The sequence below is a fragment of the Lontra canadensis genome, unplaced genomic scaffold, assembly GCF_010015895.1.
Source record: "Lontra canadensis isolate GAN:19392208 unplaced genomic scaffold, GSC_riverotter_1.0 scaffold138, whole genome shotgun sequence".
In the NCBI taxonomy this organism is placed as follows: Eukaryota; Metazoa; Chordata; class Mammalia; order Carnivora; family Mustelidae; genus Lontra; species Lontra canadensis.
In genome coordinates this window covers 234,243-362,294 of record NW_022631132.1, presented here as the reverse complement: position 1 = coordinate 362,294, position 128,052 = coordinate 234,243, and the positions used below count along the sequence as shown (strand labels likewise).

General features: G+C 40.4%; 3 protein-coding genes across 7 annotated transcripts; 1 reads left to right on the top strand and 2 right to left on the bottom strand.

Moving 5' to 3' along the window:
* Positions 1 to 9,877: 9,877 nt before the first annotated feature.
* On the bottom strand, positions 9,878 to 20,501 carry RBMX2 (RNA binding motif protein X-linked 2). The gene is given in 7 exon segments (XM_032843371.1): positions 9,878 to 10,530; positions 10,532 to 10,878; positions 11,321 to 11,498; positions 13,307 to 13,436; positions 18,853 to 18,904; positions 20,032 to 20,147; positions 20,362 to 20,501. Coding segments are annotated over 7 exon segments (1,011 nt in total). The 5' UTR covers positions 20,367 to 20,501; the 3' UTR covers positions 9,878 to 10,347.
* A 10,813-nt stretch (positions 20,502 to 31,314) lies between these two features.
* On the bottom strand, positions 31,315 to 89,386 carry SLC25A14 (solute carrier family 25 member 14). 5 transcript variants are annotated; one of them, XR_004380936.1, is made up of 12 exons: positions 88,788 to 88,892; positions 88,538 to 88,691; positions 82,889 to 82,982; positions 81,433 to 81,580; positions 78,387 to 78,481; positions 76,854 to 76,939; positions 72,786 to 72,881; positions 66,905 to 67,029; positions 65,367 to 65,502; positions 58,764 to 58,892; positions 32,206 to 32,307; positions 31,315 to 31,538 (listed from the first exon to the last, which is right to left on the bottom strand). XR_004380936.1 is itself a non-coding variant. In XM_032843368.1 (11 exons), exons 2-11 carry the CDS (start codon positions 88,667 to 88,669, stop codon positions 57,792 to 57,794), a joined length of 1,035 nt encoding a protein of 344 aa, XP_032699259.1. In that variant the 5' UTR covers positions 88,670 to 88,691; positions 89,326 to 89,386; the 3' UTR covers positions 57,389 to 57,791. The 5 variants fall into 5 exon arrangements, 4 of the variants coding, with proteins under 4 accessions (XP_032699259.1, XP_032699258.1, XP_032699257.1 ...); XM_032843368.1 differs by lacking the exons at positions 31,315 to 31,538; positions 32,206 to 32,307; positions 88,788 to 88,892 and adding exons at positions 57,389 to 57,833; positions 89,326 to 89,386 and having other exon boundaries at positions 58,812 to 58,892; XM_032843367.1 differs by lacking the exons at positions 31,315 to 31,538; positions 32,206 to 32,307 and adding an exon at positions 57,389 to 57,833 and having other exon boundaries at positions 58,812 to 58,892; positions 88,854 to 88,910.
* On the top strand, positions 39,997 to 41,004 carry GPR119 (G protein-coupled receptor 119). Its single transcript, XM_032843370.1, has one exon. It carries the CDS (start codon positions 39,997 to 39,999, stop codon positions 41,002 to 41,004), a length of 1,008 nt encoding a protein of 335 aa, XP_032699261.1.
* Positions 89,387 to 128,052: the final 38,666 nt, after the last annotated feature.

The window sequence follows — 128,052 nt, the reverse complement described above, 5'->3', positions numbered from 1 at the left end:
CAGTAAGAGTGAGTCATCACATATTTTGTGTGCTCTAGGAGTTCAAAGAAGGGACTTGCGGTTGTGAGCTAGAGTGGTCGGTATGAGTTTACTGGAGGAGCTGCAATTGAGGCAATTCTCAAAGGGCAGGTAGGATCAGGTAGGTCTGGAAAGCACCGGGAAGGCTTTCACCTCTGGTCCCAGAGCTGCATACGATGTCACCATGCCTGAATTCAGTGTTGTCCAATGGAATCTTCTATGATGATGGAAATGGCGCACACACACACACACACACACACACACACACACACACACACATGCTCCCTCTGGCCACATTTTCATTCCAGTACAGTACCCACTAGCCCCACATGGCTCTTGGCTAGTCACTAATATGAGTGAGGAACTGAATTTTTCATTTTATCTCCATTTAAATAGCCATGTGGAGCTAGTGGCTCCTTCACTGAATAGTGTCAGTCTAGTTAGTGCATAGCCTCATGGGCACTTTCCCACTCAGATCAGGTTGAAGAATTCCCTGAAAGTTCATTTCCAAAGTCTATCCCCAAAGACCTAGGGCAGTGCAAGGATCTGGCTCCTCAGAGAGGCTTTGAAGCCTCCAGTCATCCTCCTGGTCCATTCAAAACATATGAGCCATTGATGTGACCAGAGGAAGCTCATGCTTTCCAGTCATATCTGTGCTTCTGCACTTGCCAAAACTCCACTGATGGTGACGCCTGGATGGCTCAGTCAGTTAAGTGTCTGCCTTCAGCTCAGGTCATGATCCCAGGGTCCTGGGATTGAGCTCCACATCGGGCTCCCTGCTTCTCCCTCTACCTGCTGTTCCCCCTGCTTCTGCTCTGACACATAAAATCTTTAAAAAAACAAAACAAAACAAAACAAAACCCTCCACTGATAAAGAATAGGCCCCTTGGTTAAGGGGGTAGGAGAAGAATAAATGAAACAAGATGGGATTGGGAGGCAGACAAACCATAAGTGACTCTTAATCGCACAAAACAAACTGAGGGTTGCTGGGGGGAGGGGGGTTGGGAGAAGGGGGTGGGGTTATGGACATTGGGGAGGGTGTGTGCTATGGTGAGTGCTGTGAAGTGTGTAAACCTGGCGATTCACAGACCTGTACCCCTGGGGACAAAAATATATGTTTATAAAAAATTAAAAAATTAAAAATTAAAAAAAAAAGAATAGGCCCCTTCTAGAACACCAAAGTCAAGGAATCACAAAGAGCAAATCAGAACCTGTACCTGCCAACTGGCCTCAAATACAGTGCTTGGCTAGAAACTACTTCCATGAGACAGAAACACCACGCTGGTACTGAAACCACCCCTCCGGCTTCCCTCTATCCACTCAGTCAACAGGAAGAGGATCACTCAACCAGTCATTCTCATACCCCAGCTTTATCCAAAAAGTTAGGCGACAGAAAGGTCCCAGCCTTATCCAAAACTCCCTGGGGAAATACTTCCAGGCAAGTAAATTTCCTTTATGTTGTACCTATAGTCCTTTTGCAAATGAAATGGCAGGCAGTTCTGCACAAATGTCACCTATCCCTAAAGTGGCTGCCTTCATCTGTTCCCTCATTCCTGCCCCTACATACTGAAATTCATCACATGCAGCACCCTAAGTTTTAAAGTCATTTTTTAATGGTTCACAATAATGACAAATACTGACCTTACATATGGATTTAATTTGTCTTTACTTGTAAATAACATAAATCCAGTTTGGAAGTCAAAAGTACAAATGGTTGAGTGAAAAGTAAGCCTCTTCACCTCTGTCTTCTAGCTGCTACCTGGTTCTCCTCTCCAGGAGCAATCTCTTTTACCAATGGATCCCTCCTAAAGGCAGAAAACAGAGAAAGGAAGAAATGGAGTGAGGTGAGAAAGGAAGGAAAGATAGAGAACGAAAGCATGAGATTTGACAGATACTATTTCCTTGAGCCACTGATTTGGTCTGTTTCTATGGTTGCATTTGTAGCTCAAATAAAGTCGGCGCTCGTTTCAAACAATGTTTTTTTGTCAGATGAACTAAATGTCAAAAGGTAAGAACCACAATGGGAGGAAAGATGCCTACCATAGTGATTCAAAGCCTGCTGGCCAAAATACACTAAGCATGTTTGAGCTAGTAGCTACACTCCTTGAAAATGGAACCATCCAAACGTAAAGAAATAGATGAAAGCGCTAAAAGTAAAAATGCCTAGCTTCACTTGCAATGAAAGCAAATGCAGATTAGAATAACCTGTAGTTATCACAATATACCTTCCAGAGAAGAAAAAAATAAAAAAAGATAGAATCCAGTGTTGTCCAGAATGTAGTGGGAAAATTATATTTAAACTCTACAGTGCTGATGATTCCACAAATTTGATCTTTCTGGAAAGCAATCTAACAATAAGACAAGCTACGGTTCTGTCTGCACTTTTGGATCTGGTAACTCCCCACTGGGGAGTGTGGTCCGAGGGAATACAAAAAGAAAAATTTTAAAAGGACTCTGTATAAAAATGTTCATAATAGTATTAATTATGATGCAAAATTAAAACAATCCAAGCAGGAGGAACTGGACAGTGTATTAACATTTTCAGCCACTGAAAACAATAAGGATAGTGGCAACCTAAACAAATAGAAATACACATTTGAAATAAGCAAAACCAGCTGCAAAATAAGATATGCGCTCTGACAAGAGCCAGAGTATACTTTACGATTTGGTACTCATCTGGTATACTAATAAAAAAATCCAAAAAAGGGATTTATTTTAATAATCGTGAAGGTTTTTGCTGTTATCTACTTGCTAATAAATGCCTTTCTCCTGAAGAAACATCATCATAATCATCATTGACATCACTTTTTAAGCTACTTGTAACCCAATCCTAAGCCAAATGGAATGATATCTAATACCTCAGTTTCTTACAAAGCATGACAAGAAGGAAAACATCAATTCAGACTTTTTAAAATGGCTTCTTTAAAGAAGCTAACTTCTTTAAAGTCATCTCCAATCATCCCCAAAGTATTCTTCTAAACCCTAAGCTGGCAAAAAGTAGTCACATTTTTGACTGAAGTTCATTGTAGGGAGTATACTGGCCTTAAATTAAATGTGTAATCACAACAGCCATATATCTGCATGATACACATATGCTTTACTTAAAACTTGTTTTTCACATGCACTTCAGAGTAACAATTACCTTATGTCGTATGGTTTTGCCCTTTTATAGGACATGGCACAACCCTTCAGTATTTTTATTGATTTACCTAGGGACCAATGTATCTTTGATAACATACTATTGGTCATACTTAATTTGTATAATAGCAAATGCTTATCGTAAATGTAATTGTTGATTATTTCCTACTGAAAACTATGACCTGGTCTTATCTATTTTATGACGCAGTTTCCAGTAACACTTGCAGGAATCGGGAGCCACTTATTTAGTAAAGGAAGAACGCTAGGTTAAACCCTTCTAGTGCAAATAATCACACCCAAAATTATGTCTTCTAAGTTTACATTTTCAGATAAAATAAAAGACATCAGGAAACATTTAACTTTATTCTTTGGTCCTAACAGCACAGAGCAGAGCACTTTACACTTCACTAGAAGCCCACTTAGACAATGACCAGGTTATTCCTTTCAAAGAGCTTCAAAACATGTTTACAGAAGGGATGTCCCGTACCAGATAAGGATTATCTCCAATTTAGGACCCAATAGGTCCATAAACTGCTGAGATAGATACTTATTAGGTACATGCCCCAATACGTTAGAGGAAGCAAAAAGGGACGGACAGACGGACTAGGGTGTTAATTAGGCCACCATGAAAGAAATCCCGCTGTGGCAAGAACCAAAAAAAAAAAAAAAAAAAAACCCTTAGTCAGCACTTCATTCAATGTGGCTGTTTAGCCTTGAGATCACTGGGAATTTGTCCACCAACGAATGCCAACTGTCTCCTGTGAAGTGAATCCATGAAAGGAACAGCTAAACATTCACTGTTCCCAATGAGCCGCTGAAACCATTTGCTAACTGGTTCTTTCAGGCTTGGCCTGGTACAGGGTGTATGTGCGCCTCTCAGATTTCCGACTGCAGGGAGCACGAGTGATGAAAAGCCACAGCTGCTGAGCTCTGAAATCCAATGGTGCTGCTGCTGCTACGATCCCTTAGCCCTGCATTTCCACCAAGGCCAAACTTCCCACGGGCTGCTCTCAGTCAGTGACTGCATGTGGCAGGGATATTAAGACAGCCCATTCCTGTGAGACACAGGACTCCCTTCACAGGCGACTTGGAGTCAGGGATGCTCCCAGAGAACTCCTCCGGCCTCACAAAGGACAGCAAGGACTAGGCCTGTCCACATCACAGGTGTGGAAAGTAGACGTGAGACTTAATGGGTTAGAAGACAGTTTATTACGGCACAGCAAACAGCATTAGGAGTACTGGCATAGTGTTGCCAGTTTCCCTGTCCCAAGTCCCACAGGACAATGTAATGGGCTCGGGTGGATGCCACCCACAAGGTGGGTTGCATGACAGCTGAGGAACCCGGACTCAAGGGCCTGGGGCTTTTTGAGCAATGAGCAAACCAACCAGTGCCCCTCCCCTGGGAAGCACGCAGTTAAACAGTAGTCACACTGTGGTCATCTTGCCCTACAGAAATGGCTCAGTATTAGGAGATCCATCAGCCTTGCTTTAAAAATGCTCACTAAGAATGTACAAGGATGCTCGCGACCCACGGCAGACTGCCTCTTCCAACAGACGCACTTGCTTTGCCAGATGTTCTTAGAACTGCACCACACATTCCAAGATCTTTCCTACCCAGCCCTCTGTCCTTCCTGCTCTCCTCCACAGGATTTAGACCTGCATCTAGTCTGTTTGGCAGCTCTCCTTGACTCCTCTGGCCCCCACCCATTTTCCCTCACAAGCGTTTTCCCTAGGAAACCTCTTCTGTGCCTAATCCCATTTTGGCACCTGCTCCTCAGAGAACCCAATCCAGCACGAGTGGTGCCAGTGGTGGTCCAAGAAAACAGGCTGTGATAAGACAGGGTCTGGGACAGCACCAGGCATTGTCTGGTAGACAAGACAGACACTGTCCTGATGGAGGTGTCGGGCACAGATAGTCTCAGGCATGGGACGGCAGTCCAACCACTAAAGATTTCTCTGGAGATAACCTGCGAACCCTGGGAGAATGGCCTGGCAGATGTGGTGATTCAGATTTTTGAAACACAGGAGAAGAATAAGGCCTACAGAGACAGTGGAGATGGCTGGACACTGTGGAGTTGTACTGGACACACTGTAGCCGAGGGAACAGAAATGGAAGACAGTTAATAAGTAGCTAAAGACCAAGTGTGAGAGCCAGAGGGCTTCTGCGGAGCTCACAAAGCCCTTTCTCTTGCAGCGGAGGAGCAGACCAAGAAAGAACATAATGGAGAGGCCCAACTCAAGGGAGATTGGATCCTCAATATTTAATATGTGGTGCATCTGCTTTGTGCAAGTCAGGGCCACATGATTCCAAGTGGTTGGAAAATCCTGGGATCCTGAGACATGGAGTGGGAACATCTGGCCAGATACTCCTCAGGGTGTTGGCTCTGCGACCCCCACCCGGGCTTCAGTTTGCAGAGGGGACCACTCTTCTCTCCTAACAGCTAGCATTTCCTCTAGGCTGAAGATGCCGCAGAGCCTGCTCCGTTGAGGCAACTTGCGCCCCCCTCTGAGAAGCTGTCCCTGGCCCCTCTCCTGGTTACGAAGCTGATAACTAGGAGTAAATCCCAGCATAACCTGGCCGCATTAGTCGTTAGCCGAACTAAGAGAAGAAAGTATACACCAAAGAGCTGAAGAATTAGCTGACAGGTACTGACAGGAGCCAAGGAAGCACTGGCATTGGATTTCAAGGGCGCTGTATCAAAAGGGGGCTGAAAAGCAAAAATTCATAGACTTGGGAGCACATTCTCAGAATACAGATTTAATCCCCCGGCAAGGACCCTCAGGGGGTACAAAGTTTCTACTACGGTGGTTGGTTCTTAGAGGCCTGGAAAAAGTGATGGCTGCTACTGAGCAAAGTATTAACGGCTGAGCTAGCCTGACCAACGGCAGAAGGAATGAAAAGGCAGAGGGAAGCAGACACAGTGCAGTGGATAGATTGCATGAGGTCAAAAACCCCATGAGAGGGTAGTATTCCACGGTGATGGGCGGGGTGGGGGGGCATGGCGGGAGGCAGAAGACACCTCCTTTACCAAGGCCATCAGGAAGGCAGTGGGAAAAGGGGCACTGGTAGCACTACATTCAAAGATGACCCCCTCTGTAGGCCAGGGATGGCAGTAAGAGACCATCACAGAGCTGGGACCCAGAGAAAGAAAGACCAGGTCTCCACCTCCTACCCACCAGAAGCCAGGAGGCCCCAAATACCAGAACAAACCACAAGGCCTGAGAGGCAGCCAAGGGAGATTTACCTAGGGAATTGCAGCGATGGCAAATGGACGATGTGTCCCTATGAATAATACAGATGGGACAGCCAGCAAGGGTATCAAAATCTACAAGCTGAGAAAGGCAACAGGGCAGGAAGAGGGGTTTAAGGGAGGTTTTCCCCAATAAAAAGTCCTAATTCCTTGCTCAGTTTCAGACTTCAGCTGTTTTCTGACCTGGAAGAGGTAGCTGGGTCCCTAGAAGGAAGGACAATGATGAATTCTGCCCCACTCCACCAAGTACTATAGCCATTTACTCCCATGTATATATACATGGGGAAGACTAGCCAGACATTGGAGGAATATGGACTCGAGATCAAAGCTGACACTGATACCTACAGACCTGAAGCGTGATCATAGCCCTGTTAGGCTGGGGGATTCAGGGCAGAGTAATGACTGAAGTCCTGGCCTGAAACAAGATTCACAGGGGGCCTGCAGAACTACCTAGTGGTCATGTCCTACTCCTCAAGGGTGTAAGAAGAATTGAGTTGGCACTTAAGAGTAATGCCCACGTGGGTCCTGGGCCTGTAGGGCAAGAGCTGTCAATGAGGAAAGTCAAACCTCTGAAACAGATCCCCTCCACCAGGGACAAGAATAAATTGAGATGGTTACTTTTCTTTGTCAACTTGGCTCAGGCTATAGTATCCAACTAGTCAATCAAACATCAATCTAGGTGTGCTATGAAAGTATTTCATAGATGTGATTACCATCTACCACTGGTTGATTTTAAGTAAAGTAGATTATCCTTGATAATCAGGGTGGGCCTTACCCAGTTAGTCGAAGAACTTAATAGCAAAACTGTGATTTTCCTGATGAAATTCTGCCTGTGGACTGCAATTTCAGCTCCTGCCAAAGCATTCAGCCTGCCTGCCTGTCCTATAAATTTCAGACTTGCCTAACCAGTTCCCACAACTGCGTAATTCAATTCCTTCACACACACACACACACACACACACACACACACACACACTCACACAGAGGCACACCTCAGAGCTATCGGGGGTTCAGTTCCAGACCACAATAAAGCAAGTCACTTGTATCTCTTCATTTCCCAATGTATATAAAACTTGTTTACACTATACTGTAGTCTATTAAGTATGCAACAGCATTATGTGTTAAACAAAAACAATGAGCATACCTTAATTTAAAAATACTTTATTGCTAAAAAATACTAACCACCATCTAAGCCTTCGGTGAATCATAACCACTAATCACAGATCACCCTAACAAATGTAATAATAATGAAAATTTTGAAATATTGCGATTACTGAAATCTGAGAGAAACAAAGTGAGAAAATGCTGTTGGAAAAATGACACTGAGACTTATTCAACACAGGGTTGTCACAAACCCTTAAATTTGTTTAAAAAAAAAAAGAAAGAAAGTAAAAGAAAAAAATAACAAAAACCAGTTATCTGTGAAGCAAAATTAAGCAAAGAGCAATAAAACGAGATATGCCTATATGCTTTCTCATTAGGAATTGGCTTACAGCAGGATATATATAACCTACTGGTTGTTTTCCTGGTATAACACTAACTAATACATAAATCAAAACACTATTACATCTCAGGAGAGACAGTAGATCAGTGCGACCATTAAGAACCTAAAAGATGCAGAAAATGGTAGCCCCTGTACCTTTGCACCTATAGCCAAATGGGGGTTCCTCCATGACTAGCTGAGGCAGAAAACAGCTTGAGCTTAGTTTCCAAGTGGGTCAGCTCTGTATGTGGGCGCAAAATGAAGAGGAATGGTATCTGCATTACAGCCACATTCAGGGGTGGAGAAGGAAACTTTCCAATGGACAGGACCTCAAGAAGTGCATCTAACTTGGTGTAAAAGAACTGGCCTAAAGTGAGAATATTCATTGGATATATACAGACTTCTGGACAGTGGCCAATGGCCTGGCCATCTCATTGGGAGACTGGAAGGACCAGGGCTGAAGATCAGAGACAAGGAGGGCTGGTGTAAAGACAGTGGACTGACATGCGGGAGGAGGCAGAGTGTGAACATTTCTGTATCCCATGCTAACAGCCATCAGGGCATCCACTATGGAAGAGGCACTAAACTGCCCAGCAGACAAAATGACTGAGCCAGGGCCTTTGTCAGCGGTTACCACAAAACCAGCACAATGGATACATAAACACAGTGCCACATGGCTGATGAAGGCCCAACACCAAGGACTCCTGCTTCCCCAGTTGGATCTAGTGGGACTCCTCCTGACAGGTGCTTTGGCTCAAGGACTCACGCTATCATTGGTCTTGCTGACACATTCTCAGAACTCCACAGCAGTCTGAGACTTTTCCTCCCCAACCTTCCTTCCTGCCTTCCCAATTCTCCAGAGGTTAGTCCTCTATCAGAGTCTGACTGCTTTCCCAGACTCCTCCGACCTCCTTTCCCATCTTCTTTCATGGGCATTTTCCCCTAAAAAAAATCTCTCACACATCTAACCTTGGATTCAAACTATGATATGAGGTCAACTAATTTACTGTGCTCACTAAAGCTCTGTTCCTTTGCTCTGAAGGGTCGGAAGTTCCATTTTAGTGATTCAGCAGCAATATCAAGGTCCTGTGAACTAATTCCTACCTAACTCATAAGGGACTGATCGATAAAATAAAAGGACAAGATTCTCCAGATGAGAAAAAAACTGCCAAGGAGACCAGAGAGATATGCAATAAGTTGACAAAGCATTCCTAGCTCAGCAAGGATGGCTACTTGAAAAGGAAACTTGGCCCATAGGTAGGCTGGTTATGTCACAAACATGGAAAGGGAGCTGGCTAGCCAAAAGGCATAAACAAACCCAAATGACCATCCACTGAGGAATGGATAAACAAAATGCGGTCTATCCATACAGTGGGATATTATTCAGACATAAAAAGGAACAAAGTATTGGGACATCTGGGTGGCTCAGTTGATTAGGCGTCTGCCTTCAGCTCAGGTCATGATCCCAGGATCCTGGGATCGATTCTTGCTCAGCGTGAAGCCTGCTTCTCCCTCTCCCTCTGCCTACCACTCCTCCTGCTTGTGCTCTCTCTCACAAATAAATTTTTAAAAATCTTTAAAAAAATAAAAAGGAACAAAGTACTGACCGATACAACATGGATGAACCTCAAAAACACACAAGTGACCGCAGACACAAAAGCCCATAAGTTGTATGATTCCACTTAAATAAAATGTCCAAAATAGGTAGTTCCACAGAAACAGAAAGCAGATTGGTAGTTGACAGGGATGAGGAGGAGGGAATGGAGAGTAACTGCTTCATGGGCACAGGGTTTCATTCTGGGGTGGCGGAAAGGTTTTAGAACTACACAGGGGTGGCGGTTTGGTGCACCATGAATGTACCAAATGCCACTGAATTGTTCCCTTTAAAATGGTTAATTTGATGTTACGTGAATTTCACCTTGATAAAATTAAATATATAAATAAATAAATAGCAAGGAGGTGCATGGATGTTAAAAAAGAGACATTTTTTAAAAATTTTTTAAAAGGAGGGTGGGGTGCAGAGGGAGGGGCCTGGTGTTAAGAATCACTATTGCATTCATATCAAGTTGTCCAGACCTAGTCAAACCACCCTTCTCTATGCTATGGTTGTACCTGCCAATGGAAAGGTCACCCACACCTCTAGCACAAAGACTAGAATTCTAGAACTGCTTGGTATTTCCCCTTTCCTAGCAATTTCATCATGAATGGGGGTCGTAAATTCAAGGGCCACATTTATGAAACCAAATCTAGGATACCTCGTCTGGTAAGTACTGAGCAAATTCCCAGGAAACAAGAAATTTACTCAAAACTCCAGGCTGTGGCTGTTAAAACTACAGCTCTCAGTGACTCTAGTACTCAAGGGATTGGAAGAATTCAGCCTCAGAGAGTTTACTTACAGTAACAGTAAAAGCCTAACTGAATATGACTGCATTTGAAAGCGCACGTTCATTTCCAGTTCTATCGGGCCGCCAGACAGGCCGCGGCTTCAGTGGTGCCTGCGGTCACTGGGGTTAGAGGACTCCCGGTCTCGGGAGTGCCGGGCCCTCTTGTGCCTATTTGACCTCTCTCGGCTCCTACTTCTACTTCTCTGACTACGCCCCTCAGAACGCCCACTGGGCCAGCTGGAGTATGTGTCTGAGCTTCGAACTCTGTCTCTATCTCTGTTCTTTTCTTCTCTCTCTTCCTTCCTGATTGAGGACTTATGTTCATGCTTCACCTTCTCTTTCTTCAGCTCCCTCTCTCTGTCCTCTGCGCCACCGCGGCAGGTCGCCCTGACCTCGGGAGAGCTGGGCTGGTGTTTTCGAAGCTCTCTAAGTTCTGACTTCTGGCCCTTCTCTGAGTTCTTGCTGCTGTGCTTTTTAGAGTCAGGGTCATCCTCTTCCTTTACCATCTTGTTTCTGGGTGGTGAAGAGGAGGGTGGCTGCTCTGCCTGTACCTCCCGGTCAGTCTTCTCTTTGTCTTTCTTTCTTCTCTTTTTTTCCTTTTTGTCTGGAGGAAAAAGGGGCACAACCAGTAAGAGGACGATGGAGGAGAGTGAGGGTATGCAAAAGGAAAGCCTGTGGGCAGCAGTGTGAAGCAGTCATACTCTACACTTCCAGAAAGCGTCTCTGAGAAGCCAACTTGGATGGCTGTCCCCCTTGACACGTCAAGTTGCTGTATAAGGCAATTCTCACCCTTAATTACCATTTTAAAGATGCTGCCTCCAAATACAGTCACATTCAGAAGTACTGAGGGATTAGCACTTCAACATATGAATTTGAGGAGACAGAATTCAGCCCGTAATATTAGTCTTTCCACTTTCCCAATTGAAGTAAGATTTCCCACACCTTTTCCCTTCATACTTAAGAACTGGTTATCAACTCTCAGTGAACGCTGGGAAGAACAAACACTAAGACTACCCAGAATCTTCTCTTGGGTCTTAACGCTTTACCTTTTTTGTGTTTTTTTGTGGGTTTGTCATCTTCAGAACCCTCAGCTGAACTCACTGAGGGTGTGCGAGCGCCACAGCCCTTCTCCTGGAGTTCTTTGGTCACATCATCTGCTTCTTCTGAGTCCTTAGGAGCTCGATAGTTAGACACATGATCCACTCGGATAGTTCGTCCTTTGATCTAAGACAGACAGGCAATGCTTCAGCAGAGATGGCCCTCCCATTGAGCTCTTTGAACCCAGCTCCAAACGCCATGCCTTTGAACCACACCCTTTACCTTCCTGCTAATTCTGTTGCTGGGGAAATCTCTAAAGCAGACCTGCCCAACTGGTGTGTCACAGCACACAGACCTAAGTAATAATTTCCTCAGCCTTTGGGGCAGCCAGCTGGGGCCTGGGGCAGCTGGAGTCCCTGAGGCTCTTGTACCAGGCAGTCTTGTACCTCACAGTCTACCCCAGTGTGCCACACAATAACCTTCATGTTCTACATGTACCATTAAGTGAAAAAAGGCTGGGGCAGTACTGCCCCGAGGGGAAACTGAGAATTTACATGCATAAACAATGAATTACCAGCAGTCTGTAACATTAATTCACTGTAAAACATGATGTGGCCTGGCAGCTAGAACGAATTCCTGAAATCAAGTGCAGTGATGCAGCTGTTTTCTTGATACAGCAATTAGGATGAGGCCAAGGCAGACCAATAGCTGGGAAGGGAAAGAGATCTTTCTTCTTAAGCCCTCACACCTTGCTCTACTTCCACCATACTGGAACAATGGCTCACACTGATATTTTTGCTGTGAATCAGAACTCTCTGGGTGAATAATAAAAAATTAACCCCTCCCTCACTTAAAAAACATTCAGGCAGAGCCCCTGGGTGGCTCAGTCAGCTGAGTGTCTGCCATAGGCTCAGGTCATGATCCCCGAGCCCCACGGCAGGCTCCCTGCTCAGTAGGGGGTCTGCTTCTCCCTCTCCCTCTGCCCCTCCCCCGGCTCCTTCTGTCTCTCTCTCTCTCAAATAAATAAATAAAATCTTCAAAAAATTCAGGCAGATACAGACCTATTCTATAGGCAAAATCATCCAAAATGTTGAAAGTCTGGCTTTTGTTGTTCCCACACAAGAGCAGATTTTTACTCTTACCTTTAAGCCTGAGTAGTCAGTCATTTTTCCTATTCCCCTTTTGAAAACATTTTTGAAAACCTCCCTTTTATGGTGACTCCATTTGACTGCTGGCTCTCTTAAAAATTAAGCCTAGTACCTTGTTCCACCCTGTCCTAGAGTCTCCAGCTGTTCCACACTGGTGCAATCAGTGACAAACTCTCCAGGTCAAAAGTCAACCCCCCAACCTATGACAGTGCTTATCCAACTGCAGTGCTTTTCCTAAATAAGCACAGGGACCAGGTAGAGCACCGATAGGCCTGACCTGCCCATCACCTTCTCTCAGGACAGGGGTGGAAAGGGAACAGAGGAGAAACAACTTCAGAATGAGTTACTTTTGTAGAATTTGTCATCACACTTTAACTAGAGAATTTCCAGGGCCCAGTAATGTTAAGTCAGTGGAGATATATGACAGACCCACAGAGCTCTGTCTTAGAGCATGAAGCCATGACAGCCCCAAATCCCAATAGAGCATAGCATGGAAGAGCAGCATTTGCTAGTCTTTTTGCTGCCCAGTACATCAGAGATGAGAGTGGGTATGAGAATGGAAAGGTGTGAAGCCAGAGGCTTGGTTGGGAGTGGGGGGGCATGATAACTATGCTCCTGGGAAGATGAACATGAGGAAAAGGAACAAGTGTTAGCAGGGTCGTATGCTAGTGAAATTATTTCCTGGGATCATTTCCTGGTCAGTATGTCCCCACACCTCGGCAACCCTCTCAACACACCCACGTGACCAGTATTGTCCTTGTACCTGTGGCAATCAGGTGGGAAATTAAACTGAACCCTTACATACAGGAAAAGTCCAGCCAAATCCTGTTTAGTGAACACACTCACCTTGATCCCATTAAAATTGTCAACAGCCAGAATTGTGCTCCTCTGGTCTTCATAGCAAAGGAAACAGAATCCTTTGGATTTCCCAGTCTTCTTGTCCCGCACCAGATTAATGTTAACAATCTCCCCATATCTATTTATTTTATAAAAGAGTAAGACACTATTGATTTAAAATGCAAAAACTTCCAGACTGAATGACAAAACAAAATTCAGATAATATAATCTGTATAGGAGACGCATCTAGAACAAGATAACATAAAAAGGTTAAAAATAAAAATTAGACAAAGACAGAGCAGGAACACCCAATTACAAAAATTATGGGTGGTAGTATTAAGATCAAAGATGAATTCAAGGCCAAAAAAATATTTAAATGGGACTAAGAGAGCTCTTTTACACTGAAAAGGGTCTAATATATTACAAAGATATGTCATGAAACCTTACGCATAAGTTCACAAGTCAAAAATTTAATTAAAGAAACTATTAAAAATAAAAGGAGAAACTAATAGCAAAAGTAATGCAATAGTTTAACATGCCACTTAAGTTTATAACACATAAAGTTGACAAAAATAAGGTCAAAGGAATTAATATAAATATATAACTATATATCATAAATATAAATAAACATAACAATGTAACAATTATGTTGTTAATAAATATTAATGTCAAAGTACCGGATACATATATTTGAATCTTACAAAAAGAGGACAATTTCTTCTCAAGAATCCACGAAACATGTATTAAAATTGGTTACAAAATAAACCTCAATAATGTCCAAAAACAGAACAGAACATGTTCTCCAATCACAATGTAATACAGCTGGAAATCATATTTTAAATAAAAAAAGTGCTTCTAGCTAACTTGAAACCTAGCTAACAACTGGATGAAAGTGAAATAAAGAAAAAAAAAATCAATGGCAGACTACTTAAAAAACAACAAAAATGAGAATATATACCAGAACTTACAGGATGCAGCTAAAATCACAATCAGAAAAATCTGTGACTTTTAGGAATTTTACTGTTAAAAAGGTAGAATGAATATAAAAGAAAACAAATCAAAGGAAAGCCAATGGGAGTTAATAAAGATAAAAGCACAAAGTAATGGAAAAAAGAGGGGCGCCTGGGTGGCTCAGTGGGTTAAAGCCTCTGCCTTCGGCTCAGGTCGTGGTCCCAGGGTCCTGGGATCGAGCCCCACATCGGGCTCTCTGCTCAGCGGGGAGCCTGCTTCCTCCTCTCTCTGTCTCTGCCTGCCTCTCTGCATACTTGTCTGTCAAATAAGTAAATAAAAATCTTTAAAAAAAAAGTAATGGAAAAAAGAAAAAAATTCTACCTTACTCCTTATACAGAGTTAAATTCCAGGTAAGTGAAAGATTCATAAGCTAAAAAGTAAAGTCATAGAAATAAAATAAGAATTGATGGATACTTAATAACATGTTCACATACATACAGCCCGGCCAGCTATGTAGCACCTTACCTAACAGGAAATACAGGTTTCCCCGCTACCTGAATGTTCACTTTATGCCCCTTCACTTTTACAAAAGACCTATATTAGTACCTGTTTTCACTAACCGAAAGAAAGCTGAAGAGGATTTTCACTTTTATGATATGGTAACTGCTTCATCACTTTATGCCACTGTAGCTTAGAAAGCTTTCACGGAACACTCTACCTTCAGATAGCAGGGGAAACCCGTATTGGAGCTGATTCAACTAAGGACAGGAGCTATTTAACACTGTTTAATATTGTAGGTACAGGCCAGTGCAATTAGAAAGGAGAAAACAAATGTAAAAAATGAAAAAGTAATCTTTTTCATTCTATTTGAAGATTTATTTATGCATACATTTATATATGAATAGAAAACTCAAGAGAATCAATGACAAAAGCAGTATAGTAATTCAGTAAGGTAACAGGATATAAAGTTAAAAAAAATCACTCTCTTACAAACAATAATCAGAGGATATAACCAAAGAGAAACCCCATTTGTATTAGCAACAAAAAAAGATAAAATACTTAGAAATAAACTTAACAACAAGCAATGTACAAAGTCTATATAGAGAAAATTTTTTAAAACTGAAAGACACACATAGTATTGAATAAATATAAAGACATCCTTTGTTTTTAGGTAGGATGACTCAACATCATAAAGACAGCAACATCTTCCCCCCAAGTTAATATTGAAATTTAATGTAGTACAAGTTGTGTTTCACTTTCCTGGAGCTGGATCCATTGATTCTAAAGTTCTCATGGAAAAATGAACATGTAAGAGTAGATGGAAAATCTTTAAAAAAGAACACTGAGGAGTAACTCTCCCAGATATTAAATACACTGAAAAAATGCTATGAATAACTAGTGTGTTACTGGCACATGAAGAGACAGACAGACCAACAGAAGAGAATAGAAAGCCATGAGATTCAAGTATATATAGAAAAATTAGTAATATGATAAAGGTGACATCCCAATTTGCTGGGAGAAAATACGAACGTTTTTATAAATGTTGGGACAACTGGAGAGCTACTTAAAAAAAACAATGAAATTGGATCTGTGTCTCATAATACTATACATGAGAATAACTCTAAATGGATCAGATACTTCAATTCATAAAAATGAAACTATACAAGTACTAGAAGGGAGCACAGATGGGCGGGTGGGGAGATATACTATCTAATTATGACTCAAAATCCAGAAGCAACAAAAAAAAAAAAAAACTCTGATAAATCCGACCATATAAAACACTAGAGTGTGAGACTATACAGGGTCAGCACAAAGAAGTTTTGGGGATGATGGAATTGTTATTCATCCTAACTGTGGGGGTGACTACACAAATCTATACACGTATTAAAACTCACAGGACTGTACACTCCCTAAAAAAAATCAATTTTACCATACAATTTAAACACATGAATGAATAAAAATTTTTTTTTAATTTTGCACAGCAAGAAAAAAATCACAACGAAGTCAAAAGACAAATGACAAAATTCGAGAAAATATTTACAACTCTTATCGCAGATAAAGGACCACAAAGCAGTTTTTTTCCTTTCGCTATAAAGAAGATCATCAAGACAACTGGTGAAGCTGAATAAAGTCTGTGGATTAGATAATAATATTGTATCAGTGTTAACTTCCTGAATTTGTTCCCCATACTGAGGTTAAACAAGAGAATGCCCTTGTTGTGGGGGGAAATACATATTGAAGAATTTAGGGATAAATGGGCATCATGTCTGCAACTGACTCTCAAATGGTTCAGAACAAAGTAACAGATACACCTGGGGAGAAATAACGACAAAGCAAATGTAGTAAAATGTCAATATCTGGGGAATCTAAGCGAAGGGGAAACAGGTATTCTTTACGCTACTTTATAACTTTCTTATTTTAAACCTGAAATTATCTCAAAATAAAAAGTAAAAGAAAAGATAATATGGGAACTCGTTTAAACAGACTCCTACAGACCAAATCGGGCCAATTTGAACATCAAGAAATAATAATGGTGATAATGTAGTATAATACATCAAATTAAGTAAAGTTAAGTCCACGGTAACACAATACATGACAAGTGGTATAACAGAGTTAAAACCATTAAGAGCTTTTGTAAAATCACTAAGAAAATGAGGAAAACACCAAGAAAACAAGCAAGAATATGAAAAGACAACTTAAAATAAACAAGAAATAATGGCATGTAAATCTATAAGATGTTTTACCTCACTGATGATTAGAGAGAAAGTAAACTCATAATGAGAAACCATATGACAAATATATTTTTTTAAATAACAGCTGCCAATTAGGATTCAGAAAAATGGACATTCTAGTGAGAGTAGAAACTGGTACAACCTTCTCAGACAGCCATTTGGCTATACTTATAAAACATCTTAAAAATGCTAACACGGGGCGCCTGGGTGGCTCAGTGGGTTAAAGCCTCTGCCCTTCGGCTCAGGTCATGATCTCAGGGTCCTGGGATCGGGCCCCACATCAGGCTCTCTGCTAGGCGGGGAACCTGCTTCCCCCACTCTCTCTCTGCCTGCCTCTCTGCCTATTTGTGATCTGTCAAATAAATAAAATAAATAAAATCTTTAAAAAAATGAAATAAAAAATAAAAATGTTAACATACTGATCTAGTAATTTCACTACGGAAACTATCAGGAATGCATACAAAGGATGTCTGTACTACAATGTATACTGCAATATAATTTATAACAGCAAATAATGCCCAACATTTAAAAGAAGATGACAGAGAAATATACCAAAATGTTAACAGTTTTTCTTTAAAGTACATTCTAATTTCTTCTTCATGCTTTTCCTTTTTCCAAATGTTCTATAATGATTATACATTACCTTGATAATCGGAAAATTTTTTTTTGAAAACTACTGTTACCAATGGCAAAGGCAATCTTCATGGAGAGCGATGTGTACAGCCAAAATAGACAAACACACCAGCTGATCATCACTCAATGCAAGTAAGACAAAAACACCCCCTAGATGGAAGGGTGGACCAGGCAGAGGTATCATAAGGGGTGGAAGTTACAGGTTGCACCTGCTGTGAACTTCCAGCTCCCCAAAAGTAGGAGGAAACAGCCTCTGTCCCTCTCCGGGTGCTTTGCCAGTGTGGGCTGCTGAGGCCCTCTCCCATGGCCTTCTCATGTGTGCTGCCCAATTTCTTTCCCATGGCCCTCTCCCCCACATGCTGCCCAACCAGTGAGGGTCCTTTTCCTATCGGACAGCCCAACCATCCCCTGCCACAGCAATGTCTCTCCCATGGTGTGCTGGCTGTTTGCTTCCCCAAACCCTTCTACCCCAGTCCTCTGCCTGTACATGCTGTCCAACTTTTCTACAACAGTCCTCTGCCCTCAGGGCCCCTCTGGCCTTACGGACTATCTAACCATTCTGTGTAGCTCTGGGTTGTGCCTAGCCCCTCTCCTACCAGCTGCCACTACTAGTGCAATATGCCAAGATGCTCTCCCACCCAATGCTGCTGCTTTCATCTCACAGCAGAACGAGGAAAGTAAGGTTCACCTCGTTATTCTTGTTCCTCATCAGCCTGTAATTCTCAGCTTCCAGGTAAAGAGATAATGGCTCTGCTCATTAACCTTACACTCATCTATAAACTAAGAAAACAAACTACTGACTAAAGCTTTTTGCTTTTTCTCCCATTTCTCTGTGCTTTGCCCTAATCCTACAACACCACACAGATGTAGGCCAGAGGGCCCTGTGATCATGGATTACCCTTAGTTTGCAGGAGCCCAAGGAGCCCAAGTAGCCCTGTGAGTTCCAGTCTGTTCCAGTGTAGGCCCAGGCTGAACAAACTTCACTGAAAAAGCAATAAAAATAGACCAGAATCCCCAAGACAGCCTCCTAAATCATCCAACTTCTTGGATTTTCCATATTGGAAGAGCTCTACAACCATGTCCTGGGGCTGATCTAGACTACAGGAGAAGCTCCAGCCCTCCCCATGCAGGAGGCCAGTTAGCTTAGAATAAAATAAATGGATTTTGTGTGATGCCACAAAATGCATTATGGAAGCATACTCTGATGACCTAGAAGGCAGGAAATGAAAAAGGACTTACTGTGAGAACACACAGATGATGTCCCCTTCAGTCAGTTCATAAGGAAGCCCTCCTAGAAGAAAAAACCACATTTAACATTTACCAAGTGTCTACAAGCATACCATGCACTAGGCCCAGCACTGGTGGGTGCAAAGAAGAGTAAGCCAGAGAGTCTGCCCTCAAAGAATTCAGTCTGATGATACGACAGAAGCATAAATAAAGTGCAGTACTAGTGCAGCAAAAGGAGTGATTAACTGTGGAAAAGTCAGTGTCACCACTAACCAAATACTCCTCACACCCAAAATCTTAGGGACAAAGCAGATAGTTTCCGGTATAAAACTCTGCTTCCACAAACCTATCTCGAACACACCTGCTCTTTACCCAGAAATTCACAGCTAAGATCCAAAAATCAGTTTAAATATGAAAATATTAACCCCACCTCACATAGACTAAGGATTTTAAAATTCTTTTAAAATTCTTAATTGTCTTTATAGACAACTTTCAGCATTTCACAGGACATAAATTCCCCTGCAAATCTCTCCTTCCTCATCTGTAAAATGGGGACTTTAGTATTTACTTCACAGAACTGTTGTAAGAATTAAATAAAACAATGGATATAAGTGCTTAGCACAATATCTGGTGCAATAACTTCTTTGAACAAACCGTTATATTACTGGAAGTGACACAAAGTGAATATAGATATGACAATATGGCCATGGACAGAAGGCAGGAGCTAATTAGATGAGAGAAATGAATTCTGAGGGAAGGGGAAAGCGCAGGGGACTAGCAATCATACAGGATCGTGCCTAAGACCGTGAGTTCTAGAATCCCACAGTTCTGGCTGTCCCACTTACTAGCCATGTGGCCTTAAGGAAGTCCATTAACTTCCCTGCACCCCAGTTTCCCTAGCTGTGTAATAGCGGGACGCGGTATAATAATGGTCTCTGAAACCAAGAAACCAAGTAGTAAGACTCTTACCACAGTGAATGGCAAAGGGTTACTATCATGGACACTGACGTGACAGGGGGAGCAAACTAGAAATGGGAGAGAAAAGAGATATGGAAAACGGATTTACGGGGCAGCCAGCAGAAGGAAATAAAAGTGCGTGATGAATGCTGGGAGGAATGAAAGGCGGGAATGCCGAAAGGTTAGGAAGCAGGCCAGGAGAGGAGCAGCGCGGGAAAAAGATGTGGACCTCACCCAGGAAGATCCAGGCGCTGTCCTTGTACTCGGAGTGCCAGGACACCTTATCTGCCACCCCAAGCTGGACCTCACGCTCATTCAGCTCGTTGATCAGCTTCACTTTAGTTAAAGGGCTGCGGGGGGGGGGGGGGGGGGGGGGGGAGGGCAGAAAAACGGACATTAAGAGCGGCCTGGCCAGAGGTAAGAGAGAGCAAAACTAAGGGACTAATTTTCCAGTCTCTGCACCTCTCCTGCCCCTCGGCCCGGCAGACGCTCTACCACCCAAGTCCTAGTGGGCCACCTCCCGCGGCCCGTCCCCACTTCTTCAGAGGTAAACTGAGGCCTTACTTCATCTTCTCAAGTTCGCGCTCAGCACCGAGACACTGACTTCCGGGAGAGTCTGCACCGCGCCTGCGCGGCCCCAGAGTCACGCTCCCATTGGACTCCGAGGAGCTCGCGTCGCGCCGGAAGAGCTTGGCCGCACCGGGGCGTGGCTCCTACGCACTAGCGCGGGAAAGCATTTTCCTTGCTCCGCGGGTTTTGCTCTCCCGGGGAGTTTTTGTCTAGTCCCTCGGTTCGTCCCTCTGTGAAGCGGGGGCACGGGTGTCAGCCGGGTTTATTACAGGACCCTCAGCTGCTGGACTACGCCTGGCATTGATTGGGCTACCTACAAATATTTGCTGAATAAAGACTGAAAAAGGGTGCCCATTAAGGCGACTTTAGCCCCAGTCTTTGCTCTCGATGCAAATCCCTACTCGGGCTTCACTCCCAGCCAACTGCTCACGCACACACACATCCATCAAAGCATCTCTGTTCAGGAATAAGAAGATAGGTGAGAGGGTAAACCTTTTTTCTTTCTCAAATTCAAATGCATAGGCAACTGACCATTGTGCCTCCATAGGCTGAGTTGAATACCCAGATTTGTGTTAAGAGCTGTTACCCTCACCCACCCTTTTCCATTGTCTCGCTCCTACTTAAGCAGGAGGCAGAAATAGTGAAAAAGCTAATAATTGAGCAGATGCTAGATTGTGTACCTAGCAATTCACATGTACTGGCCCTCCATCCTCACAACCACCCTCATGGAATCTATACATACAATTACCCTCCTCATTTTACAGAGGAAGAAACAGATTCAAAGGAAGTACTCTGAATAACTAGTGTGTTACTGGCACATGGCCTCTACCTATCAGGTCTGGTTGATTTAATCGGTCCTTACTGAGCGTCTGTATGTGTCCTGTATGGCATGTCTGCAGACAGGAATGTAAGGTGAGGTTCTCTGCCTGAGGGAACTAAATAATATCATTGAGGAGACAAGATATATTTGCTTGGTAGACTTCACTCCAAAAATAACCAGGAAATCTCCTATACAGAAGAGATGGTGGCATATAATGTGTGATTTAAGCCATACTGAAGTTTTGAATCCATAGTGTATGTGTCATCATCAATAACTGGTATCAGATCATGCATGGTCTAAAAGTGAAGTTCCAGAGCTGTGTAGTTCTCTGTGTAAGCCTACCTCAGAGCCCCAGGAATTAGGCACTTCATAAAGTACTTTGATGATAATGATGGTGATGATGACTACTGTACCCTCAATGACTCAACATCTACCCATGTCCTGCCAAAAACCAGGAGACTCCCCACTACTGACAGTTTCTCTTCATTCATTCTGTTTTTGCCCCTCTCCCAGTCCAACCCAGCTATTCATTAACTTTGTGGAATTAACTTGGCAATGAAAACTAAACAGTGACAGATTGCATACAGGTTTTATCTGCTTCTGGGAATCTTAGGTTGCTTAGCTGTAGGATTGAAGTAGACACTACAAAGTGGTAAACTAGTAAGCATTATCTGGCTGGATTCTTCAGGCAACTGTAAAATGAGAGAAATAGGCCTACACCTGGGTCTTGGTCATCAGGAAGTTTCAAAAGGAAGTGGAAGCAAAAGAGGAGATTAAGACCAACCAAAGGGAAGGACAGTTTAGTTGGCTGGTGGAGGACATGGAAAGACTGCTATCTAGCTAGTGGGTTCAGCAGAGATATTCTGAACCTGGGAGAACTGAAAACTATCCCAGGTTACCTGGGACATCTCCATCAATGTGCTTCCAATTGGTAGGAAATGGTAGATAAGATGATGCCTAGAGATTTCCACCAGTCTAAGTGGAAAGGGGATGAAGATCCAGGGAACCCTTTGAACTTTAGTGTCTGAGAGGAGGACCAGGGTTTGCTATTCAAGGTGGTTATTAGTGATCTCCACCAGTAACATGGATCTAGCATGCACTGTATGGAGAGCTCAGGTCTAGATTATCTGGCCAATGTTAAGGAACCCAAAGGCAATCCTCACATTCAAGGTAAGGCTAAGCTATATGTCCAGCCAATTTCATCTCTTCACTTCCCACCACAGCACATCCCAAAACAACTTTCCCTCCTCACTTCCCTATTTCAAGCAATGCTATCACTATTTTCCTGGTTGTCCAGGTACAAAACAGGGGTTTCATATTTCAGTCTTCCCTATTCCTTACCCAAAGATATCTATCCAATACCAAGTCCTAATAATTGTGCTACTGGAATGTCTATAAAATGCATTTCATCCAGTAACAATTCTGTTTCTTTTTTTTTTAATTTTATTTATTTATTTATTTATTTGAGAGAGAGAGTGAGAGACAGAACATGAATGGCGGGGGAGGGGCAGAGGGAGAAGTAGGCTCCCCACTGACCTGGGAGCCAGATGTGGGCCTCTATCCCAGGCCCCAGGATCATGCTATAAGCTGAAGGCAGATGCTTAACTGACTGAGCCACCCAGGCGCCCCTACAGTTCTGTTTCATTACCACATGCCTTCTAGGTCTTTCAGTACTTGTAGAACTGTCTTGTCCCCTATTCTCCAGTCTTTCCTCCCACTGCTCCCCAACACAAAGCCTCAACTTCAGCCAGGCTTCACTTCTAGCCATTTCTTCAGGGGCTCCTTTCATTATCCAACCTAGACACCCTGATGGGAAATCCCCACCAACCTAGGCTGCTCTTCTCTCTCTGAAACCTGCCCAAGCTCCAAACTCCCATCCAGGCATCTCTCAAGCAGGAAATACCCTGACCTCATCAGTCCACAGCGGTGGTTCCCACTTCTGAACTCTGCAGCACATCACAACTCTTCATGTTATCTCCCCAGAAAGAATACAAGATCCTGAAAAATAAAGGTTCTTCCTTTTTAAGCCCTCAGCACCTCAAACACTTTTCTGCACGCATAGCAAGCAACCAATACAACTAATGGTTAATGAAACTGAAAACACAGAGAGCTATGGTTACCTTTAGGGAAGCAGATGAGGAAAGGAAAAGAGAGGCTTTTACTTTCCCTTTTTTTCTTTCTATACTATTAGAATTTTCTTCCCTTTATCCAGATACCACTTATATTTTGTATTCTTATTCTTTTTTTTAAAGATTTTATTTATTTATTTGACAGACATAGATCACAAGTAGGCAGAGAGGCAGGCAGAGAGGGAGAGAGGAGGAAGCAGGCTCCTTGCCTAGCAGAGAGCCCGATGCGGGGCTTGATCCCAGGACCCTGAGATCATGACCTGAGCCGAAGGCAGAGGCTTTAACCCACTGAGCCACCCAGGTGCCCCTATTCTTATTCTTTTAAAGATTTTATTTATTTTATTTGACAGAGAGAGCACAAGTAGGGGGAGCGACAGGCAGAGGGAGAGGGAGAAGCAGGCTCCACGCTGAGCAGAGAGCCCAACACAGGGCTTGATCCCAGGATGCTGGGATCATGACCTGTGCTAATGGCAGACGCTTAACCAACTGAGCCACCTAGGTGTCCCATCATTTAAATTATTTATTGCCATGTTATCTTGGCAGACAGTCATGACCTTTATTTTCTCACTTTTGTCTCTTATTCATTCAACAAATATTTATTGAGCAACTATTACATGCTAGACACTGTTCTAAGTGCTAGGGTTATAATAATAAACAAGGCAAGGAGAGTTCCTGTCCTCATGGAGTTTACATTCTTTGGGAAGAAGGAAAATAAACATATAAATACACATCCAACAATGAAAAGTGCTATGAAGGGTTAGAGACAGAGTGACAAAGTTTTGCTATTTTAAAAAGGTGATGGGTCAAAGAAGTCCTCTCTTATAAGGTGACATGGAGATAGAGACCTGGAAGAAGATGGGGAGCAAGCCATGGGGATGTTTGGGAGAGGAATGTTCAGGCAGAGTGAACAGTAAGTATAAAGGTCCTGAGACAGGAGTGTGTTTGGGAAACAATAAAGAGGCCCAAGTGGCTAGAGAGGAGCAAGCAAGAAAGAGAATGACAGATTTTTGTTTATTTAACAAAATCTGATTCTGTACCCACCATGTACCAGATACTGTTCTAGGTACTTTCCACATATTAACACATTTACTTCTCACAACAATCCTATGTGGTAGATACTATTATCCCATGTTGCAGATGAGGAAATTGGGGCACAGAGAGGTCAAGTCATTTGCCCGATGTCACACAGCTGGTTAATGGTAGACCCAGGATTTGAATCCATGTGGTATGGCTCTAATGTCTGCATCCTTAGCCACTATGCACAGGATAGGTGGAGGTAAGAGGAAGAGATCAGGCAGGGACATGTTGAGTAGCAACTTTAGATGTGACTCAATGTGAGGTGAGAGGCCAACAAAGGATTCTGATCTGGCTTACATTTTAGCAGAATGACCTTGGCTGCAAACTGTGGGGTTGAGGAGAGTAGGTAGAGTCAGGGAGACTAGGAAGCTTTGCAGTAATTCAGGCAAGAGATGATGGTGGTTTGCCTCAGGGAGCAGCTAGGGGGAGGATGGCCCATGCTGCTATTTTTTAAACTAAAAAAATAAATATTTTAAAACATAAAGAACACACATGATGCCAACAGAAAGGCATATCCTATGTTTATGAGAACTCGGGTGCTGGGCTAGATACTGAGGATACTAAAGTAAACAAGACCACAAGACCTAACCCCTGCCTTTGAACAGCTCACAAGGTTGCCAGATAGTTGCATATGTGAATAAACAGAATACAAAGGGATGAGGGTCAAAATGAAGGTGTGAGTGAAATGTCATTGGAACCAGTTGAAGAATCAATTAATTCTGACTACTGGGGGGTCAGTGGGAGTGGAAAGCAGAGTGTCAAGGAAAGCTGCAGCAAGGCAGGGGACAGTTGGAAGGCAGAGAGGAAGACTGGTGTGGAGAAAACAGATGAATTTGGCTGGCAAATTGTTGAGTCTAAAGTACCCAAGGAGCCAACAATGGAGACCAAGGGGGAGGAGGACAGATGAAGATGAAGCAGCTGGGGAAAGTAGGATTCAAGAAGAGAGCAAAAGGTGATCAGTGGGGGCACCTGGGTGGCTCAGTGGGTTAAAGCCTCTGCCTTCAGCTCAGGTCATGAGCTCAGGGTCCTGGATCGAGCCCCGTGTCTTGGCTCTCTGCTCCACAGGGAGCCTGCTTCCTCCTCCTCTCTCTCTCTCTCTCTCTCTCTCTCTGCCTGCCTCTCTGCCTACTGGTGATCTCTGCCTGTCAAATAAATAAATAAAAAATCTTTAAAAAAAAAAAGGTGATCAGTGCTGTCAAGACTGCAGAAAAGTTCCCATGGTGGAAGCACCTTTAAGTTTTCAGTGTTTGTGCCTACTTATTTCAACTGGTCCAAAACAATGTCTGATCCTTAATTATAGGTTGCCTGGAGGAACAGAGAATAAGAAGTGATGGGTTCTGTTAACACCATCTTACCATCCCTTCTGGGGATATTAACCTGAATCCATACATGGGCTTCAGGGAGTGTATAAGGACCCTGCATTTGTTTGTATGATGTGTTTGTTACACGAACATGTACATTTTTAAGGAGAAGGTCCATAGCTTCCAACAGATTCCAAAATGGTTCCATGGTTCAGAAAACAACAGCTAAGGACCACTGCGTTAGAGCATGTAAGCATTATCTGTGAACACTGTCATCCACACATAGTTCAGAGCAGTTTGCAAAGCTTAGCAAGAACAGTTGCAGGACTGGCATGAGCTATGTGAGTCAGATATTGATCAACTGGAAGCACATCACAGCCCTGCTGGCTCCCCCCAGGCTCAGCACAGCTGCTTGCTCCCAGCTTCTGACTCTTAGTTATAATCTTGATGAGCTAGACAGAGAATCCCAAACTCTCGAGGAAGTAAGGCCAAGTCACTTCCGGGGTGAACATGCCTTCTAGAAGATATATAGCAGATGTCCTTTTATCACTTGCTTGTTGTTGTTCTACTTTTCTCCAGTGCCCAGGTCAAAGCAGTAGCTTTCCAAACCTCAAGCAACATGAAATCCAGAAGTGGCTAAGGGTTATGAGGAGCTGACTTTAAAAACAGAATCCAGTTTCATGGAAGGAGGAAAAGAGTAAAGAAGAAATTGCTGGGGCAGTAGATGGCTCTGATTCCCATAGGAGCCCACCTATAATGACAAATCACATTTACTCTAAATTCATGATGTTAAGTCCCCATTGGCCTACAGGCCTAAGGACCATGCGAGCAGAACTGAACTAAAGGGAGTTATTAGACCAGGTGGGATGAGGAGTAGAGGTGGGCTTAAGGAACTAGAGGTGAATACAAAAGTAATTCTGAGGGATGATAAGAGCCTGCCTAGAGCAGGAGTTCCTAAAACATCATCACAGTGGCACTGAAGCAGGTTGATCTCCAAGCCAATGACTAGTGAGTGTCCTACCCTCCAGTCTCCAAAATATTCCTTGCATTATCAGCTTTTACTCCCCTCTCAGTGATTCTCACTGTTTTGAGGTAGACTTCTTCTAGGGTGTTCTGTTGTTGAGCTACATGGTAGGATGACATATTGAGACCAAGGGGAAGAAGCCAGTTAGCAGGAGTGCCACAAAACACTGGTCCAGAGGGTAGGAAACAGTCCACAGATTAGGAAAAGGGGTAGGTGGCCACGCGGCAAAGAAGCCAGACAACTGAGACACATGTTTGTAGAGACCAGAGCAGATGGGTGATCAGAGGGACAAACTGAGAAGCAGGCAAAGCTCTCAGAGATGAGACACGGGACAGGGCTGTGTCCTGGCTCAAGGCCCAGTGACACTGGAGGTAGGCTGGCAGCATTCCTCCTGTGCACAGTGGATGCTGGCATCTGTCACGCGGCTGGGCATAAGTTTGCAAACCATAGGGTGATGCCATAAAGCTTTCACTCTGCCTCTGGTCAGTAACTTACATTTGTGTGACAACATTACAATTCTAGAGAGACCAACTGGCGTGGTTAGATAAATATAAACTCCGAGACTTGGCAGGCCTGGGTTCAAATCCCAGTTCCATCACATGCTAGCCATGAAACTTCAGAGGGTTTAATTAGCTTCGATTAACTTCTATGCGCATTGGTGATAATATCACCTCACGGGCATATTGTGAGGATTAAAGGAGTTCAGGCACGGAAAGTGTGTGTGTTAAAGGTATCACTAACATTAATAATAATCTCCTTAGGTTCCAAATACCCCTGGCCATTGTTATAATCCCTCCACCCCTTCTGCAACCCCCAACTCTTACCCTCAGACCTTCCTCGGAAAGAAGCTGGAAATGGCCATCTGAGAGCCAGAGGGCTGCAATATAAAACTATGCTAGAATGGCCCCTCGAGTGCAGTCTTTCTTGAAGAACACCCTGAATAACCTTCAATAAAGATTTTCAATGAAAAATGCAAGAAATATTAATTGAATATATACTTTCTCCCCTCACCCCACCCCCACTGCACAAGCCATGGGAATGAACCAAAACTATTTGTATCTCGTTACCCAACTCCTAATCTGCAGGGGAGGGAAGGCTTTCCATGCTCTAGTCCCAACAATATAAATAAATAAAAGTGGCAAGAAACTTCTGAGCCCTGGGTGGCAAATGAAAACATCTCTGTACTTGCCGTGCCCCTCTGGCCTGCATGAAGGCATAGCTAAGATGCAACAAGATCAGAGCAACCCAGAAGTGCCTAGAAGGATCTTTCTTTCTTTCTTTCTTTTTTATTTATTTATTTGACAGAGAGAGAGATCACAAGTAGGCAGAGAGGCAGGCAGAGAGAGAGAGGAGGAAGCAGGCTCCCTGCTGAGCAGAGAGCCCAATGTGGGGCTCGATCCCAGGACCCCCAGATCATGACCTGAGCCAAAGGCAGAGGCTTAACCCACTGAGCCACCCAGGTGCCCCAGGATCTTTCTTTTAAAGACCCTTATAGCCTACCATGGAGCAAAGCTTTACAAGGCTTGCTTGTAGGCCCCCAAGAGGGCAGGCACTCTGCTGGGCTTCATGGTCATTAGCATTTGGCACCTGAGTCCAGCAAGGGGCTCTTTTTTTTTCTTTTTTAAGATTTTATTTATTTAACAGAAAAAGAGATCATAAGTAGGCAGAGAGGCAGGCAGAGAAAGAGGGGAAAGCAGGCTCCCTGCTGAACAGAGAGCCTGATGCAGGGCTTGATCCCAGGACCCTGAGATCATGACCTGAGCTGAGGGCAGAGGCTTTAATACACTGAGCCACCCAGGCACCCTGAGATGCTCTTTCCTGATAAAACCTTCATGGTATCACAACCAAATCTCTTTCAGGCATCAGGCACTGACAAACAGCAATATAGTCAGGACTCCGTTTTCGAACTGTCTCCTCATATTAACCCTTTAGTTCAATGTATGAGTTTTCTATTGCAATATAACAAATCACCACAAACCTACTGCTTAAAACATCATGAATGTGAGGATTTGGGGGGGGCAGGGAAGGAAAAAAATGAAACAAGATGGGATCGGGAGGGAGATAAACCATAAGAGACTCTTTATCTGACAAAATAAACTGAGGGTTGCTGGGGGGGAAGGAGGATAGAGAGAGGGTGGCTGGGTTATGGACATTGGGGAGGGTATGTGATATGGTGAGTGCTGTGAAGTGTGTAATCCTGATGATTCACAGACCTGTACTCCTGGGGCAAATAATACATTATATGTTAATAAAAATAATTAATAAAGTATAAAAAATGAATTTATCTTACAGTTCTCAAGGTCAGAAGTCCAAAATCAGTTTCACATCAAAGCATCACAGTGCAGACACCTAGATGACTCAGTCGGTTAAGCATCTGCCTTCGGCTCAGGTCATGATCCCAGGGTCCTGGGATGGAGTCCCGCATCAGTCTCCCTGCTCAGTGGGGAATCTGTTCCTTCCTCTCCCTCTGCCCCTACCCCCCTCATGCTTGCTCTCTCTCTCAAATAAATAAATAAAATCTTTAAAGAAGAAAGATAATAAAGTGCTAAATGAAAGAGGCACTAGCAAGAACAGAAAGCAGGAGTGGGAAGATAAATGGAGAGGTATATGTAAGTCCAGAGTCCTAGATTTCATTGGGCTTAGGGTAAAAATTAATCCTCATTTTCCACAATCACTGGACTTTGCTGACCAAAAAAGAGGGAAGGGTCTTCTACTTAAGTTCAGCTCAAGCACCAGTGGAGAAACCCAAAGCATAGACTTGTCAGCTTGAAGGCCAGAGGTCATAGGATGAGCAAAGGCACAGAGGCACAAACTGGTAAGAAAAGGGACAACATGTAGTCTCTATGGTTGATAAGAACCAAGACAAATTCTTGGTGGCTGTCCCACACAGGCTTCTGACCTGTTTTCAACACCTGCTGCTTATGAACTGTATGGCCTTGGGCAAATAAGTCACCCTCTGCATGACTTGGTTTTCCCATCTGTAAAATCAAGGTATTACTAGTACCTACCTTACAGAAGTTTTGTGAGGATAAAAGGAGAATACATTGTATATTTAGGACAGACTCAGCATTTAAAGGCCCCATAAGGGGTGCCTGGATGGTGCAGTCAGTTGAGCATCCGACTCACTCTTGATTTCAGCTCCAGACATGATCTCAGGGTCGTGGCATCGAGCCGTGCATCCGGCTCTGTGCTGGGAGCAGAGCCTGTTTGTCTCTCTCCCTTTGCTTTTCCCCCTGCTCTCTCTTGTAGATAAATAAATAAAATACTTTAAAAAAATAAAGGCCCCATAAATGTTAGCTAGTGTCACTGCTATAAGGAGGCTCAGAAGTTCCAGAAATCTAAGGCTGTTTCCTCAAAGTGTCTCCCATTCTAGGAAGAGACTAAAGCCTCAAATACTGATTTTTCCCACCCTGTTTTACCATGCCATTTCTCCCAATCTGCACACACACACCTCGTTCTACAGCTACAGCACAGGCAAGTAACAATACGAGCAAAAGCAAATACATAACTACATATATTCGTATATAAAATGTGTGTGTGTGCCACATACATTTTTGTGTGGTCTGCAAAGGGCCTTGGCAAAGTGGTTCCTGAGCTGGAATGGGGAGGAGGTTGAGGAGGTTTTTTCCTTTTGAAATTATATGAATAGGTACTCACTGTGAAAATATATAAGTCAGAAGTATTCAAAGTAAATGGACAGTCACTCTCTGAACACCACCCCCAACCCCGGTCCCCTCCTCAGTTATTCCCTCTCTGTTAACGTGCATTGATTCTGATTTCTATGCATTTTTTCACAAACACAAAACTGGGGGGTGGGGTTTTATTTTCAAAAGTAGGTCCAGATGCTACATACTGATGTGTGACTTGATTTTCAATCAACAATATGCTTTGAAGGTCTGTGTTAGGACACATAAGTCTATCCCATTCTTTTCATATCACTGCATAATATCTAATAGCAATGGAGGTACCAGTCTAGTCATTCACAAAGAGATATTAAATGTCACTGCTGCCTTTGTCCTTGGGCTAGATGCAGCTAAACCATAGAGGCAAATGGCTGGTCTACGCACAACAAGGAATCTGGTGTGACTTGTTTTGGATATCTTCCTAGAGCTCCTCTCCCAGAGGCCCAGCTCTGAAGGTGGCCTCTGCTGAAGCCTGGCTCCTCCTCCACTCCCACTCCAGGTGAAGGCTCTGGTTCTCGGTCCCATGCCCTCAGGGTGGGTGAAGCACTCTGCTGCATCCTTGGTGAAAGCCCACTATAACCCACTATGACCATTTAATTCATTGGTTATGGGAAGTTTGACCAGAGAATAAGCCCTCTCGTCCTTCACCTTCCTCCCCTTTGTCAACCCCAGCTTGTTTACCTTGTCAGTGCTCCACTCTGTAGACTCTGAGAACCCTCAGCCTCAGGACCATGAGGACTGACTACCGAGCTTCCAGGAAGGAACCATGTTCTCTGTGGTGTTGATCCCCTGGCATGGGCACAGCCATAGGACATATAGCTGAGTCCATGGGGTAGTGTGAGAAAAGGGACAGAAAAGCTCAAGGAGGACACGGAGGTGGGGAAAGCTAAGAAAGAAGGGAGGGGGTTTAGGGGGGTAAGGATTCCCAGGGGCCCCTTCAAAAACAGGTTGCATAGGGACTGAAAGCCAACTCAATGGGAATAACAACATTTTGCAGATGTTTTGCACCACCATAAGAATTCCCTCTATTGCCCTCCAGACAGGTGAGCATTCAGGCTCTGCTTGCATACTTCCAATGGCGGGGAGTTCACTATTCTCCAAAGCTGCTGAGATTAGTTTAAATCAGCTTGTGGGTACCTGAGAGGACAAGACAGAAAACAAGAGAGTGTTGACAGCTAAAACAAATAAACGTCTAGGACATGAGCAAAGGAAGATTACACTAAGTAGAGCATCTTTCAGGGATGGATAGAGAAGACACGAGCAGCAGAGAAGACTGGTGTGGTAGGCAGAAAAATTCTCCCCACAAAGATGTACATGTCCTAATCCCCAGAACCTGTGAATATTTTTTACCTTACCTAGCAAAAGTCACTTTGCAAATGTGACTGAGTTAAGGATCTTGACACGTGGAGGATATCATGGATTATCTAGGTAGACTCAATATAATTACAAGGTTCCTTAAAAGAGGGAGGCAGGAGGATCAGAGGAGATGTGACTATGGAAACAGAGGTTGGAGTGATGTGCCATAGGCCAAGGCATGCGGGCAGCCTCTAAAAGCAGAAAAAGGCAAGGCAAGGAAACTATTTTCCCCTGGAGCCTCCCAAAGGAATCCAGCCCTTCCAGCACCTTGATTTGAGCCCTAAAAGCCCTGTTTCAGACTTCTGACCTCAAGAAAGGTAAGACAGTATATTTATGTGGTTTAAGCCACTAAGTTTGTGACAGTTGAAGCAGAATAGTTAACTCATGTAAACCAGGCACCTGAGAGTGGGAAGGAGGAAAGGATAACTTGAATGTGTATACAGATCACCTGGGGATCTTGCTCCAAGGCAGACTCTGCTTCTGTAGGTCTTGGGCAGGGCCTAGGATTCTGCATTTCTCCAAGCTCACAGGTCATACCAATGCTCCTGATCTGAAACACACTTGGATTAGCAAGAGACTAGAAGACACTCCATAAAGATACGTGTGTAACATTTTACAGTTCATGAAGCCTTTTCATATCCATTATACTTCAGGGGTACCAGGCGGGCTCAGTCCGTGGAGCATGGGACTCTTGGTCTCAGGGTTGTGAGTTCAACTCCATGTTGAGTATCAAGATTAGTTATAAATTATCCATCTTACCTCATTTTTTCATCCCTGCAATGCTATGACATCGGAATTATTGTCCCCATGTTGCCACATAAGGAAGCCAGTGCTAAGTCAGAGAGGTGAAGTCATTTGTCCAAGCAAAGTCAGAGATAGTGCTGGGCTGGCCCCCAGATTTCCTGACTGCAGCCGCCTGTGCTTCCGCCACTGAACAGCAGTTCTCATCACTGGCTGAATATTAGAATCACATGAGGAGATTTCCAAACTCCAGATGCATAGGTCACACCCCAAACTAATGATATCAGAAGCTCTTGGTATATGACCCAAACATCCATATTTTCAGAATCCCCAAGTAATTCCACAGCACAGCTAAGATTAAGAACCATTTCACTAGAGTAGTCATTCTCAAATGGGGTCCCCGAATCAACATCAGCATCACCTGGGAGCTTGTTAGAAATGCAGATTCTTAAACTGGGAGCAAGACGGCAGAGGAGTAGGAGACCTAAATTTCATCTGGTCCCAGGAATTCAGCTTGATAGTTATCAAAGCTTCCTGAACACTTACAAACTCAACAGGAGATCAAAGAAAATAGCAGCAATTCTAGGAACAGAAAAACGACCACTTTCTGGAAGGTAGGACATGCAGAGAAGTGAACCCAAGGCAATATACGGGAAGATAGACAGTGGGGAGAGGGAGCTTCCATCAGCGGGCTTCTGGCAAGTGAGAGAGCAGCAGAGCACAAAATCAGAACTTTTAGAGGTCTGGTCCACAGAGGGACATCACTCCAGTGGCTAAGTGGGCGGCGGAACCCCCACTAGGATAGTGCGGTCTCAGGACCCTCAGTGACACAGAAAAGACCGGGGGTGCCTGAATGTGGTAGAGCTCTCAAGTATCAGAGCAGGAAAGCTGACTGCAAAGACAGAGTTGAGGAGTGCGCTCTCAGCTCAGGGTTGCCATAAACTGAGATCCATGGTACAGTTGGGCCACAATTCTTCAAAGCAGTGGATCCTATGAGCCTCCCCTTCCTCTACTGGGAGGAGTGGCGTGGGAGTATGCTGCAGGAATCTGCTGGGTTTGGAGACTCCAAACAGGTCCAACTGCCAGAGATAGAAATGTTCAGTCACAGGCTCGGTGAACACAGAGTGCGGCCAGAGACCATAGAGATGGGAGTGATTGCTTTTTTCTGAGGGTACACTGAGGGGTGGAACCCCCATTTCTCAGCTCCTCCAGGGCCAGATATTGGGAGGCTACAATTTTCATTCTTATCCACCAAAGCTGTACAGAAAGCTTTCAGGGAACAAAAGCTACTAAGAGCAAACCCAAGCAGATTACTTAGCCTGGACCCTGGCAAGGGCAGTGCAATTCCTCCTCAGGCAAAGACATTTCAGAATTACTAAAACAGGCCCCCTTCCCCAGAAGATCAGCAAGAACATCAAGCCAAGCAAGTTTACCGATCAATGAGAACTGCAAAATTCCAGTGCTAGGGGAATAAAACACATAGAATTCATGGCTTATTCCCGATGATTCTTTGGTCTTTCAAAGTTAATTTTTTTTAAAGATTTTTTTTTATTTATTTGACAGACAGATCACAAGTAGGCAGAGAGGCAGGCAGAGAGAGAGAGGAGGAGGAGGCAGGCTCCCTGCTGAGCAGAGAGCCCGACACGGGACTTGATCCCAGGACCCTGAGATCATGACCTGAGCTGAAGGCAGAGGCTTTAACCACTGAGCCACCCAGGCGCCCCTCAAAGTTAATTTTTTAAATTTTCTTTTTTTTCTTTTTTTGATTTTTTCTTCTTTCCTTTTTCAACCAACATCTTATCTTCTCAACACCTTTTTTAAAATCTTTTTTAATTTTCATTTTTACAGTCATAGTCTATCCCTTCATTGTATTTAACCTTATTTTTTGTATATATGTAAGTATTCCTTTCTTTAAAATTTTGGGATACAGTTTCTTCTAACAGACCAAAATATACCTTAAATCTAATGATCTAGTGTATGGCTTGTTTCCTTTGTTTGTTTCTTTTAATTTTTTTCTTTCTTTTCAGCCAACTTCTTATCAACTCCTTTTTTTTTTAAAGATTTTGTTTATTTATTTGACAGACAGAGATCACAAGCAGGCAGAGAGACAGGCAGAGAGAGAGGAGGAAGCAGGCTCCCCACTGAGCAGAGAGCCCAAGGCGGGGCTCGATCCCAGGACCCTGGGATCATGACCTGAGCCGAAGGCAGAGGCTTTAACCAACTGAGCCACCCAGGCGCCCCCCCTTCAGTTCCTTTTTTAAAATCTTTTTAAGTTTCTATCTTTATAGTCATATTCCATCCCATTTACCTTTATTTTTGTGTGTGTGTGTATATATATATATATATATATATATATATGTTTTTCTTTCTTTAAAATTTTGGGAGGCAGTTTCTTCTAACAGACCAAAATAACACCCAAAATCTAGTGTGTGGCTTTGTTCTATTCACCAGCCTGATCATATTCTTTTGGGTTTTTTCCCTTTCTTTTCTCCCTGGTTTTGGGTCTCTTCTGATTTGTTTAGTGTCTATTTTTCTGGGGTCATTGTTACACTTTTAGCATTTTGTCCTCTCATTCATCTATTCTTCTCTGGACAAAATGACAAAATGAAAAAACTCACCTCAAAAAAAAAAGAACAAGAGGCAGTACTGACTGCCAGGGACCTAATCAACACAGACATTAGTAAGATATCGGAACTAGAGTTCAGAATGCTGATTATAAAGATACTAGCTGGGCTTGAAAAAAGCATAGAGGATACTCAAGAATCCCTTTCTGGAAAAATAAAAGAACTTAAATCTAACCAAGTCAAAATCAAAAAGGCTATTAATGAGGTGCAATAAAAATGGAGGCTCTAACTGCTAGAACAAATGAGGCAGAAGAGAGAATTAGTGATACAGAAGACCAAATGATGGCGAATAAAGAAGCTGAGAAAAAGAGAGATAAACAACTACTGGATTGTGAAGGGAGAATTCAAGAGATAAGTGATACCATAAAATGAAACAAAATTAGAATAATTGGGATCCCAGAAGAAGAAGAAAGAGAGAGAGAGGCAAAAGGTACATTGGAACAAATTATAGCAGAGAACTTCCCTAATTTGGGGAAGGAAACAGGCATCAAGATCCTGGAGGCACAGAGAACCACGCTCAAAATAAAAAGAGGTCAACACCCATCATCTAATGGTAAAACTTAGAAGTCTGAGAGACAAAGAGAAAATCCTGAAAGCAGCTCGGGACAAGAGGTCTGTAACCTACAACAGTACAAACTTTAGATTGGCAGCAGACCTATTCATAAAGACCTGGTAGGCCAGAAAGGACTGGCACGATATATTCAGAGTACTAAATGAGAAAAATATGCAGCCAAGAATACTATATCCATCTAGGCTATCACTGAAAATAGAAGGAGAGATAAAAAAAAAACTTCCAGGACAAACAAAAACTAAAAGAATTCATAAACAGCAAACCAGCCCTACAGGAAATATTGGAAAGGGGTCCTCCAAGCAAAGAGAGAGCCTAAAAGTACATGGACCAGAAAGGAACAGGACAATGCACAGTAACAGTCACCTTACAGACAATACAAAGACACTAAATTCATATCTTTCAATAGTTATCCTGAATGTAAATGGGCTAAATGCCCCAATCAAAAGACACAGGGTATCAGACTGGATAAAAAAAAACAAGACCCACCAATATGCTGTCTGCCAGAGACTCATTTTAGACCCAAAGACACCTCCAGATTTAAAATGAGGGAATGGAAAACCATTTACCCTGCTAATGGACATCAAAAGAAAGCTGGAATGGCAATCCTTAGACCAGAAAAATTAGATTTTAAGCCAAAGACTATAATAAGAAATGAGGAAGGACACTATATCATACTTAAAGGGTCTATCCAACAAGAAGATCTAACAATTTTAAATATCTATGCCCCTAACATGGAAACAGCCAATTATATAAACCAGTTAATAACAAAATCAAAGAAACACATCAACAATAATACAATAATAATAGGGGACCTTAACTCCCCCCTCACTGAAATGGACAGATCATCTAAGAAAAGATCAACAAGGAAATAAAGGCCTTAAATGACACAGTGGACCAGATGGACATCACAGATACATTCAGAACATTCCATCCCAAAGAAACAGAATACACATTCTTCTCTAGTGCACGTGGAACATTCTCCAGAATAGATCACATCCTGGGTCACAAATCAGGTTTCAAATCAGGTACCAAAAGATTTAGGATCATTCCCTGCATATTTTTGGATCACAATGCTTTGAAACTAGAACTCAATCACAAGAGGAAAATTGGAAAGAACTCAAATTTGGGAGGCTAAAGAGCATCCTACTAAAGAATGAATGGGTCAACCAGGAAATTAAGGAAGAATTAAAATTCATGGAAACAAATTAAAACACAACTGTATCCCTAGACACATTGCCAAAGGCAAGGGAAGCAAGGACAAAAATGAACTATTGGGACTTCATCAAGATCAAAAGTTTTTGCGCAGCAAAGGGAACAGTCAACAAAACCAAAAGACAACCAAGAGAATGGGAGAAGATATCTGCAAATGATGTATTAGATAAAAGGCTAGTATCCAAAGTCTATAAAGAACTTATCAAACTCAACACCCAAAGAACAAATAATCCCATCAAGAAATGGGCAGAAGACATGAACAGACATTTCTGCAAAGACATCCAAATGTCCAACAGACAAATGAAAAAATGTTCAATATTACTCAGCATCAGAAAAGTACAAATCAAAACCACAATGAGATACCACCTCACTTGAGTCAGAATGGCTAAAACTAACCAGTCAGAAAATGACAGATGTTGGTGAGATACCACCTTACTTGAGTCAGAATGGCTAAAACTAACCAGTCAGAAAATGACAGATGTTGGTGAGGATGTGGAGAAAGGGGAACTCTCCTACACTGTTGGGGGTAAATGCAAGCTGGTGCAGCCACTCTGGAAAACAGTATGGAGGTTCCTCAAAAAGTTGAAAATAGAGCAATCTTACGACCTAGCAATTGTACCATTGGGTATTCACCCCAACAATAAAAATGTAGTGGCCCAAAGGGAGAGGGGCATCCCGATGTTTATAGCAGCAATGTCCATAAGAGCCAAACAATGGAAAGAGTCTAGATATCCATCAACAGATGAATGGATAAAGAAGATTTGGTGTATATATATACACAATAGAATATTATGCAGTCATCAAAAAATTGAAATCTTGCCATTTGCAACAACGTGGATGGAACTAGAGGGTATTATGCTGAGTGAAATAAGTCAATCAGAGAAAGACAATTATTATATGATCTCACTGATAGGAGGAATTTGAGAAACAAGACAGAGGATCATAGGGGAAAGAAGGGAAAAATGAAACAAGATGATACCAGAGAGGGAAACCTTAAGAGAATCTTAATTTCAGGAAACAAACTGAGGTTGCTGGAGGTGTTGGGTTGGGAGGGTGCTATGGTGAGCACTGTGAATTGTGTAAGACTGATGAATCACAGACCTGTGCCCCTGAAATAAATAATAGATTATATGTTAATTTTAAAAAGAAATGCAGATTCTCAGGCCCACCCGAGCCATAAATAACCCAAAACTCTACGTGAGGCCCACAAATGTGGGCACAAACATGTTTATCCCCCTTCATGGGATTCTGACACACTCTCCAGTTTGAGCATGGGCTTCAAAAGGACCATCTTGAGTCCATTCATGGAAGTGCTAAAGAAACAAGAGCACAACCTTCAATCCAAGCATAATATCAGGCCAGGTACCAAGCAACTAAAGTCAGCTTCCTAACGGGGGGCGGGGGGGGGAGGGCACGGTGGCAGGCTACCAAAGAATAACTGTTCTCAGACTTGCAGCTGGGATACTGAGCCCCCATACCATGGCCCTTCTGCTCCTTTGTAGAAGAGACATCTGTCAGAGGCCCTCTCAGACTGTCAAAACATCCTGGAATATAATATTTGCCTCTAACTCTGTACCTTGCTCTCCACTCCCTCACTTAAAACACTAACCTTTCCCATTTGTGCTCTCACCTGAACAGAGTAAATACACTTCAAACCACTCTTCTCCCCACCCCTCTCTTCTTGGTATCCAAGAGTGGCAGGCAAAAGGTTAGTTCTAATGTACCCGAACAAATGGATATACAACCTAAAATAGGAGTGACCGACACAGCGCCCAGCCTGAGCACATCTCACTTGCTTCAGCAACACTGCCGCCCTTCAGCCTAACGCTATCCACAATGGAAAATGGAAAATTCCACAACCAAACATGAGAACAGATGCTTTCCAGAATGCAGCCCACCTCTTCTTCTCATGTCTCAGTCACTGGGTCTACAGGATCAAGAAGGGCAAGGCTGGCAGCCACTACTTGTAATCAGAGACATGTCTTCAATGAGTATACACAACATACAGCAGCTTTTTAAAAATAAGATTTTATTTGTCAGTGACAGTAAGAGCACACAAGAAGAGGCAGTGGCAGGCAGAGGGAGAAGCAGGCTCCCCAATGAGCAGGGAGCCCAATGCGGGACTCTGGGATCATGACCTGAGCCAAAGCCAGATGTTTAATTGAATGAGCCACCCAGGCATCCCCGGAGAGCAGCTTTAGACAGGGAGTGGGATCTATTCTAAACTGAATAAAATATGGTAACTAACATAATAAAAAAATAATAAACTGATTAACTACTATTAGCAATTCTCTCCTTTTGTTTTCCTGCCCTCCTGAATCAGCTGATTTCTGAGGGATGAGAAAGAGGGGAACAGCACACGCTCTTTGAGAGAATTAGAATCCGGGGGTGTTAGGAAACAAAAGATTTAAACAAACAGACAAACAGCTTAAATGTGTGGTAACTCCCCTGAAAGCATGCTGGGCCCTGAAATTGCCTACCTGCCCTCACTTCCCACTTCAGCTGATTATGGTCATCCTGCTTGATTGAAAGCAGTAATAGCAGTGACTGAGAATTCGTTATTAAGTAAATGCTTCATTAAGCCGAGATTAGCTGTTAAGCTGGTCCTTGAGGCTTAGGAAAAGAAGAAGTGGAAGTTTAATATCAAACTATGGAGAAAGAACAAGTGTGATTAGAGTCAATCATATCTTCTGCCAGACAGGAGACCTGATGAGTGACCCAGTCCCTCCAAAAAAGTCCTTGAAGCATCAACGAAGGAAGAGAGCCTGGGGAGACAGTATGCACCAGGTACTTGGGAGTTGTCTAGTAACTCGGATGTTGGAGGGGGAGGGACTAGTTCAGGGTCCAGGGGGAGGTCCGTACTGGGATTGTTGCCTTCAGACAGCGGGAGAGGCAAGAGGCTGAGGACTGAAAGAGTGAGATTCATAGGGACTGGCAGGATCTCACAGATGGCAAGCTGCCAGCGTGGACTGCCAGTGGCAGCCGGGGCTTAGCTGTGGCTCTGAACAACGCTCTTCCTCCCCCAGCCCGTGAGAACTGGAGCTGGAGAGACAGCATGCCCCGGTAAGTGGAAATCCTGCCACCTCAAGACATGGAGTCATCTTTGCCATTTGGAGTGATCCTTGCTGTCCTCGCCTCCCTCATTATTGCTGTCAATGTGCTAGTGGCCGCAGCTGTACTGTTGCTGATCCACAAGAATGATGGTGTCGGTCTCTGCTTCACCTTGAATCTGGCGGTGGCTGACACCTTGCTTGGTGTGGCCATCTCTGGCCTAGTCACAGACCAGCTCTCCAGCCCAGCTCAGCCCACACAGAAGACCCTGTGCAGCCTTCGGATGGCATTTGTTACTTCTTCCGCCGCTGCCTCTGTCCTCACGGTCATGCTGATTGCCTTAGACAGGTACCTTGCCATCAAGCAGCCCCTCCGCTACTTCCAGATCATGAATGGGTTCATGGCTGGGGCCTGCCTTGCCGGGCTGTGGTTGGTGTCTTACTTCATTGGCTTCCTCCCACTGGGAGTCCCCACATTCCAGCAGACTACCTACCACGGTACCTGCAGCTTCTTCGCTGTGTTTCACCCACGCTTTGTGCTGACCCTCTCCTGCGTTGGCTTCTTCCCAGCCCTGCTCCTCTTTGTCTTCTTCTACTGTGACATGCTCAAGATTGCCTCCATGCACAGCCAGCAGATCCGAAAGATGGAACACGCAGGAGCCATGACCGGGGCATACCGGCCTCCACGGAATCCCAGCGACTTCAAAGCTGTCCGCACTGTGGCTATTCTCATTGGGAGCTTCACTCTGTCCTGGACCCCCTTCCTTATCACTGGCATTGTGCAGGTGGCCTGCCAGAAGTGCTACCTCTACCTGGTGCTAGAACGGTACCTGTGGCTGCTCGGTGTGGGCAACTCCCTACTCAACCCACTCATCTATGCCTATTGGCAGAAGGAGGTGCGACAGCAGCTCTACCAGATGGCCCTGGGAGTGAAGAAGGGGCTCGCCTCATGTCTCCTTCTTCTCTCAGCCAGATATGGTGGCCCTAAGGGGCCCAGGGAAAATTCCTATCCTATCGCCATTATCTCCCACTCAGATCTCGATGGCTAAGACGGTAAGGGCAGGGAATTTTCCAAGTGCCTGCTCCCTCCCCTCTCTGCACCCCAACTAGGAAATCAGATGGAGCTAGGGGAATGAGAGTACTTGCTTCAGGCAGCTGACCACCCCTTACCCCAGACTGAGAGGAACTGAGGTAGGGTGCTGACTTTTTTCTGTAATCCATTTCCTCATCTGCAAATCTCTATTCCTCTATCTTTCTTTTGCAATGACTCTGTTTCTCCCGTACAGGTATACTTCCTTAAAGAAATGTACTACTGAAATGATGTTAAAAAATCAAATCCTAGTTTTGAATGCACTAGAGCAGCACTATCCTATAGAAATATCATGCAAGTCATATATAATTTTAAATGTTCAAGTAACTATATGTTAAAAAGGTAAAGAAAAAAAACTAGGCAAAATTTATGATAATGTTTCATTTAACCCAATGTATCTAAAATATTTCAATATGTAATCGATATAAAATTACTACACTGTGTTTTTCATGCTAAATCTCTGAATCTCGTGTGTATTTTACCTTTACAGAACATCTCCAACCAAACTAGTCTGATTTCTAAAGCTCAGTAGTGACAGGGCTAGTAGCTACCATAGCAGATAGCGCAGTTCTAGAGAAAACAAGGTGGATCCTTCTGTTTACTATAGTGACTGATTATAATAAAGTGAGAAGTCCTGCCCTCCCTGATGTGAATCAGACTTTTTAGGTGGTGAGTTTGCCTAAAATGTAGGAACCTGAATTAGAATCTACAGCCACTCTTCTTTTACACTTCATGGTGTTCAAAACATTGTGTCTTCGGAAATAGCCAATCTTGTGGTTGTTTCTGCTACTACCCCTCTCAATGCACCACTTTTGTAACTGTGGTACCCCTTCCCCTCAGTTGGCTTCTTACTTGCTGATAACAAAGCTGAACCACCAATTCTGAGATACTTGAAGGGAAGAAAGAGGCAAAAGGGGTCAGTACGAAGAAAGGCACTGCCAAGCTCTCCACAGCTTGGACTCAATTTTTCCCTCTGAGCTTGACCTTCTTAAATCCTCATTTTCCTAAGAAACTCAGTAGCATAGGAGGATGCCTCCAACATATCCCAGGAGACCAGTTGAGGAAGCAGTGTCTCCTCCTGCTTTCTGTGGGTACAGAAAATGACTGTTGGCAGCCAGAAATTATGTCCAGGCTCCCTCTGGGCAACCCTAGCAGCAGCAATTCAAGAACAGAGTAGGGTAGAAACCTGGGAAATATCGTCAGTCTCCTTGAGCTTCCCTGTAACCCCTTCTTAATCTCCTGGTCTCCACGTAGATTCCTAGAAAGTCTGCCTCTTAAGGCCCTCAACTAGATTATCTTCTAGAAAGCTGCTGACTGGACAACCAAAGAAGGCAAGAAGAAACCAAGAGAGAATGGAATAAATCTGTCTGGGATTTGGTGCCAAAATAACCTTGGAAGGTTAACCCCCGATATGTCTAAACTGATGGCCTGAGGATGCATTTGAATTCAGTGTGTACAGGTCAATGCCAAGAGGCCCAAGAAATTTTTCATTTAAATCTGAAACTATAATGTTCGGAATGAGCACAAAATCTGGCCATCCTCCTCTCCACAGGATGGCACCACACCATGATGTCTTGCACGTGGGTTTTAATTCCCCTTCAGTCTTGGATTAACTCCCAGCTGGCTTCGCTCAGTTGTTTGGAGGTTAATGATCCTTCCTTTCCATTTCCATATTCCAGAAAATTCCCTTCTATTTTCACCCTCTATCTTCAGCACAAATGGCCTGTTGCTCACTGACCTATTCTAATACACACCAACTCTCCTTTGGTAGACTTTTTTTTTTTTTTTTGCAGTTGCTTTGTTTACCACTCTCGCCCAGAGGAGGATCATATATGCCTTCACTGCAGCAGGCTTTATGCTCCTACAACTGAAGAACTTTTTGGCTTTCAAATGGCTGATGGAACCCAATGCACTCTGAAGTGCTGAGCACCCAGCAAGTGTCATTTATGCCAGCAATAAGGCACTCTCTTGGATTGGGTTAGGAGTTACTGGGAACTATGTAAAACACAAAGAGCAACTGGGTTTGGGGGACAAGATGGGAAGCCGGCTCAAATCCATGTCCTCCTTACTGGTGGGTCAAAGCTTAATTTCCTAGCCTTGCTGCAAAAGACTGATCTTGCCAAGGTAACACAAGCAAAGTGGAATGGAAATTAGTTACAGGAGAAAGGCAGGAGCTGAGGGGAAGCTAAGTGACTGCTGTGTTGTTAGGTTCAGTGTAGGAAACCGTGCTGTCCCTGGGAGGCAATATGTTGAGTAGAAAACTCACAGGCTTTGAAGTCCAATAGACCAGTGTTGAAATTATGATTCAGTTGTTTAAACTGTCAAAGCTACAGTTTCCTCATTTGCAAAACCAGGGTAATAATGCCTACCTTATATGATTCTAGAGAGGATTAGCTTGGATAATGTATGGGAAAATGCCTAAACTACAGCAGATAGTTAGTACTCAGAGAATGTTCTCTTCCTCGTCCTTAAAAATCCTGAAGAATTAAAAAAAAAATCCTGAAGAATAAAATATTCAGCTGACCAATTTAGGGAGTCTGTCCTATCTATAGATATTACGGCCTCCAGGACAAGGACACTTGGGCTCCAAACTGTGAATTCCTTAACCCCTGAATGTTTTTGATAATGAGTGATGAAAGAGGACTCAGGTTGAAAAAGACAAATAGCAAATTTAATACCTGAGCAGGATCAAGAAACAGCAGATACAAACAAGGCGCTATTATCACACACTGGGGTTTAAGAGTAACTCTAATTATGGACACAGTATTTAATAAGCCACCAAGAGCAGAGATACAGAATGCTATGCAATGCTCTTTGACACAAGTTGCAGCACAGATAAGGGAATGTTTTGGGGAGGAAAAATTTAGATTTCATTCATGCATTTGATACTGTCTCCTGGTGGACTTGCAAAGAAACCAGATCCTGTTTAGCAATTTATCAAAATAGCCAAAAGATATTACAACCTTGTAGGACAGAATATAGGTCAATCAGTCTCATTTATAATTACCATAAAGAGCTTGTGAATTGGTTATAAAAACTGTGATATGACTAAGTTTTCTACGACTTCTCTGGATAGCTAACATTATGCACAGCACACCTGTTTCAGAGTACTACTCTCAAGAACATAACACACAACCCTCTGTTCAGGGGCATTTTGAGTGGTCTCACAAGAGTTAGAGGCTGGTTGCCCTGATCTACCAAATGCTCCCGCTTGTCTAAAAAGCCCATCTCTGAGAGTTGGCCTTGGGATATCTTCTCCCCATATGGAAAAGTATTTACTGATTCAAATGGAAAATGAACTCATGACTTTGATTTCATTCGCACTTGCTCAGTCAATGGACAAACTGAATAGAGACCAATGAAAATAGCAGGCAGGAGATATATTTCAAGGGCACACACAGAATAAGAGGAAACATGGTGTTGATAGCTAGGCAACAAGAGCAGCAATGGACCCAAGGCCAGACCACAATTCCATCCGCCACGCACTTGTTTTGTGACTCCTTCAGTACCTCCCATGCCATCCTTCAAACTGCTGGTTCAAACATCCTTCAAACTGGTCTGAAATCTTCTCCTTTTAATTAACAAATCTTCATTTGTTATTCCTACAGTCATATAAACTTGTTAATGTTACCTGCAAGTGTCAACTGTTATTCATTCATTCACCTGTCCATCTATCGGTCTACCTATTCCGCAAACATTTTTTAAGAGCTAGGTGCTAAAATTGCCCCAGCTTTGCTGGGATTTCTTTCAGAGATATGTAATATATGTATATATATGAGGTTCATTATTCCTTTTTGATTATAAAAATAATTTTTGTTCATTTCAGAAATTTTTAGAAAATACAGAAAATCATAAAGGTACCGATAATTGTACCATCTAGAGATGATCACCATTATTCTCTATGTGTTTTCTTCACTTAATGTTATATTGTGCAAATTTTCCTATGTAATTAACTTTTCTTCAAAAACATGACTTGTGGAGTCCCTGGGTGGCGCAGTTAGTTAAGCACCCAACTCTTGGTTTCAGCTCAGGTCAAGATCTGAGAGTCTTGAGATTGAGCCCCGTGTTCCTCTTTGAGCTCAGAGAGGAGTCTGTTGGAGTCTCTCTCCCTTTGCCCCTCCTGATGTTCACTCTCTCTCTCTAAAATAAATAAACTAAATTTTTAAAAACCATGACTAGTAATGGTTGCATGTTATTTCAACATAGGAGTATATAATATTCTAACCACTCCCCTATAGTTGTATATTTGTTATTTCCAATATCTCACTGTTATAATACCACTATAAATACCTTTGTGTATAAATCCTTGACACATCTGTTTAATTCCATAGGATAAATTCTACAAAGAAGTATTACTAGGTCAAGGAGAACTAAACATATATAAGAATTTTGATTCGTATTTTTGCTGGCATTTCTTAAAGTGTATAGTTTGCCTAGGATATTTGCTAAGAGAAGTCAAGAGTGAGCCATGAATGAAAAGACCACACTGATATGAAGATCTCAAAGAAATAAACGTACATGGCTTCCTAAAGGCATAAACCATACCAGGGAGTTAACCAGTTGCTGTTGTTGCTGTTTCTTTTTAACAAACGGAAGCTTATTGATCTGTCCTACTGCTAGAGTTAATCTGCAGATTTAGAAATCTGGACTAGCGGGACACAGCAGTTGAAGAATACCTCTTACAACTGCATCATCAATATGACACTGTGTAGTATCCAGGTATCAATTTCAATGTGCTTTCACTCTTCAAATTTTCTAAGTTAGTTGCTTTGTGCAACACCATAAAACGCTAAGTAGGCATGAGAATATGAAAACATAATCACATGGAGCCAGGAGAACCGTCATGATGCACTTGAAGCCTTAAAGCCATAGTTTTGCTGAGTTGCTGAAAGGGAAGATGTGCTCCACCTAATGGATCAACCGTGCAGTGTAAAGTGCATGAGCTTAACATGCTACTACCCAGCCATATGTTCACTGGATTTACAAGCTATTGAGACCATAATCAGCCACTGGGCTCAAAGAGCCCTCTCAGGAGGAGTCCTAGAAACAACCAATGCAGCTGTTAAGGGTCTCAGAGTCTGTTTTAATGCACAAAGCAATTCCTGGTTCTTTAAAATGCCTCCTACACAATAGGGCAGGCAGGATCCATTTGCTTCAGCACACTGGAGAGGACCAAAGTCATGTAAAACCAAGAGCCTGAGGAGGGTCTCTTTATTTGCTTAGGTTTATTTTTATTTGGTGCATGTTGCCCAAAAATCCGATTGAATCATATTTCCTATTTACTATAATAAATCCATTATCAGTTCCATTTCTGTCTTGGTCATGTTGACATTAAGGCACTAAAAAGCTGATAAACATGCTGAGATAACAGTCGTTGGCCCAATAAAATGCCACACTGTCTTATAAAACTGTTCATCGTGCTTTTACCACTCATAATATTTTTGCACATTTGCCCACTGAGCCATTCAACAAGTACTAAAGCACTTTCTATAGAAAAGCAAACTGGTGTCATGTCATCTCGGAAGGGGTTTAAAAATAAGACAACTGGGGGGCACCTGCGTGGCTCAGACAATTGAGCACCCAACTCTTCATTTTGGTAGTCATGAGATCAAGCCTTGCATCGGGCTCTGCACTGGGTGTGGAGCCTGTTTGAGAGTCTTTCTCTCCTTCTCCCTCTGCCTCCCACCCTCTTTACTGGCATGCTCTCGCTCTCAAAAATTTTAAAGAACTAAGAAAACTAAACAAAGAAATTATAACCAAATGGCTATGAGGTTATTTCAAGTGTGGATTATTTCATAATCCAAAATTCCAACTACCACTTTAAGATTACCAGGTCCCTTAGTATTTTTTTAAGGTTTTATTTTTATTTATTTGACACAGAGAGAGCACAAGCAGGAGGAGTGTCAGAGGGGGAGGGAGAAGCAGGCTCCCTGCTGAGCAGGGAACCTGATGCAGGTCTTGGTCCCAGGAACCTGGGATCATGACATGAGCCGAAGGCAGACGTTTAAGTGACTGAGTCACACAAGGGCCCCTCTCTTAGTCATCTTAAGCAATGATGCATTAAATTGTTTTTCTTATTTGCTAAATAAATAGGAAAGACAAGGATGCAAAAAGAGTGTTTACAGTGACTTTGGCTCAGCCCAAAATACAACTGAATTCTGACACTGAGAAAGCTATTAGAGGAAAAAACTCCTCTAGTGAAATCTCAGGAATTAACACGGAGTAGCTACTATGAGAAGATATTTGTTTTTTAAAAAAAGCAATTTTATGACTTTAGCTTACATGCAATATCCTGAAGAGGCTGGGCTAGCAAAAATATTACCCCTTAAGTGATATACCTTAGTAAATAGAAAATAAGTATTTATAATCAGGTTTTCAGTAAGTTTAATCATTCCTCCCACAAATCTGTTTATAAGCCTAACAACACACTTGTTTGCATTAGAGAAGAGAGGGTGAGAAGTCTAGCCTCATGTGCAAATTGTTCCATTCCAAAATAGTGAAATCTGTATCAATAAGTTCTTCAATAAACAGTACAACATACCACAAAAACATGTTCCTGTGTGTATGGTGAACTGTGCTTAGACTAGAGAAAGAAGGGGTGGGTTCATGAGGAAGGAAGTTGTAGAGAAGAAAGGCCAACAGAGAAAAGAGAGGGAAGAAGTAGAAAGTGGAGAATAAGAGGAAAATTACATAATTGCAGTTACAGGTCTCCAGGAAAATAATTTAAAGCCAGTGATACAATGAAGTGTCAAAGAGTGACCCACCACAACAACTATTGATCTTCTTTCTCCCAGGGTGCTATAAAGATAGGGGAATTAATGAAATCAATATTCTTTACTGCTCACCTGCCATAAACTTTAAGTGACCCTGGACTAGGCTGAATCGGTACACCTCTAGCATGGTGATTATAAGCATGGGCTCATGAGCCAGACTGCCCAGGTTAGGATCCTGGGTCTGTCATTTCCTAGGAACAAAGTATTCTACCTTTCTGCGCCTCCATTTCTCATCTAAAAATAAGAATAGCATCTACCTCCTAGAGTGTCTGAAAGGATGTAAACAGTTTTATAAACATGATACACTTAGAACAGTATCTGACATAATAAAAGCCATATAAGTATTAGCTATTATCATCTGAGTTGCCTCATGCTTTAGCCCCTCAAAAGAAAGGGAAAAAAATTGAAAGTTTTTCGTCTTAGAGCGTACAGATTTTGACCATCATTTTCTCTCTTGAAACCTGGGGTTTCCTGGTCAGAAATGTCAGTGGTTTGATCTTCGGGTTGCTGGTAACACAATGGATTTGCTCATTCTAAAGGAAAATACCCACGTGATCCTCTGGAGTTAATAGGAATCAATCTTTATTTTGTTACCAAATAGCTTCATGGAAATTCCTCACTGGCCATCCTAATCAAGCTAAACCGCATGCTAGGTTTTTAAAAAATTTTATTCAGATGTAATTTACATACCATAAAGATCACCTGTTCAAAGCATACAATTCAATGTTTCCTAGTATATTTAGAGTTGTGCAACCATCAACCATAATCTAATATTAGATCACTGCATCCCAAAATGAAACCTTGTACCCATTAGTCGTCCTCCCCATTTCTCCCAGCCCTAGGCAATCACTAATTTACTTTCTATCTTTATAAATTTGCCTATTCTGGACATTGTATTTAAAACTGGGATCAGGGGCACCTGGATGGCTCAGTGGGTTAAAGCCTCTGCCTTCGGCTCAGGTCATGGTCTCAGGGTCCTGGGATCAAGCCCCGCATCAGGCTCTCTGCTCGACAGGGAGCCTGCTTCCTCCACTCTCTCTGCCTGCCTCTCTGCCTACTTGTGATCTCTCTGTCAAATAAATAAATAAAATCTTAAAAAATTGTTAAGTATAACCTACATATAACTTGTATATCTTTAAATAAATCAAAATTTAAGTCTGTCAAATAAATAAATAGATGTCTTTAAAAAAATAAAATAAAACAGGGATCGTCCCTGATATGAGGAAGTGGAGATGCAATGTGGGGAGTTTGGGGGGTAAGAAAAGAATAAATGAAACAAGATGGGATCGGGAGAGAGACAAACCATAAGAGACTTTTAATCTCACAAAACAAACTGAGGGTTGCGGGGGGCGGGGGAGCGGGGTAGGGAGAAGGTGGTGGGGTTATGGACATTGGGGAGCGTATGTGCTATGGGGAGTGCTGTGAAGTGTGTAAACCTGGCGATTCACAGACCTGTACCCCTGGGGCTAATAATACATTATGTGTTTATAAAAAATTTTAAAAAACTATTTAAAAAACCAAACTGGGATCGTACAAGAGTAGCTCAGTTGGTTAAGCGTCTGCCTTTCGCTCAGGTTGTGATCCTGGGGTCTGAGGATTGAGCTCTGCATTGGGGGGTCCCTGCTCAGTGGGGAGTCTGCTTCTCCCTCTCCCTCTGCTTCTCCCCATTCCCCCGCCATGGGCTCTGTCTCTCTCTAATAAATAAAATCTTTAAAAATAAATAAAACTGGGATCATACAACAGATGGAGTTTTGTGTCTGACTTCTTGCACTTATGTTTTCAAGGTTCTTCCATGTTGTAGCAATGCGTCAGCCCTTCATACACCTCTTTACTGCTGAATATGCCATTGTATGGATATACCATAATTTGTTTATCCATTCATCAGTTGATAGATGTTTGGGTTGTTTCCATCTTTTCATTATTGTGAATAATGCTGCAATGAACATGTATATGTATCTGAGTCCCTGTTTTCAATTCTTTTGGGTACAGAATTACTGGGTCTAATGGTAACCTATGTCTAACTTGAGGATGTGGCCAACTGTCTTCCAAAAGGGCTACACCATTTTATAACCTCTCCTGCAATGTACAAGATTCCAATTTCTTCACATCCTTGCCAACTCCTGTTATTGTCTGGCTTTCTTTTTGATATGTTGGGCTTTTTACCTAGGAAAATCATTATTTCTCCTTCAAATCAGTGGTGCCTGCTCATCTTTGTGCTACACTCTTTCATTCTAGCATTTTTGAAAAAATACTTTGTTTTTTATTGATTTAAAGACTATTTATTTATTTACTTATTTATTTTTTTGAGAGAGAGCATGAGCAGGGAGGGAAAAGCAGAGAAAGGAGGAGAAGCAGACTCTCTGCTGAGCAGGGAGCCCGATGTATGACTCCATCCCAGGGATCATGACCTGAGCCAAAGGTAGACAGTTAACCAACTGAGCCACCCAGTTTCCCCAGTAGACTTTGTTTTTTTGGGGTTTTTTTAAGATTTTATTTATTTATTTGACAGACAGAAATTACAAGTAGCCAGAGAAGCAGGGAGAGAGGGGTGGGGGAGGCAGGCTCCCCACAGAGCAGAGAACCTGATGTGGGGCTAGATCCCAGGACCCTGAGATCATGACCCGAGCCGAAGGCAGAGGCTTTAACCCACTGAGCCACCAGGCACCCCAAGACTTTGTTTTTTTTAGAACAGTTTCAGGGGGGCCCCTGGGTGGCTCAGTGGGTTAAAGCCTCTGCCTTCGGCTCAGGTCATGATCTCAGGGTCCTGGGATCAAGCCCCGCATCTTGCTCTCTGCTCAGCGGGAGCCTGCTTCCCTCTCTCTCTGCCTGCCTCTCTGCCTACTTGTGATCTCGCTCTCTGTCAAATAAATCAATAAAATCTTTAAAAAAAAAAAAAAGAACAGTTTCAGGTTTACACATAAATTGAACTGACAGTACAAAGAGTTTGTCTTATTTTGTTTTTTGAAAAAGGGTTTCGCCCAGTTTTTAGTCCCTTTAAAGATTGTTTCCTTGTACTCACTAACTCTGAAATATTTCCCTTATTAGTCTACCTTCAAAAGACACTGGTGGGTCTATTTCATACCTGTTACATCCCTAAAAAGTTATTTTTCAATCAAAAATGGCAATTCAAATATACAATGGGGAGCTGTTACTTAAAGGAAGCCTATGGTGAATATTTTTGTGAAACACTGAATTCTTCATACATGTAAAATAATCCCCTTCAAATGTTCTGTAGTAACAGTTAGACCCTTAATAACTCTCTGAGGCACCCTTACTGTAGTAGCCTGTTTCACTATAGTTTCACTATAGTCTTCAGTCAAAATACTCTGTTCATCATACTTGTTAACTGAATGGATACTGTGTTAATCCATGACTAAGAATAGGACAGGATAATACACCTAAAATAAAAATAACAAATCAAGTTCTTTAATTTGAATTACCTACCTGAGATTATGGCTACTATAAAGGCATCAATCTTTAAAGCTTTGGTAATTTGGATAAAGAGATCATCAGCTTCAAACTCTTTTTCTTCAAATTTTGCATTGAAAATAATTGGCCCTTCCTGCCACTTTACTTGTTCTCTACCATGAAAATATTGTTTTTTTTAAATATACTTCAGACTGGTTTTTAGTCATCACCAGTGTCCTCTGTGATGTCCTCCCCAAACTGTTTTATGCTAGACTGGCCCAGGCTCAGTTCTTGGACCTCTTCTCTTGCTTTGACACTCCCTTGGTGATTTCATTATCATGACTTTAAGCACCATCTATATGCTGATGATTTCCAAATGTACATCCCTGGCCCATACCTCTCCACTGAACTCCACAATTCTATGTCTCACTGCCTACTCCACATCTGTATTAAAATCTAGTAGGCACTTCAAACTTAACATGTACAAGAAAAAATTAGTACTTTTCTGACCAAAACAAAAACCTGTGCCTTCCAGAGCCTTCTCCATCTTTACGGCAATACTGCCCTTCTAGGGGCGCCTGGGTGGCTCAGTCAGTTGGGTGTCTGCCTTCGGCGCAGGTCATGATCCCAGGGTCCTAAGATGGAGTCCTGCACTGGACTTCTTGCTCAGTAGGAGCCTGCTTCTCCCTCTCCCTCTCCCTGCTGCTCTCCCTGCTTATGCTGTCAAATAAATAAATATTTATTTTAAAATACTGCCCTTCTAGAGACCCAGGCCTTGGAGTAATCCTTACCACTGCTCACTTTCTCTCTTACAACCCGTGTCCCATGCCCTAGTGGGTCATTATTTGCTCTTCTCCAAAATATATGAATTTCAAGCACTTCTCACAGCCTCCACTGTTGCTACCCTCATCCAAGCCACCATCACTTCTTGCATGAGTCATCAGACTCTCTGTAGACTATCACCTCAGAGCCTTTGCATTTGCCTTAACCCTAGATTGGCTCCTTTTCTCACCCCCTCTATAGACTTAAATTTGGCTTTCTCTATATGTGACCTTGCCCAATATTCCTCCTCCCTTGCTTCATTTTTCTATAAATGATTTATCACCATCCAATAAACTATATATTTTACTCATTAATCTTTGTTATATCTCCCTTCTGTACACAATAAACTCTATGAGGCAGAGATACATGTTTAATGAATGAGCAGATAATCACTTAAAAAGATAGGTATATTAGGGCACTGGGTGGCTCAGTGGGTTAAGTGTCCAACCCTTGATCTCAGATAAGGTCTTGATCTCAGGGACATGAGTTCCACCCCTGTGTTGGGCTCCCCACTGGGTAGTGGAGCCTACTTTACTATATAAAATAACAATAACAATAATAAGTAAAAGATTAGGTGCATCCCCCTCCCCAAACACCTCTATTTATCTTTAATAACCTACTCTTTGGGGCGCCTGGGTGGCTCAATGGGTTAAAGCCTCTGCCTTCGGCTCAGGTCATGATCTCAGGGTCCTGGGATCGAGTCCCGCATCGGGTTCTCTCCTCAGCGGAAAGCCTTCTTCCTCCTCTCTCTCTCTGCCTGCCTCTCTGTCTACTTGTGATCTCTGTCTGTCAAATAAACAAATAAAATCTTAAAAAAAAAACCCTACTCTTTATCATCCCATCCTTATCTAGTAATTCAAAACTTCATTTCATTCCATTTAAATCCCACAGTATTTGTTTAATTTTTGCCATGTTCTGGGCATTTTATCAGATCTTTGGATACAGATAAATTCATTTTTTCATTTAACAAATATTTACCGAATATATATAACAATGCTAGGCATGGAGAACACAGTAGTAAACAAAACCAGCAGAATCCCTATTTATTTTATTTTATTTTATTTTCTTCAGTGTTCCAGGATTGTTTATGCACCACACCCAGTGCTCCATGCAATACATGCCTTCCTTAATACCCACCACCAGGCTTGCCCATCCCCCAACTCCCCTCCCTTCCAAAACCCTCAGTTTGTTTCTCAGAGTCCACAGTCTCTCATGCTGCATCTCCCCCTCTGATTTCCACCAATTCACTTTTCCTTTCCTTCTAGAGAAGTAAAGTATCCCTATTTTAATGGAGCTTATAGACTAATGGGAGATGCTGATATTAAATCATCACACAAATAATAGTATGTAGTTATAAATATGTGATATAAGAAATTATAAAGAAGAAAGTTATTTAGATTGGTAGAGAGAAAATCAATGTAAGGTTTTCCCAAAGGAATAACATTTAAGCTGAGGTAAATAGAAAACCAATTTCCAATACATATAAACCCTTTAAGAAACTACCTTTCAGTCTATACCCTTGTGAAAAAATGGCTTCCTTTTTGCTCATCTATTCAGGAATGAGTAGAGTATCTGACTAGTACGGTAGTCTTAAAAAGTATATATACACAATGGAATATTATTCAGCCATAAAAAAGAATGAAATTTTGCCATTTGCAACAACATGGATGGAGCTAGAAAGTATAATGCCAAGCAAAATAAGTCAGTCAGAGAAAGACAAACACCATATGATTCCACTCATATGTGAAATTTAAGAAACTAAACAAATGAACAAAAGAAAAAACAAAGAAAGAGACAAACCAAGGAACTGACTCTTAACTACAGAGAACAAACTGATGGTTACCAGAGGAGAGGTGGGGGAATGGGTGGATTAGGTGATGGGGAGTAAGAGTACACTTATCATATGAGTAATGAGTAATGTATAGAATTGCTGAATTATTGGGGCGCCTGGGTGGCTCAGTGGGTTAAAGCCTCTGCCTTCGGCTCAGGTCATGATCCCAGGGTCCTGGGATTGAGCCCCGCATCGGGCTCTCTGCTCAGCAGGGAGCCTGCTTCCTCCTCCCTCTCTGCCTGCCTCTCTGCCTACTTGTGATCTCTGTCAAATAAATAAATAAAATATTTTAAAAAAACCGAATTGCTGAATTATTGTATTGTACACCCAAAACTAATATAACACTATATGTCAACTCTCCTGAAATTAAAGTTAAAAACTTTTTAAAGTGACCACTGACAGAGGAAAAAATAACAACAAGATACCATTACACACCATAAAAAATGGTCAAAACCAAAAACACTGACACCACCAAAAGCTGGCAAGGATGTGGAGAAAGAGGAACTCTCGTTCATTGTTGGTGGGAATGCAAAATAATACAGCTACTATTGGAAGACAGTTTGGCAGTTTCTTACAAAACTAAACTTACTCTTATAATACCATCCAGCAATTGTACTCCTTGGTTTTTACCCAAATGACTGAAACTTGTATCCACACAAAAACTTGCACATGGGGCGCCTGGGTGGCTCAGTGGGTTAAGCCTCTGCTTTCGGCTCAGGTCATGATCTCAGGGTCCTGGGATCGAGCCCCTCATCGGGCTCTCTGCTCAGCAGGGAGCCTGCTTCCCCCTCTCTCTCTCCGCCTGCCTCTCTGCCTACTTGTGATCTCTGTCAAATAAATAAAAATTAAAAAAAAAAACTTGCACATGAATATTTATTTATAGCAGCTTTGTTCATAATTGCCAAAACTTGGAAGCAACCAAGACATATTTTAGTAGGTAAATGGATAAATACACTGTGGTACCTCCAAAAGAAAAGAAAATGAACTCTCAAGCCATGAAAAGACATGGCATGAAAAGACAAGAACTTAAGTGCATATTACTGAGTGAAAAAGCCAATCTGAAAAGGCTACATACCAACCGTATGACACTCTGGAAAAGGCAAAAACATAGAGATAATAAAAGGATCTGTGGACCACAGGGGTTAGGGGAGAGGGGAGGATGAATAGGCAGAGCACAGAGGACTTTTGGGGCAGTGAAATGGTTCTGTATGATACTATAATGGTGCAAATATGTCACACGCTTGTCAAAACCCACAGAATGCACAACCCCAAGAGTGAATCCTAATGTACATGATGGTTTTGGGGTGATAATAATATGCATTGTAGATTCACTAACTGTAATAAATGAATCACTCTGGTGATGAATTTCAATGGGGGGAAGCTGTGCATTATGTAGGGTTAAGGGTACACAGGAAATCTCTGTACCTTCCACACAATTTTGCTGTGAACCTGAGACTTCTTTTAAAAATAAAGTCTATTAAAATTATTTTTAAAAAGGTAGTTTCAGACTAACAGTTAACAAAGCACTGTGGAGTGGTAGAATGAGACAGAGAAGAAATGTGAGAACTCTGCGCTAGTCTCAATCTGCCACAATCCAGTTATGTGACTTAGGACAAATTGTCTTCATTTTTGTGGACCATATTTTATCTACCTGTACATAAAAAGGAGTAGTTTCAGTGGGTCTTAACCTTTTTTGGGCTGCTCCCCTCTAGGCTACCCTCCACAATAGGGTTATCTTCCTAAAAATTAAAGGTTGGTTATATTATTCCCCTATTTTAAACTTTTGCCTATCCCTGAACTCCAGGATAAAAAAGTCAAACTCTTTACTAGTGCATATAAAGATCCCTCGTAATTTGACCCTTTTGGTCGCACTATTCATGTTTCATTTCATGCCAGCCCACAGTTCTGAACAAGTTCCCAAAGTGTAGTCCAAAGACTACCTCTATCAAGTACTTGTGATGAAAGCAAATGCCTTTGCGCCAAATAAGGTTAGGATCTCAGGCAACTGAATGTAAAAATCTACATTTTCACAAGATCTCCAGAAGATTCTGCCTCATGCAGGATTTGAAAACCACTGCCCTACATTTTAGCTACACTGAACTTGCCCCTATTTCCCCACCTGAAATGTCCTTCCCTGCCTTATCCACATAGAAACATCTGGATTTACCTCAAATGTCATCTCTGCTATGAAGCCTTAGGCCAATCCTCTAGGTAACTGGCTGCTCCCTTCTCTGTTTCTAGCACTTTGTTCATCTTTCACATAGTACTTAGTACCTCCTATAATTATCTACTTACATATCTCTTTCTCTTCCTATAATGCAAGCTTGAAAACAGAGACTATCTCTTAACTTACTTTTATATTCCCAGCATCTAGGACATAATAGACACACAATAAATGTTTGTTGAACAAATCAATGAATGGATAAAGATGAAGCGCTAAACTAGTCATTCCACAAATACTTTTTAATTTTTTAATTTAAATTCAATTAATTAACATACAGTGCATTACCAGTTTCAGAGGTAGAGTTCAGCGATCCAGCAGTCTTATATGATACCCAGCGCTCACAACATCACACGTCCTCCCCAATGTCCACTACCCAGCTACCCCATCCAGCAGCCCTCCCCTACAGCAACCCTGTTTGTTTCCTATGATTTTTAAAATTTTTTTATTTAAATTCAGTTAGCCAACATATAGTACATTAGACTCAGATGTAGTGTTCAGTAATTTATCAGTTGCATATAACACCCAGTGCTCATCCTATCACATACCCTCCTTAATGCCCATCACCCAATTACCCTATTCCCTACCCACCTCCCCTCCAACAACCCTCAGTTTGTTTCCTAGAGTTAAGAGTCTCTCATGGCTTGTCTCCCTCTCTGATGACTTCCTATTCAGTTTTCTCCCCTCTTACCCTATGGTCCTCTGCATTTCTTATATTCTACCTATGAGTATGTTTCCTATGATTAAGAGTTTATTATGGTTTCTCTCCGTCTATGATTTTACCTTTATTTTTCCCTCCCTTCCCCTATGATCCTCTGTTGTGTTTCTTAAATTCCACATATGAGTGAGATCATATGATAATTGTCTTTGACTTATTTCATTTAGCATAATAACCAATACCATCTAGTTCTATCCACAAATATTTGAATGCATACAATGTGCTAGGCACTGTTCTAGTACAAGAAAGTAGCCAAAACTTTTTGCCTATAAGAAAAATAGAACCTTGCAGATAAGGTTCTATTTTAAGCCTCTTTTTACACTTTATCTGTAGGAACTTCTAAATGAGCCACTTTATTCATGCTTAGAAAAGAACCATTTACCAAATGTTTATAAGTAAGTAGCATTACAACAAGTGACACTGGGAAAACACGATGGACTTTGTCTATGTCCATAAATGCGCTCAAAGAGTCCAGACTCAATTTCATAGTAACCTTTAACAATTTCTGGAGAATGTAACTTAAATAGCTGGCAAAAGAGAAAGAAGTAAATGAAAACAAAGCCAAAGTGATTCTGCCAATAAATACTTTAATGAGAACCGAGGTCTGAAACATACATAGCAGTAACTGCCCTGGCCTATGCCTTCTGCTGTAGCCCAAGTCTGGGGCTAACCAACTACATTTAACCAACATTTGAAAAGAAGGCCATGTTGAATGTCATCCATCAGTATCCATCTTCACAGAAGATACCAATCTGGGGCCAGAGTCTCAATGTTAACACTTCCTCTCAGGGAAAAGTTAACATGGTAAAACAAACACATGAACAATTCTGAACCATCCTATAGTTCTTCCACCAGGAGGTTCCTGGGAGACCAGTGGTTCAGTAAACACAACCTTGTCAAAATACATTAGAACACGGAAAAAGGGAAAAGAGTAGAAAGGCTGGCAGGGCTTGGCTCACATTTAATTCAGTCCTTAGATCTGAAGCCTCTTGAGCTGCTCGTATGTAATAAAAAACTGAAGAGTAAGTCATGGAAGATCACTGGGTTGATAATGAAAACCTAACTAAGTTCTAAAATTGTATATTACATTCTCTTACATTGAGGTATTTAGTCTGTGCTCTTTTGAGTTGCACTTGCTTAAGTCTTTTTAAAAACAATACCTGGCAAATCAAGAATGTACTGAGTTTCTACCATGTCCCAATTATGATTTAGCATGTAGCAATAAAAACAGATTAAAACTAACATACTTATCATCTTCAGGGGCAAACAGGCCGCACACACAAACACAAACATACACACACACACACACACACACACACACACATCACCACCACCACCACCACCACCCCGAAGAACATTAATGGCAACATATAATTCAATGCTAAGAGTAATTGTTACAGACTTTAGGTGATTAGATCAATCCCAAGGAGGGAGAAGAGATACTATCTCCCTCAACCTATAGTCTCCATAACAGCAAGGAACTACTTTTCAACCCTGAAATACTCACCATTATACACACAAACTACACACAATATCCAATTCATCTCTCTGCACAGAAGAGGCACTCAAACACAGCTACAGAAAGGAGATCCACGCATGAGTAAAGAGCCCTACTGGCTTGGATTTCTTCACTCTAAGAGTGTTTTCTGTCTTATTATTTCCCCAGTTATTTTGGTCCCATATTTAGGAGTAGGAAATACGGACCACCTCAGCATGTACTTTCCTTGGGAAAATCCCAACAGGGCTTCCAAAAACTTAACCCGCTTCCAGATTTGGTTGTATGTGTTTTGTTTTAAAGAGGAAATTTTGGTACATCTTTTCTGCTCCCTTATTTTGTACTGGACTCCAGCTGAAAGTCATTTCTCTACTTAGTTCCATCCTCAATGGTCACAATTAGAAAGCTTGAGTTTCTCACTTGACTAAAGGTGTCAATAATCAAATTTACCTGGGAGCTTGAAGCATCTGCTGTCATTCTCATATTCTAAAAGGATACAATGATGTTCCAGGGTCCAAGTCGAAGCCAGTTTGGCCAAAATCCTTTATAGAGTGCAAAAAATCCCTCATGTTTCCACATCTGAGGGATATAATAAAAAGTAGAGTGAATTCCCCTATTTACATCTGACAATGACTTTTATTTTAGTATTCCTTTTCCATGTCCCTCTCCAACAACTTATAGCTCCATGAATGCTGTTTTTCTAAAGACATACATTTTGAATTCATATATACTCTAAATCTACCTACTCATTCAACAAATATTTAAGCACCTTCCAAATACAAGGTCCTCTTTCTTGATGTTTACTATATACTCTTCTCTGGTTTGCTATCATTACTATTATAGCAATATTATTACTAGTATTATTATTATTATTATTATTAATTATAGTAAACCAGAGAAGTAGCTGTGGTAGCCAGCCTCCAAGATGACCCCAATGGAAGCCACTACCAGTTATTCACACCCTTGTGTTACCCCTCCCACAACATCCCAGGAGAGGTCTGTGTCACCAAGAGAATACAGCAGTAGTCTGTCACCTCCATGTTGTGTTGTAAAAAAGACGTTTCATATCAAAAAGCCTTCTGCTTCTTTTTCTCTCTTGAATTGTTCACAGTAGAGAAAGCCATGAGGAGAGGCCCAAATGGTGAAAAAATAAGGCTTCCTGCTAATAGCCACATGGGATCTCTGAAGCAGATATCCCAGCTTCAGATGGCTGCAGCCCTAGCTTGACATCTGACTACCATCTCATGAGAGAATCTAAGCTGAAATCACTGAGCTAGGTTGCTTCTGAATTCCTGACCCACGGAACTGCGAAATAATAAGTGTTTATTATTTTAAGGCACCAACTTTTGGAGTGATATGTTATACAGGAAGAGAGAACTTATACAGCCCCTGACCTCATGGAGTGCACACTCCAGCAGAGCTGACAAACAAATACACAGATTGATGTATATTATATTCAGAAATGATAACTGCTAGTAGGAAAATGGAAGTAGAGTAAGGGAATAGGGAGGTGGGCAAGTCATTATCCTTTGGTTTCATCAGAAACATGGACCACCTCATGTAAATGCTTTCAGGATTACACGAGGAACAATGCAAGTTGCTTTGACTTTAGGTTTCCTGTTTTATACAGTGGGAAGCCCTACACATACCCACTGAGTGGCTGTTAAAATTAAATGACAAATTATGCATACCAAAGGTCATAAACTGGTGATTTGTGCTGAATTCGGCCAACAGAAACAGTTCCTATTTAGTGGACAGACAATTTTGAAATACCTATTAAGTAACTCCCATATGTTAGGTACTATGTCATTGAACATGTCATTCTGCCCTTCCACTGGTGAAGTAAAATCCACCACTATACTAAGAAATCAATATATTTGGATAAGACAATAATATGAGAATCCAAACTTATAAATATCCCCTATATCATCCTATAGATTAAGAATACTCAAGATAATCATCTTTATTAACCACTTTCTTGAGCCAACAGTAAGAGAATAAGGGCACTTTTTATAGAAACAGAGTGGTAATATGCCTGCCCCCAAAGGATTACCAGCAAATGCTGAAGGTCTTAGATCAAAATTAACATTGGAAGTTGTCAAATTCAGTCAAAGCCCAGATGAAGATAACCTAGAATTAGACTACTAAAATGGCAAGGGACCTTAGAGATACAATCCAATATAATAAATATAATTAATTTATATATTGAATTATAAATGGTGTCACTTTCCTGCCTGATGCTCTCCAATGGCTTCCCTGTGGATTTCATTCTATTGTACATTTTCTTCGATGACCTGTAGGATCCTACATGATTCAGCCTCTGCCAGTCTCTCCAGTTTCATTTCCTGCTACTCTCTCTTTCATTTACCACTCTCAGCCACACCAGCCTTCTTTTTTTAACCCTTGAATATATCCAGTTCATTCCCAACTCAGGGCCTTTGTACCTGGTCCCTCTTTATGAAATGTTTCTCTCTCTGATTTTCATGTGGCCACCTTCTTCTCATCATTCAGACCTCTGCTCAAATGTCACCTCCTCCCAGCCTTTTCCTGGCTAGCCTAGCTGAAGAAGTTCCCTACCGTCATTACCAAGTCACTGTGTCATGCTCTGTTAATGTCTTCACAGCATTTACTTCTTCCTGAAATTATATTATCATTTGTGTGTTTATTGTCTATCTCCCTCAACTAGAATATGGTCCCCAGGACAAGAGGAACTACGTTTGTCTTGTTCACCATTATATCCCTACCACCTAACACTGTCTACCACAAGAAAATTTCCAATAAATACCTAAATGAGTATTTGTTGAGTAAATGAACATACAAACACAGTGAGGATCTCTAGCACTCCCATGAGCCATACGAATCTTTAAAATGCTCCAAAACAGTGACCAACTCCTTTAGAACATTAGGATGGGGGGTCCACTTTTGGGCTTCAGGGAGTTGTGTGAAAACAAACAAGAAATTCTGTAGATAACAGAGACAACAGACTACTTCATAAAGTTATGCATCCATTCAATAAATAATTTGCTGGGGATAAAGTGATTAAGATGCACACAGCCCTGCCTTCATGGAACTTATTGTCTAGGGGACAGACAGACATTAAAAGCAATTACAATAAAATGTAACAAGTATAAATAAATGTGATATAATCATATAACGGAGGAGGCATAAAAAGGAAAAACACAATGATAAACACTACAACGTGAATGAACCTTGAAACATAGTAAGTGAAAGCAGCCAGTCAAAAAGGTCACATATCCTATGATTCCAGTTATATGAGACATCCAAAATAGGCAAACCTACAGAGATAGAAAGTAGATTAGTGGTATCTTAGGACTGGGAGGGAGGGAAAGGGGGGTGATAACTAAAGGGTACAAGGTTTCTTTTTGAATTCATGAAAATGTTCTAAAATCAACTGTGATGATGATGGTCACACATATCTGTGAATATACCAAAAGCCACTTTGCATAGGTAAATTTTATGATATGTAAATTAGTTCTCAAAAAAGATGTCTTAAAATATAATAAATGTTGACAGAGCAAGTACAAGAAACTATGTACACATAACCTAGTTCAACAGTCAGGGAAAGCCTTTATGAAAAAGTAATCTGATCTGAAGAATGAATAGGAGCTAGCCAAGTGAAAAGGATATTTAGGCTAGGGTGGAGGCATCTAACAAAGTATGCGGCATGGATGAAAACTTGGGAATGAAAGAAAGTCTACCAGTAGAAATTGTACAAGCCATCTGGAATGTAAACAAAGGTAGCAGCAATAAAGCCGTAGAAGGAAAAATGGGCCAAATCATATAGAGCCTTGAGTCAACCAGAGGCCATTCAAGGGTTTTAAGATAGAGGTGACAGGGTAAGATTTGCTCCTGTTTGTTTCTATGTCAGAGATGAATGCATAACCCCATTCATTAGTGCTCTGGGACTCTTACTGATGAAAAAATAAAGCATGATGTGATTACATATAATGACAATATCAAGCAGTCATTATAAAGAATTTCAACAGCAAGTAAGTGAATGAGCGAGTAAATATAAGCAAAGGCCAATGCCAATATTAAAATATGTTTCTGTCAGTACAACACAACATGGTGGTTATAGTATAAACTTTGGAATCAGACAGACTCTGGTTTAAGTCCCAGATCTACCACTTAATAGGTATGTAATCTTGGGCAAATATTTAGCCACTCTGCTTGTTTGTAAAAACGGAAAACATATCTTCTCCATAGGGTTGCTGTGAGTTAGAGGATATACCACAGTGTGGCACATAATAAGCATTCACTAAATGCTACCTATTACTCTATTATTGCCTTATATCTATTCTTAACCAACCTTCCTGAAAGAGTATTTTACACTTGTCTACTTACCCTTCATTCCTATGTGTTTATCTGTCTCTATGAGAAGTGTCATGAAGGCTGAAACTCTTTGTTCACCCAAATTCAACAGCACTTGGCACATATGACTTAAACATTTTTGTATTCAATGAATAATTAAACACACTCTTCAATGCGATCTAGCTTTTGCAAACATCAACCCAACAACCTCCGCTAGAACATATTAAATCCAACAGATATTCTGTAGTCCTTCTACTGGATCTCTCTGTTCCAGTTGGCATTAAATAAGTACTCATCTCTTCTTGAAACTCATTACTCCCTTAACTTCCATGACTTCTAAGTTTCCTCTTTTGATGGTTATCTTTCTGTGTCTTTCCTAGGTTCCCTACCTGCCAAGCCCTTAGCAACTGGTATTCTCCAGAGTTATTTCCTTGACCCTAACTTTCTCCCTATGCCACCAATTGTCAAGTGGAAGGATAAGCACGGCAGAAATATTAAAGAGAGGCTTTTACCAAACTCCACTCCCCAGAGTCTAAGAATCACTTCCTCTGTGAATCACTATTAATAAGAGTTCATAATACTCTAGTGTGCTAGAAAGGCAAAAAAGTTAGGAGCTCCTCTACCTTTTCTCCTTGGTCTTCCCCTACACAGGTAGGTAATATCAGTACACTACTGATTCCCCAGGCTCTTATCTATATCCCCAAAATCTCACCCGAGTTAAGACCAAGATATCCAAATAGATCCACTGGGTGTTCCTCATGCACTTCGAACTAAGTGTCCAAAACTGTACTGTCTCCCAAAAAAACCTGCTCTTCTTCCTGTGATGCCTCTGTCAACAAGTATCACCACATGCTCATGAAAACAAACAAACAAAAAAACCGTGAAGTTATCTTTGACACCTCCGTACTCCCACACTCCTCTACACCCAGTCAATCGAATCCTGTTGACTTTATCAACTAAATTATTCTCAACTCTATCCCACTTTCTGTATCCCCACTGTAATGTTCAAATTCAGGCTTCATTGGCTCTAATTTAGATTACTATAAAAACCCTTTAATCGACTTCCCTGTCTCTAAGTCAGTGTTTCTCAAAGTGTAGTTCCCAGATTAGCAGCATCAGTATTTCCAGCAAACTGGTACAAAATGCAAATTTTCAGGTCCTACTCCAGACCTACTAAATCAGAATCTGGTGATGGGGCCTCTGGTGAAGGGTCCCAGCCAGCCATCTGCATTTTAAAAATCCCTCCAGGCAATTAGGCTGTATGTTAATGTCTTAAGAACCACTGCTCCAGGCTTATCCCCTTAGATTAATGACTTTCCACCTTAGGTCAACACTACAATCACCTGAGGAGTTTTAAAAAATACTTTTAAAAATACTAAAAATACTTTCAAAATTACTAAAAATACCTTTAACCTAGGTCCTACCCCCAGAAGTTCTGAGTTCATTGGTCTAAAAGGTAGACACGGAGCTATGATTCCAATTGTGCATGGAAGACGGAGAACCACGGTCTCAGATCCAGTCTCTACAAAGCCAAAGTGATCTAATATACAAATCTGACTTGATTAAAATCTTTCAATAGCTCATCAAGTAAAAAGAAAAAAGCCCAAGCACCTCAGCATAGCATTCAATATCCTTTATAACCTAATTAACCCTTAGCCATTAACATGAGAAAAGCAGTATAGTATAGATGTTAAAAATGTTGGTTTGAAGCCAAATGGGCTGAGTGGAAATCCCACTACTGTGAAACCTTGGGCAGGTTAGGGCTTCAGGATCTACCTCATCAGGTAACAATGAGGATTAAGTAAGTGAATATATGTAAGTCTCACTAGGACAGTTTATGATATACAGTAAAGCATTCAATGGACATGAGTTACTATTATTCAAGATGCCACCACCTACAGGGAGCCTATCCTAAACTTCCAAATTAGACTAAAATTCCCTCCCATAGGTCCTTGAGTTTATCACTTACCAAGCCGTGTTAGTTATCTGTTTGTACACCTGCAGTACACCTGTATCTACTAAAATGGTGCCTGGCAGACAATAAATGGTTGCTAAACTGAACTGACAGCAGCAGAGAAACCATACGGAAATGTCGTATTTTAGCTGCAAATTTGCTTTTTGTAGGATGATCACCAGGGATTACATAATACATTTATGATACTTGGCTTCCTACAAACATAACAGCAGAAACTTTTCAAAGGCAAAGTGTAAACAACAGCACAATACTAAACTGAAACTGAGTACCGGATTTTCTATTACAAGGTTTCCATCTTGTCTGAAGCAGGCAAATGTAGGATATTTTAAGTCCCTTCTATCAATAATTCTACATGGTGCTATCAATAAAATTATCGTGTAGTCTCAAGCATTCAAACTGGAATAATAATATGAAGGATCAATATGTATCAGCAGATTGCCAAGGAGATAGCTTTTCTCCCTGGAAATTCCTCTGAGAGGCTATTAAAAATATACATAATGATTGGGGAAGGTATGTGCTATGGTGAGCGCTGTGACATGTGTAAGCCTGATGATTCACAGACCTGTACCCCTGGGGCAAATAATACATTATATGCTAATAAAAATAATATTAAAAATTTTTAAAAATTTAATATACATAATGATTCTTCCATCTTCAAAAGTATACATAGCAACTAAGAATAAGGACTGAATGTCTGAGACATCAAAGAAAATTAAAAATGCAAACTAAGTCTACAGTGTGCATACCTTTAAAATTCCATCCAAAGTACCCTTGTAGAGGTCCACATGTCCCACGATTGCTCTCTGGTTCATCATGCGAGTTCGAACCACATCAACTGGATTGGAAGCCAGAGCCCCAGCCAACCCACACGTAAAGCTGGAACTAAAGGGGAAAACTTTTAGAGACTGCCTCACTTCCAACCATGACTAAACAGAAATTAAGCCAAACATAAATGCATAAATGTACAATGAGTCAGACTCATCAGATAAAACCTAGCACTTGCCCTTTCATTACAATCTAAAAAGAAATATTTTCTAGAGAAACATCACTCAAGCTGTGAATTGTGTAAGACTGATGAATCACAGACCTGTACCCTGAAACAAATAATATATGTTATATATTAAAAAAAGAGAGAGAAACATCACTCAAAAGTTATCCCCATAGGATGCCTGGCTGGCTCAGTCAAGTAGATTATGCAACTCTTGATCTCCAGGCAGTAAGTTTGAGCCCCATATTTACTTAAAATCTTAAAAAAAAATCTTAAAAAAAAAAAAGTTAGGGGCACGTGGGTGGCTCAACTGGTTGAGCTTCTGACTCTTGGTTTTGGCTCAGGTCATGATCTCATGGGCTGTGGAATCAAGCCCCTGGGCTCCATGCACCGCAGGGAGTCTGCTTGGTGATTCTCTCCATCTGCCCCTCCTCTCACTCACTCACTCATTCACTCTCTTTCTCTAGAATGAATAGATAAATCTTTTTTTTAAAGTTATCCTTGGGGGCGCCTGGGTGGCTCAGTGGGTTAAAGCCTCTGCCTTCGGCTCGGGTCATGATCTCGGGGTCCTGAGATCGAGCCCTGCATCAGGCTCTCTGCTCTGCAGGGAACCTGCTTCCCCCTCTCTCTCTGCCTGCCTCTCTGCCTACCTGTGATCTCTGTCTGTCAAATAAATAAATAAAATCTTAAAAAAAGTTAACCTCTTCACTTTTTAATCCAAAACTCAGCCTTTTTTTTGGGGGGGGGGCAACTTTTAAGTCTAGCAAGATCCCTAAGCAGAAAGTACCACACATCATCTATTAGTTATATAAAGTTTTCATACCATAGCATCATACACCAAATGCATTTGAGCAGTAAAGTGTCACAAAAGTTGTAAGATGAAGAGAATGTAGGATGAGATTAGCAACAGTTTAAAGCCCCAAACTGTGGTTTTGTTTCACTGGCCCTATAAATTTTCACTTTTTTCTGATTCTCATTGAGAAAAGTTTGCTTTCTGATCCAAAATTAACCAAAGCAAACAACAGATAAGTTTAGATATAGAGACTATATATGAACAAACGCAAATCCTATAGACATCTGATATAGTTGTAATAGACATTGCTACCAAGTACCAAAGAACCCATAGCATTTGGGATCCCTATACAAGTACTGGAAGACTTTCAAGTTCTGGTGATAAGAAAGAGGTATTTAGACCATCTGCACCCATTATTGATTCTATATAAGGACTTCAGTGAAAGATTCTTTTTGTTCTCAAAATAATGGAAATACGGAATAAGTACAATACATCACACTTACACAAAGTGAGTTAAAATTGTGTCTCCCATCACCCCTGACAAGATTAAGTGCTTCTTTGTAATATCATAGACTGGTAGCTCTACGCCCACAACGATGGCAGCCCGCTGAGCAGTTGGGACGACACCCTGCAAAACATAAGTGATATTACACACTAAAGAAATATACTAGAAGTGACATAAGTCTAAAAGTGAACAAAATAGGTTGGAAGTTGCAAAGTGACATAAAAATCCAAATCTCAAGTACAGAGATCATCATTTCAAATCAATAGCTAATAGTGTAACACTTATAAATCCCAATTCACTTATTGTACTAAAAATAAAATCACTGGGGCACCTGGGTGGCTCAGTCGTTAAGCATCTGCCTTCTGCTCAGGTCATGATCCCAGGGTGCTGGGATGGAGCCCTGTATTGGGCTCTCTGCTCCACAGGAAGCCTGCTTCTCCCTCCCACTTCCCCTGCTTATGTTCCCTCTCTGGCTATGTCTCTCTCTGTCAAACAAATAAAATCTTTAAAATAATAAAATAAAATAAAATCATTGATATGACACCCAAAGCACAAGTAACAAAAGAAATGAAAATAAACTGGACTTCATCACAATTAAACACTTTTGTGATTCAAAGGATATCACCAAGAAAGTGAAAAGACAGCCCGCACAATGGGAGAAAATATTTGCAAGTCATATATCTGATAAGGAACTAGCAGACAGAATGTATAAAGAACTCTTACAACACAACAATAAAAACACAAACAACCCAATTTCTAAAAGGGCAAAATATCTAAATAGACATGGCCCCAAAGATACACAAACGGACAATAAGCATAAGAAAAGATGTTCAACATCATCAGTCATTAGAAAAGGCAAATCAAAATCACAATGACATACTACTACACACCAGTAGGATGGCTATAATAATAATAATTTTAAAAGGTACTGGTGAGGATGTGGAGAAACTGAAACCCTTATACACTGCTGGTGGGAATGTAACATGGGGGCAGCCACTGGAAAATACTTTGAGAATTCCTCAAGGAATTAAATACAGAAGTACTATATGACTCAGCAGTTTCACACCAATTATTATTCAGCCATAAAAAAGAAACGAAGTACTGATAAATGCTAAAACACTGGTGAAACTTGAAAACAGTATGCTAAATGAAAGAAGTCAATCACAAATGCCATATATTTTATGATTCTACATATATGAAATGTCAGAAATGGCGAATCTAGAGAAACAGAAAGTAGGTTAGTGGTTCTCCAGGGATGGGAGGGTTGGGGGACATGGAAGTGATTATTGATGAATATGGGGTTTCTTTTAGTGGTGATGAAATGTTCTAAACTTACACATTGGTGATGGTTGCACAAGTCTGTGAATAAACTAAAAAACACGAAATTACACACTTCAAGAGGTACCTTGCTAGCTTAGTTGAATGTCCAGCTGGATTTCAGCTCAGGTCATGATCTCAGGGCCATGAAATCAAGCCCTGGCTTCCTGCTCAGTGAAGAGTCCGTTTAGGATTCTCTCTCCCTCTCCCTCTGCCCCTCCCCCTGCTCATGTGCTCACACACTCTTGCTTCCTCTCTTGCATGTACATGCACCTTGCTCTCCAAAATAAATAAATAAATCCTTAAAAATTAAATACTAAAAGATAGTGAATTTTATGGTATGCAAATTATCTCAATAAAGATGTTATTAAAAAAAATAAGACCATGAACCAAAAGTCAGTGGCAAGAGGAGAGCTTCCAAGTTTAATTTACAGAATTTTAGAATGTGCAGAAAGACACACCAGGATGACAGCAAAGGTATAATGCAGCCATGGAGAAGGGAAGGCAAAGGGGTACTTCCTTACAAGTCCTCCTGTGGATGCTATCAGCATTTCACTCACTAGCAGAATACCCCTATCACAAGTCATGTTACAACACAGGGCTCCTAGAACACTAAAAGTCAACATTTTTGAAGAATATTAATGACACAAGAAAATGCTGATAACATTAAAGAAGGCAAGACATATAGTATTATTCTAACTTCGAGGGAAAGGATATATGCACAAACACCAAATTTTTATAAAGGATTAGAAGGAAATACACCAAAATATTTTTCTTTATCTGGAATTAGGGTAACAGATAAGTTAATATTTGTTTTTAGGCCTTTCTTATAGTATTCACAATGAATGCTTTATTTTTATAACTGTTTAAATGTTATTTAAAATTGAAAATAATACACCACAGAGACAACTGCTTTCTTGGATACCTGTTATATTAAAGTGCTCAAACATCTATAAATTGCCAAACTCAATTTACAAAATGGAAGTGATATAGTGATATAGCTATGCTATCACCAGGAGACGTCTGATTCTGCTGATTAGGCTGGCTGGCCCAACAGCGCCTTTCTCTCTGACCCTTCCACCTGTCCAACCATGTCAGAAGATGATCTTCACAGAAGACAAACTTGCTGAATAGTTAAGGCCCCAAACAGCAGCCCATGGGCCAAATTCAGGCCATAGACATGTTGTGTGTGGCCTACATAGTACTTCTAGAAGACTGAATTAGCTGTCAACATATAAAAAACAGGATTCCCATCATGCATGACAGCTATGAACAGGGCAGGGGATCTCCAGTTCACCAGAGTTACCATCACTCTCTACAGTCTCTCCAACTCTGATATAAGTGCCAGTTACACTTCGTTACTGCATTTGTGCTGTTCTTTCTTTTTTTTTATGTTATGTTAGTCACCATACAGTACATCATTAGTTTTTGATTCACTGTTTGTGCCCAGTGCCCCATGCAACATGTGCCCTCCTTAATACCCATCACTGGGATCACCCATCCCACCACCCCCCTCTCCTCTGAAACCCTGTTTGTTTCCTGTAGTTCATAGTCTCTCATGGTTTGTCTTCTCCTCTGATTCCCTCCCTTCATTTTTCACTTCCTTCTTCTAATGTCCTCCATGCTCTTATGTTCCACGTATAAGTGAAACCATATGATAACTGTCTTTCTCTGCTTAACTTATTTCACTCAGCATAATCTCCTCCAGTTCCATCCATGTCAATGCAAATGGTGGGTATTCATCCTTCCTGATGGCTGAATAATATTCCATTGTATATATGGACCACATCTTCTTTATCCATTCATCTGTTAAAGAGCATCTCGGCTCCTTCCACATCTTGGCTATTGTGGACATTGCTGCTATGAACACTGGGGTACATGTGGCCCTTCTTTTTTTTCCAAAGATTTTATTTATTTGGTAGACAGAGATCACAAGTAGGCAGAGAGGCAGGCAGAGAGAAAGGAGGAAGCAGGCTCCCTGCTGAGCAGAGAGCCCGATGTGGGGCTCGATCCCAGGACCCTGGGATCATGACCTGAGCCAAAGGCAGAGGCTTTAACCCACTGAGCCACCCAGGCACCCCAACATGTGGCCCTTCTTTTTACTACATCTGTATCTTTGGGGTAAATACCCAGTAGTGCAATTGCTTGGTCATATTTTTGTGGTGGTTCTATTTTTGTGCTATTTTTTCTTACAATGGAGTTAGAAAATAAAATGTTTCCAGTACCTACCCATGTGAAAATCAAAAGAGAAAAATAAAACACTAATAAAGAAGACCATGTGTTTGGCAAACCTATTTCCTTGTTGAAATGAAAAAAAAATTCCTGTATTTTAATATGCAAATACTATGTGTCTGTGTCAAAAGAACACATAATACAATGTACTTCACTTCTTTATCTTATGTGCCTGGATGAGGTAAGCAGCCTAGATCATAAAAGTAGCTATGCTCCATTCCTCAAAATATTAAACACGGAATTACCATATGATCCAGCAATCCCACTTCTGGGCATATACACAAAAGAACTGAAATCAGAGTCTTGAAGAGATATTTGCATACCCACATTCAGAGTAGCATAATTCACAGGAGCCACAATACAGAAACAACCAACCTGCCCATTAACAGACGAATGGATAAATAAAATGTGGCATATACATACAATGGAAGATTATTCAGCCTTAAAAAAGGAAGGATATTCTGATACATGTGACAACAAGAATGAAGCTGGAGGACATTACACTAAGTAAAATAAGTTAGTAACAAAAACACAAATATTATATGATTCCACTTACATGAGGTACCCAGAAAAGCCAAATTCATAAAGACAGATAGAAGGATGGTCGCTAGGGGTAGGGGGAAAGGGGGAGTAGTTGTTTAATGGGTATGGAGTTCACATTTTACAAGATGAAAAGAGTTCCAGAGACTGGCTGACCAACAATGTAAATGTACTTAACACTGCTGAGCACTATACTTAAAAATGGTTAAGATGGTAAGTTTTATGTTACATGTATTTTACCACAATTAAAATTTTTAATTAAAAACAAAGTAGCTATATTCCCCTGACAAAATCTCCCTGTTGTATTTATTGCTGTTTGTCTTTCCCTTAGCATTAGTTTATGAAAAATTTCTAATTAGGTCCATTTTCTGGTTTTTTAAATTAGACTAATCAAAAACGTGCACCCTGTTATCAAAAAGAAACCTCACGGATCATTAATGGATGCTAAGAGCATTAGGTGAAACGTTATTAAATAATAGGATATATGCATGTTGCTAGAATGTCATTGTACAGATTAATCCACTAATTACAAAAGGAAAAACTTATCTTTTATGATGGTAAGATCTGGTGGACATTATCTTACCAAGTAATCAAATTCAGCATGATTAATTGTGGGACAACCTAACATATGCTTCTTGCTGTGATGAAATATGAAATATAGAGTGTCACCTATGAAGTTTTCTTAGCAAAATGTTTAACATGAAACTAATCAAGCCAACAGACCTAACATCCAGTTTGCAGGAAATACAGGGGAAATATTCTGTAAAGAAACTTGGCCTGGTATCATCAATAAGGGAAATTTGAATATAAACTGGGTGTTAGGTATTAGGGACTTGTTAATTTTCTTAGGTGTGACAATGATATTGTTACTATGTATTGCTATGTAGGAAAATGTCCTCATTCTTAGGAGATGCATAATGAACTATTTAGTAGAGTACCATGATGTGGGAAACTTCCTTTCAAATAGTTTAGCAAATTCCCCCCCCAAAACACACAAATGTGTGTGTTTACTATGTATACACATACACACAGATAAAGCAAATATAGTCAGACTGTAACAGTCATTCAATCTGGGTATGTTCTGTTCTTTCAATTCTTCTATATCTGAAAATTTTTATAGGAAGTTGAAGAAAATATAAAGGAAGAAAAAAAACAAAGCTTTCTTCTTTAATAGACTATTAATGGATTTCCCATTCTACTTCCCTCTGCATATTCTACTAGGAGTCTTACTTAGTATTACAATACTAGGTGATTAAAATAAGATAAAAAGTTATAGGAACAACAATAAAAATGAGTAGAGATAAAAGACTGGAAGATAATATGACAAAATGCTAACAGTAATTATCTCTAGCTAGTAAGACTACTGGATTTTTTTTCTCTTTTATAGACCTGAAAGTTTTACAGTACAATTTTTATTTTATAAGGTTAAAAAAAGTCATTTTGGGTAAGCAGAGACTATCATAAACATATACTGCTGTGTTAGTACAAAACTAGCAAAATATATAGTGAAGAACTAAATTCACTGTGAATGTGAACAAACCAAAGGACTACCTCAAATAATATAATAAGCTTCTCTCACACAACCCCCAAACATTAAGCAAAAATAAAGACAACTGGTAAGTTTTGGTCCTTTCATTGGTGTTAAGAGGTTTCCTACCTTATCTTCTGGGTTACCAAGAATCTTAAACAGTGTAAGATGACAATTCATAATTTTATTGCTTTATATAAGAAGTATTCTTTGCAAAGTATAGGAAATGAGCATAAAACAATACCAGGAAAAGAGTACTCACCCTCCACAGACCCCTGGTACCCTCTTGTTGGTATATATCGATGAAGCTGCCAATCATGCTGCCTTGGAACAAGCTCCCCTGAGCTTGCATTCGAATCTAAAATAAGAAGATTCTTATTCTCTGTTTTAACAGAGACCAAAATGAGATGTTACACTCATTTAAAATAAAGAAAACAGAATTTGGGAATTATCAGAAATATTACCCTGCTATTATGATGAAACTAATGACAAACTATATATTTTAAAAATGTAATTTGTGTCAAAATATATTTTATAAAAATTATTTTCATCAGCATCACATTCCTTATACTAAGTCCATCAATTCTGGAGTTGAAAGAAAATATGCGGGAAAGAACGAACAAGTACTCAATGTGGGCAGAAAATAATTCATTTAAAATGATAATAGTTTATGGGGCACCTGGGTGGCTCAGTGGGGTAAAGCCTCTGCCTTCTGCTCACGTCATGATCCCAGGGTCCTGGGATCGAGCCCCACATCGAGCTCTCTGCTCAGCAGAGAGCCTGCTTCCCTTCCTCTCTCTCTGCCTGCCTCTCTGCCTACTTGTGATCTCTATCAAATAAATAAATTAAATTTTAAAAAATATATAAAAAAATAAAACGATAATAGTTTGGTAAAAAACTAGAAACAATCTGCATGTCTAAAAGAAAAACAAAGGACTGTTTGCATAAATTATGATATGTCCATTTAAGGGAATAATATGCAGCCATAAAATTTTATTGTAGAATATCTGTTCATATTGGGAAATGTCAACAATTAACTGCTAAATAGAAGAAGCGTGTTGCAGAGCAGTATGCATGATATGTCATTTTTATTAAAAACATGTAAACTGATGGGATGCTTCACTGACTCAGTTGGTAGAGCATGAGACTTTTTTTATACATTTTTTTAAAGATTTATTTATTTGAGAGAGAATTGCCTATGTGCATTAGCAGGGGTAGGGGGAGACGGAGAGAGTGCAAGAATTTCAAGCAAACTTCCTGCTGAGCACAGAGCCTGACATGGGGCTCCATCCCACCACCCTGAGATCATGACCTGAGCATAAATCAAGAGTTGAATGCTTAAACGACTGAGTCACCCAGCTGCTCTAAGCATGCAACTCTTTATCTCAGGATTGTGAGTTCAGCCCCATATTGGGTGTAGAGATTACTTAAAAATAAAATCTTTCGGGACACCTGGGCCGCTCAGTCAGTTAGGCCTCTGCCTTTAGCTCAGGTCATGATCCCAGGGTCCTGAGATAAAGCCCCAACAGGAATCCTATTTCTCCTTCTCCCCATGCTGTTCCCCTGCTTGGGCTCTCTCTCTCTCAAATAAATAAATAAAATCTTTTAAAAAAATAAAATCTTTAAAAAATACGATGTAAACTTAAAAATATGCACAGCAAAGAGACTGGATGAACATATACACACCCAAATGCAGACAGTGGTTTAAGTCTGAGTAACAAGACAAGTGGACATTTTCTTTTGTGTTTTTCTCCTGCCTTCCACTTTTTTCTACATTGAACACACATTCTTTATGTAATTATTAATAGCAAAAAGGTTTTAAGATATAATTTCATGCTTACAAGACTTTAAATTGAATTCTATTTGTAAAAAGCATGATCGCTGTATTCTGCAAAGTAGCCTTTGAGAGGTGAAAGAAAATAAAGCTAACATTAAAAAGCCCTGAAAGATTTGGTACAATTTCCAACTGACTGCACACATAAAATCATAGTAGTAAGTCACTAAATACTAGTGGCCCAAATGTGGGCCTGATTTTCATGATGTGCAACTCTAGGTTTCAAAAAATGTCTTTGGGAAATCATGAAACAGCATGTTTTTATGTGGAAAGTCAATTGTTACTAAGAGTTTTGAAATAAAAACCTAAACTCAATTAAAATGGAAACTACAAATATCCTCAGTAGGAGACTTCGTGAAGGAGGTGATTCCTGGGCAGGACTGGGACTACGGTAAGGTGGGACACTTTCCTCTGGCACAAAATGTAGGAGGGGCACTCAAAAAACCTCAGTAATCCAGATAAATAATAATACAATATTTCAAAACATGAAATTTATGCACAAAACCCATAATGAACCAAATATTAAACTGTAGTTAACTAAAGATAGGATCCAAAAGGGTGAGATTCAGGTGAGGTGAGATGAATTATACAAAATATTGGTATTTTATTCATCATGAGTAGTTTGCATTCACTTTAGTTTTTGAAAAATATTGCATAAAAATGTTATTTCTCTTAATTACTAAGTTTTTTGTGTCCCCTTCCATTTTTGCATCCAAGGGGAATACCTCACTTGTCTCATTCTAGTCCTGTCCCTGTTCCTGAGCAGACTTGAAGGATAAATTCACAAAGGGGGAAAAGACATTACAGTCAGAAAGAGAGCTACATAAACAAAGGCAAGGAAGTGACACATAATATATCAGAGAAAGAGTTGTCCAAGGATATGGGAGAGGACTGAACAGCTCAACTGTGATTATAGATCCTATATTGGTACTGTCACCATCTAAGTTTGGATTCTCTCCATCCCCAGCACCCTCAGCACTACCAAGGTATAAGAAAGGAAAAAGGAGATTATAGCATTGGTCAATGGTAATAATCATACCAGGCAGGTCAGAGGGACAGGAAATTAAAGCAAATCATTTAGGTGATTAAATCGAGGATCCAGATAGAAGAAAAGAAGCTTTAGGGAGTTAAGTATTATTGTTCTTGAAAAGGTCAAGTGTAATTATATTGCAAATGTTGTGGACTTTTAGGATACAATCAGTTCTCTTCATAAACACTTGCTCTGTACATCTAAAGTGATATAAAAATTCTGTAGCTACATTACTCTCAGTTTAACCCAGAAAGATCATTTCATATCTTTTCCCCATCAACCATCACTGGTTTCTTTCATGTGTGCTGTGTTTTAAGTCACTCTCTCGGTTCTTAAAATTCTCTGAATTGCAATAGATCTCTCTTTCGCTAACCTAGTCGCCTATGGTTTCGAATAAATACAGCACATGTCCTCTTTTCTCACATGCCCGCTAAAATAAATTTCAAAAACTCAGGATCCTCTCAGACATTATAATCATATATTTAGTGCTTTTAATTAATCATAAATTTAAGTCAGTTATTAACTATGTAGAAAATGTGTACCATGAGATAAAATGAATGCTAATATTATTAAATGTTTCAGCTTGTGTTTTGATAAAATCTGAAAGGAGGTCACATATTGCATGGAGCATTGGGTGTTATATGTAAACAACGAATCTTGGAACACTACATCAAAAACTAATGACGGACTGTATAGTGACTAAAATAACATCATCATCATCATAAAAGAAAAAATCTGAAAGAAATTGAATTATATTTTTAAAAATCAACACCATTAACCTATGCTATTCTAGTTCTGAATTCAAAATAATCCCAGCACAGACCAAAATATATCATTTTAAAGCCAAATCTCACCCTTAATGGAAATACAGGTAAGACAAGAAAAGACATATGCACACTATGGTACCTCAATTACAGACTAAGGCACCTCAATTAGCTCCTCCAAAAGCTATATTTTGATTTATCCCTTTGTCTGGTACCCCAGATTACACCTCAGCTCAATATACCATACTAAGATTTGAAGTGGGTGGAGAATATGGCTTTCTTTTATAAAGTGGAGAAAGAACTATTAAAAACAAAAATTCTTATATCAATTTTAGAAGAATACAAATGGAAGTAAGGGATCTGGAAACTGATTGCCTTAAAATTGCATCGCCCTTGGAAACAATCTTATAAGGGTTTACATACTCTAAAGACCAACGGATTAATGCATATCATAATGAATTGACTACTATTTACTGAGCACCTACTATCTACCAAGTATGATAGGCAGTTTACATATATTATCTCTAATCCTAAACCTTATGCAGTAAGTACTTACAAATGAGGAAACCAAGGCTTAAAGCAGTTATTTGCCCAAGGTTTTACAGCAGTGACAGAGTGGAGCCCTAAACCCAAATCTGACTCAAAGTTCATGCTCTTTCCATAACACTTGGTATACATCTAATGCTACCAGCCCTTTCTTACCTTTAGTACATCAGTGGGATTGGCTATAGTGGAAGATATCACTCCTGACACTACCCCACAGATCATATTAATTAGAAGAGTTTCATCTGTAAAAAGGAAAAAAAGTTTGTTTGTACCAAGTACCAGTTTTGAAGAAGAGAGTACTCATACATCAGAGGAAAGGAACCCCAAGCAGACAAATGACTAAGAAATGAACCACAAAGCTTACGAAGCTAAAGAAATTCAAATATTTCTAGATCAAAGGGTGCCTGGGTAGCTCAGTCAGTTAAGCATCTGCCTTCAGCTCAGGTCATGATCTCAGGGTCTGGGGATCAAACCCAATCTCTGCTCAGCAGGGAGCCTGCTTCTCCCTCCCTTGCTCCCCCTGCTTGTGCTCTCTGTGAAATAAATAAATAAAATCTTTAAAAAATTCTAGATCCCAAATCAGTACTGAAACATAAATCATTACTTTTTTAAAAAGTGTTTCTAAAAGACACTGGAACATGTCCCATTATTCTATATACAGCAACTGCCAGTAACCCACATAAATTCAGAATGTAGTATTTCTTCTTCAATCATTTCAAATACCTAAAGAAAATTCTTTTGTCTTTTTCTGGAGACTCATCAACTCTAAAGACTTAGGAAACAAATGTTAAAAATAAAAACTTATGTGTTAACAGAAAAAAATTACCTAAATATTAATTTTGACTGGCTTTGATATCTACTAGCTTCTATTTATTTAAAGAAGATTCTGTAGACATATATGAAAAACCAGTCATTTGAAACTAAATCTGCTCAGCCAAAAGGGGAAAAAAAAGAAACCACAGAGCATAATGTTCTAAAATGAAAATTCTATCTTCACCATGCCTCCTTACCATGAAGAGCCTACAAATAGAAACTAGGTAAACCCAAGTGAAGCATCTGTGAAAGGAAATTATTTTAGGAAGCGAACCATTCAGAATCCTCAAAGAGGCTCCAGAAAAAGTCAATTTAGGACAATACAGTAATTCAAAGGACATTACTAATCAAAAGTCTCTCCAGCTATCCTCAACTATGCAAAAGCCCTAGGCCTGGGGTAAAATACCATTTAGTATGGTATCAAGCTGGAAAAGCTGCAGCAGCCTATTTAGAGACATACGATAATGCTGAATGTGGGTAAGGTGGCCACAGTTACAACAGAATCTAGAATAGTCTAAAATTCCTCCATCTAATAAAAGCTTATCAAAATGGGCAGCTAGAGAATTGCTTATAGCTAAAGTTCTTTTGTTGATGAGGACAGCATTAATTTTCTGGACAAACTTACCCATGTTCCCTCTGTGAAGAGCAGAAGACTTTTTTTTTTCTTTGATAGGAAAAGGGAAAAACTTAAAGAGCAGGTTGCTCTAAACCATCTATCACCTCTGCAAGTATTAATCCCAAACCAATTAGAGCTTGCTTTGTCCTTACAATAACTGTCACCCACTCTCAGGCATCCCATGACTCATGCTTCTCAGTAAGCATGATTTCAATAATTCCTCTGAGTATTACCCCAAAAGAGAATGAGTCTATACTGACCTTCTAAACGTTCTACAAATAATCTCTTCAAGCTTTGGTAAATGCCAATTTTAATGGTGCCATATGATGCCTGTCTTAGTAAGGCAGGGGCAATTCTGCCAAAAAAGAAAGTAAGAAAAAATCAATTATACTCAACATGTACTTGTAAATTATATATAACTAGATAGTTTACTCATTTCCATTACTCACCTCATTCCACCCAACTACATCAGAATATGCATTTTTTCAAGCACCCATGGAACATTCACCGAGAGAGCACATTTGGATTATAAAACAAACCTCAACAAATTTAAAAGAAGTGAAGTCAAATAGAGTATGTTCTCTGACCATAATGGAATTAAACTAGAAATCAATAAGGAAAATCCTCAAACACTTGGAAATTAAGCAACACATTCCTAAATAATCCATGGTTCATAAGAACTCTCAAAGGAAATTTTAAAAATACATAGAACTAAACAAAAATGAAAATTCAACCTATTAAAATATGTAGGATACAGCCAAAGCAGTGCTGAGAGGGAAATTTATGGCACAAAATGCTTACATTAGAAACGAGGGAAAGTCTTGGGCAACCTCTGGGGTCCCTTCCCTCTTTAGGAGATTTGTGCTATCATTTTACTATCACTCAATAAACTTTGCTTTGCTGCCCACCAAAGAAAAAGAAGAAGAATAGAGAAAGAGAGACAGAAAGAGTCTCAAATCAATAATCTAAGTCCCTAACTCAAGAAATTAGAAAAAGAAGAGCAAAGTAAACCCAAACCAAGCAGAAGGGGAAGAAATAATAAAGAGCATAAATTAATAAAATTAAAAACAGAAAAAGAGAGAAATATCAATAAAACAAAATGCTCTTTTGAAAAAATCAGTATCAGGTATGAAATGGACAGTACTATAAATTCTGCAGCCATTAAAAGGATAATAAGGTAATGCTATAAACAACTTTATGCTCATAAATTCCAACAACTCAGAAGAAATGGACTAATTCCTCAAAAACTACAAACCACCAAAACTCAAAATGAAATAGATAAAAATACGGGAATCATCAAAAAAGATGAAATAGATAAACTGAATAGTCTCATAACCATTAAAACATTTTAATTCATAATTCAAAAGTTCCCAAAAAGGAAACCTCCAGGCCCAGATAATTTCACTGAGGAATTCTACCAAGCATTTAAAAAAATCAACACCAGGGGCTCCTGGGTGGCTCAGTCATTAAGTGTCTGTCTTTGACTCAGGTCATGATCCCAGGGTCCTAGGATCAAGCCCTGCATCAGGCTCCCTGGGTCCTAGGATCAAGCCCTGCATCAGGCTCCCTGCTCAGCGGGATGCCTGCTTCTCCCTCTCTCTCTCTCCCTGCTTGTGTTCCCTCTCTTGCTATCTCTCTATTAAATAAATAAAATCTTTTTTTAAAAAATCAACACCAGTCTTACACAGTCCTTCCAGAAAAAAAAGAGAATGTTTCCCAATTCATTTTTTTTTAATTTCTTTTCAGCCTAACAGTATTCATTGTTCCCAATTCATTTTATGAGGTTAGTATTACCCTGATACCAAAACTGGACAAAAAGAATACAAAAACAGAAAAACTACATGCCAGCATCTCTCAGAAATTTGGATGCAAAAATCCTTAACAAAATATTAGCAAACTAAATCTAGCAGTGTAGAAAAAGAAGTATACACCATTATTCACCTCATGGAGAATTTTTTTTAATTTATTTTTGGGGGGGTTATATGGTATCATTTATTTTTATTAAATTTTTTTTAATTTAAATTCAAGTAATTAACATACAGTATATTATTAGTTTCAGAGATAGAGTTCAGTGATTCATCAGTGTTATATAATAACCAGTCCTCAATACATCACATGTCCTCTTTAATGTTCATCATCCAGGTACCCTATCCCCTCCCCAACTCCCTCACAGAGGTTTTTTAAAAGATTTTTTTTTATTTGACAGAGATCACAAGTAGGCAGAGAGGCAGGTGGGGTGGGGGAATAGGCTCCCACCTAGCAGAGAGCCCCAATGCGGGCCTCGATCCTAGGACCCTGAGATCATGACCTGAGCTGAAGGGAGAGGCTTTAACCCACTGAGCTACCCAGGCACCCACGGAGGTTTTTTTTTAAAAATCAGCCTTACTTCCTCACAGTTGTAGATACATCTTTAATCTATCAAGGAGGTACCAGAGCCAAGATTTCACCCTATTTAAGTTCTGCTTATAAACTGAAGACATTCTCACTCATACCTCCTTTGAGAACCTTCCAAATTGCAGAACTACACTTTAGTAGTTATAAATAGAAAGACGACAGCAGCTTGGATGGTTCTGATTTTTAAAATGATGACTAAATATGCATATTTCTGACATTATTGCTTGCTATTAGAAAAAAACAATCTTGTGATCATCCATGCTGATTCAAGAACAAGGTGAAACAGTTGATCCATGATTCACTAGCTTCAGGATGTATTACTTGATTTTTTTCCCTAAGAAAATTCTATTTTAAAACTAAGTCTAACACAGGTTAATAACAAAATTGATGTCCATTCTCTGAGCAATAAACTGGTAACCTGAATGCAGGAGTGACCTAGGAAATTGGCAGCAGATACATGAGAAAACCACAAACCTACAGCTAATTAAAAGTTGACAAATAGATGGGTCTCCCTCTCTCTCATTCTGCATTTCATGTTTAACCTGCCAGAACAGTATTTATTTAAAGAGGAAAATTTTAAAAGAACTGAGTATTTGGCAACTCAGGAAGAATATTACAGAAATATATACAGTGAACTGGTGCTGCTATTCACAGTGGCCATCGATGACTCTCAGGAAAACAGGAGAAAGCCAATGCTGCAATGAGATATCCATTTTAAAACGTATCACTTAAAGCCAGATGAACACAAAATCCAAAGCTCAAGACCTGTAAGCAAGTGGAATATAAACTGGCATGTCAATATTGAATTACAAATTGGTATGGTGAATATGAAGGGCACACACTATCAGACAGCTGAAATAAATGGCTTCTTAAAAAGTATTTCCCTTCATGAAGGAAAGAATCCACTCTCACCCAGAATACAGAGCCAATACACCTTCTTCTTTATAGATGCGGAACAAGGCATGAAACATTCCCCGGTATTTTATCTCTTTAAAGCGAACATCAATGCTTTGGCCTTGAACTTGAAGTCGCGTTTTGGTCAGGTCCACAGGGAACGTTCCTATAAAGGAACACACTGATTTATAAGGTTTTCCAAAGACTCACAGTTAAAATTTTGGCCGAATTTAAGTCAATGACAATTTTAAAACATAAGACAAAGTCCTCCTTATAATACAATGGGGGTATCTCTGCTAGAAGTACCACTGTCAGAAGAGTTGTATGTGGTAAAGTAAAATACACTGTACTGTATCTAGGCAGTAGGACTGACCCACAGTATAATTGAAACTGTGATATAATAAAGTGCTTTAAGATGATCCTAATATACTATAAATACAAAATAATTTAAATGATGTTTTATTCATCTGTAACATACAATTTGGCATTTGTCTCTTCCTCTGCCCACCATCTCATCTCTCTACTTCTCCTTCATAAAATCTCCCCAAATTTTCACAACAAAGGTAAGAAAAAATGGGACTGCTCTTCCAGGCACCCTTATATACTATTAGAAAGTTTTGTGGCTTTTTTTTCTTTTTTTTTTTTTGTTTACAAGAAACAAATAGTTCCTTAATATTATGAAAGATAATGGCAAAATCCTATTTGGTCTACTCATCTTGGTTCCCAGGTAAGTTGGGACTAATACCAGCACAGTGCTTAGGAAATTTCTTTAACCAACTTCTTTTAGTAAATCAACATACAGAAGTGGTGATTACGTTGACAAAATAAGTTCCAGGGAATATTTCGAAGTCTAAAACTAACAAGGTGATTATGTAGCTCTGGTCACTGATGACCTTAATATCGCACCAACACAGTATTTGTCAAGGAAATCAACAAAGATTAATGGATTAGAGTGACGTAAGAATAGTTTAAGAGAGAGAAAATTTGTAAAATGAGAAAACACAATCTATAGATATTTCAAAATTAAAATCAAATAGCAAAGAATCTAGTTTGATTTTATTAGTCAATTTTCTTCCAAAATCTAACGGAGGTTTGAAAAAAGAACTTTGGATACTTACTAAGAAAGTTATAAACAACTTAGCATTAAGGAAAGACCATTAGTACAAAAATTTAGCAGAGACCCCTGTATTAACTAACTCCCTTTATCTTTTCATATTACTTAAGTCTAGAGAAAATAAACAAATCACTAAACTATCAAAAGAGCTTCTTAAGTTCAACTTTTCTTAATTTCATTCACCATACCATTTGTAGTACTTTCTCAGAAAATATTACTTGATGGCTTAAAGATGATAGTTTTTAAAACAAATATAATAAGCTTCTTTTCACTTTTTCTCTAGTTTTCACCAAAAATAACTGTCACCATAAGCTACCATCTATACCATAGAAGCAGATTTGTCAGTTTTCACATTCTTACCAAACTCAGCAACAATAGAGGCAAGGCCGCCATATACAAAGGGTTTCCAATTCAGACCAGACATCTCATGGCTTACAGTGGCACTTTTCTGGTGCTAAAAATAAACACAGATCAGAACAAGGCACAAGAGTGAGGAGCATTTGTTAGTGTCTGATCACATTATTTATACCAACAAAATTGACAAATAAAACAGATGTGGAGGAAAAACCCTACCAAGTGGAATGAAACAAAATGAGGAATCCTGTTTTATGTGCTGGATGATCATGAATGTGTTCTTTACTGCCACTCTGTATGGGTAGGCGTGCAATTCCCTCAAAGATCAACTTGTGCCCTTCATTCTCTCCAGTTTCTTTAATTTTATCATGTCCCCACCCAAAGAAGAGTTTTCAGTCCATCCAGCACAACCAACTTAAACATTCAACTAGAGAATTACAAGTGAAGGAACCTGGTGTTCAAACTATATAGGCAGAGGCATCTCATAAAAGCAGTTCATGGTATTCTGTTACTTTGAATAGGTGCAAAGCAAAGGCTGACACCACTCCCCTCTCACGTTCTTAGCCCTCTCATCTCTCCACTAAACGTCAGGGTTTTAGTTCATCTAACTACTTCTAGCTATACACAATTTCTCCCCTCAAAGCCCAAGCTAAGTACTTTTTCATCTTCCTTCTGGTTCCCAGAGGACTGAAAATATGAATGTCTCTCTTCTCTCTGACATTTAACGTACACTCAACTAGTAAATTTCTTTTTCCCTGGCCTTTTAAAGCACATACATTCAAATATGGTTTTTCTTTGATGTTCAGACTCCTTAACAATGTATTTCTACTCCCAGCTCCCTTTCCTTCTTCCCCATCCCACCCCCATTACACCTGTCATCTTCAATCTTTTCATTTTTGTTTTTCCTGCCACTCTCTGCTATTTCTCTCTTGGATTTTTTTTCCATAGCTCTGCCCTTTAGATCAGTGGTTTTCAAATTTAAGGTGCACCAAAATGATCTAGAAGGTGAATTAAAACATAGAGTGTTGGGCCTCACCCTCATATTTTCTGATTAGTGCCCTGGGTTTGGCCTGAGAATATGCAAATTTCCAAATAATGCTGGTGCTTCCACACTTTAAGATCTACTACTGTTCCATGCATCACCTACTAAATCCTGGTCCAGCTGGAAGTAATCTCTTTTAAGATGGACTCTGAGGTAGTTACCAGCTGCATGTACCAGGCCTCTAGAAACTAGTAGTTTAACCAACCGGATGGGAGTAACCGTGTATAGGGCTTGTTTTCCAAAGAGGAGTGTTGTTTAGAGTAGCGACATTCTCGGCCTACTTAGGCCTGTTGTAAAGCTGTTGGAGAAGTAACTCCACAAGTTCCGTGAGTGGAGATGTAGTGCTCAAGTCACATTCTACATTAAAAGGTTGTAACAAATACAAAAAAAAAAAAAAAAAAAGATGGACTCTGAGATTTCTTTTAAATTATTCCTTTTCCAGAACTTCACAGTATGTATGCTACTGAATTTTAAATACATCCTCAAGTGCTTTATGGTCAGGAATAAAGACTCAGAAGTCAGACTGCCTAGGTTCAAATCCTGACACTAATACTTACTAGCTCTGTGACCAAGTCACTTAACTACTCCATGCCTGTGTTTTCTGAACCATAAAATGGGGATGATAATAAACACTATCTTATAGGGTTGTTGTGAAAATTAAGTGATACATGTAAAATACCTGGAAAAGTACCTGGCACCCAGTGCAAATATTATTTTTTTTAAGTTTACTTTTTTTTTTAGCAATCTCTACACCCAACATGGGTTAGAACCCACAATTCCAAGATCAAGGGTCACACGTTTTCCAACTGAGCCAGCCAGGCACCCTCTAGTTCAACTATTAGCTATTATCATTACTACATTTTGGAAAGTACTCAAATTTATATTTTAACAGATATTACTTGCTGCCCACCACCCCCACTGCCCAATCTGAGGTTAGCACCATTGAATCACAGTCTCTTTTTAAGAAAGACAAGGTTTGCTTTATTTCCACAAAAGGAAAGCTCTGTAAATAAGCACACATGAACAACTTCCCAAAGAGGACAGTAAACATGCAGACAAATATTTTAGTAAGAGGCCACAAAAATAATTATGGACACTTCCTTTAAGCATAGTGTGATCAGCCAGTCCATCTGATATACAGAGTCTGGAACAGATAGCTTTTTTGGAGGAAAGTTGTTGAAAGAAATTCTAAAAAGCAAAGTAGGACTAGGCACTTCAAATACCAGCTGCAGTCTGAAATGAGTCTTAAGTACTAAATATTATTTCACTAACATTTTCAGCTATGAGCACATTTTATTACAATTGATAGTAAAACATGACACACATGGTGAGAGGGTAAGCACAGAAAAGCAAGGACCAGGGCATATCCCCTCACTTAGTCAATGGAGAGGGCATTCCCCCAACCCAACAATTTAGAGATTTACCAAAATAGTCAAGCATTTCAAATGGCTGCTATGCTTCTCTCTGAAAGCTTTCTTTTTACAATTTCTTTCCACTCATCTCATTACAGAGAAAGCCTCTATCAGAACTTTACTACCTGCCACCCAGACTTTCAATAAGGAGGATGTTCCCAGGGTTCAGGGACCAATAATAAATCAGTTAAAGGCAGGGGGCAGAACCATAGTAGGGAACAGAATTTTAGATCAGTCAGCCCAGTGGTTCTTTAATGAAGTTTTCACAATTGAGGTGAAATGAAGAAAATAAGAGCACATAGTGCTTTTTTCTTCAGCCGAATGTGTTTGATTTAAAGGACTATATATTAGGAAATCATGTTCTTCCTCCTGGAGAATTTTTAAAATCACCTTTCCTGTATTAAATGCAGTTGGTAGTTGATTTTTTAGTATTCTTCTTAGCAAAATAAGACTACCTACCTGAATTTGTGCCTCCTCCCCCACACTTTCACTTAAATGTTATTGGTCCATAAAATCCAAAAGTCTAGATACCACTGGCCAAATTCAACACTGCTACCACTCCCCCATCTGTCAGTAAAATACCCTTTCCTCCATGTTAGGAAAGAATCTTGTTACAAAAAAGTCCTTTATAGCTTTAATTAGGTCTGTTTTTAGACATTATTTCTTCATACTGAGCCAAAAGTCTGCTTTGCTCTAGTTTTCACCCATTTGGGGAGGTAATATTAAACTATTATTTTTCCCTATTGGGGTTCTTCAAGTATTTAAAGACAGCAAGACAACTATCATGTTCTCCTACATCTCACCTTTCTCAGTGTAAACATCCACAATAATTTTCATTATTCACTACATTGTATGTCATTTACTACAGCTGAAAATTGCAGTCACTTCTGCGGAGGCCATATTACGCTACTGAAATCATTAAAATGTCAGCTAAAACCTCTAAGTCTTTTACATAAGGCCGTATACATGCATGCATGCCATGTTATATCTATTCCACGGTTGTGCAATGTTTTTTGAACCTTCATTTACCCCCTTCTATATCTTAATTTCAGGCACACAGGATGAGGTTTCTCTTCTAGTTGCCCCATGTTATTTTCTCTCTTAACTAGGTAAGATCCCTGAAGGCAAACACCATGTCTCAGAGTACTTTTCATAAGCCTTGCACAGAATTGGGTAAATACTTGGTTGATTCTAGTGAAATGTCCTTTATCTATGTAGGCAGTGTGTATGAAAAAGATTATGTGACAAATTAGAAAGTTAACTTGCTAGACCTGAGCAATGCTACATAATTTGTACACAACATCTTGTTTTTACTCATCCTCAGAGATTCTCTAATTCTCTTCCCTTGCCTTTTTGTAGAGAATTACTTGTGTGAAAGACCTTAAGCATGCTAAAAATGATTTTTACTTCTGGGGGCTATCCCCAGATATGGGTAAAAGGAAAGAAGTCACATCTGTCTTAAAACAGAAATATACTACTTTAAATATTCATCACATAAAGCAGCCAATGAAAAATGTCTTTAAAATGCAAACATGTGTTCTGAAGTCTAAGGAAAATCTGACGGCTTAAAGAGTGAGAAGAATGTCTTAGAACACAAGTTACATAGCACTATGCTATTCCAAATATCTGGTCAGATAAATCTGGGTACTTTTCTCACCTTCTCCTTTAAAAAAGAGTGGGCATTACAGATTCTCAGGCTTGGGAGGTAATAATGCAGAGAGAAGCAAATATTTATTGAAGCCATACTAAATGCCCAAACCTGCAACATGCTATGGATATAAACGTCATGTTAAAAAAATAAACATAGGTTCTAACATGGGACAGTATCTATCATTCGACTTATCTTTCCTGGATAATCAAGGACACTGGGGTGGGGATAAAGTTGTACGAAATATAGTACTTGCCTTTCAATAGCTTATAGGCTGGCAGAAGAAATCAAAGTAGTTCATTAGAGAAAAAATAAGTACTAAATTATATAGTACAAACTACAAGAGCAGGAGTATGGAAAAGGAGACAATCAGCATGCGCCTGAATAATCTGAAAGGCTTCTGGAGGTGAGGCTTAAAATGGGCCTTCCCAGAGTGCAGGTAGAATCAGGTATAGGTGTAGATAAGGGAGGGTGGAGGAGGAAAACCGGATGAACAGAGACACAAATATGGAAAAAGCACAGCATTTTGAGGCAGGCATTAGTACAGTTTGCTCTGAGAAGGAAGAGGGGAACCTAATGGGAACAGAGAATTCCCTTAACAGACTGAAACAATTATCAGACAAGAAGTACGTCAAGGAAAAGGTTACACTGAAAACCTTAAAGCCAAAATGGTGAGAGGGATACTGTAAGTTTTTGAACAGGGACAGGACATGAGGATATCCACATTTTAGTTAGGCTACTAGGGCTGCAGCAAGCAGTGGATTACAAATGAGAGAGGCAAGGAAACTTGCTTAGGATGGTATGAAGTAAAGCAGACAAAGTAAAAGCAGACAACATGTTTGTTGGCAATAAGGTTAGAGATAAACTTCTAAAATGAAAACACAAAGGAATTTGATGATGTAGAGAATGAAGACAAGAGTTCAAAATAACTCCAAGCATACCTAGCCTGGAAAAACCAAGAAAACACCAACAGAGAACTACAAACGTCCCTGCCGTTACCTTGTCTGAGAATCTAATTCATGCTGATAATGGCTGTCATCCCCATTAGTTAGCTGAACTGCATTTTAATAGATGCCTTCAATGCCTTGACCTCAAGGAGTGGCAGGGGGTAGAAACTGAAGGGGAGCATCTTTAAACAGCATCCCTCACACTAACACAATGGAGGTGTTTGCTTACTCCGCTTATAATCACGGCCGCCGTTGCAAACTTCACCCTTAGAAAAATTAGGATTATTCCAGGAAAGATACCCATTCACCCTCTGGGTAGCAGGATCTTGCCAGTTCCTCGGCTGTCAGAACGAGTTCGTGGAGAGAAGGGAGGCGCCTGAAGAAGGCGGCCTCCCAAGGGGGTCGAGGAAGCAGGGTTCAATCGAAGAAGTAAAACCACCGATGCCAGAAGAGTGAAAGACAGGGAAGGGACTCAGCTGAGGGGAGAGAGAGATCAAAGGACCGTTAAGCCCCTCCCAGGCCGGGAACCAGGCCAGCCCGGCCCCGCGCGGCCTGGCGCGGCCCAGCCCCGCTCCCCTGCCTGGAAGTCCAGGAGCTCCCCCTCACCTGCTCGGGCTCATCGGACGACTGGGAAGCCGAGGCTCCCACAGTCGGAAACGCCACCGCAATGCCAACCCGGAAGCATTGAGACCAACGGAAGTAACCAAGTCGTCGCCCCGGCAACGGTGGCACAGGCATTCCAACACCACCTCCTCAAAGCCTAAAAAAGAAGGCGCGAAATGAGAGGTGGGAACGACAGGGGTCTTAATGGGGGATGTCGAGCCGGCTTCGGGTGCAAAGACACAGAAACGGCAACCTTTTAGGAGGTGTAGGGAGAGAGAGCTAAGGCGTGAGAATTTGGCAGCTTCTGCAGCTCACATACTCGCCAGTCGGGGGCAGAGATGTCGCCTGGTTACCTTGTCACCACCCACCACGTGCGTACGAGGGCTAAGAAAGGGGCGGGGGTTAAGAAGCTAGCCGGCAGCCAACCTAAGAGCGACGCGAAGGGCGGGGCAAACGTAGTGAATGGGTGGAGCGGGACGCCTGCGCGCAAAGTACGAAAAAGGAGGGAAAGTGAGGGGGCGGGGCAGAGAACTTAAAAGTAGGAAAACGAGGGAAAGGAGTGAACGGTATTTAATGAGGTGCTCTAAGGCGGAAAGAAAATAAAGATCAAGTAAATAAACCGTGGCAGCGAATGGGCGCCAGGTATTTGGGGCTGAGGAATCAGACTCAGGCTCTGTACTCAAAGCACACAGGGGAAGAAAAAACAGATTGGAAACGGAGACTGTAAAAACTTAGAGATCACGAATCTAAAGAGTAGAAAAGCTAACGGGGGAGTCCAAATAAATCCATACCTCACAATCAGCCAGAAAATGACGAGCAAGCCCGACGTCCGCTTTCTGGCTCCAGCACCTGGGGACCGGAAGGAATGTTTGCAAAGCACTCTGGGTAATTCTGTTGACCAATGGGCTACATTTGATTTTTAAGCCGCTCACGCGAAGGTTCCATAATCACGCGAGACACGAAGGTTCCATAATCACGGGAGACGCGAAGGTTCCATAATCACGCGAGAATATGAAATAACGCAGTGCGCGTGTTGAGTGTAAGTAAAAGTGGGTCAATGCAAGGCAATGACCCTAAATTATTGTTGAATTAATAAATATTTGGAGTACTTTGGTCCAAAAAGATTTTTCTCGTCTTAGTTAATACTTAGGTTTTTCCTCCCATTAAAAAATTTCTTCAGGCAGCACACATATTACCTGATGTGGAATGCTTACCAAGGACAGTGCCGAGAGCTTCATGTGCAGACAACTACTCCATGAGATAGGTACTATTATTTTCCCCTTTGATAAGAAAACTGAGGTCTTAAAAGAGTAACTCAGTATTGGCAGGGCTGGGACTCAAATTTAGGTCTGACTTCAGAGCTTAGGCTCTTAACTGTCATCTATCCTGCTCTCAACTTTAATAGTACCCTCATTACCCTCAGAAACTTTCTTACTAAAAATAGATAATATAAAAAACATGTACATGCCTTCTGAAATGCGAATTCCCTTCAGTTTACATCTCAGCAAAGCACTCCCTTCCAGCCAAAAAGGGCTGTAGCTTAGAGTCCTTCTTACTTGGAAGAACTGTATTCTCCATGTGAATATTATGTCTCCAGCTGTGTCCTGGTCCTGTCTCTCACATCCAAGTCACTGAACTTTATAGAATTAAGGCTTTCTCTGTGAGCAAATCACTGTCTTAACTTTCCTACAAGACTGCACTTTTGCCTCCTCAGCCATTGCCACCACCAGCTAATCTCACTGACTACCCACGAAAACTTTGTTAAAAGCAGTTTCATTTTCAGATGACTTATTTTTTTAAAAGATTTTCTTTATTTATTTGAGAGTGAGAGAGAGCATGAGAGGGGAGAAGGTCAGAGGGAGAAGCAGACTCCCCATGGAGCTGGGAGCCCCATGCGGGACTTGATCCCGGGACTCAAGGATCCTGACCTGGGCCGAAGGCAGTCGCTTAACCAACTGAGCCACCCAGGCAGCCAGATGACTTATTTTTAAAGTTCTACAATAGATGCATTAAAAGGAGTATTTGTAGAAACATAAACACATACCATACTTTTACTTAGCACATTTTCTATTTGATTGCTTAGTTTGTTTTCAACATTTTTCTAAAACAACATAAAAAAGATCTAATCCTCATTATCAAAGTTGGCCATTTTCCTTTTTAATTACCTTCTATTTATAGTCTCTGTCTCACAGACCAGTACTTGATTATACTCTGTCTTGTGTTATGCCTGAATTCTTATCTTTCCAGGAGATATTCAAGAGGATAGAATCCTGGAATCGTCAAGTTGGAGAGATACTTAGAGGTATCTTCTATAATATTCATTATGTGCAGTTACCCAGTCTCTGCTAGAATACTTCCAGTACAAGGAAACATTACAAGTCAGCCCATTAAGCTACTGGATAACTGTTAGGAAGTTCTCATTTATGTTGAACCAAAACATGTTTTCCTCTTTCTACTCTCCCAAGAGAAACACTTAGTCTTAACGAATGAAAAGAGTGTTGTGGGGCTGCTGGGTGGCTCAGTGGGTTAAAGCCTCTGCCTTTGGCTCAGGTCATGATCCCAGGGTCCTGAGATTGAGCCCCACATCCGGGGCTCTGCTCAGCAGGGAGTCTGCTTTCCCCCCACCCCCCGCCTCTCTGCCTACTTGTGATCTCTATCTGTCAAATAAATAATTTAAAAAAGAAAAAAAAAGCGTGTTGTATTTGGAGCCAGAAGAAATCTTTTTTATTAATTAAGGTGAAGTTTACATCACTGATACAATATTATGTCTATTTTATCTCAATAAAAGTAAAAATGAGCAAAAAAATAAATAAAATTGAGAATATTTTTATTTATTATAAAAGACATAACTAAGACAGTGAAAAGGCAAGCTACAGGTTGGGAAAACAGACTTCTAATCCATGTAACCTACAAAATCTCATATCCTGTATAAATAAGGAACTCCTAAACTTGCAATAAAAAGATAGGCAACTCAGTATGTATGTATGTGTGCACATACATACACATATACACACAGTAGAATATTATTCAGCCATAAAAAAGAATGTGATCTTGCCATTTGTGACAATATGGATGGCTCTAAAGGGTTTTATGCTAAGTGAAACAATCAGAGAAAGACAACTAACATATGATTTCACTTATATGTGGATGTAAAAAAAAAAACCCAAAGACTCATAAATATAGAGAACAAAACTGGTGGTTACCAGAGGAGAGGGGAGAGGGGAATGGGAGAAATAGGTGAAGGGTGTTAAGAGGTACGAGCTTCCTGTTATGAAATGAGTAAGTCACGGAGATGAAAAGTACAGCATAGGAAATATAGTCAATAACTTTGTCATAACGTTGTATGGTGACAGATGGTAAGTACACTTATCATGGTGAGCATTGCATAACATACAGAATTGTTGAATCCCTATGTTGTACACCTGAAACTAATATAACATTGTATGTCAATTCTACTCCAATGATGAAAAAATTTTTCTTAAGTCTGCATACATGTAAAAAAAAAGACAACTCAATTTTTTTAATGCGGAAAATACTTGAGAGGCACTTCGTAAAAGAGTATATCTAAATGACATATAAGCATATGAGTAAGTGTTCAACATTATTAGTCATCTAGAAAATTAAAATCACAATACACACCCACTAACATGGCCAAAGTTAAAAGGACTGACAGTACAAGGGGTTTGGCGGAAAGCATCTCAAATTCTCATACACCACTGGTGGAAGGATATATGTTTTCTATTGCTGCATAAAAAACTTTGCCACAAAGTTAGCAGCTGAAAACCACACATTTATTGTCTTCCAGTTTCTGCAGATCAGGAATCCAGACAGGACTTAACAGGGTCCTGGGCTCTAGGTCTCAGGAGACGCAATCAAGGTGTGTTTATCTCAAGACGATTAGGGAAGAATTCGCTTCTAAGCACACCCAGGTTGTTGTGAAATTCACTTCCTTGCAGCTGTAGCACTGAGGGCTTCAGTTTCTTGCTGGTTGTTGGCCAGAGGCCACTCGAAGCTGTCCTGCTTTCCTACAACATGGCCCTCTCCGTGGGCAGTTCACAATACTGCCACTTGCTTCTTCCACGCCAGCAGGAGAATAAGAGCCCAAAGATGTGGTTTTACCAACATGGACTATAGTGGGACTATTATTTTTCTGTGATGAAGTCTACACTTATTTTTCAAAATTAGAATGGTTTCTTTTTCTGATTTAAAAAAGTACATAGTCATTATAATACATTTAAACTGTACACAGAAGTAGAAAAAAGAAGGTAAAAATCACCCAAAACCCAAACAAAGGCTAATACTCTTAACAGTGTGGAGAGCCTCCTCCTAGTCCTTCCTCAGTGCATACACATAAACTTATACTGTCATTCTTGGGATGTAAATGTTTCTGTCACATGTTCTTACAGGGTGGCCTCTGTGCTGAAGTCAGTGTCCCCTGCTACCTCTTATGGTCCTCCTACATTTCCCCAATTAAAAAAATTATTTATCTTTGTAGAAGGAAAAAGAAAATATGAAAACCATAAACAAGAGGCTAAAATGAAAAAAAAAAAAGGAAAAGGAAAAAAAAGGAAACGTCATCCCGCTACCCAGATAACACCATTAACATCTCTATATGTTTCCTTCTAGTCATCTCCACTACTCAGATAACACCATTAACATTTCTATGTGTTTCCTTCCTGTCTTTCCATCTTTTACATAACTGTATATATACCTCATAAACCTTGCCTTACCTCCTGGCTTCTCAAAATCTCACTTCTCTACTCATTCCCCCTGTCCCATTCAGGACAGCCAACCTCTCCCTCCATTTATCCTTCCTATCAGCTTCATGTTCTCCCCAGGGTACAGGGGAAGGGAGAAAATCTTCTAACCCTGTGTCACCCTTCAGATTCCGCCAGATCACCTTCCGTTCATAGCCCTTAATTTTTTTTCCTTTAAAATTTGTTTAACAATATTTTACTTAACCCACCCAGTATATCCAAAATAATATCATTTTGGAATGTAATCAGTAAAAAAGTACCAAGATATTTCACAGTTTATTTAGAGAATAAATTTTTGTGTATTTTACATGCACAGCCCATCTCAGTTCAGACTAACATTTCAAGTGCTCAACAGCCACATGTGGTGAGTTGGCCACCATACTGGACTGCAGAGATCTAATTCATTGCTCCATTCTCCAGCATCCTCTCTGCCCAATCCCCCACACCCACCAAGAATCATCTAGCACCCAGCTACCCAAATGTGGCAAATTGTTAGCATCAGCATCACCTGGAGCTTGTTAGAAATGCAGACTCTTAGGTCCCACACAGGATTTACCTAAATTTGAATCTGCATTTTCACACCATGTCCAGGTGAATTGTTTACACATGAAACTTAAGTCTTTCTGGCTTCCATTATCAAGAAACTCCCCATCCCATCCCTAATTTTTAAATTAGTTCCCTTCTTTAAATGGTTCTAATCATTAGGAAAACATTTGTTCTTCCTTTATTGAGGGTTCTCTGTAAGCCTGTCATTGCATTAAGAACTTCACATCAATTATTTCATTTAAGCCCAACACTCTATGAGATGGTTGCCAATTTTGACTCCTTTTGTTGTTGTCACCATTTATTGCAATAAAATATACAAAACATAAAAATCTGCCAGTTAACCATTTTAGGTGTATAATTCAGTGACATTAACTACATTCGTAAATTTGTGCAACCTTCACCACATACCTCATATAAGTGAAATCATACAGTATTTGTCTTTTTGTGTCTGTTTTATTTCACTTAGCATGTTTTCAACATTCACCCATGTTGTACACTGTATCAGAATCTCCTTCCTTTTTACAGTAATTATTCCATTGTATGTATACACCACATTTTGTTTATCCATTCATCTACTGATGGACATTTGGATTGTTCCCACCTTTAGGCTATTGTGAATAAGGTTGCTATGAACAGTGGTATACAAGAATCTTTTGAATCCTTGCTCTGAATTCTTCAGGGTAAATACCTAGGAGTGGAATCTGGGATCGTATGGTAATGCTATATATTTAACTGAAGGAACCACCATCCTGTTTTCCACAGCAGCTGTATCATTTTATCATAGCCTTTAAAAAATAGGAGTGATCATATGTGGAATATAAGAAATAGTGCAGAGGATCATAGGGAAAGGGAGGGAAAACTGAATGGGAAGAAATCAGAGAGGGAGACAAACCATGAGAGACTTTTGATTCTGGGAAACAAACTGAGGGTTGCTGAAGGGGAGGTGGTTGGGGGATGGGGTAGCTGGGGGATGGACATTAAGGAGGGCACGTGATGTGTTAAGTAAGCACTGGGTGATATACGCAACTAATGAGTCGTTGAACACTGTATCTGAAACTAATAATGTGCTATATGTTGGCTAAGTGAATTTAAAATAAATAATGAACAAATAAATAAAATTTAAAAATAGGAGTCATTGTGGTTATTTTTCGCATTTTTCTGAAAACTGGACTATAGAGAGAAAAAAGATTTTTTAAAAAAATTGTAATCTCATTATCCAATGAAAGTCTTCACATATTCATACAGATTCTTCCAGAATTTCTTTTTATGACAATTGTTCCTTAAAATAAAAGTTGTATGGGGCACCTGGGTGGCTCAGTTGGTTGAGAATCTGTCTTCAGTTCAGGTCATGACCCCTCGTCCTGGGAGGGAGCTCTGCGATGGGGCTCCTTCCTCAGCAGGGAGTCTGCTTCTCTCTCTCCCTCTCCCTCTCCTCCTCCCCACTGCTCACATGTTCTCTCTCACTCTCGAGTAAATAAATAAAATCTTTAAAAATAAATAAATGAATGAATAAAGGTTTTCTTTGTTGCCATGAAATTCTAAACATGCTTTTGAAGGAACAATATTTTAGAAATGTACTTGCCTTAAAAATATACCATTTTTCAATATGCAGCCATCAGAAATTATGTTTGTGAGGACTATGCAATCATAATTATAAGCTTTATCTTCTAGTGAGTACCTACAATATTCCAGAAACTTCACACATGCTGACTATAATTCTTACCACAACCCAGTGTAAGCTTTACCATGGATGGGCCAGGTTTTGCCAGCTGTGTGGTCTTGAATAAGTACCCAACCTCCCTGTCCCTACCTTGCCTCATTTGTGAAAACAGAGAACCTTCTAGAACCTGCCTCTGGAGTTATTGCGCAATCAAATGAGGTGATCCACATAAGGCGCTTGGAACAGAGTGCTCATTATCAGCATTCAAGAAATGTTCACCAACTAAATTCCAGGTTCCCTGACAATTTAAACATGAAAAATAAAATTGAACCATGAAAGTAGTAGAAGAAAGTGTAGGTGAGCACTTTTGTAATCTGGGGGGTGGGCAAGACCTTCTAAGTGCATTATCAGAGGCAGAGGTAATCAAAGCAAAGGATTATTAGAACTGAACACATAATACAAATCATGGCTGAGAGACAGAAAACACCAAAAAGCTAGAAGATAAGCAATAATTAGGGGGAAATTTTTAACTAATTTGACGATTAAAAAGGTCTTTAATATACACTAAGCTTCACAACTAAAAAAAAAAAAAATACAAACAATGGTATTTTCCTGGAAAAGTAGATAAAGGATAGAAATAGACAAGCAAGACAGTCCAATGTGGCCAATTTATGCCTGGGGACATTTTGATGAGCCCTCCTGGCACAGCTGCCCTGACATCTGACACAGCCACCGGCTTCCACTGTCGCTGTCACGGCACACCCCTCACCCTCCCTCTCTCCTCTATCTCCAGTCCAGAGAACTCTCACTTTGTAGTTTAGTTCTTTCTGCATTATGTACCTGTTCTTCCACAAACTGTTATTTCTAATAAAAAAGAAAAAAAGAAAAAAAGAAAAAAAATTTGGACAGGGCTAACCTCCAAGAGGAAACTAAAATCATCTTTATAAGAGAAGCTTTTTAGGTTTTTTAAAAATATTTTATTTATTTATTTAAAAAAGAAAGACATGGTGAGAGAGGGAACAAAAGCAGGGAGGGAGAGGGAGAAGCAGGCTCCCACTGAGCAGGGAGCCCAATGTGGGCTCCATCCCAGCACCCTGGGATCATGACCTGAGCCGAAGGCAAATGTTTAGCGACTGAGCCACCAGGTGCCCCAAGAGAAGTTTTATGATATTAAATATAATGTTTGCATACTCGAATCCTGAGAGAAAAGTTGAGAATTTCATTGAGAATTTCCTCTACATTCTGACATTCTAGAGCTGAGAATAAGGAATCTTACATGTTCCAAATACCTTCCTTCTTCCCCTCCACTCAATGTCAATAGACAGGTAGATAGATAGATAGATAGATAGATGCAATTTATTCATATAAATTTATTCAAATGGTCAGGAAGGCCTTCTCTAATGTGGTAGTATTTGAGGAGAGGCATGAAAGAAGTGAGGGAGTAAGCTATGAGGATTTCTGAGAACATTCCAGGTAAAGAGAACAACAGGAAAGGCCCTGAAGCAGGAGGTATGTTTGATGAAGCTTGAGGTCACCAGGGTGACTAGAGCAGAGGGATGAAGGGAAAGAGCAGTAGGAGATGAGGGCAGAGAGGTCATAGGTTAAGAGAGATCAGATAGAGCTGTGTATATTACAGTAAAAACTTTGGATTTTATTTTAAGAATCTGGGGAGGTTGACATAATAAGGAGAAAGCAAGCCTACAAAAAGCAGAGGTGTCTATCCTTTATATTTTTTAACAAAAAAGAGAGTAATTTCCATTAAAACAAATGATTCCTAGTTATATGTGATTATAGACCAAACGGTGCCCAATCCCTAATCATCCTTCACTTCCCCATCACTGAGACCTTTACCTCAAATGGGCAGGGTTAGCAATAGGGAATTTGGGTGTTAGGAGGAAAAAGTTAACATAGCAGGTTTGGTGGTTTTCTCCTTGCGTGTCTCCAAGAGGACAAGGATAGACCCTTAGGCAAGCCATGAGAACATATCTGTCAAAGTGTTCTTTATAATACCAAAGGATTCCTGTCTCACATTTAGGTCTTTCATCCATTTCGAGTCTATTTTTGTGTGTAGTGTAAGGAAATGGTCCAGTTTCATTCTTCTGCATGTGGCTGTCCAATTCTTCCAACACCATTTGTTGAAGAGACTGTCTTTTCTCCATTGGACATTCTTTCCTGTTTTGTTGAAGATTAGTTGACCATAGAGTTGAGGGTCCGTTTCTGGGTTTGCTATTCTATTCCATTGATCTATGTTTCTGTTTTTGTGCCAGTACCATACTCTTTTGTTGATTACGGCTTTGTAATAGAGCTTGGAGTCTGGAATTCTGATGCCACCAGCTTTGCTTTTCTTTTTCAACATTCCTCTGGCTATTCAGGGTCTTTTCTGGTTCCATACAAATTCAGATGCCCTTTATTTCTTTTCATTGTCTGATTGCTGAGGCCAGGACTTCCAGTACTGTGTTGAATAGCAATGGTGATAGTGGACATCCCTGCCATGTTCCTGACCTTAGGGGGAAAGCCCTCAGTTTTTCCCCACTGAGAATGACATTCGCTATGGGTTTTTCATAGATGGCTTTTATGATATTGAGGTATGTACCCTCTGTCCCTACACTGTGAAAAGTTTTAACCAAAAAAGGATACTATATTTTGTCAAATGCTTTTTCTGCATCTATTGAGAGTATCATATGGTTCTTGTCCTTTCTTTTACTAATGTTATGTATCACGTTGATTGATTTGCTGATGTTGAAACAACTTTGCAGCTCAGGAATAAATTCTGCTTGGTCATGGTGAATAATTCTTTTAATGTACTGTTGGATCCTATTGGCTAGGATTTTGGTGAGCATTTTTGTATCCATGTTCATCAGGGATATTGGTCTGTAATTCTCCTTTTTGATGGGGCTTTGTCTGGTTTTGGGATCAAGGTAATGCTGGCCTCATAAAATGAGTTTGGAAGTTTTCCTTCCATTTCTGTTTTTTCAGAACAGTTTCAGGAGAATAGGTATTAATTCTTCTGTAAATGTTTGGTGGAATTCCCCTGGGAAACCATCTGACCCTGGGCTCTTGTTTGTTGGGAGATTTTTGATTACTGCTTCAACCTTGCTGGTTATGGGTCTGTTCAAGTTTTCTATTTCTTCCTGATTCAGTTTTGGTAGTTTATACATCTCTAGGAATGCATCCATTTCTTCCAGATTGTCTCATTTGATGGCATATAGTTGCTCATAATATGTTCTTAAAATTGTTTGTATTTCTTTGGTGTTGGTTGTGATCTCTCCTCTTTCATTCATGATTTTATTAATTTGGGTCCCTTCTCTTTTCTTTTTAAGAAGTCTGGCCAGGGATTTATCAATCTTATTAGTTCTTTCAAAGAACCAGCTCCTTGTTTTTTTTTTTTTTAATCTGGTCTACAATCCTTTTGGTTTCTATTTCATTGAATTCTGCTCTGATCTTTATTATTTCTCTTCTGCTGCTGGATTTAGGCTCTCTTTGCTGTTCTTTCTCCAACTCCTTTAGGTGTAGGGTCAGGTTGTGTATTTGAGACTTTTCTTGTTTCTTGAGAAAGGCTTATATCGCTATATACTTTCTTCTTAGGACCACCTTTGCTGCATCCCAAAGATATAATACCAATGGACTGATAATTCTTTTGTGTGCACCTAGAGTAATAGGCCATGCCATGCCATCTTGTTAAGATTACATTTGCACAAACACAAAGATAGATGATGCGAACCTGGTTTTGTTGTTGGGGTCAACACTGTTGAGGTCCCGAGTCTCCTGCTCATGGCCAGTTATCAATAAGATGTACATATGTGACCAGCCCTCCCATCTGTGACCCAAACCCTGAGACTCAAAATGGGCTTTACTGGGCATAGATATTCTACATAGATCATTGGATTTCACTGCTATAAACCATTAAAAGGGAAACTAGAAATTCAATGAAAATGAAAACATAACAACATAACAAAAGCAGTGGAATGCAGCCCAAGCTGTATTTAGAAGAGAATTTATAGCACTAAATTCCTATATATAAGAAAAGAAGAAGGGCTTCAGATCAGTGACTCCAGCTTTGATCCTCATGAGCTAGAAACATTAGAAGAAATTAAACTAAAAGTAAGAAGAAAGGAATTATTAAGATAAGGGCAGAAATCAATGAAATAGAAAACATGAAAAAATAGAGAAAATCAATGAACCCCAAACCGGGTGATTTCAAAAGATCAACAAAATTTATAAACTTATATCTAGTTATATCTAGTTTCTCTCTCTGACAAATAAATAAACATCTAAAAAAATTAAAAATAAATAAATAAAAATAAAAAATTTTTAAGATGTGGTTCATATATATAATAGAATATTACTTAGCCATCAGAAATGATGAATACCCACCATTTGCATCAAAATAGATGGAACTGGAGGGGATTATGCTAAGTGAAATAAGTCAAACATTGAAAGACAATTATCATATGGTTTCACTCATATGTGGAACATAATGAATAGCATGGAGGACATTAGGGGGAGGAAGGGAAAACTGAAAGGGGGGAAGCAGAGGGAGAGACAAACCAGAGAGACTATGAACTCCGGGAAACAATCTGAAGGTTTCAGAGGGGATGCAGTGTGTGGGGATGGGTGAGCCCAGTGATTAGGGAGGGCATGTGTTGTAATGAATACTGTATGTTATACACAAATAATGAATCATGGAACACTACATCAAAAACTAATGATGTACTGTATGGCAACTAACATAACATAATAAAAAATAAAAAATAAATAAATAAATAAATAAATACACTTTTTGTACCTTAATGGACACTACCAAGAAAGTGGTAAAAGAACCCACAGAAAGGGAGAAGACATGTGCAAATCATATATCTAATTATAGTTTAGTATCTAGAATGAAAAACTTTCATAATTCAACAAAAACTTAAACAATCCAATTAAAAGTGAGTACTACAGGGACACCTGGGTGGCACAGGTAGTTGAGCATCCCACTCTTGGTTTCCACTCAGGTTCTGATCTCAGGGTTCTGAGATCCAGCCCCACATTGAGCTCTGTGCTCAGCACAGAATCTGCTTGAGATTTTCACTTGAAATTCAGCCCATTTCCCCCCCCCAATAAATAAAATCTTTTTTAAAAGATTTTATTTATTATTTGACAGAGAGAAACACAGTGAGAGAGGGAGCACAAGCAGGAAGAGTGGGAGAGGAAGAAGCAGGCTTCGTACTGAGCAGGGAGCCCAATGCAGGGCTTGATCCCAGGACCCTGGGATGATGACCTGAGCCAAAATTAGATGTTTAACTAACTGAGCCACCCAGGCACCCCTAAATAAATCTTTTTTAAAAATAATAAATAAATACAAGTGAGTATTACCAGAGGCAGAGATGGATATACTGTGATTATGAAAGGGAGAGAGGTAGATTTTGCAAGAGGACATACAATTCTAAACTTTTATATACCTAATAAGAAAGCTTCAAAATACATGAAACAAAAACTGATAGAATATAAATGAAAAATAGACAAATACACACTTAGAGACTTCAATACACCTTTCAATAATTGATAGTAAAGTAGACAGAAAATCTTTAAGGATATATAAGACTTGATACTGTCTACCAACTTGGGGCGCCTGGGTGGTTCACTTGGTTAAACATCTGCCTTCGATTAGGTCATGATCCCAGGCTCAAGTCATGATCCCAAGGTCTTAAAATAGAGCCCCACCTCGAGCTCTTTGCTCAGCAGGGAGCCTGCTTCTCCCACTCCCTTGGCCTGCAGGTCTGCCTACTTGTGCTCTCTCTGTCAAATAAACAACAACCAAAAAACCCACTGTCTACTAACTTGACCTAATAGAAATTTGTAGAACACTCAATGAACAACAGAACATACATTATTTTCACAAGCCCAGATAAGGTTTACCCAAATAGACCATATTCTGGGCCACAAAACAATTTACAACACATTTAAATAGTATTAGAATTATAAAACTTATGTTCTCTGAACCCAATGAAATTAAATTAGATTTTATTGGGTTAGATTAAATCAAATCAGGATACCAAAGATTTCTGGAAAATCCCCAAATATTTGAACCTAAATAATGAACTTTTTTTTTAAAGATTTTATTTATTTATTTGACAGACAGAGATCACAAGCAGGCAGAGAAGCAGGCAAAGAGAGAGGAGGAAGCAGGCTTCCCGCTGAGCAGAGAGCCTGATGCAGGGCCTCGATCCCAGAACCCTGGGGCCATGACCTGAGCCGAAGGCAGAGGCTTTAACCCACTGAGCCACCCAGGTGCCCCGAACTTTTTAAAAAGATTTTATTTATTTGGGAGAGAGGGAGAGAGATAGGAGAGAGAGCATAGGGGGGTTGGGCAGCGGGAAGGGGGAGAAGGAGACGCCCTGCTGATCAGGGAGCCTTGTTGCTGGGCTCCATCCCAGGACCATGGGATCATGACCTGAGCTGAAGGCAGATGCTTAACCGACTGAGCCACCCAGGTGCCCTGAATAACAAATTTTAAATAACACATGGGTCAAGGAAGAAATCAAAAAGGGAAATTATAAAGCATCTTGAATGAATATGAAAACAGCAAAAGGGGCTACTGGGTGGCTCAGTCATTAAGTGGCTGCCTTAGGCTCAGGTCGTGATCCCAGGGTCCTGGGATCAGGCTCCGTGCTCCACAGGGAGCCTGCTTCTCCTTCTCCCTCTGCCTGCTGCTCCCTTACTCCCTGCTTGTGCTCTTTGTCAAATAAATAAATAAAATCTTTTTTAAAAAGTAAAAGAAAACAGCAAAAATTGTGGGATGCAGTTAAACCCATGGTTAAAAGAAATTTTATAATAGTAAATACTTGTATTAGAAAACATTAAGGATCTTGAAACAATGACCTCAACTTTCACCTTAAGAAACTAGAAGACAGGGGCGCCTAGGTGGCTCAGTGGGTTAAGCCTCTGCCTACGGCTCAGGTCATGATCCCAGGGTCCTGGAATCGAGCCCCACGTCGGGCTTTCTGTTCAAAGGGGAGCCTGCTTCCTCCTCTCTCTCTGCCTGCTTCTCTGCCTACTTGTGATCTCTGTCTGTCAAATAAATAAATAAAATCTTTAAAAAAAAAAAAGAAAGAAACTAGAAGACAAAGAGCAAATTAAATCTAAAGTAAGCAAACTTAATTCCAAAGTAAAGATGACAGAAATCAAACACACTGAAAATTAGAAGGAAAAAAAAAAAAGAAAGAAAAGCTGATTCTTTGAGAATGTCAATAAAATAGATAAACCTCTATAGACAGACTGACCAGGGAAAAAAAAAGGACCCAATTAACCAATATTAGAATGGATTAAGAGAAAGAACATAAATTATACATCCTACAAATATCATAGCAGGTAGACTCTAAAAGAGTCCCTATTTATGCTTGTCTCCTGGTATTCATGCTCCTGTGTGATCCTCTCCTGTTGAGTGTGAGCTGAAGTAGTGATTTTCTTCTAATCAACAAAAATACAATAAAGGTAGTGTGATATCACTTCCATGACCAGACTATGACTACCATCTTATTATAGTCTCTCTGTTGCTGGCTTTAATAAAGCAAGTTGCCATGTTGGAAAGGCAGCATGGCAAGGAACTGAGGGCAACCTTTTGCCCACAGCCAACAGAAAATCAAGGCCCTCAGTCCAACAACCCACAAAGAACTTAATCCTGCCAACAACCATGTGAGTTTAGAAGTGAATCCTTCCCCCCAGTCAAGTCTTTAGATGAGGCTCTGGCCCTGGGTTATAGCTTTATGAGAGACCCTAAACAGAGGACCCAACTAAGTTGTGCCTGGATTCTGGGTCTGCAGAATCTGTGAAATAATAAATGCCTGTTGTTTTAAGCTGCTAAGTTTGCAATAATTTGTTATGCAGAAATAGATAACTAATACAAGTGTTAAAGAAATAGTATCAACAACTTCATGCTAATAAATTTGTGAACTTTGATGAAAAGGAAAAATGGACAAACTTCTTAAAATACACAAACTATCAAAACTCATTCAAGAAGAAATCAATAACCTGAATATTCCCATTAATATTATAAAAATTAATTTATAGGGGCAACTTGTTAAGCGTCAGACTCTTGATGTCAGCTCAGGTCATGATCTCAGGATTGTGAGATGAATCCAGACATTGGGTGGGCTCCCTGATCAGCAGAGAGTCTGCTTAAGATTCTTTCCCTCTGCCCCCCCCCACCTCCCTGCACATGCACCTGCACTCTCTCTCTGTCTTTCTCTCAAATTAATAAATAAATCTTTTAAAAAAGCAATTTTCAGTTAAAAACTTTGTCACAAAGAAAACTTTGGGCCCAAATGACTTCACTGGTGAATTCTTCAAGCACTTAAGAAATAATTATAATTCTATACAAACTCTTCTAGAAAATAGAAGATAATAGAGTACTTCCCAACCCATTCTATGAGATAAGCATTACTGTGATACCGAAATTAAAGACATTATAAGAAAGAAAACAAAGACCAATACTGCTCAAAAACTTAGATGCAAAAATTCTTTGTGAAATTTTATCAAATTGAATCTAACTATATATACAAAGGATACTTCATCATGACCAAATGAAGGTTTATCTGAGGAATGCAAAGGAGGTTGAACAATCAAAATCACTGTAATTCACCACATTAACAAAAGAATAGAGAAAAAACATATCATCATCTCATTAGACACTGAGAAATCACTTGATGAAAGGCAACATCTTAGCATAAAATATCTTAAATAAAATCTCTTAGCAAACTAGGAATAAAAAGGAATCTTCCTTAATCTGAAAAAAGGTGCATGCTCTCTCTCTATCTCTAACAAATAAATCCTTAAAAAGAACAGAGAAATCCAGCAATAAACAAATCTTTTTAATTTTGTTAAATCCAGTAATACACAAATGTATTTGATAATGGAGCTCTTTATTTGCAAATTAGTAATTGTCTATGAAACACACTTTGGAAACCATGATTTTGTTAATCACTTTTGCTTTACTTGTGAGGAATCTGATACCCAGAGATGATAACTCACTTAACCAAGACCACTTGTCTAATGATGTGTCCAGGCACAAATTCTCTACTCCTTGTATTATGCAACAGATTATCATTTTCATTAGGTATGGGTTATGTCTTGAAGGTTTCATAAGCAAGTACTGCTTCTACTTCTGTCCTTCCACTACTCCGGGGCCTGTCCCTATTATAGCACTTACCATCACATAGTACAGTAATCTGTCTTCCCCATTAGACTGAGCACTCCCTCTGCCCAGGGAATGTGGACTGATCATTTTTGTTTTGCCCAGTTAGTTCCATGACTAGAATAGAGCAGAATCTCAGTAAATGTTTCATGAATAAAAGGACTTGGGGTTGGGAAAGGACTTCCATGTGAACAGCCCAATAACAAAAGTACAGATATCTAAGAGAAGAGTATAAGACTCCAAGCTGGGGGGAAAAAAGATATAGAGGAACAGTCATATAGGGGAGGGAGACAGGATTGGAGAAAAATTAAGAACAGTATTCTTACAACAAGGAATCAGGAAAGTAGACCCAATGAGATATAATGGTGTCACCAATGCACAGAAGATATTTGGTTCAGGACAGCTGGTGTGTTATTGCATAATCTCTAAATAATTAGCTGTACTAAATGCCAAGAAAATGTTTTGCTCCATGCCAAAAAAGAAACACATTATGACATAACCACATTAAAATAATTCTTTCAGGGGCATCTGGCTGGCTCAGTCAATAGAACATGGAATTCTTAGTGTCAGGGTACTGAATTCAAGCCCCACATTGGGATGGAGCGTGCTTTAAGAAACAGATAAATAATCATTTCAGTTGGATAGCACTGAATATCTATCATAAGTATCAGTTCAACATGTTAAGGGAAATCATTTCAAGCTTGTTATTCTCAAAATAAAAATCAAATATATGAAAACAAAATTATATCACAAAAAGAACATTATTGATCACAACAAGTTCTTAGCATACATAAGCTCATTTAGGTCAAATAACTACCCTGTAAGGTAAACATTTCCCTGTTCATTTTAAAAAGATTTGAAGAGGGGTGCCTGCGTGGCTTAGTCAGTTAAGTGTCTGCCTTCAGCTCAGGTCAGGATCCCAGGATCCTGGGATCAGTCCTGCACTGGGCTCCTTGCTCAGCAGGGAGCCTGTTTCTCCCTCTCACTCTGCCTCTCTCCCCTGCTTGTGCTCTCTCATTCTCTGTCTCTCTCTCAAATAAAGAAATAAAATCTTTTTGAAAAATAATTTAAAAAATAAAAAGATTTGAGGAACTAAATCTTCTCTTCCAAGAATCTACATTGTCATAAGAATCCAGGTTGCCCAAATTCCACCCCCCAATAATTTCCAAAACCAAAGTTGTTCTAATGTGTTGAATTTCTCCAGTGACTTTAATTTTAAAGATTTTATTTATTTATTTGAAAGATAGGCAGTGAGAGAGAGCATGAGCAAGGAGAAGGTCAGAGGGAGAAGCAGACTCCCCGTGGAGCTGGGAGCCTGATGCGGGACTCGATCCCGGGACTCCGAGATCATGACCTGAGCTGAAAGCAGTTGTCCAACCAACTGAGCCACCCAGGCGTCCCTCCAGTGACTTTAATTTTATAAAGAGAGTTTAATTTTCCTGACTCACATAACCTCTTGTTGAGCATTTTAAAATGATAACTGTGCATCATATTGTTCAGAACAAACTGTAGGAATTCAGAACAGCTGCCTCTCTAAGGAACATCCAAGACTTTTAAGAGTTCCTAATATGGGGTGCCTGGGTGGCTCAGTGGGTTAAAGCCTCTGCCCTCAGCTCAGGTCATGATCTCAGGGTCCTGGGATCAAGCCCCACATCGGGCAAGGAGCCTGCTTCCCTTCCTCTCTCTCTGCCTGCTTCTCTGCCTACTTGTGATTTCTGTCTGTCAAATAAACAAATAAAATCTTTTTTTAAAAAAAGAGTTCCTAATATGGGTTTTATATCATGATCTCAGGGTCCTGGGATCGAGCCCCACATCGGGCAGGGAGCCTGCTTCCCTTCCTCTCTCTCTGCCTGCTTCTCTGCCTACTTGTGATCTCTGTCTGTTAAATAAATAAAATCTTTTTTAAAAAAAGAGTTCCTAATATGGGTTTTATATCAAAATCAATTTGTAACTTTTCACGGGAAGAGAAGAAAAAGAGGAATGAACGCTTATAGAGTACTTAATAAATTCCAGATATTGTGATAAACACTTTATAAAGCTTCCTGGATATAATTCCCATATCCTCCTTTTGAGATAAAATGGACCTTGCTTCTGGAATGTTTATAAAAAATTATGAGTTTTAAAAGTTTAAAAAAAAGGACACAAACAAGATAAATGTTTAAGGATGGAAATTAGTCATACGTAAAGCAAACTTAAAGACAGCACTACTACAGGAATAAAATCTAATTTAGCTTTAAATATAAATTTCTATTCACTTATATCATTCATTAGCATTTTAAATAATAGTCCACAAATATAAGAAAAATATACTGATACTATTTCCTAACACCACTTGGAAATATTAGGTATGTTCTATTCTAGAAAACCTGTCACTTAGATGAGAGATCTTAAGATTAAGTTTAAATGGTGAAGTTTAGCCTATGATCTTCACTTTGGAACAAAGTAAATTTCATTACATTTACATTTACATAGATGCAGACAAAGCCGTGTTCAAGAACTCTGTCTCAGGAAAGATTCATTTTAACACAGTTCTATATAGAGCAGGTGTTGGTCCTGCCTCCTACTCAACACTTAACAACAAAATTCAACCCATTGAAAGTAAGGGCAGGCCCTCTGGTTTGAGATGATATAGTTTTTTAAGTCATTAAATTATTCCCCCCCACAACTGCCCAAAATTCTGGAGCAGTCTTAATATTAAGGTGCCCAGCTCAAACAGCTGGAAATTCCAGCCCTGTACTGGCTTTCCCATAACTGACATTTCAGGCATCATAAACTATATTAATCTGATCTTAGGAGGGGAATGGAAAGGGATGTTGAAAAAAATTAATATTCCTTTTGCATATGAGACCCTATCCCTAAATTCCTAATAAACAGCAAGATCAGAGGGTGACTCATAATTACACAGTTATCCTTTTTAACTGGTTAAATCAAATTACCCATCTGGCATTCACATTTAAAATCTGCAAGTCTAGACATTACATCAAAATTTTGATGTCCAACATGGGGAAGCTGGACTCCGGCCCCAAGAACTACCACCCAAAGCAGATGGGAGTTCTCGCTACCTAGTCTCCACATCGCCCTTTTTGCCTTTTTCTTTATTTTTCTTCTTGTAAACTTCAAAAGAACTCCAAGATGCCGTGGAAAATTCTCGTAGGGCGCTGAAGTCCAGCAGGTCGCTGAGCTGCTTATTGATCTTTATGAGCGGCCATGCGCTGCTGCCCTGATTCATCTTTGGCCACTTCGAGGAGGTCCTAAAGCTGAGAAGAGGGGCTCAGTAGGAGACCACCAAAGCCCAAAGTAGAGAGTGGGGAGATGAGACAGGGCGTCAGGAAAGAGGAAGAAATTTGGGGGCGCTGGGCTGACTTCCCATGTCCCCTACTCTTTCCCAACGCAGTGTGAGCAGGAAGCGGGAGAGCCCTGGATGGGTGAAGGCTCAATTCGGCGTCCTGCCAGCTGGGCGGCGAGAACAGACGAGAAGTGACCCGGTCGCCCCGCAACGACAGAATTGACAAGTTGCAGGGAACATGTTTCCCGCAGCCCCGGGTCTGAGTTGCCTGCTTACATCCCCAGGCAGGTCTGTAGTCGGATAGCTTCCCTCTGCAGGTCCAAGGCGCGCTGTTAAAAACAGCCATCGACCACTAGTGTCACTCTCGCCTGGTCTTCTGCTTTTGCTGCCCTGTCCCCGAGCGACCAGCCCTGGACCTGCAGAGCCCACGAAGCTCGCAGCGCGCCAAAGCCACGTGCTCTCCCACTTGCCCCAGAGCCCCGGCATCCGCCCCAGCCGAGTCCCGCCGCCCGAGGGCTCGTGACAGAGAGTTGCCGCCCGGCTCAGCTCGCCAACGTGGAGACAATTCCGAGTTCTGCACCCTGCAGAGGTGCCAGGGCCTCCCCCCGCCTGAAACTGCCTGCCACCCGCAGGCCGCATCCAACCACCGGGATTAATGTTCCTTTTGGCTGGGATCTACTTTGCGCCAAAGGGCTCTGGGTCCGAGCGAGGGCGGGCAGAAGTGCCCCTCCCGCGGGAACTGAACCGGTGGGTCTCGGGCGGGCAATTGTTCCCTGGGGTGGTCTTAGCCCGGCATTGGCCTCGGCTCCAGCTCTGGCGCCCTCTATGGCTGGAAAAAAAGGAGGGGGGGCTAGTTAACCCATTAGTCCCCAGCTCGCTGGCATCACCTGCGCTGAGGAAGTAGGGTGGGGGGTGGGGACGCGGGAAGAGCGGACCTGAACCCGGAGGAACTGCTGTGCGCGCCTGGACAAAGCCCTCAGTGTTGGGAGGCGGGGCTGGAGGGAGAGGCTTGCAGGCCCCAGGGGAACGTAAAGCGGCGGGCGTGGGCATAGTCTGCCTCCCGCTCTTCTCACTCCTTACTCCGCCCCGACACGGAGCGAAGGAGAAGCAGCTGCGGACGCATCTGGATCCGTTGCCCGTGGCACGGCTGGCTCTCGTCCCCCAGCAAGCCGCGCTGGATGCTGGAGATTCACGCCCCGGGAGGCTGCGCTGCGCTTGGCGCTGAAGATGCGCGCATGGGGGAAGGGAAGCCAGGAGCTGTCGGCCCATCTCGGCCCACTCTAGGAGTAAGTTTTGGTTGGTCAAATTCGGTGCAGAACCCAACGCATAATAAAGGGCAAAACCACCCTTGAACTCCACAAAGCAGTGGGGGGTTCATGTTTCCAAACGCTACAATCACCCAACCCCTTCCGTGCCCACAAACCCTGTCCTCCCATCCGAGTCCTGTTCAGGGCCACAAGACTGCGCAGTGGAACCAGTCTGTGGAAATGGATCAGGCCAATCCTTTTCATGTCACAGAGGTGAACAAGACAGGTCTTGTCACAAAGCCACTATCTGGCACAAGTTTTGAACTTGGCTTTAGGAAGAAGCCTCAAACGGAGAAAGAAAACATTACTAAGCCTCTATATTATGTTCAATTCGGGGAGGGAAGTAAAGACTTCTCCACTGACAGCCAGTCACTTTTTTGGTCAGTGAATGCAATAGAACTACTAAGGCTCAAGCAGAAGAAACAGTGCAGAGAAAGAAGACACACCAGAGTAATAAATTCAAGGAAACAGTCATAGCTGAGGGCAATACCATGGCAAGAAGGAGCCATTGGTACTCTGAACTGGATGAAAATAGGAAGGTAGATTCAATGGAAAATATATGGATATATTCCTTACAGAGGAAAGTGTCTGGAAGGGAAGGCAATTGTAGCTTGGGGGTGGGGATTTCCAAGATATCAATGGCTACACCAAGACCCTGAGACAGACCCTGTGGTAACTTCCCCAATATCCTCTTCTCCTTGTTGGTAACCACCTCCTGTTCTTGAATGTTACATCCCTGCCTGACTCCCTTCTGATAAGTGTGATTCCAATCCTAGGGAATTAGCACAATTCAAATCCAAAGTAATCAGCACAATCCCATTCCCTGCCATTGATTGGCTATGAGCTTGACCCAGCTGGGGACAGTGAGTGTAGCAATTTCCTGGGGGATTTGGGAAAAGTTTTTCTTTCATGTTCTGGAGGAGTTTCAGAGGCAATCGCCTCTACATGTACTCAAATAAACAGGAAGCCCCTGATATTGTGAACAACCATATCTCAATCTCAACATAACAAAGAGCCAATCTAAAATAAAGCAGACCTCAAGAAAACAGGCAGAAGGAAATCTGACTTTGGTGCCATTTTTTATCCTCTGAATAGTGGATTTTTCATATCTATTATGGCCCATAATATTTTATTTTATACTTTCTTCTCCTTATTAGACTGCAAATTCCATCCAGGTTTGAGCTGCCAGGCCTCATTCTATTTTTTTTTTTAGATTTTATTTATTTAATTGACAGAGATCACATAGTAGGTAGAGAGGCAGGCAGAGAGAGGTAGGGAAGCAGGCTCCCTGCTGAGCAGAGAGCCTGATTCGGGGCTTGATCCCAGGACCCTGGGATCATGACCCGAGCCGAAGGCAGCAGCTTAACCCACTGAGCCACCCAGGTGGCCCTGCCAGGCCTCATTCTAAAAGATACAACACAGTAGACACTTCAGAAATTGGGGCTGGAATGATAACTATCAATCACATGACATTATAACAGAAATAATTTTTATGCTGTAATTCAGTCTTTGCATGTGTCATTGTTAATGTTTTTATTGACATATTTTATTACTCCCACCAATGGATTTCCTATAATAGCTCTGTCCACTCGGGACTGGAGGGAACAATATGGTATAAAAATTAATAACAATGAAGTTCATGCTTTTAGTTCACGACATACCAATCACCACTAAACTAAAATCCAAGACTGAGATCTATTCTATCATAAGCCAGGTTTAGCATTACCAACAGTTCCAAAATGGAAACACATAAATATCCATCAATTGATAAACACATTAACAAAATATGGTATAGCCATACTGTGGAATACTATATAGCCATAAAAGAGGATAAAATACTGATAAATGCTGCCACATAGATGAACCTTAAAAATATTATGTGAAGGGACGCCTGGGTGGCTCAGTTGGCTAATCCGCTGCCTTCGGCTCAGGTCATGATCCTGGGGTCCTGGGATCGAGTCCCGCATCGGGCTCCTTGCTCGGCAGGGAGCCTGCTTCCTCCTCTCTCTCTGCCTGCCTCTCTGCCTGCTTGTGTGTACTCTCTCTCTCTGACAAATAAATAATAAAAAAAAAATCTAAAAAAAAATATTATGTGAAGATGCCAGGCACAAAAGCCACATTTTGTGTGGTTAAATTTTATGAAATGTCAAGCATAATCAGATAAAGAGAGACAGCAAGTAGATTAGGGGTTTATTAGTGCTGAGGGATGTTAGCGTTATTATGGCAATACTCCCCAAATTAACCTCTAGATTGAATGTAAGACCAGTCAAAACACCACCTGCTTATTTTCTTTTCTTTTTCAGAAATGGATGAGCCGGTCATAAAATTCATATGAAATCACAAATGACCCCAAATAGCCAAAACAAATTTGAAAAGAACAATGTTGGTGTCCCATGTCTCCATTCCAAAACATTCTATGAAGTTACAATAATCAAAAGAGCGTGGTCTTGACATAAAGACAGAAATACATACAAGTGGAATAGAATTAGAGCCCAGAAGTAAGCCCAGACAATTACGGTCAATTGATTTTTTACAGGGGTGCCACAACCATTTAGTGAAGAAAATTAGTCTTTTCAATGAATGCTGTTGGGACGAGTGATACCCACGTACAAAAGGATGATTTAGTCCCCTGTCTAATACTATATACAAAAATTAAAACAAGTCAAAGACCTAAAACTATGATTTTCTTAGAGTGAAATATATGCATAAATCTTGATGTTGGATTATTCCGGTTTCTTTTTTTAAAGATTATTTATTTATTTATTTTAGAGAGAGAAAGTGAGAGAGTGCACAAGCAATGGGGATGGGAAGAGGGAGAGGGAGAAGCCGACTTTCCACTGAGCAGAGAGCCTGATGTGGGGCTAGATCCCAGGCCCTGAGATCATGACCTGAGCCAAACGTAGCTGCTTAACAGACTGAGCCACCCAGTTGTCCCAGATTATTCAGATTTCTTAAATATGACACCAAACACATGACTAACAAAGGAAAAAAGTAGATAAATTGCACTTCATCAGAATTAAAAATGTTTGTGCCTCCAACGAAACTAATATAAGTGAGAAGACAACCCACAGAATTGAAGAAAATATTTGCAAATCCTATATCTCATACAGGGCTAGTTCAGAGTACAGAAATAACTTTCCAAACTCAACAACAAAAAGAAAAACAATCAACTTAAAAACAATCAAATTCAAAGGACTTGAGCAAACTTTTCTCTCAAAATGGCTAACAAACACACAAAAAGATGTTCAGCATCATTCCAAGGCAAATAAAAGCTACAACGAGATACCATTTCACATCCACCATTATAAGTACTCAAAAAAAGAGAAAATAACAAGTGTTGGTAAGAATATATATACACACATACAATGGAATACTGTGCAGCCATCAAAAGAAATGAAATCTTGCCCTTTGCAACAACGTGGATGGAACTAGAGGGTATTATGCTGAGCAAAATAAGTCAATCAGAGAAAGACAACTATCATACGATCTCTCTGACATGAGGAATTTGAGAGGCAGGGCGGGAGGTTTGGGGGGCAGGGAAGGAAAAAATGAAACAAGATGGGATCGGGAGGGAGACAAACCATAAGAGACTCTTAATCTCACAAAACAAACTGAGGGTTGCTGGGGGGTGGAGGGTAGGGATAGGGTGGCTGAGTTATGGACACTGGGGAGGGTATGTGCTATGGTGTGTGCTGTGGAATGTGTAAGACTGATGATTCACAGACCTGTACCCCTGAAGCAAATAATACATTATATGTTAATAAAAATAATTTTTGAGCTCTCTGCTCAACGGGGATGCTGCTTCTCCCTCTGTCTGCTGCTCCCCCTGCTTCTGCTCACGCTTTCTCTCTCTGTCAAATAAATAAATAAAATCTTAACAAAAAAAAAAAAGAAAGACACTTTATTCTTTTTTATTTTCCGGGTTTTAAAATTATGAGTTGGTTCCCTAGCATTATTTTAGAGTATCAGTCTGACCTAATGCACTGAAATAGATTTGATACAGAAATTATGAAGTGTATTTATAAATTTGCCAATCTAAACAATTTTGGTATAACAGTTCACAATTGATTACTACTTAATTTTCACTGGAGACTGTTTCTAAGAGTTAAAATTCTGCTAAATGTAATTAAGACTGCTAGAAATGATAAGAAAAGAAACTCTATGTAGGGAAGTAGGAAATGTGTAAGATAGGTATAAGAAATGAGAACACATTTTGTTGAAGGAAAAAGAAAGTTGTAGAGGGTTTGTGAAGGGAAATCTTTGGAAAAGAATTTTACATGTGGTCAGGACTGAGATTGAAATAAATGGATTTTAAACATACAAACAAGCCAAACAAATGTTTTCTTTATTTTTTAATATTTAATGAATATCTAGTTACTTGACTTATTTATGGCCTGACTCATATATTAGTGTGTATCATTAACCTATTAGAAACATCTGCCTCGGAAAAAAAAAAAAAAAAGAAAAGAAAAAAAGAAACATCTGCCTCGGGATGCCTGGGTGGCTCAGTTGGTTAAGCAGCTGTCTTTGGCTCAGGCCACAATCCCAGAGTCCTAGGATTAAGCCCCACAAAGGGCTCCTTGCTGAGTGGGGAGCCTGCTTCTCCCTCTGCCTTCCACTTCCCCTGTTGTGCTCTTTGTCTCCCCCACTCTCTGACAAATAAATAAATAAATAAAATCTTTAAAAAAAAGAAGAAGAAAGAAACATCTGCCTCTAGAGTGGGGCTTGCAAATAATGAACTAAAACGTGGCAGAAAAAAAAGAATAAAAGGTGATAACAAACATGAAATAAAATCTCTTAAGGAAAATATGTATACTTAGTCCCTAATACTCATTAGTCCTTAAGAATGTTCTGCTTCCTGGAACAATAATCTGTTGATAGTCCCTGGACAGTTCATCACCAGAAAGCAAGGTAAGACTTGGTAGGAATAAGATAACTGAAAGCTTTTTGTTGTTAAGCTTCACTGGAGGTGGCTTACTTCTTATTCATCTCTGCAAGAAGCTTTTATTTATAAAAGTACTCCCTTATCCTAAGAATTATAAACAGAAAGTCCGTCTCTCTCAACCACCCAAAATTCCCTGTTTGGTTTGTTGGTGATATTTGTATTGGCTGAAATGTTGGAGTGAATTAAGCCATCTCATATATATCAAGGTAATTTATATATATATATATATATTTAAAGATTTTATTTATTTGACAGAGATCACAAGTAGGCAGAGAGGCAGGCAGAGAAAGGAGGAAGCAGGCTCACCGCTGAGCAGAGAGCCCGATGTGGGGCTTGATCCCAGGATCCTGGGATCATGACCTGAGCCAAAGGCAGAGGCTTTAATCCACTGAGCCACCCAGGCGCCTCGATATATATTTTGAAGTACAAAAGTTTTCTTCAGGGGCGCCTGGGTGGCTCAGTGGGTTAAGCCGCTGCCTTCGGCTCAGGTCATGATCTCAGGGTCCTGGGATCGAGTCCCGCATCGGGCTCTCTGCTCAGTGGGGAGCCTGCTTCCCTCTCACTCTCTCTGCCTGCCTCTCTGCCTACTTGTGATCGCTCTCTGTCAAATAAATAAATAAAATCTTTAAAAAAAAAGTTTTCTTCAATTTTGTTTTTTTTTTTAATTTTTAAAAGATTTTATTTATTCATTTGACAGACAGAGATTATAAGTAGGCAGAGAGGCAGGCACAGAGAGAGGGAGAAGCAGGCTCCCCACTGAGCAGAGAGCCCCATGGCGGGCTCCATCCCAGGACCCCGAGATCATGACCTGAGCTGAAGGCAGAGGCTTTAACTCACTGAGCCACCCAGGCACCCCTAACTTTTGAACATGATGCTTCTAATTCCTATTGATACATTATAGAATCTCTCTCTTTCTCAGACGGAATGTTTGAAAGCTATTTTTCTAAGACTCCTAGACATGGGCAACAACTGTTTAGGTGGAAAACGAAGCATTCTCCAGAGAAACACTAGCACGTATGTTCAAATTTTTTAAATTTACCACGTGTTTTATTTACTTTAAGACTCATTTCATCCATATTTTGAAAGAAATGTAAGTCAGGTTCTATGAAATAAAGGTGTTTTTGATCAATTTCCATTAAGTAAAAGTAGTTGCAATTCATAGTGTATTTGGAGTGGGGGGAAGACTTCATTCTATGGAACAGTTGATGGGGGAAGCCACTTGCCCTTCAAATTACAGAGATCCCAGGCATGGACTGCTTACAACAGAACTCAGTGTGCTTGAATTTATGTAGAGCTTACATGTTCTGCTCTCACGCTGTCTATAATCTACCATACCAAAACAGAAAACTGGTTTGCATGCATTTCTGTAGGCTATGTTAATTTTTCCTTTTGTTCATTTTGATAATTGCTGGAGAAGGGTATATGGATGAGGGCAGTAGCCAGATAAAATAGAGAACATGCTTATACTAAAATTTATTTATTGTTTATCTTGAAATTCAAATTTAACTGGGAGTCTTATATTTTTGTTTGCTAAATCTGACAGCCCTACTTATGAGTAGTGACTGATTTTCAGAAATTAAAAAGTGGCACTTCTTTTTTTTAAGATTTTATTTGCTCATTTGACAGACAGAGATCACAAGTAGGCAGAGAGGCAGGCAGAGAGAGAGGAAGGGAAGCCGGCAGAGAGCAGGCAGAGAGCCCAATGTGGGGCTCGATCCCAGGATCCTGGGATCATGACCTGAGCTAAAGGCAAAGGCTTTAACCCACTGAGCCACCCAGGCGCCCCTAAAGTGGCACTTCTTTTTTATTTTTAATTTTTATTTAGAGAGAGAGACCACTCAAGTGGGGATGGAGGTGGGAAGGATAGAGGGAGAGAGAGACTCACAAGCATCCACCTTGCCAAGTACAGAGCCCAACACCAGCTGATCCCTCAACCCCCAGATCACACCCCAAGCAGAAATGGAGTCGGATATCTAATTGAATGAACCACCCACGCACCCCTAAAGCAGCACTTCTAGACTTTAATGTACATATAAACTATCTGGGGGTGCTTGTTAAAAACAAGATTCTGATTCTGAGAATCTGCAGCAGGACCAGAGGATTTGCATTTTTAACAGCCGCTGATAATAATGCTGGTTTGCAGACCACTATTTGAGCAGACTGTGGTGGAAAATTGAGTGTGTGTGTGTGTGTGTGTGTGTGCACGCGCGCGCACGTGTTTTGGCTGCCCAGCATCTGAACTTACTTTCTGCTCATAGGGAAATCACCGGTATATGACTCTTGGAGGAAAGTAGAGCCTGATTTCCACTATGGAAGCTGATAGAAGCTGTCAAATATTCATTTTACCAGCCTGCCTTGCAGCCTGGATTTAGTTGTATGATTTACACTGGATCAATCAGAAGCCCCTACAATGTGATCTGAATCAAGAATTAGTGTCACATAAAAACTATGACAGCAGTGAGTTCTCTCTCTTGCAAGAGCCATAGTTGTGGCCAAAATGAGTTCCCAGAGCAGTAGGGATGGTGGAGGAAGGGGCAGAGTTCAGCATGGGCAGGAGCATCAGTAACAGCAGTCCTCTTGCGGGCCTGAATGTGCAGCATGATTCTAGGCATTGTACCTGACTGCATAGCTCTGAACTTGGTTCCTAGTCCTTATAATGAGTCTGTGAGCTGCTCAATTCCTTTCCTACCTCAGTCACTCAGAATTGATCTTTGTGGCTTGAAACGAAGACCTCTGTCTGATCAAGCCAAAAGATCTGCCAAAGGCTAGCTGGTTTGTATGGTCCTGTCAGTTGGCAGTATATGTGTGAGATACTATCAGGTCACCACTCCGAGTCATCTTTGCCTCACAGGGTGAGCTTCATTCCAAGAGAGAGGCAACCTCCACCCATGGGAAGTTTATCTATTTCTTGGCATAACATTTCTATGTCTCTTCTTTTATATTCTGGTGAGGATTAGTCTTGGCTTAATAAGACAAGGTTCATATAACCACCCTGTCACTAACTGGTTATGTGATTTGGACAAACCACTTAATCTCTGTTTCCTTAGCTGTTAAAGGGGGACAAGCCTGCATGATTATACTGATGCCTTATTCACATTATTGCCTAAGTATTGTTTTTCTGCAACCTTATTGAGATACAAGATACACATCATAAAATTCACCCATTTCAAGTGTACAATTTAATGACTTTTAGTAAATTTGGCAAGTTGTCCAACCATCACCATAACCCAGTTTTAGAACATTCCATCATCCCAGTAAGATCCCTGAGGCCCATTTACAATTAGTTAATCCCCATATCCACCCTCAGGCCTGGGCGACCACTAATTTACTTTCTGTGTCTATAGCTTTGCTTTTTCTGGCCATTTCAAATAAATAGGACCATTCAATCATAATTATTTGCTACATAGGTTTTTTTTCCGGCTATATATGAGTTCCCAAAAGGCCTGTGTCTAAGAGAAGAAATCAATAAAACTGAAAACAGAAAGACAATAATTGATGAAACAAAGAGCTGGAGCTTTGAAAAGATCAGTAAAATTGACAAATTTCTAGCAAGTCTGACAAAGGAAAAAAGGGACAATTACCAATATCAGGAATGAAACAGGCAATACCACTACAGATCCTACAGACATCAAAAGGATAGAAAAGAAATATTACCCAAAAATCTACAAACCTGTATTTTAGAATTTAGATGAAGTAGACCAGTTGCTTGAAGATCACAAACTACCCAAAGTCACTAAAGACAAAAGAGATACTCTAAATGCTCCTGTAACTACTAAGTAGTACTAATTCATAATTTAAAACCTCCTCAAAAAGAAATCTCCAGTCTCAGATGGTTTTACTGAATAATTATATCAAACATTTAAATAGAAATAATACCAATTCTACCCAACCTCTTCCAGAAAATAGAATAGGGGGCAACACAATACAAAAAAAGAACTTCAGAATAATATCTGCCATGAGCTTAGACACAAAAATCATCAATAAAATACTAGCAAATAAAATCTAACAGTTTATCAGAAGAAGTTTACGCCACAACACTGCGGGATTTATTCCATGTACAAAAAGCTGTTTCGACATTTAAAAATCATTCAACGCAACCAACCATATCAAGAGCCTAAAGAAGAAAAATCCTCTGACCGTATCAATTGACAATGAAAAGTATTTGTCAAAATCCAAACTCCATTCAGAATAAAATCTCTCAGTAAACTAGGAGTAGAGGGAACTTCCTTAGATTATAAAGTACGTATACAGAAACCTACAGCTAATATTATACTCAACAATGATAGAGCATCATACTTAACTGTAGAAACTGAGTGCTTTGCCCAGGGAAGCACAGTGCGCCCATGTGGCCCCAAGAGAGGATCTTCAATCCAGTCCACTCACCTCCCTCTGGCCCAGCCTCTGGGCAGTGTAGCAGCCTGAGAGAAAAAATTGTCGTTTTGCAGCAGGGGTCCAAGGCTCTGGGGTCCCAGAGCCCTCATCTGCTTGTCCAGTGGGATGAGTGGCAGGAGATTAGCCTGGGACTAATGCCGAATCTCTTCACTCCACCCCCACACTTGTTCCCCTTCCCACTCGGCATCCTTTCTTCCACAGCGTTTCTCTTTTGAACCTCCTCCAGTTCTGTACCCGGTCGTCTCAACACCTTGATATTTCTCTCTACAGAGAAAATGAATAAACAAAGAGGGTGTTTGTTAGAAGAGTAGTTAGCATTTCTGTCAAGGTTTATACTAAACGTTCCACTGCTGTCCAGGCTTTCTTAACAGATTGCATTTAAAGCGATGCCATGGAGACTTCTCAGTGAGAGGGGAGAAAGAATGCGTCTCTCCTGATTCTTTAGCGACTCTGTGATGAACCCTTTCAACATTCTTGAGTGTGCTCTATTAAGAGAATCTTAAACTGGTGAATTCCTCACTTGGTTTTCAGCTGTGGTCCATTCAGAGCATTTGATACATCGTTTACTTTTTATATCTGGGAGGGGGGAGAGCAGCACCACTCCCTCTACACACATTTTCAGGCTTATGAGCCACAACTGATGCGTCCATTTGAAAGAGGAAAATGTTATTGTGCCTTGTTTTCTCACTTGCATTACATCCTCCCGAGACTGTGGCTGCCCTGTAGCCCGTGGTATTCCTGAACTTGATTGCCATGGGTAATCAGCAAGCTAGTGAGAAAGAACAAGGAAAGTGATACCAAACAAGTACATACAGGGACATTAGAACAATGGCTTCAGAGCCTGAGGACTTAGTGGACCACTCTAACTTTGCACAGACACCCTCTGGGACCTTGGCCAAGTTAGATCAACTGGATGTATCTTCACTTCTTCTTGATTAATTAAATTAAGTTAAATTAAACTCTTCTTACCATTCTTTATCTCACTAGTATGTTATAAAAATAAACTTACATAATTGGAGTGAAAATATTCAAGGTTTTGTTAGGCAAGGTAAGGGAATGGTGTGTGAAAGGAGCTCTCTGAATGGAGGATTCAGTAGAAGAAAGCCATTTAACTTTCAGTTTACAAGTCATTCATTTAATTAAATTCAATACGCATCTATTAGGCAGTAACTCCGTATATGCAGCATTTGGGGCTGTGTGATTTTCATAGGAGTTATAAACCAAAGGTGCCATACCAACACCTGGATACTCTGACCTTCACTTATGCCTCTGCCAGTTCCCAGCCCTGAGTCTGGCCCATTTTCATTCTCTTTCAAAGGCTGCAGAGCATTCTAGACACAGGCACAAAATGGTGTGGAAGTTGGGGCCCCCCACTTGAGCCTAAGTTGTGGGTTGAGATTCAGACTTGTCTGATTAATCCAGTGACTGAGGAACCTCCTGGGAGAGCACATGTCCTCAAGGAAGAAGAAGCCAAACACAATAAGCTTGAGCCAAAAACAAAGACTAGGTCATCAGAAGGGAGAGATCCCCTGAGCCCAGTACTATCTCCTGGCCCTTGTCTGAGTCCAGAGGGCAGTGAGGTGGGATGCAGTGAAGAGAAAGAAGTGGGAAGGGGGCTATAAGTAAAAGCTGAAGTATCTGTTTCAAGCTTTTAAATCCCAAACTTTATATTTATCACACATGCTCTCATTTCTTACTTTGCTTGAAGGATTGAGGCATCAACACAACTGCAAATAATAGAATACCTGACTAGAAGTGACTTTTTTCAAAATAAGAAATGTATTATCTCACAAAATTTTATGGGAAGATGATTCCAAGTTGGTTAGTTCAGTGGTTCAAGTACATAATCAAAGATCCAAGGGGACTTCTTCTTTCTCCTCTGCCAACCTCAGCATAATGGTAATACCTCCTGTCAGGGCTACACCATGGCTTCAGCATTCCTGGGCATCAGATGCAAAGGGAGACACCCAGCAAGGAGGGATGATGCCTCCCAGCTCTGTGATTCCTTCCCTACGCCCTCTCTCTCAACAAAGGAAGGACAGACCTTTCAGGAGTCCTATAGCAGAATTCCCCTTGGGTCCCATTAGGCAAAATTGTGTCATACACCCATCCTAAACTAATTCCTTGTCAATGGAACAAGACTAATCATAATCAGTTCCTCATACCAAGGAGGAAAATCACCTTCCCAAAACATGCAACAGAGAAGGCTCCAAAAACATCAAACTTTTCCGGGGATAAAGAAAGGTAACTGTGGCTTAAGTTCTCTGTGCCTCAAGTTCTTTCACCTTCCCTCTCCTCCACTTCAAAGGTTTATACATACTCCCTTCTACTGTAAAATGTTTGTGGATCTACCCCTCTTCATCACCTGCATATTGTTCTGTCTTCACCCAGATTCTGTATTGTCTCAATCTGAGAGGTAACACCCCTCTGTTTCAAGACCTGACCCTCTGTGTACCTGATAGATCCTCAACCTTGCTCTTGTCCTAGCCCCTCACAGTGATTCCTGAACCACACCTACAGGTTGCTCCAGCTGGCGCTCCATCACTGAAAATCAGAGAAGATCTGAAGACATTTCTTTTGTCCCGGAAAAATACAGATTTAAATATTCAAGAACATAGGGATGCCTGGGTGGCTCAGTTGGTTGAGCCGCTGCCTTGGGCTAGGGTCATGATTCCAGGGTCCTGGGATCAAGTTCCGCATCCTGCTCCTTGCTCGGCAGGGAGCCTGCTTCTCTCTCCGCCTCTGCCTGCTTATGCGTGCTCTCTCTCTCTGATAAATAAATTTTTAAAAAATCTTTAAAAAATAATAAAAAAATAAATATTCAAGAACACATTCAAACCCTATGAGGTGGGACAGGAATAAGGGTAGAGAGGCGAGGACCAAGAACATGCTTTATTGTTTCCTACTAAGATTCTATACCCAAGGATTCTCTGCCCACTCTGGTATGTAGGAGTGTCATGTGGTGTCCACAGCCACTTGACTGGGGTCTGTTTTAGGGCTCCCTCCTTTCCCCACAACCACAATCCCTTGGAAATTGAGTTTCACTCTAATTTTCTGTGTCCCATCCTGGAGATCCAAAAATGACTGAGAATGACTTGGCTTGAACTTGAAACTTGTTTCATATTCTTACACTCCATTGATGTGTTTATTCATTCAACAAATGTTAACTCTGTTTCAAAAACTATGTGCTGGGGAGACACTGGTAAATGAATTAGCGTTCCCAGCCTTCATGGAGCTTACATTCTGGTGGAGGAAATTTTTTCTCTCACAGGACTTGGCTTGAAACTCATGGCTCTCTGGCAGGGACCAGAATGGAAACAAAACCTAACACCAATGCTGAGTTATTAACCCAATATAGTATAACTCACATTTTAATCCTTCACAAACAACTGCTATTATTAGTCTAAAGTATTTTGATCTTTGTACAACTCATATGATATAGCATTTTTCACTGAGGGCATTGTTTCAGTCAATTACAGTTTCAAACAAGATAAACACTGTAGGGCAATGTACTTGTGGTACAATATGCTTTATTAACAACATGCTTTGTCATCTGAGTAGGTTAGGCCAAGGAAAGATGATTACAGCAAAAAAAGGACCTTATTATCTGATCCAAGTTTATGTGCCATCAAAGTTGTTACCTTCTCTCTGTTCCTGGTCAGGAATTGATCTGATTATTTAACAGAACAGTTTGTAGATGATTTTTTAGGAGATAAAGTATTTACTGTTACCCACCCCCTTTTGGCTACCCTTACCGGAGAACATATTGTAAAACAGAATTTTATTTTCCACTTTAATGTTGCAAAATTCACCCAAGTTTATCATTCACATTTTTGCTCAGAAAAAAAAGTGTTTCACAAAAAGTGCTACACTATATGGAGATACAATACTGCTGCTTTATATTTTCTACTTACAGGAGTTTTGCTTCAGATGGTATCATGAACCCCGGCTTTGAATTTATTCTGACAGTGTCCAAAGTGGAACTAAACCAGTTCAGAAATATGAGTCGAGGAAATGGACATGAAATGAGAACATTTAAGTGAAAGATGAACCCCAGGCAATCTGAATGAATTCTCCAGCACCTTCGTTCAGGAAAGAAACTGTAAGGGTCTTACTTCATTTACAATGAAGTGTATGACCCCAAGCAAGTCACTTAATTTATCTTTTTCTTGATGTCCCTGCTTTTACAATGACCAATAGTGCAACTGCACTTACAGGAAAAAAGAGAATTAATTACACCATTTCTGAAAGGTACTTGATAATTATCAATCAATTATCAAGAGGAATTTACTGAGCCTTGGGTGTACTCACCATTATATACCCAAAGCTTAGTACATACATTATGTGTAAATACTCAAGAAATCTTTGTTGCATGGATGAATAAGAAAAAGAATGAATGAATGAGCCATTTACTGAGTGCCAGGTCCTGTTCTATAGAAGATCTAAGATGCATCCCTGCCTTCAAGGAACCAATAATCTAATCAAACAAGACATGTATACATAAGTTATTTAGCAATTTAGGGTAGTGAGTACTAAATGAATGTTATAGTTCATCATCTTCAAACCAGAATTTCCAGATTCTCTGTTTCATTATGAATTCTTCCCTAAAATTTATCTGCTTGAGGATGCACCTATGATTTTATTGCATAGAAGTACTTGAGGATGGTTAATTAAAGACTTCCAAATATAGAAATATATGTCATTAGTATAAAATTCTGTAGACAAGCATAATTAAAATATAAGGTAAACAGGAAAAAAGAAAGATATAAAACATTTCCATCACTCCCAAAGTTTTCTCATGCCTCAGTCTTGTGCATTTCTCCCTCCATTCCCAACTCCAAGCAACCACCGATTTTGCACATGGTCACTGTAGGTTAATTTGCATTTCTAGGATTTTAAAAAAATGTTATCACACACTATGTACTCTCTTTTCTGGCTTCTTTAACTCAGAGTGGTGATTTTAAGATGCATCTATATTTTTCCATGTATTTATTACTTATTCCTTTTTATTGATGTAGTCCATTGTATGGATATGACCCAAGTTCCATTGTATACCGCAATTTGTTTATCCATTCATTTGTTTATAAACATTTGGGTTGTTCCTAGCTTGGGCTATTATGAATAAAACTTCCATGAACATTTGTGTACAAATCTTAATAGAGACATACGTTTTCATTTCTCATCGTGAATACCTAGAAGTGGAATGCCTGGGTCATATGGTAGGTATATGGTTTTTTTTTTTTAACTTATGGTAGGTTTATTTTAAATTTTTTTATTTGAGTATAGTTTGCACACAACATTACATTACTTTCAGGTGTACAACATAGTGATTTGACATATTTATACATTATGCTATGCTCACCACAGGTGTAGCTACCATCTGTTACCGCACAATGCCATTACAATATCAGTGACTGTATTCCTTTTGCTGTGCCTTTTAGGCCCCTGACTTATTCATTCTTTAACTGGAAGCTTGTGTTTTCTACTCCCTTTCACCCATTTTGCCCATCTTCCACCTCCCTCCCCTCAACCATCCATTTGTTCTCTGAATTTATAGTTCTGATTCCGCTTTTTGTTTATTCATTTGTTTTTTTGATTCCACAGATGAGTAACATCATGTGGTATTCGTTTTTCTCAGTACGACTTATTTCACTTAGCATTAATACCCTCTAGGTCCATCCATGTTGCAATGAATGGCATTATCTCATCCCTTTTTGTGGCTGCATTATATTTTAGTGTTGTGTATGTGTGTGTGTGTGTGCACCACATATATAAATAGCACATAGTACATATATAGCATATATGTATATATTTATATATACCACATCTTCCTTATCCATTTGTTTATCATTGAATACTTCATATCTTGGCTATCACAATAAACATAGGGATGCATATATCTTTTTGAATTAATGTTTTCATTTCTGGGGGGCAAATACCCAGTTGTGTAATTGTTGGATCATATGGTATTTCCACTTTTAATTTTTTAAAAAGATTTTATTTATTTATTTGACAGACAGATCGCAAGTAGGCAGAGAGGCAGACAGAGAGAGAAGAGGAAGCAGGCTCCCCGCTGAGCAGAGAGCCCAATGCGAGGCTCGATCCCAGGACCCTGAGATCATGACCTGAGCGGAAGGCAGAGACTTAACCCACTGAGCCACCCAGGCGCCCCTCCACTTTTAATTTTTTTGAGGAAACTCCATACTGTCTTCTACAGTGACTATGCCAATTGACATTTTCTCCAACAGTGTACAAGGGTTCCTCTCCCTCCGCATTTTTGCCAACACTTGTTACTTTTGGTCTTTTTGATTTTAACCATTCTGACAAGTATAAGGCAATATCACATTTTTGTTTTAAGTACCATGTTGAATAGAAGTGGTGATAATGGCATCCTTGTTCCTATCTTAAAAAATAGTAATTCAGTCTTCCACCATTAATTATGATGCTATGTGTTGGTGTTTCATAGATGCCCTTCATTCATTTGAGGAAGTTCCTTACCATTTCTAATTTTCTAAAAATGTTTGTCAGGGATAGCTACTGGATTCTGTCGTGTACTCTCTGCATCTATTGGAATCATCATATGGGTTTTCTCCATCCTGTTAATATGGTGAATTACACTGATTGATTTTTAGATGTTAAATTAACATTACATTCTGGGATAAGCCCTGCTGAGTCTTGAAGTATAGTTTTTATATGCTGTCTGTTTTATTTGTTAATGTTTTGCTAAGAAAATTTGCCTCTACATTCATGAAGGATATTGATCTGCAATTTTTTAAAAATGTTTTTCTTTTTTAAAAGATTTTATTTATTTATTTGAGAGAGAAAGCAAGTACAAGCAAAGGGGAGGGGTGGAGGGAGAAACGGACTCCCCACTGAGCAGGGAGTCCAATGCAGGGCTTGATCCCAGGACCCTGGGATCATGACCTGAGCCAAAGGCAGATACTTAACCGACTGAGCCACCCAGACACCCCTTAAAATATTTTTCTTATGTTTTGATATGAAGGCTATGACAACCTCATAAAATGATCTGGACTGTGTTCCCTCTTTTTCTGTTTTCCTGGAAAATGTTTGTAAGATTGGTGTTATTCAGTAGCGAAGCCATCTGGCTTTTTTTTCCCTAACAAATTCAATTTGTTAAACAGATAAAGTGATATTCAGAATTCCTGCACCTTAAGTCTATTTTGGTAACTTGTATTTTTTCAAGAAATTTGTCCTTTCCATCTATGTTGTCGAATTCTTGACATAATGTTATTCATAGTGTTTACTTCTTATTCTTCAGTGTCTACAGGATCTGCGCTGACAACCCTTAGCCATAATCATAATAATTAATATATATATATTTATCATGTATGTTAATATGTAATAGATTTATTATTGTTAAAACAAATTAATAAATGATTTTTTAAATTCTCACACACTTTACTTAACAGAATTTGACTTAAGAAACACCAGTCCAAGACAACATGGTTCAAATTTCAGTTATCACCATATATGGAAGGGAATACTATGCATATTTTATTTATTTATTTATTTATTTACTTACTTACTTATTTGAGTGCAAGAGAGAAAAAGCAGTGCAAGTAGGGAGAGGGACAGAGGAGGAAGGGGAAGGAGAGGGAAAGAAAATGTGAAGCAGATTCTATGCTTCCATGCTGAGGATGGAGCCCTACATGGGGTTCAATCTCCTGACCATGAAATCATGACCTAAGCCAAACCCAAGAGTCAGACACTTAATGGACTGAGCCACCAAGATGCTCCTATGCACAATTTTATGTGAACAAGTTAGATAACCTGGATGAAATGGGCAAATTCCTAGAAAGACACAAGTTATGAAAATGAATGCAAGAAGAAATAGAAAATCTGAATAGGTCTATAATAAGGAAAGAAGTTTATCTAGTAGGTCAAAATTTCCCACACAAAGAAGTCCAAGACCAAAAGGATTAACTGTAGAATTCTACCAAACATTTAAAGAAGAATTAATACCAGTACTTCACAAATGCTTCTAAGAAATAGAAGAGGATGTGATGCTTCCCAACTCATTCTATGAGGTCAATGTTACCCTAATACCAAGACCAGAAAGAGACATCATATAAAAAAGAAGAAAAAGAAAAGGAAATTTCAGACCAAAGTCCCTATGGATATAGACTCAAAATATCCTCAATAAAACTTAAATAAATGGAAAGACATCCTAGATTCATGGGTTAAAACACTTAGTATTGTTAAGATGGCAATGCTATTCAAGTGATCTATAGATTAAATACAACTTTATCAAAATTCTAACTGGCTTTTCTACCCCCAGGAATGGACAAGTTGACTCTAAAATTCATGTAGAAATACAAGGGACCTTAAAATGACAAAAAAAAAATCTTGAAAAAAAAAAAAAAGAACAGTTGGGACGCCTGGGTGGCTCAGTGGGTTAAGCCTCTGCCTTTGGCTCAGGTCATGATCTCAGGGTCCTGGTTTCGAGTCCCACATCGGACTCTCTGCTCGGCTGGGAGCCTGCTTCCCCTCCCTCTCTGCCTGTCTCTCTGCCTACTTGTGATCTCTCTGTCAAATAAATAAATAAAAATCTTAAAAAAAAAAACAGTTGAAGGATTCACACTTCCTAATTTCAAAACGTAGCACAATGCTGCAGTAATCAGGGTGTGTGGATGGCTCAGTCGGTTGAGCATCCAATGCTTGATTTTGGCTCAGGTCATGATCTCAGGATTGAGGGATCAAGCTTTGAGTTGGGCTCTGCACTCAGCAGCATGGAGTCTGCTTAAAATTCTCTCTCTCCCTCTCTCTGCCCCTTGCCCCACTTGCACGTGCTCTCACTCTCTAATGTAAATAAATAAATAAATATTTTTTTTTTAAAAGCTACAGTAATCAAGACAGTACAGTACTGGTATAAAGATAAACATAAATGTCATTGGAATAGAATTGGGATCCCAGAAATAAATCTTTGCATTTATAGTCAACTGATTTTTGACAAGAATTTTTAACTTTCCATACTTGTTATTTTGATTATTCTGTCTTTTCCTGTAAAGATTATTTTCAGGACCGGTAGCAAAGGGCAGTATAGATGAGGAAGAAGAAACTAACCCAAATAGAAGAATTGGTAGGATTCAGTGATTGACTGAACTTACATGTGTGTTAAGGAACTACTGAAGGAAGATTTGAAGTCTGGGTAACTTGAGAGAGGGACCACTGGTGCCATAGAACTTTTGAAGGTCTATTGGGAGAAGAAACTTTTTTACTCTTCAGAATATACATGTTTAGAAAATGTTTGTGCAAGTGGTATCTTGACGGATGTTTTTCTTGTAGATGTATATTTTCTTAACATTTTAATAACGATTCTAGACATTTATATGACAAGAATAACGAAGAGTTAGATGCGAAGCTATATTATTTAAAACAAATTTGGTGAAATTAACCAATAATTTAAATAATCTGACTTTTATTCCCTTTTAC

Excerpts from the sequence above, each read along its gene's own strand:
- SLC25A14 (XM_032843368.1), bottom strand. The coding sequence starts at position 88,669 with ATGCCTGTGCCACCGTTGCCGGGGCGACGACTTGGTTACTTCCGTTGG. Across the intron at positions 76,940-78,386 it reads ATTTGTAGAACGTTTAGAAG|ATGAAACTCTTCTAATTAAT; the intron begins GTCAGTATAGAC and ends TCCTTTTTACAG. Across the intron at positions 58,893-65,366 it reads CTTTGGATGGAATTTTAAAG|ATGTGGAAACATGAGGGATT; the intron begins GTATGCACACTG and ends TATATCCCTCAG.
- GPR119 (XM_032843370.1), top strand. The coding sequence starts at position 39,997 with ATGGAGTCATCTTTGCCATTTGGAGTGATCCTTGCTGTCCTCGCCTCC.